General features: G+C 39.4%; 1 protein-coding gene across 3 annotated transcripts; it reads left to right on the top strand.

Moving 5' to 3' along the window:
• The first annotated feature begins 18113 nt into the window (after nucleotides 1-18113).
• On the top strand, nucleotides 18114-95725 carry WDR44 (WD repeat domain 44). Of its 3 annotated transcripts, none has more exons than XM_021685425.2 (20): nucleotides 18114-18453; nucleotides 47945-47978; nucleotides 54453-54527; nucleotides 59595-60231; nucleotides 60706-60836; nucleotides 61963-62058; nucleotides 64210-64346; nucleotides 65164-65247; nucleotides 65541-65647; nucleotides 66400-66551; nucleotides 70607-70745; nucleotides 71994-72058; nucleotides 85021-85134; nucleotides 87040-87162; nucleotides 91362-91553; nucleotides 91735-91836; nucleotides 92051-92166; nucleotides 93049-93176; nucleotides 93728-93862; nucleotides 95030-95725. In XM_021685425.2, exons 1-20 carry the CDS (start codon nucleotides 18377-18379, stop codon nucleotides 95122-95124), a joined length of 2739 nt encoding a protein of 912 aa, XP_021541100.1. In that variant the 5' UTR covers nucleotides 18114-18376; the 3' UTR covers nucleotides 95125-95725. The 3 variants fall into 3 exon arrangements, with proteins under 3 accessions (XP_021541100.1, XP_044767590.1, XP_044767591.1); XM_044911655.1 differs by having other exon boundaries at nucleotides 18377-18453; nucleotides 93073-93176; nucleotides 95030-95670; XM_044911656.1 differs by lacking the exons at nucleotides 54453-54527; nucleotides 91362-91553 and having other exon boundaries at nucleotides 18377-18453; nucleotides 95030-95670.
• The last annotated feature ends 7204 nt before the right edge of the window (nucleotides 95726-102929 follow it).

Below are 102929 nucleotides of genomic sequence, written 5' to 3'. Positions count from 1 at the left end.
AGAAAGAAAGAAAGAAAGAAAGAAAGAAAGAAAGAAAGAAAGAAAGAAAGAAAGAAAGAAAGAAAGAGATGGGCCTGGATACCCTCTAGGTGGGGTCCTCCTTGTTTCTCTATTGACCAGCTCCCTTGGTCTATTCCAGATGCAAGTAAATTTAAAGCACTAAGAGGAAAATCGAGGGGGAAAGCTATTTACATTTGTAGTAATGGCAAAGTATCACTCAACTTGGCACAGCTTGAGCTACTAACTAGGTCCTTCCGGTAGTCGTGCTAACTAATTCCTTAGAGTACAGAGGACTCCCCAGAGTGAGTAGACCCTGACCTGGAAGACCAGTTTTTCTAATTAATTTTCCCTACTTGCACCTTCTAATCCCAGATTACGATACAAGCCTTTTGGTTTTTTGAGGAACAAAGTCTTTTCTTATCTCGCCTTCAGCAGACATGGTTTTGGGCTTTGGATGGAAACAGCACTAACTTTCTGACCACCTCTCAACATCCACAGGGCTACTTTCCCTCTGGCTGCTCCCAGGATGTCCCGTTTCTATCTCCTCCTCCCTGAGGCCCTGAACCCACACTGTTCCTATCCCTGCCCCTAGGATTATAGCATCCTGAATGGTCTGCAGTCTCTCTCTCTCTGTTGCCTCTCTCTAGGCTCCTTGGCTGCTGCACCTTCCAACTTCCATCATATATTCTGTACCCAGCTTTCTAAAGCTTCTTGCTGTCCCAGACTCTGGTTGTCCCACACATTTTCTGTCTCTTCTCTCTTTTTCAATAAACACTTTAGAATTTTGGATCTGTTTTTTTACAAATCTACCCCTAGGTATCACACCCACCTCCCCCAACATATAGGGCTGCATTTCCTTACCTCACTCTAGTTCAGTTTTCCCCCTCATTCAGGCTTGAATGACATGTATCTTCAGAACCACCCCACATACATACATTAACTGCCATCAAGCATTTACAAAGACTTCAAATTTTTATATTTATATTTTAATAGTCCTGGGGTGCCCTGCTGGCTCATTTGGAGGAGCATGTGACTCCTGATCTCCAGGTCAGGAGTTTGAGCCCCACAGTGGGTGTAGAGATTACTAATATATATATGTTTATTTATTACTAATATGTATACATATATTTATATTAATATATATAAAATAAGTACATTTATAAGTATGTAAGTACACTTCTATATAAGAGTATATATGTTATATATAACATATATAAGTATAAATATACACTAAAAAATATATATTTTTTAATAGTCCCACTATATAATAGTATACATATATTTATATTAATATATATAAAATAAGTACATTTATAAGTATGTAAGTACACTTCTATATAAGAGTATATATGTTATATATAACATATATAAGTATAAATATACACTAAAATATATATATTTTTTAATAGTCCCACTTTTAGACCTCCCCTCCCCAATGTCACAGTCACTTTAAGAAAGGAAGGCATTTTTTCTATAAATGTCTCTGAGTATTTATGGCTGGACTCTTCAGTTCAATGGCCAAATGGCAATTCTTAGGTATGAAAACATAATGTGAAGCTTCTTCAAATCAACCTTGTTTAAATTGTTGCCAAAGCACGACCTGCATCACAGTCACTTGGGAGAAGCTTCTTAAAATGCTGATTTCAGGGACACCTGGCTGGCTCAGTTGGTAGAGCATGTAGCTCTTGATCTCGGGGTTGTGAGTTTGAGCCCCACATTGGGTGTAGAGATTACTGAAGTAATTTTTTTTTAACTTTTGAAAAATAAATAAATAAAATGCTGATCTCAGAGCCCTCTCAGAGATCAGAATTCAATAGGTCTAGGGTAAAGTCCCAGAATCTATATTTTAACAGGCTCCCCACATGAGTGTATAGTTTGAAAATCATTGCAGTAAGACATGCTGCTTACATAGCTTTGTTTACTTTAGGTGTCAGGATCTTGACTGTGGTCATCAGATGAAGAACCCATTAACAGGATGTGGAGAGGTTTGTTTCTTTCTTTGTTAGAGAGAGAGAGATAGAGCGTGAGCAGCGGAGGGGGGCAGAAGGAGAGGGAGAGACAGAACCTTAAGCAGGCTCCACGCCCAGCACAGAGCCTGATGTAGGCTCGATCTCACATCCCTGAGAGCATAACCTGAGCCAAAATCAAGAGTTGGACGCTTAACCAACCGAGCCACCCAGGTGCCCAGAGTTTTTGTTTTTTTAATTTTTATTTTATTTTTTTACTTATTTTTTTAGTTTTTTCTTTTTTTAAGATTTTCTTTTTAAAATCAGTTTCAAACAGATTGAACCTCCATACTTCCTAGGCAGACTAGATACCCTTATACTCTTCCGGAAAGAATGGAGTCTCCCTTTCTACCCAAACAGTGCTTGATCCCCCTTCTGCAATTCTCCAGTCCAGAAAGTGTCCTCTTCAGGATCTGCTGCTGGTAGAAGTAGTTAACACACTACCTGATCCAGGACCTCAAACATCCTTATTTTTTCAAAGACACTATAAAATCTGATGACAACATATCCACCACCACAACTATGTCATAGCCTGATCAATATAAACCCAAAGGCAGAGCTTCTGTAGAGTCAGTTTTACTCTTTGCCTGACCCACTGCCTCCATGACAATTCTCCCAGGACTTAGCCCACCTATCCAAAGCCCTGTCTTTCTGTGGAGCAGAACTGAGTTGAGGTAATACAGCAACAGAGTTGGCTGAAGAAATACCTCTAGTATAGCACATCTTAAAATGATAGATGAGACAGAGAGAGAGGACAGATAGACTATGTCCTTTTAAAGATTTTATTTATTTATTTTGAGAGACAGAGAGAGAGAGAGAGAGAGAGAGCACGCATGCAGGGAGAGGGGCAGAGGCAGAGAGAGCGAGAGAGAGAATCTTAAGCAGGCTCCACGCTCAGCACAGAGCCCCACGCAGGGCTTGAGCTCAAGACCCTGAGATCATGACCTGAGCCGAAATCAAGAGTTGGAGGCTGAGGGGCGCCTGGGTGGCTCAGTCGTTGGGCGTCTGCCTTCGGCTCGGGTCATGATCCCAGGGTCCTGGGATCGAGCCCCGCATCGGGCTCCCTGCTCAGCGGGAAGCCTGCTTCTCCTTCCTCCACTCCCCCTTCTTGTGTTCCCTCTCTCGCTGTCTCTCTCTCTCTCTCTGTCAAATAAATAAATAAAATCTTTAAAAAAAAAAAAAAGAGTTGTAGGCTCAACCACCTGTGCCACCTGGACACCCCAGACCATGTCCTTTTAAATGCAGGCTGATGGTTGAGATGGTGGGAAAATAAGAGCCAGTAAGAAGATGTCAGCACTAATCCAGAGGAAAAAAAGGAAGCTATAAAGCTGGCATTTACCTTGGGATAGCTATTGCTTCTCAGCAACCCCAGAGAGTAGTTTTAATGGGCCAATCAAGTGCAAGGGACAAAAGGAACAAATCCGGGGGCCCAGGCAAGGTTACAAGTTGGATCAGGCACACAGCCTCTCCCTTCTTCTCTGCTTAAAGTCACATCCCCAAAGATGATGCCCTTAATGGATGAACAGGGGAAAAACAAAAAACAAAAACCAACAACAACAAAAATACACTACCTAGAGGCAGATGGTAGAGATATGTGCTTGTCTTGGTTTTGTCTCTGGATAGAATAAAAAAAGAGGAGAGAGAGAGAGAAATTCCCTTTAGACACCATAACCCCAAACCTGTACTCAGGCATGTTTGGGTCCAGAATTCACATTACTCATATGGTCAAAACACCACACACCAGAAATTTAGCTTAAAATAGGTCTGTATTGGCAATGCAATTGATCCTTGAACAACACAGGTTTGAACTGCATGGGTCCACTTATATGAAGATTTTTTTCAATAAATACAATATAGTACTGTAAATGCATTTTCTCTTCCTTATGATTTTTTTTTTTAAGATTTTATTTATTTATTTGAGACAGAGAGAATGAGATACAGAGAGCATGAGAGGGAGGAGGGTCAGAGGGAGAAGCAGACTCCCTGCCGAGCAGGGAGCCCGATGCGGGACTCGATCCCGGGACTCCAGGATCATGACCTGAGCCGAAGGCAGTCGCTCAACCAACTGAGCCACCCAGGCGCCCTTCCTTATGATTTTTTTTAAGTAAGCTCTACACCCAGCGTGGGGCTTTGAACTCAAAATGCTGAGACCAAGAGTTACATGCTCTACTGACTGAGCCAGCCAGGCGCCCCTCTTATGATTTCCTTTTTTTTTAAAGATTTTATTTATTTATTTGACAAAAAGAGCACAAACAGGGGGAGTGGGAGAGGGCGAGCAGACTCCCCGCTGAGCAGGGAACCCAACACGGGGCTCGATCCCAGGACCCAAGCTGAAGGCAGACGCCCAACCGACTGAGGCACCCAGGTGCCCCTTATGATTTTCTTAATATTTTCTTTTCTCTAACTTACTTTACTGTAAAATACAGTATAAAATACACATAACATACAAAATATGGTTAATTGGCTGTTGATGGCATCACTAAGGCTTCTGGCCGACAGTAACCTATTAGTTAACTTTTGGGGGAGGCAAAAGTTATACAGATTTTGACTGCATGGGGGCTTGGTACCCCTAACTCCCAAGTTGTTCAAGGGCCAACTGGATTTCCAGGTGACTCGTAGGAATAAGTGCAACTCTTTTCCAGGAGAATTCACTTTAAACCCAGATCTCAAAGAATCTCCAAAGAGAAGGGTCCAATGAAGGTGTGCTCACAAATAAATATCACATACACACAAGGAAAAATATGAAGGACAGGTTAAAACATATAAAGGATATAATGAGAAGGACAACATGCATCTAATGGGAATTCTAGAAGGAAATATTAAAGAAAATAAGAGAGATGCGGCACCCAGCTGGCTCAGTCAGTAGAGCATGCGACTCTTGGTCTTGGGGTTGTGAGTTCGAGCCCCACATTGGGTGTGGAGATTATTTTTTTTGAGATTTTTTTTTTAATTAAAAAAAAGAGAAGAAGAGAGAGACAATATCTAAAGATAATGGCTGAGGATGTTCCAAAAGTAGTGAAATAAAAAAAAATCCTCAGATTTAGGCCACATTTAGGTAGCAGCCTTACTCTGTCTACTAAACTTATTAGGCTAATGACAACCTTTCACTTGCCCACATGAGGTACCCAGTCATGTCTCATCCCCAAAAGGAGGAAAGGACAATTAGTGCAGTTGCTTGACTAAGTCTCAGAAGGACTAGGCCATACCATTGTCAATCCACTACATGGCACAATGCCTGGCGCATAGTAAGCCCTTAATAAACATCTGTAGAATGAATGAATGGATGGATGATCAAGCAACCACAGTGAAGCCAGATAACAATACTGGAAGGTCGGTAGTAAGATTAACATTGAAACTGAACCCAAATTCTGAATGCAAGCAGGTTCCCTCAAGAGTAAAAGATCACAGAAGCAGGGGATCAGACAGTCCCTAATACCACATGGGTAGCAGGATTACTAGGCTTCATAGGAGATTTTGCAAATGGAGTTGAATTTGGGGTGCATTCTGTGTGTGAGTGTATGTGAAGCAAGATACTGCTTTCATATTGTAAATGTATGTTGGGTTATTTTTTTCTAAATTCACTGTTTTTCTTTTCTGTTACATTATACCTTAACGTTCACTCCAGTGTTACATTTATTCCCAAGTGCACTCAAGGACTTCAGGAAGCAAACAGCATCTGTTGACCTATTACACTTGTTTTACCATGACCTACTTAGATCTGTTGTCCTTTTTTTTTTTTTTTTTTAAGATTTTATTTTTAAGTAATCTCTACACCCAGTGTGGGGCTTGAATTTACAACCCGGAGATCAAGAGTTGCATGCCCTGCTGACTGAGCCAGCTAAGCGCCCTTAGATCTGTCGTTCTTAACTGACAGAAGGAGGATAGTGATATTTATCCCTGTAATAATTTTTTTGTTTTGTTTTGTTTTGTTTTTTTAAGTAATCTACGCCCAACATGGGGCTTAAGCTCATGACCCTGAGATCAAGAGTCACATGCTCTACCGACTGAGCCAGTCAGGTGGCCCTCCCTGTAATAGTTTTTATTGCTTTGTAACAAATCACCCAAAAGTTAGAGGCTTTAAAAAAATACAAATTTGTTATCTAGCAGTTCTGTAAATCAGAAGTCTGGGGACAGTTGTGGCCAGGGTCTGTTCAGGATCTTGCAAGGCTGAAAAAAGGTATTGGCCAGTCTGCATTCTCATATGGAGCTTGAGGTCCCTTTTCCTGCTTGTTCAGACTGTTGGCTGAATTCAGTTCCTTGCAACCACAAGACAGAGGGCTCCAATTCCTTCCTATCAGCAAGGGGCCATTCTCAGTTCCTAGAGGCCACATTCCACACCTCATCAGCAGTTCACAGCATGTTTGCTTTCTTCCAAGCCAACCAGAGTGCATTGCTCTGACTTCCTCTTCCCCACCAGCCAGAGAAAACTCGGCTTTTATAGGGCTCATGTGATTAGGTCAAATCCACCTGTATAATCTCTCTATCTTAAAGTCAACTGATTTGGGACTTTAATGACATCTGCAAAATCCCTTCCTGGCAGCACCTAGATTAGTGTTGAATTGAATAACAGGGGGGAAGGGTGAGTATACTAGGAGCTAGGAAATCTTGGGGTCTATCTTAAAATTCTGCCTACCACAACTCCCAACGTTGAGATGTACCCATTTAGATTAAGAATACCATTACAAAATGGAAAAAAAAAAAAAGAAATATCAACTACTTGCTTTAATTTTTTTTTTGGTAAGATTATAATTTCTGACACTTCACTCGTTAACATGGCTCAGTTGCTACAGGCTAGTAAAACTAAAGCAAACTCTGGGGAGATAATGAATAAAATAAAATAAAAGTGTGACCTTAGGCTCAAATCTTAACCACTAAATGCTAGCTGTGAAACTTTGGGCACGTTACTTAACTGTTCTAAATCTGTTTCCCTACTTATAAAATAGCATATTCCCCATATATTATATGGATTAAGTGAAATAATATATGCAAAGTGCTTAATAAAGTACTTAGAACTAACTTAATGAGAGCAATTATTATTTTATTATCATTGAATGACGTAAGAGATGTGAAACTATCTCAGAAAGTATAGAGTTATTCTAATGTAATATAGAGTTATTCTAATGTAAAAGTATAGTTATTCTAATGTAATATATTCTAATGTAATACAAAAAAGTAATATATTATTACTAGGTATACACAGAGAACATACCATTAGGCAGGTTCCCTATACATAGGTAGACATGTTTAGTATGTACACATATCCCATACTTATTTAATATACATTTGTGCATTTGAAATTCCCATTTGTCTTCATCTCTGAACACATTTAGTGTAAACACATCAGTGTATATTCTCAAAATAAAAAATAATAAAGAGGACTGATAACCACCTTTAAATAGATTAAAGGTTTTGTATAGACTTAGTAACCAGAATTATAACCAGTAGATGTAAATTAGAAACACAGATTTGGGCTAAATACAATGAAGAAATCTGTTAACATTTATCAAAAGTGGATTGGGTCAGGGTGCCCTGGCTGGCTTAGTCAGTAAAGCATGTGACTCTTGATCTTCAGGTCACGATCTCAAGCCCCACACTGGGTGGAGAGATTACTTAAAAAAATAAAATAAAAGGGCGCCTGGGTGGCTCGGTTGGTTAGGCGACTGCCTTCAGCTCAGGTCATGATCCTGGAGTCCCTGGATCGAGTCCCGCATCGGGCTCCCTGCTCAGCGGGGAGTCTGCTTTGCCCTCCGACCCTATCCCCTCTCATGTGTTCTCTCTCATTCTCTCTCTCTCAAATAAATAAAAAAATAAATAAAATAAAATAAAATAAAATAAAATAAAATAAAATAAGGGGCGCCTGGGTGGCTCAGTCAGTTAAGCATCTGCTTTTGGCTCAGGTCATGATCCCGGGGTCCTGGGATCGAGCCCCGCATCGGGCTCCCTGCATGGTGAGGAGCCTGCTTTTCCCTTTTTCTCTGCCCTTCCCCCTCACTCATTCTCTCTCTCTCTCAAAATGAATAAATAAAATCTTTTTAAAAAATTAAAAAATTAGGTCTATTCAGATTTTCTATTTCATCCTGGTTCAGTTTTGGTAGTTGATACATCTCTAGGATCAATGCAACAGAACAGAGAGCCCAGAAAAGGACCCTCAACTCCATGGTCAACTAATCTTTGACAAAGCAGGAAAGAATGTCCAATGGAAAAAAGACAGTCTCTTCAACAAATGGTGTTGGGAAAATTGGACAGCCACATGCAGAACAATGAAACTGGACCATTTCTTTACACCACACACAAAAATAGACTCCAAATGGTTGAAAGACCTCAATGTGAGACAGGAGTCCATCAAAATCCTAAAGGAGAACACAGGCAGCAACCTCTTTGACCTCAGCTGCAGCAACTTCTTCCTAGAAACATCGCCAAAGGCAAGGGAAGCAAGGGCAAAAATGAACTACTGGAACTTCATCAAGATAAGCTTTTGCACAGCAAAATAAACAGTCAACAAAACCAAAAGACAACTGACAGAATGGGAGAAGATATTTGCAAATGACATATCAGATAAAGGGCTAGTATCCAAAATCTATAAAGAACTTCTTAAACTCAACACCCAAAGAACAAATGATCCAGTCAAGAAATGGGCAGAAGACATGAACAGACATTTTTCCAAAGCAGACATCCAGATGGCCAACAGACACATGAAAAAGTGCTCAACAGCGCTCGGCATCAGGGAAATCCAAATCAAAACCTCAATGAGATACCACCTCACACCAGTCAGAATGGCTAAAATTAACAAGTCAGGAAACGACAGATGTTGGCGGGGATACGGAGAAAGGGGAACCCTCCTACACTGTTGGTGGGAATGCAAGCTGGTGCAGCCACTCTGGAAAACAGCATGGAGGCTCCACAAAAAGTTGAAAATAGAGCTACCATATGGTCCAGCAATTGCACTACTGGGTATTTACCCCAAAGATACAAAGGTAGGGATCCAAAGGGGTACATGTACCCTGATGTTTATAGCAGCAATGTCCACAACAGCCAAACTGTGGAAAGAGCCAAGCTATCCAAGGACAGATGAATGGATGAAGAAGATGTGGTATATTATACAATGGAATATTATGCAGCCATCAAAAGGAATGAAATCTTGCCATTTGCAACGACATGGATGGAACTGGAGGGTATTATGCTGAGCGAAATAAGTCGATCAGAGAAAGACATGTATCATATGACCTCACTGATATGAGGAATTCTTAATCTCAGGAAACAAACTGAGGGTTGCTGGAGTGGTGGGGGTGGAAGGGATGGGGTGGCTGGGTGATAGACGTTGGGGAGGGTATGTGCTATGGTGAGCGCTGTGAATTATGTAAGACTGATGAATCACAGACCTGTACCTCTGAAACAAATAATACATTATATGTTAAAAAAAAAAAAAGAAGAAGAAGAAGATAGCAAGAGGGGAAGAATGCAGGGGGGGAAATCGGAGGGGGAGATGAACCATGAGAGACTATGGATTCTAAGAAACAAACTGAGGGTTCTAGAGGGGAGGGAGGTGGGGGGATGGGTTAGCCTGGTGATGGGTATTAAAGAGGGCACGTTCTGCATGGAGCACTGGGTGTTATACGCAAACAATGAATCATGGAACACTACATCAAAAATTAATGATGTAATGTATGGTGATTAACATAACATAATAAAATTAAAAAATGCAAAAAAAAAGAAAAAGAATTTAAAAATTTAAAAAATAAAATAAAAACAATACTGGGGCTCCTGGGTGGCTCAGTCATTCAAGTGTCTGCCTTCAGTCATGGTCCTGGGGTCCTGAAATGGAGCCCCGCATCAGGTCCCTGCCCAGTGGGGAGTCTGCTTCTCTCTGCCTCTGCCCCTCTCACTCTGCCCATCTCCTCACTGGTGCTCTCTCTCTCTCTCTCTCAAATAAATAAATAAATAAAATCTTAAAAAAAAAACCAAAACAACCCAATAGTTTAAAAAAAAGTGGATTGGGTAAACAGTAAACTCCATGTCCCTGAATGACCATTTATCAGGGAGGCTTGTAAAAGGAATTCATACTTCAGATATGAGTTCTGGACTAGTGACTTTAAAAGTCCCTTCCAGTTGTGGGGCGCCTGGGTGGCTCAGTCGGTTAAGCAGCTGCCTTCGGCTCAGGTCATGATCCCAGGGTCCTGGGATCGAGCCCCACGTCGGGCTCCCTGCTCAGCGGGGAGTCTGCTTCTCCCTCTCCTTCTGCCTGCCTCTCTGCCTACTTGTACTATCTCTCTGTCAAATAAATAAATAAAATCTTAAAAAAAAAAAATAAAAGTCCCTTCCAGTTGTAAGAGTCCATGAAATTCTAGTTGTTGCTGTTGAGTGTATATGCACCTGTTTGTATTAGCCTGATGATGGATATTTCTATATAAATGTTTGCCATTTGATTCAGTTTTAGCAATTAAAAATATATGTAAATGTCACAGGGAAAAAAAATCTTCTCTAGTTTTTGACCTTAAGTAATATTTTGAAGCATAAAGTTCATATGTTTTAGTTTACCCCTGCTTAGATCAGGCCATATATATTGCTTATTGTTCTGAAAAACAAAATTATGATGAGTTCATATTATTAGACGTGAATCTCTAATATTATACTTTGCCTCTAGAAGCTTCACATCAATCCATCATTTCATAGCTGCTTTGGAAATTCCCATTACCATTCTCTGTGTGTAGTGCCTGTAGTGCAAAAAAATAGTACTTTATACTGGTAAACTAACTACATTCCAAGATTTGCTTTGTGGGTATTTTTTCCAAGTTCAGCTTCTTAGTGGCACTTATTGAACTGGTCTAGAAGCTAAGTGTGACACCTGCAGTAGGCCCAGGACTCATAGTCGTGTACTATATGGGCAACAAATCTCAGCTCTTTATTTTGTATTTAAGTCTACTGGCTATATATTTTCTTTTACTATTTTCCCTCATTTATTTTATTTCTTTAAACTTTTTAAAAGATTATTTATTTATTTATTTATTTGAGAGAGAGAGAGAGAGAGCATGAGCAGGGAGAGAGAAAGGGAGAAGCAGACTCCGCTGCTGAGCAGGGAGCCCAACATGGGGCTCGATCCCAGGACCCTGGGGTCATGACCCGAGCTGAAGGCAGATGCCCAACTGACTGAGCCACCCAGGAGCCCCTATTTTCCCTCATTTAAAAAGTAATATGGAGCACCTGGCTGCCTCAGTCAGGGGAGCATATGACTCTTGATCTCGAGGTTGTGAATTCAAGCCCTGCTTTGGGTGTAGAGATTACTTAAAAGTAAAATCTTAAAAAATAAAAACAAAAAGTAATATACACTCACTGTAGAAAATTCAATCATTATATGAAGGTATAAATAAGGTACACATTTCCTATTATTTTAATCAGCAGCCAAAGACCATCATCATCAATCATTTCTAAACATTCTTCCAGAATTCTCTATGCTTATATACACATATACATAGATAAATGATTTTACATAAATGGGATCATTCCACATGCAGTATTTCATAACATCTGTTTTCATTTAACACATCGTGAGCTTTTGTCATGTCAATGAATACAGAGACTGAACCATTATTAACTGTGGTTAGCACATTGTTCCTGTCTGCTAGTAGCCCTCTTTTGGAAAAAACAGCCATTGCATATTCCATGTGGTCCTAGTGAGAAAGATACTCACAGTAGTCTCTCCCTACTTGGTGTGTAGCAAGGAATCAGCTGGCCTAGGCCTGACAAGAGTTCTCTATGCCCTTAGCTAGAGGAATTTCCTAAGGCCAATCAACATCATCTCTGAGACTTAATATACCACTACTGGGACAAAAAAAGTCTCACTTCCTTTGGGATTGAGAATTATTAGGACATTATAAACTAATGCCTGCAGCCCTCTTCACTGACTTCAAGAAGGAAGCTGTCTGTGATAGGAAAATTGAAGCCACATCACAAAAAGAAGAAGAGATAAGCAAAGATGAGAGATGGCAAGGAGAGAGAGAGTACTGATATATTGGACCCTGGATCCAGCCATACCTAAAGCTACTTCATCTGGACTACAGTCAGAGCTGCCATGTGGTAACATTTGCTTTCCTAAAAATCACTCCACTACACAAAGTTGTTCAGTAAAAACCCCAGGGTTTATGTGGAAAATGTGGCTAGGAGTACACCATTCAAAAACTTTGTGTATAGACAGGGCACCTGGGTGGCTCAGTTGGTGAAGCGTCTGCCTTCAGTTCAGGTCATGATCTCGGGGTCCTGGGACCGAGCCCCACATCGGTCGGGCTCCCTGCTCAGCAGGGAGTCTGCTTCTCCCTCTCCCTCTGCTCCTCCCCCCTGCTCGTTCTCTCTCTCTCTAGCGCTCTCTCTCTCAAGTAAATAAATAAAAAACATTTTTAAAAAAACTTTGTATATAGAGATGTGAAGTCACTATATTGTACACCTGAAACCAACGTAACACTCAAATAAAACATTTTTAAAAAAACATACCAAGAAAACATGTGCTCTGAAAACTGAATAACACCTAACTGCTCTAAAAAACCCCCCAAAAACCCAAATCAAAACCTTTGTCGGTGACACATACACAAAAACATACAAACCTAATAAAAACGGTAGTGGCCGAGTTTTATACCTATTAAATGGTCATGAAATAAACACATAAATAATGAAACACATAGAGCACTTTATTTTGAAAAAGACCTGAAGTTTGCTTGTGGAAATGGGTATCAGGGGAGTTGTAGCTTGTGAGTTATTGTGAAGTGGTAGAAGGAGGGTTATCTGAAATCAGATTCTGAAGGAAAGTTCTAACGCTTAGATATGGATGGGTGTGACTCAAAATACACACAATGAACTGAGGTAGCTGGTGGTTGTCTGAGGCAGATATGTGTGTATTTTGTGCATTCCTATGTGTCTTGATTCAGCTGGGTGTACTTTTCTGCTTTTACCTAGTGCTTCTGGCTGACAAAAATCACACTTAAGCGAATGCAAAATTCGCTTTATGCTCAAATTCTTCCCCAATACATTAATCACAAAGGAACAGACAAGTGTTATAGCAGTCTATATTTGATTATGCAAATGAATAAATTCCTTTTTTTGTTTTGTTTTGTTTTGTTTAAGATAATCCCAGTTAGTTTTATTCCAGAGTCTTGAACTTAGTATTCTACTACATAATAGTAAGACAATTTAAATCCCAAACTGGCTTTTCTGCATCTTTTTTTTTTTTTTCTGCATCTTTTAACAAATTTCTAGACTCTCTTTCTCTACTTTCAGTTCTTGTGTGCTCAGAGATTGAAAATTCATTTTAATATTAATATCGAGAAAACATCATTAAGAAGGTGGTATGGACCTAAAAAAGATATAAAGATTCCAAAGCCAAATAGAAATGAGTTTTTAAATATTTACCGTCATAATCTGGAACACAGCTGACCTTTCAAACATAATTGAAGGTTGATGATTACAGAATTTTAGCTTGGTCCTGAGAAATTTTGGCCAGTTCAGATTGATTTTCTTTTATGGATTTTGATACTTCAAAATCTATAAAAACTCTCCCAGAGATTGCAATATTAAATCAGTTCATGTCAATATTGTATCTCAAATCCTCTGACTTCGTATGTAAAAAGTTTTTCCCTGAGTTATCACTTTAGCTGTTGTTTGTAACAAAAGCCTACACACGTGACAGTCTTTTTTTTTTTTTTAAGATTTTATTTATTCATTTGAGACACAGAGATAGAGAGAGAGAGAGCATGAGCAGGGAGAGAGGCAGAGGGAGAGGGAGAAGCAGGCTCCCCGCTGAGCCAGGAGCCCGATGTGGGACTCGATCCCAAGACCCTGGGATCATGACCTGAGCCGAAGGCAGACGCTTAACCATCTGAGCCACCCAAGCGCCCCTACACACATGACAGTCTTGTCACTGATGTTCCCAGTGATTACCCTTGAGGTTGGAGCACAATTGGCTCGAAGTATACGGCCAGTTTGTATTATTCTTGCCAAGTGAAGAGAACAAGCATCCCACAAATTGTTCCATACACTGACTGTGACTTGTCGCCTTTGTAACTCCTAAGTAGAGTTTATGCTGTGCAGATAAGGAGACAGAAAAAGTTTCCTGAAACCCACTTTAGCCTTAGACCTGGGTAGTTTTTAAAGCCACTAGGAATGAGCCCGGTGGGAACCGGTTTTATCCTCATTCTTATCTAGGTGTGTGATTTTGTGGCATTATACAATTCTGTTGTGAAACTAATTCAAATAACCATTTAATATGCATGTACTTTCAGTTCTGGGGTACCCTAGAAAGTAGTATCCTATGGACCAAACGTTGGCAAAATTTTCTGTAAAGAGCCTGGTAGTAAACATTTTAGGCTTTGTGGGCCATACAGTCTCTGTCCTAATTGCTCAACTCTGCCCTAAAAGCAGACATACAATACATAGACAGCTAGGCCTGGCTGTATTCCAATAAAACTTTACAGTAGCCCTCCTTTATCCACGGGGAATATGTCCCAGGACCCCCACTGAAACTGAACCCCGCAGTGCCTGAAACTACAGAGAGTACCAAACCCTATATATACTATGTTTTTTCCTCTACACACATACCTATGATAAAGTTTAATTTATAAATTAGGCTCAGTAGAAGATTAACAATAACAATACAGTAGTATAATTATAACAACATACTGGTAATAAAAGTTATGTGAATGTGGTCTATCTCAAAATATCTTATTGCGCTGTACTCACCCTTCTTCTTGTGGTGATATGAAATGATAAAATGCCTATGTGATGAGATAAAGGGAGGTAAATGATGTAGGTGTTCTGATGTACTGTTAGATGACACGTCAGAAGGAGAAGCATCTGCTTCTGAACCACAGTTGATCTTGGGCAACTGAAACTGCAGAAAGCGAAACCATAGATAAGGGGGAATTGTATTTACAAAAACAGACAGTGGGACAGATTTGTCCAGTGAACCATAATTTGCCTACCCCAGCTTTGGACCAATAGCCTCCAATTTTTTTTAACGGTGTCTTGGGGCAGTCTCTGGACCCTCAGGGACCTGAACTATTCCTGCTTCAGCTGCAGCAGTTATTCTTTTAATGATAAGTAGACTTTTGCCGGAAATTAGGTTTGATTAAAAAGTTTCATTTCTAATAAGGAGAAAAGCTTTAAAACTACTCCCTTGGACTAAACCTAAAACCTGCTGCTTTAAAAATTTAGATGATTCGGGCAAAGCATCTTTTAAAATGATGACACGGGGTGGGGAGAGGTGGCTGGCTTACCTAGTGGAGTATGTGACTCTTGATCTCAGGGTTGTGAGTTCAAGCCCCACATTGGGTGTAGAGATTACTTAAAAATAAAATCTTAAAAAAATTATGAGGGGCGCCTGGGTGGCTCAGTGGGTTGAGCATCCAACTCTTGGTTTGGGCTCAGGTCATGATCTCAGGCTTATGGGATCAAGTCACATGTCAAGCCCCTGCCCCTCCCCCAACTCGTGCTCTCTTTCTCTCTCTAAATACATAAATCTTTTTAAAAAATATTATGACATGTTGGGACGCCTGGGTGGCTCATTCGGTTAAGCGTCTGCCTTGGACTCGGGTCATGATCCCGTGGTCCTGAAATGGAGTCCCATATTGGGCTCCTTGCTCAGCGGGGAGCCTGCTTCTCCCTCTGCCTGCCACTCCCCCTGTTTGTACTCTCACTCTCTCTCCCATGCTCTCTCTCTGGCAAATAAATAAATAAAATCTTAAAAAAAAATTATGACACTCAGTAGACATGTGTTTTGATGTTACCAGAAACTCACTTCCTCACATAACTGATAAAAGCATTTAAACAGACAACTTTAATAGCTGTAAAATGTTTTCTGCTTATCATTTCTCCACTTTGATTTTTTCTAAGCATAACGTTTAAGGTACCTTAAAAGGTCCAAGAGAGAGAAAAAAAAAAGATTCAAGAAAGGTGATATGGTATAGAGAAAAAAAGGCACCAAATTAGGAATCCATATTTGGATCTGTTGCTAGATTGTGAGCTCCTGGAAGACAGGAACTAAATTATCTTATTCATCTTTCTTTCTTTTTTTTTTTTTTTTAAATAATCTCTATGCCCAACGTGAGGCTCAAACTCAGGACCCCAAGATCAAGAGCCACATGCTCTACCAACTGAACCAGTCAGGCACCCCAACACCAAACTTAATTTTTAAGGCAAACATAAATTCACTCTTAGATGACTAGGAAGAGAATAAATTCAGGTAGTTTGTCTACTTTTATCTTTTCATAATCCATAAGGAAAAAAAGCATATCTTTTCTAGTGATCAACAAAAATAAAGTTAGTATTAGAGATACAGTTTTATACCTGGGAAATTAACATGTTTAAAACACATAAAAGCTAATAATTACTAGATTGTGACAAAAGGACACAAAGACCCAGAAATAACTTGTCTGCAATTTTGAAATCCACAAGGCTCTGGAAACTAAAAATTTTGTTTTGTATTTTTAGTAACTTATTTGCCAGTCAAATTGACCTAACCTAAACTTATTTGGCAGTACTATCTGACCTGAACTGAATGAGGCTATTCACTGCTATTCATTTACTCCATATGAATAATTATATGGTTTGCTGCAAAAAAATATTACCATATTTGAACATGCAGTGTTTCCCCTTAATTCCCTGGGATGTTACAGAAGTTACAGTATATGGCATTTGGTTTTACTCAGGTATACCAGACAACGCCAGGTTTTTTCCTGGTTGCTTTACAAGGAGAAATTTAGAACTTCATTTTAGCCTCTGAGGCCAAGTGCCCAGACCCAATCCAGTCTTTCCTGCTGCCATCTTGAGCAGTAGTTGAGGCTGAACAAACAGTTCTGAGAGCCTTCCTGTCATGACTTCAATGGGAAACAAATGTGATTCAGCGATCATACAAAAAGCCAATGTTATCACCCTGGTGGTGAATGATCCGGTAAGAAAGAACATCTTGGTCTTTCAAAAAGTACTTTTGCGGGGCGCCTGGGTGGCTCAGTCCTTAAGCGTCTGCCTTCAGCTCAGGTCATGATCCCAGAGTCCTGGGATCGAGCCCCACATCGGGCTCCTTGCTCAGCGGGAAGCCTGGTTCTCCCTCTCCCACTCCCCCTGCTTGTGTTCCCTCTCTCGCTGTGTCTCTGTCAAATAAATAAAATCTTTAAAAAAAAAGTACTTTTGTATTTTCATCACTGGACATAGGGCAATCAAGGGTCAGAATTAAGTTACTAGCTCTTAGTTTTGCAACGGTATCTGTTCAATATATATTTACCATGGACTGATCTGCATCTTGGCCAGTCTGTAAGAATTTCTCTCACATTAAGTGTGGGCAGCAACAAATATTTGTAGAGAAAGAGTAACTGGAGACCTTATGCTGGCTCCGCTCCGGCAATAAATCCATCATTACTTCATGGAACTGGCACACTGCCCACGTATCTCTCATGGACCCCACCCTCTGGCCGGCAGGAGCGTATTTAGGGATCTCAATTAGAGATCCTGTAGTAAATAGGACGAGTTATTCCCGTAACACTCGAGGAGGTGGACCTGCCTTTGCCCTAGGGTGGGATATGCCGGGCTTGGATAAATTAAGACGACGTAAGTAAATGTAAACCACAATGCCAATGCTTCCCGACAGCATTTCCTCTCAAGGAAAAAAAGCAGACTCAAAACCATCCCTCTGAAGTTGCCTCTCTTTGGAGCAGCAGAACTAGAGGTAAGACAATCAGCCAGACCCCACCCACGTCGGGCTCGCTCGCTCAGATCTAAGGCACCACGCCGCTCCTGCGCAGGTTGTAGGCTCCACCCTCCTCGGCTACTTCCGGCCTTCACCGAACGCCCTCAACGCGCTTGCGCCGTTTTGATAGGCCTCTCGGGTAGGAGAAATCTGGGCGCTGCCGCTCTGGAACCGCCCCCGCCTCCTCGTCGCCCCGCCCACGCTTTAACCGGCCCCTCCCGAAATCTCGCGAGGTTAAGTGCGCGTCGGTATTTTGCGGGCAACTGACTCTCCCAGCTGCTGTAATTGCTGCTGCGGGAGAAATTGGAGCTGCTGTCGTCTGCGCGCCCGCCCTCCCCCACAGAGAGCCGCCGCCTCTTCTCTCGCTCTCCTTGTACACCTATCGCCCGGAGCGGCGGCTGCAACAGTCCCTGGACCCACCGCCGCCTCCTCAGGCTGCCGCTCGGCCGGTCATTCCCACAGCCCGGCAGCTGACGGCGGCCCCCTGCCCCTCACCGGCTCCTCACTCTAGATCGTCTCCCCCGTCCCTCTCCTCGCCTGGGACCCACCTCCCCACGGTCTCGCCGGGGTGGAAGACGACGAGGAGGAGACGAAAGTCACCCTCCCTGCAGGCGGCGCCGGCCCCCTCACCCGCGGGTGTGTCCTATAAATGGCGTCGGAAAGCGACACCGAGGAATTCTTTGATGCCCCTGAAGATGTGCACCTAGGGGGCGGCTACCCTGTAGGGTAAGTAACTGGAGCTCTGGCCCAGAAGCCGGGCGCTCCAGTCCCCCGGCTTCCCCTGTGCCTTCCCCCGGCACCCCTCCCAGGTCCCGCTGTGTCCGCCACCGCTGCTCCTCTGTGTTTCACTCGGGCACTTCAGAGGGAGTCGGGGGAAGGGGGAATCGCCCACCTGGGCCAAACCCCCTCCTTTCCCTGGTGAGCGGCCCCTGGGGCTAAGGAGCCCCTTTCTCGTCCTGTCCAGCTTTCTTCGAGGTGGGACAGCTTACGTGCCCGAGAGCTGGCGATTTGTATTTGTGGGGTTCAGCGCTTTATCTTCGAAACATCCGTTTTGGCCCTGTGGACCACAGATTAAAGGAGCAGTAACAGGAGAAATTGCGTTTCCCATTGGTTTTTTCTTTTGCCGCTAACTTACCTATTCGTTTCAGAGGTAGCTGTAACTATGTGCCGTCCTCTTCGTTGCACAGAAAGAAAAGGAGCGGGGGAATGGTTGGGTATTTTACTTAGGAAAGTGCTCTAGCTGATGTACTCTAGATCAACAGTGTTTTATTAAAATAGCACCTTACGGTGAGGCAAAGGAAATCGGAGACAAGGTCCTTACCATTAGGGAGAATGTCATCCTAAAAGGGTAGCCGGACTCAGTTGTACATAACCAGCTACAGAGATACAAACAAGTGCTGAGTAATCTGGTGGTTGGAAGGAGAGCCACAGCTTTGTGTTATTTATCTAATTCTGCAAGATGTTTTAGTGATGATTAGTATGAGATTCTGAGTAAGGAAGTGCAGTAGTTGGAATGCTTCGCTTGACTTGGACTTCTACTTACCCACTCCTCCAGTTTTCAAAGTTGAAACAGGGTTTGAAGCTATTTTGCCGAACTCTTCTATGGACTTGTGTGGAAGTAGAGGCAGTGAAATATATTTTCATGCTGTAAGAACTTGAGAGTTGGTAAAATTTGTATGCTAATGGAAGTAGACACTAATAGGGTTACAGGAGTTCAACTGCCTACAATTCCCAAACTTACCCCCTGGAAGAAAGACCGTGTTTGATGCAAGAAAATTATCTGTACTTTCTAGAAGTCATTCTAAAGCCTAATATATTTTATATATAATATACCAAAAAAGTTATAGCAGCAAAATCAGAAAGAAATGTACGTTGGTAGATCACAGATGTGTTTCCACCAACCTTCCTATCACTATTATGAGATTTTTGGGTGGCAGTGGCCAATCTTGAGGTGGCATTGAGTCTCCTTCAAGTTCAGCAAGTTCATAGCTAGATGTTAGAGGATTGAAAATACTTTTGGATTTCCAAATAGATTGGATTCCCTTGAAATTACATTTTGTTTTTGTGGTTTTCCTCTCAAAGTAGTGAACTGTCGATTTAGGTTAAATGACAGACCTAATCTTTTAGTGCTTCTGAGTGTATACGTGTATGTGGAGTGGGGGAAGGAAATAACAATTTATGTATATGATCGGAATCAGTTTAGAAATATGTGAATATTGTTTCTTTCAATGAATGAAACATTTACTTTTGAAGGACAGTTATATCAGGAGTGTATATTGTCTAGCCAGCCTAGTACCTGGCACAGAGAAAGAACCCAAATGTCTATTCCCTTCTTCCTTTCTTGGAATTAACAAATTTAACTTCACACCATGGTTACTTTGGGAGGAAGTATGCAGAACTTGGAGCTATTTAACTTATTTAAACCCAATGAGTCATTTTGATAGAATTGATAGAATCACTTCTTGGCTCGTGGAATAATAGAGCTTCTCAAGCACTTTGATCCTTTGATAGTAGGTGAAAAGTAAAAACGTCTCTTGGGACCCTACCTTCTAATTTTAACTCTGACCTCTCCAACCTCTCCAAATAGTGATCCTGTTGAACTCTGTGGGTAAAGCTATAGTGTCAGTCTGTGAATTTCATGGCTCCATTCTGTATTAGTGGGGGGGGGGGGGGGGGGGGATTTGGAAGAGAATTAGATTCGTCTGGAGAATTGCATCTGAAAAGAACTAGCAGTACTGGGAGGACTGATAAAGGTTGGTATCATTAACATTTCCTATGTTCTTTGTGACTGGTTTTGTCTTTTGCATAAGGTACCGTGAAGAGAAATGCAGTGAGAAATCTTGATTTGTGGAAACAGATGCTATCACTAGATATCTGGTCATCAGAAATATCTTCTGTCCCTTGATATGAATTGGAGTGGCACACCATACAAACTCTAAGAGGTTAACAGACTGCGTTTGCAAACTTTAAGAAATGTTCCTTGCGGGGCGCCTGGGTGGCTCAGTTGGTTAAGCGACTGCCTTCGGCTCAGGTCATGATCCTGGAGTCCCGGGATCGAGTCTCGGGCTCCCTGCTCAGCGGGGAGTCTGCTTCTCCCTCTGACCCTCCTCCCTCTCATGCTCTCTTTCATTCTCTCTCTCTCAAATAAATAAATAAAATCTTTAAAAAAAAAAAAATGTTCCTTTCTGTTGGGTGTGCCACAGTACACAGACCATTTTCATCAAATTGTAGTAAACTGATAGGCGGTGAAAGTTATCTCATATGTTTTGTTAATCAGAATCCAAGTACACAATCTGTCTCCTAAAATTGATTTATTTCTTCTGTTCCCCTCCAGTGGTGTCTTCAGCTTTGTTCTGCTCTTTGAAAGTTCAAACTCAGCCCAGTTTTTTTTTTTTTTTTTTAAAGATTTTATTTATTTATTTGAGACAGAGAATGAGATAGAGCATGAGAGGGTCAGAGGGAGAAGCAGACTCCCTGCCGAGCAGGGAGCCCGATGTGGGACTCGATCCCGGGACTCCAGGATCATGACCTGAGCCTAAGGCAGTCGCTTAACTAACTGAGCCACCCAGGCGCCCAAACTCAGCCCAGTTTTTAAATAGAAGGACTTGATTCCAGTACAGCCTACTTTTCCACAGTGGCAGATCTTCTCCAATCGCCCAGCTTTGCAATATTACCACGTTTATTTTTTTTAATTTTTTAAAAGATTTTTTATTATTTGAGAGAGAACAAGAGAGCACAAGCAGAGGGAGAGGGAAAAGCAGGCTTCCTGCAGAGCAGGGAGCAAATGTGGGACTCGATCCCAGGACCCTGCAATCATGACCTGAGCTTGAAGGCAGACGCTTCACTGACTGAGCCACCCAGGTGTCCCTTATACCACATTTATAATGCTTTCTTTTGATTGATATATTAGGTCAGATTTCCTTGTTTTCTCCATTTTAACATATGAGGAACCTTTGGCTTAGAGAGGTTAATGAATTGGCCTATGAGACACAGCTTGTAAATGACAGAACTGGGATTTGAAGCCAGTTCTTCAGACTCCAAGTCTAGTATTTTTTTTCCAGTACATCATAGCTGTCCCGCATTGTGTGTATGCATTTGTGTGTAGAGATTCTGGAGTAAAATGCTTTAGGACCAGCTTGCTGAATTGAACTGATGCATCTATTTAAAACTAGCAGCCCACTTTTCAGTTCTCTTGGCTAGAAATTCCCATTTTTCTCTTTCAGGAATGTTTATTTTGTTTTGTTAGATAGGAATTTTTTTTTTTTTTTTTTTTTTTTTGTGGGCAGCAAAGTTTATTGAGCGATATTGAGTGAGAGTACAAAGCTCCCAAGAGGGAGAGGACCCAAGAGGGTTGCCCTGACAGATAGGAATTTAATAAGATCATAGCATGTTACAGCTAGAAGGGGCATCTAGTTAAATTTCTGCATATAAATTATTGTGAAAACCGAAGCCTAAAGAGGGAAAGCGACTTGTCCAAGGTGCCACAGCAAATTAATGGCAATTAGGACTAGAATCCAGGTCAGTTTCACAGTCTACTGTTCTTTTTGCTACTATGCTGTCTTTTGATAAAGCAGGAAAGGGAGGAGGAAGTGTGGTATAGTAGAAAAAAGCCTTGGACTCTGAGTCATTTCATTTCCTCATCTTTAAATTGAGATTACACTTTGAGAACTCTTCCAACTCTAAAAGTCTCTCATCGTGTTGAGCTTTAATAGTGCTTTTATTGGTAAGTTTTTGTTCTTGGGAAATCTTGCCATGACATTTTTTTTTAGTTTTTATTTAAAAAGTTTTTTTAAATATTTATTTGAGAGAGAGCGCTCGCACAAGCAGGGGGAGCGGCAGAAGGAGAGCGAGAGAGGCAGGCTTCCCGCTGAGCAAGGAGACCCGTGGGATCATGACCTGAGCCGAAGGCAGACACTTAACCAACTGAGCCACCCAGGCGCCCTTTTTTTTAGTTTTTAGTTTAACAAATGATGGTATTTGGTACATGATTCAGGACCCATAGATTTTATTTTATTTTAAGGTCCATAGATTTTATTTTATTTTTAAAAATTTTTTAAAGATTTTATTTGAGAGAGTGAGTGCGTGCATGCATGCACAAGAGGGGGAAGGGGCAGAGGGGGAGAGAGAGAAGCAGACTCCCTTCTGAGCAGGGATTTCGATGCAGGGACCCAATCCCAGGACCCTGAGATAGAGACCTGAGCCAAAGTCAGATGCTTAACCACCCAGGTACCCATAGACCCATAGATTTTAAATTAAATGTTTACTGGGTAAATTATATATGAGATGAATGCTCTTGCTAGTTTGTGTGGATTATACATACACATACTAAAGGTTGGCAGTGAGAACATGTTATAAAAATAAATGTGACATTTTGAGCATTATTTTTTTAGTGGCAGCCAAAATATTTTTGAGGCCTTGAAAGGATGGATAGAATGGTGACATTTTTAGGAAAGGATCAGAGATCATTCAGCCCAGCCCTCCCATTTAACTGAAAGAGAAACCTAGGCTCAGAGGGGGGAAGTCAACACATTGCTGATTAGTGGCAGACTTGAAACTAGAACCCAAGTCTCCTGATTCCTCATTTATACCATGCTGCCTTTTCTCTGGAAGGAGGGAAAGTATTGCTAGCTATCCCTGCTCTAGGTTACTGACACTTACCCTTTTGGTGGGGATCTTCCCCCCCCCTTCTGTTAGTGGGGATCTTAAGATGGTCTTCTATCTACTGTGATTCTATTTGTTGCTGTCAGAGGACGTGGACAGTTCTGTCTAGGATTCTAACTTTTGCCCACTAATTTTCTCCAAATGAGGATGAAAACTGGTGGCAGAATAGTTGATCTAAGAATAGTGATTGTTATTTAGTTCAGTTTCAGTAGTCTAGTTAGTATGAACCCCAGTCTGTCATTTTTTTATTTTTTTATTTTTTATTTATTTATTTTTTTTATATGACAGAGAGAGACACAGCGAGAGAGGGAACACAAGCAGGGGGAGTGGAGGAGGGAGAAGCAGGCTTCCTGCGGAGCAGGGAGCCCGATGCGGGGCTCGATCCCAGGACCCTGGGATCATGACCTAAGCCGAAGGCAGACGCTTAACCATCTGAGCCACCCAGGCACCCCCATTTTTTTTTTTTTAAATAGGCTCCATGCCCAACATGGGGCTTGAACTCACGACCCTGAGATCAAGAGTTGCATGCTCCACTGACTGAGACAGCCAGCTGCCCCAATAGTCTATCATTTTAGATTGGAGTAATGGTGAAATCTTGATTTTTAAGTCATGAGAACTGAGATCAAACTGTCCTGAAGAATTGTTCAGTCTGAAAACAAAAAGTTGCATAGCCGCCTTTGTTGAAAATATAGCTTCTCACTTAGGCATTATTATTATTTTTTAAAGATTTTATTTATTTATTTGACAGAGCAAGAGAGCACAAGCAGGGGGAACAGTAGAGAGAGAGGGAGAAGCAGGCTCCCTGATGAACAAGGAGCCCGATGTGGGGCTCGATCCCAGGACCCTGGGATGACCTGAGTGGAAGGCAGTCGCTTAACCAGCTGAGCTACCCAGGTGCCCCTTTACGTAGGCATTAGAAACATTTCCCTCTGAAGTGAAAATTGATACAAGTTTCAATAAAAAAAGTTTTTGCCATATGGGTTACTTTAGAAAAAATTCCTTAAAATGGTTGTTCATGGGTTGGCATTTAATCAGATTATATTTATAAATCCTGGATTATTGTTGATTGCTTTGGCTTTGTGGATTGATAGAAATGTATTTGTAAAAGCTGTTTATCACACCCACGTAACATGTTGAAGTTGGGGGGAAACCTACATATAAGGTAAATTCAGGCTCTAAATTTAGTGTCCTCCAACTGTCAATTGGTGATTCATGGAGGTAGGGCGGTCCGTTTTAGTATGGCAGTTTGGGGGCAAACAAAACTTAGAGTAACAAAAATTATAGGTACTTTATGAAGTCCTCCTGATAACTAACTTGAATTGATAAATAACCTACATTTCTTTTTTTCTACCCAGAGCTAAACTAATTTCTACAAACTTTCACAAGGTCTGTTCTCTTTTAGCTGTGGGATATTATTCAGCTAAACAGCTAAACCTTTAATTGGGTGCTTTCCTTACTCTTCAAGCAGAACCCCATTCTCTTATTTCAAACCGAGTGCTCTTTGTGTTAGTTTGTCATCTCATGATTCAAAATTGAGGAAAAAGCACATGAAACATAATGTGGGCCTCATACCTGATGGCAACCCCAATGTTTTTCCCCAGTCAGTATACAAATTTATCTTGGTTACCATAGCAACCAGCCTATCAGTTATTCTTCTAGCTCCTTTGCCTTGTCTCAGATACTAGGATTACCATATAATCAGGTTTTGCTAAAGCTCTTCAGGTTTTAGCATTTTATTACCAGCTGCAGCTGTCGGGCGGTTTACAGTTTGGCATTCCATCAGGGTCAATTAGTTTTAAGTCCGCAAAACCTTTTTGTCTCCAAACATTTTAAGCATACAGAATTTAACAAGAATGCCTTTAGGCCACAGTTCCTCATACTAATGTTCCCAGTTCCATTGTTAGTCATTGTCTTGAGGACTGAATACATGGCATCACTGACATCCAATGGCTGTCCTTTTGTAATATCAGCCAGAATAAATTTCAAGATCAAGAGTGACCATTTAAGAAATAATATTTGCAAATGTGATTTTAGACTCAGTATCATCAGAAACTAGCTAAAGTGACTTAAAAGCACCTTGATTCATCAGCAGCTACCAAATAAGTAATCTGGCTTCTAACAAAAATGATTTCTGTAGGTTATAGAAAGAATAGCCCGTAGATTAATTCATTTTAATTTGAGAAAATTGTTTAGAAATTTAATAGGAAAGGTTATCTTTCTTTTGCAGCCTTCGAATAAATAGGAAAGGGAAGGTAAAGACTGAATAGTGTGGGTCATTATTATAAGCCTTTCTATTTACTTAAGTGCATTCTTTATCTCTTAAAAACCTCAGAATTCATATAAATAAAATAGTTTTGAATTATAAATGTTTACTTGTCTTGCTAAAAATAAGGATATTGAAGGGGCATCTGGTGACTCTTGATCTCGGGGTCATGAGTTTGAGCCCCATGTTGGATAGAGTTAAAAAAAGATAGAGGAAATATTTAGGATTGATAAACTGTTTGTTTATGTATTAGTGTTTGTGTTACTGTTTGTCTTTGGTGCTCATGCTTGTTAATACTGTATGGTGTAGTAGTGACTTCTAAATACACACGATTAATCTCTTGGGTTAACTCAATTGGACATGATTAATCTGGTAATGATTTAGCCAATACTGGTATCTGTTTCCATAGATAAGTACTGTCTTTTTAAAAATCAAAGTAGGGGGCGCCTGGGTGGCTCAGTTGGTTAAGCGACTGCCTTTGGCTCAGGTCATGATCCTGGAGTCCCTGGATCGAGTCCCGCGTCGGGCTCCCTGCTCGGCAGGGAGCCTGCTTCTCCCTCTGACCCTCCCCCCTCTCATGTGCTCGCTCTCTCTCTCTCAAATAAATAAATAAAATCTTTAAAAAAAAAAAAAATCAAAGTAGAATTTCAGTCTTAAGATTTTTTTTTTTACTTTTAAAAACATGTTTGTCTTGTTGAACTAGAAAATTATGTAGTAATATAAGTTTGTGAAATGATTAAATCTTCCTGGTTTGAATTTTTGTTGAAATCATGATTTGAATGGCTTCATTTTAAGACTAGTATATCCTAATCAAAAGTGTGATTAAAGTCTGATAATGCTCTAGAGAGAACTTTATTTTAGTTGCACAAATAGATTTAGGGGCAGTAAAAGTTTTACTTTGTCCACAGGGCCCTAATCCTGAACATTTTTATATAGAAAGCGGGGGGGGGGGGGCGGAGATAAATAGTTTTGTTTTTAAAAGCGTGAAGCGTAATATTTTTGGAAACTTCTGACAGAAACCCTTAACAATATTTTCCAGTAGGCAGCCTGTACAGAGCAAGCCATACTTGTGTAAAACCTACTTGAGCACTACTAATTGTCATAGACTGTTCCATTACAAACTCACTGAATGTGGGCATTCTTAGGAACCACAGGTCAGACTTTCTAGAGAACCAATAAATAGAATGTAGAGCTGTATTCAAACCCACTTTCTCAGAAGCAAGCATCCTGATTACTAAGTAGGCTCAAGAGAAGAGGTGGGAGTGTTTTTTTCTGGCATTGCTCTCGAACTGGAAAAACGAGCCATGGATGAACTTAATATCCATAGTTCTCTTTCAAATTTGTTCCTGAAAGTCTGTTTAAATTGGGAGACTGAGGGAGTCCTCTTTCTGGTTATTAGCAGTACTATTAATAATTTGTGTGTTTTAAACAAAAAAATCTTTGAAAATGTGCTCATCTACTCATGTCAAACTGAAATGGCAGGTTGTTTGAACATTTCTCCAGCCCCAGTTCCACCCCATTTACGCCCATCTTTGTCCTTTGCTTACCCGATGTCATTAGTACAGAGATTCACTAGCCTATAATAACTTATTGTCCCTTAGGACTGAGAAGGGACCCTGATGGCTGAAATACAATGGGTGGGTCTTTGGGAAGAGTTAGGGAAAGATTGGTTAAATAGGGTATAGTGAATGTGTTGGTAAGTGGGATTGGTTAGCATCACAGGTGGGGGTAGGTTTATTGGGTTAGTGGAAGATAGGTGAGCAGAAAGAATGAATAGGTAGCTCGATAAAACTAGTACATTTGTGAGTGAAAGTGAGCAGGTTTGTCAATATTTTGCAATTGGTATTTTATCTTTATTGGGTTGTCTTTAGAGATTAGGGCTGATGACTGAGATCAGTCTTTTCCTTTAGGTGAACTTTACTATCCCTATTTTGTTTCAGGTCATAGCTCTTGGCTGTTGACTTTTAACCTTTGCCTTATTTCCCAGCACAGAGAGATGTCTACAGCTGCTATGTAGTAGCAACGAAAGGTTTAGATGATGATAGGGATGGTGAGTAGGCATGCTCTGTGGTGTCCCACGTCTCTTCACATTTTCTTCTACTTTTGGACTTCCTAGTTCTCTCAAATCTGCACCCCCACCCCAGTTCCTATAAGAGCAAAGAGGGAGGAAATGGAGGGGGCTGAGGCAAGGACAGTGGTTTGGATCTATGGAACCTTTGTAACTTGAGGACATCTTGTACTCAGCAAATATTAGGTGTTAACAGTGAAGCCTTGGGAGGGGTTGCCAGTTATCCCGTAGTCATATCAATTTCTTGTTATCAACTTTTTCTTCCAGGGATGAATGGGTTCATAATAAGAAAGAAATACTATAGTCCTACATGTTGTTACATATAAAGGATGGTAATGACATACCATCAGCCAATGTTGGGCATTAGTTTTCAAGGTGCTTTTTTAGTCACATTATCTCTTCTAATTATCCTGCAGCTCTGTGAGACAAGACAATTTTTGTGAGATAGGTAGGACAATTATTATCCTAATTTTGCAAATAAAACTCAGGGTAGATAAAGGCCAGCCAGCAGAAGTGGAACTTCACTACTTTGTGGTAATTAGGTGATGGCTTTGAATGAAGATATAAAACATTAGGTCTCAGGGCACCTGGGTGGCTCAGTTGGTTAAGCGTCTGCCTTCTGCTCAGGTCGTGATCCCAGGGTCCTGGGATCGAGTGTTGCATCCGGCTCCCTGGGAGCCTGCTTCTGCTTCTGCCTCTGCCTGTCTCTGTCTCTCATGAATAAATAAATAAAATCTTTAAAAAAATAAAACATTAGGTCTCTCCCTACTTTCCTTTTCTAAACTATAAACATTTGTGATGTTATATTTTAAATGTGAATTATTAGAATGATGAGATTTACTCTCCTGCCATTTGTGTATGTATAATTTGTTTAAAACAATAAAAAGCAGTATATTTTTAAAAGATTTTATTTATTTATTTTGACAGAGAAAGAGAGAGACAGCGCGAGTGCACATGCACACACAAGCAGGGGGAGTGGCAGGCAGGGGCAGAGGGAGAGGGAGAAGCAGGCTCCCCGCTGAGGGAGTCCGATGTGGCAAGACCTGAGCCAAAGGCAGCCGCTTAACCAACTGAGCCACCCAGGTGCCCCTAAACAGTATTTTTAATGTCTTTTTAAGCTTTGATGGAATTGATTATGGTACAGTAGCTAGGTCAGAAAATGACCTTGCTACTGCAAGAGCTGGAATCCCAGATACTGCTAACTACATTTCTTAGGGTATGTTCTTTGTTCCTAAGCGAAAACCGCTCAAGATGTAAGCCACTGCTGATTGGGCTTCTGTACCACATTAAAAAGTCTTGATCCTAGATTTTTTTTCCTTTATTTGTTTTGTAGATTGTTGTCAGTTGTTCACTTAGGCCACAGTTTTGTGGGGGTTTTTTTCTGTTTTGTTTTTGTTTTTGTTTTAGTATAACTGATTCATATTTTTGGCTACAAGCCACTAATTGGAAACACAATGCTTCTGTTTTTTTTTCCCTTCAAAGGTGTTTTCTAGCAGTCACAATGAATGCATGTGGTAGTTACTAATATTTTCCACCTAATCAAACCTCTGTGGGCTGTCAAATTAATGGGAAAAATGCATTCCTCGTAGCTAAGTAATTAGAAAAATAACATCAGTAATTACTATTTTAAGATCTAAATAAGATTGAATAACCTTTTTTATAATAAATAATACACTTGCCACTCAGAATGTTTTATGTGGGTAAGCATTCTAGGTAATTTGAGATTTTTCTAGAGTATTATCAAGTCTTTAACATGTTTCATTAAAGAATGCAGAAGTAGAAATTCAAATACATAAAGCACAATAATCAAATTTATAAAATAAAATGCTTAATTTAAATGTACTGAAATATACTCATTTTTCTATTATTCATGATATGGAAGGAGAACATGAATAATTAAAAGCTATCAGTTACACCAAAACCTTAGTTCAGTCATTAGTTTACAACCTCCTTTCCCATCAAGCCTTTTGTCACAGATAGCAGTAAATTAAAAAAAAAAACCTAAAAACAAAATAAATGGTTTGGTTTGATTTTTGTTCTTCTGCCCATCTTTGGTAATGAGCAGTAAACTCAGAAAAGTAAAGAATCTCAAAGTCTGAATAATCAGTTCACTGATCATAGAATTGATTTATGTAAAAATTTTTAGAGGTGCCTGGGTGGCTCAGTCGTTGAGCATCTGCCTTCCGCTCAGGTCATGATCCCAGAGTCCTGGGATCAGCCCACATCGGGCTCCCTGCTCAGTAGGAGGCCTATTTCTCCCTCTCCTACTCCCCCTGCTTGTGTTCCCTCTCTTGCTGTCTCTCTCTCTGTGTCAAATGAATGAATAAAATCTTTAAAAATAAAAAAATTTTTTTAAGGGGGGGTTGTGACAGATTCTTTAAAGCTCTAATTTTTATATAGGATGACCTTAGAAGTTATTGGCATTTACTTTTTTTTTCTTTTTTAAAGATTTTATTTATTTGACCAGAGAGAGAGACAGCTAGAGAGGGAACACAAGCAGGGGGAGTGGGAGAGGGAGAAGCAGGCTCCTGGCTGAGCAGGGAGCCCGATGTGGGACTCGATCCCAGGACCCTGCGATCATGACCTGAGCAGAAGGCAGACGCTCAACGACTGAGCCACCCAGGCGCCGCCCCCCTCCTTTTTTTTAAAGTAAGCTCTCTGCCCAACATGGGACTTGAACTCAGAACCCAGGATCAAGAGTCGCATGCTCCACCGATGGAGCCAGAGAGGCGCCCCTGGCATTTACTTTTTAAGATTAGTACACCATTGGATGTTTTAGATAACTTGCAAAATCATATTAGCACATTAACTTGCTAAAGCTTCTAATATGGCCTGTAGACCAACCTCTTGTTTGTTTACTTTTTAAAAAGTAAGTTACAGGGCGCCTGGGTGGCTCAGTTGGTTAAGCGACTGCCTTCGGCTCAGGTCATGATCCTGGAGTCCCGGGATCGAGTCCCGCATCGGGCTCCCTGCTCGGCAGGGAGTCTGCTTCTCCCTCTGACCCTCCTCCCTCTCATGCTGTCTCTCATTCTCGCTCTCAAATAAATAAAATCTTTAAAAAAAAAAAAAAAAAAAAAAGTAAGTTACAAAGTGATTTAGCATGATTGCATTAGTATTGACTAGGGAAGTCATAAATTTAGTTACCTGTTTATGATTTTACTAAAAATTACTTTAAATCATTAAGAGATGTGACTTTTATCTAACCCACTTTGACAAATTGGGGCATTGTGAGATAGATGCCCTCTCCTGGAGTTATTGTTTTAATGTGGGTATTTATTGAAAGTCTGTAAATATGCAAAAGAGAATGTTTTTAGTTTAGAATTCTTGAGTAGGCCCAGGGAACGGATATATTTTTCTGTTATTTTTGTCAGTAAATAGATTATCAAGATGTTCTCTCAGGAATATGGCATAAAACTACATGAATTATGTAAATGAGTTTTGAAAAATCCGGTTATCATTTTAGACAAAATACACATCCTTGCTTAAGGATCTACTTTGTTTGTAATTACTTTATATGTGACTAGAATTATATTTCTTTATGAAGTTTTCTTTGATTTTATTTCAGATTATTTATAAATATTGCCACAAAACCTACTTTCAAAAAACAGAGCTATTGTGCCAAATTTTCTTCACCATCTATTCCCATTAATATCATGGATAAAATAGTTATTAGGTATTTTAGATATATTCTACTTCTTGGCTTTCATAGTATTTAAAACTTAAAATGGCCTTTCAAAGAGTAATCGAAGTAGTAATTCACATTTTGAGGATTCAGTTAATTCCCTATTTGATAATTATAACTATATTCTTGGCTTTTTGTTAATCTTGTTAATAAATCAGCGTTGCCATGTATCTAGGGAAATATGAATGAGTCCTATTTTCAACTGCTTAGTTAAAACATGGCATTATGGGTTATACTAGGAAAATAAAACTCATTTGTGATTGCCTAACACTTTTTCCTGCTATTCCTAGACTTTTCAGGTTTAGTTGGGATTGTCACTTTTGGTACCAGCCAACTTAAAATAGAGTTGTGAGAATGGGTGTGGTGCTGTCACAGATGATTTGATTGATTGATTTTTACAAATGATTTGATTTTGAAAGGCCAGCAAATGATTTTCTCTTAGATCTCATTTCTTTAATTTGAGTACTGTTATTAGTTGAAGGTGTTATTTGACTTAGCACTTTCTTTTTTTTTTTTTTTAAGATTTTATTTATTTATTTGACAGAGAGAGATAGCGAGAGGGAACACAAGCAGGGGGAGTGAGAGAGGGAGAAGCAGGCTTCCCACTGAGCAGAGAGCCTGATGCGGGACTCGATCCCAGGACCCTGGGATCATGATCTGAGCCAAAGGCAGATGCTTAACGACTGAGCCACCCAGGCGCCCCTGACTTACCACTTTCTATGGGTGATTTTATTGCTTCATATATGATTAGTAAAACTTACCATAAGAATGTACCTGGGGCACCTGGGTGGCTCAGTAGGTTGGATGCCTGACTCTTGATTTTGGCTTGGGTCATGATCTCAGGGTAGTAGGATTGGGCCCCGCATCAGGCTCCACACTCAACGTGGAATCTGCTTGTTCCTCTCTCTCTGCTCCTCCCTGAGCGTGCTTGCGTGCGTGCTCTCTCTTTCAAATAAATAAATAAAATCTTAAAAGAATGTAATAAAATCAGTATATACACTTCAATTCTAATGAGTAATACTGCATATCAAATTTTTAAAAACAATACACTTAGAGCAAGATTTATTTTTAATTTTTTAAAAATATTTTATTTATTTTTGAGAGAGAGCACAAGTGGTAGAGAGGGGCAGAGGGAGAAGCAGACACCCCGTTAAGCAGGGAGCCTGTTGTGGGACTCCATCCCAGGATCCTGGGATCATGACCTGAGCCGAAGACAGATGCTTAACCAACTGAGCCACCCAGGCGCCACCCCCCCCCCGCCCTTTTTTTTTTTTAAGATTTTATTTATAGAGCAAGATTTAAAAGATAAAACAGTATCTTATCTAAATTTGAACTACTTTCAATTTTTATTCAACCCTGGGGTTTTTTTGTTTTTGTTTTTGGCTTTGTGTTTGATGTTATTTTCCTGCCTGATCTAAGTGGGGAGAAAATCTTCATGTCAGGGTTTTCTGATCACCAGAACCCCTCTGATTCCTAATTTAGACCTAGCCATTTGCGTGTTGGTCTTAGTTTACCATCAGATCTTCCTGTTTCAGCTTACTGGGCTTTAGAAATAAAAACTCTTTAATTACCTGCTTACTTTAATGACTTGGCATTATCCCCATAGATAAGATATCCCTTATCTATGCTCATATCCTATTCACCTCAAGGACCTTAGAATCCCAGCACCTTCTTTTGTACAGGCAAGCTGTTCTTTGTTCTGCTTGATTCAGTTCCCTGACAAACTGCTTAAGCTCATTTTACTTTTATATTTTCCTGATGGCAAAGGCCAGAAGAAGAGGAGGATAAAAACAAAATCAAGCTATAGGTAATTCTCTGTTAAGCCCTTGGTAGTCACCTTCCTATAAGAAAAATGTTTTCCCAGCTTTATTCCAGCTGACTCACTCTATACTCCTCCTTCCATGTCATTGCTCCTTCTTACCTCTTTAGGAGTCTGTCAGGAATTTTGCAACCTGACAAGAGGCTTCTTCAGAGCCAACCACCTTTTTTTTTTTTTCTCAGAGCCTAGAAAAAGGTACATCCTCTTACTGACAGAAAAAGAAGACTTTGTTCGTCCATTTTTCATGTTGCCAAATTGTTTTGGTATATTCTTTTCATCCAGTATAGTATAATGTCTGGAAATGTGAATGTTAAGTGTGAGATTGCTCTTAATATTTTTGTGTGTGTATTTTAGGAGGGGGGTCTTTGAGTTCCTAGTTGTTTAGTTGACTATGAAGCAGGTGGCAAATATAAGTTTAGTTTGCACTCTCTTTCCTCCCTATTCTCAGAAGGCTTACAGATTGTGTTTGTTTGCTTTTCAGGTAACTCTCAGGTAAGAGGTAAAGAAACACCAAGCCCAAAAGGCAGAAGGATCTGTCTTTAGCTAAAGGGTGAGAAACTAGAGGTAGGGTGGTTTAAGGGATCTGGCTCTTTGAAACCACAGAAATGCAGTGTTCTTTTCAAAAGCAGACTTAAGCGCTTCCACCATGATTTTAAGGCCTGATTACCCTAAAGCCATAGCACATGAGTGATGAAGATTTAACTTTAAAATTGGAAAAGGTGGGGCGCCTGGGTGGCTCAGTGGTTAAGCGTCTGCCTTTGGCTGAGGTCGTGATCCTGGGATCCTGGGATCAAGCCCCGCATCGGGCTCCCTGCTTGGCGCGGGGCCTGCTTCTCCCTCTCCCACTCCCCCTGCTTGTGTTCTCTCTCTCATTCTTTCTCTGTCAAAAAATAAAATCTAAATAAGTAAATAAATAAAATCTTTAAAAAAACAATTGGAAAAGGTGATCCAGTGATTGCCTGGAGAGAAACCACTTGCTGAAGCTCTGAAAAACCAAGACTCCTACCTATAGTCAGACATGTCAATACCTGATTTCAAAACGTGGGTTTTGCAGTAAGCCAGGCAAAACAGTGCATGCAACTAGCTTCTATTTGGGGAATTTAATCTATAAAGGTTCTTAATACACACTTGTATTGATTGCCATTCAAATCTAGGAGCTATTAGTGCTTCTGGTTGTGGAAGGATTTTGAGATTATGTAATGACAGACTTGGGAAGCAAATCCTTCATATTGCAGAAGACTCATTAGTTTTTTGGTTGACAAATAATGTATCTGAAATATTTCTAGTATCCTTTTTATAAAATGAAGAGTGTCCTGAAAAGGTTTTATATATATAGTAATTGAATCCCTTTTTATTTATTTATTTATTTGGCACACGAGCAGGAATGGGGGAGGGGCAGAGGGAAAGGGAGAGAGAATCTTTTTTAAAGATTTTATTTATTTATTTGAGAGAGAGAGTGGAGAGAGTGAAAGAGAGAGGGAACACAAGCAGGGGGAAGGGCAGAGGGAGAAGCAAGCTCCGCACCGAGCCGGGAGCCCAACGTGGGGTTCTATCCCAGGACTCCAGGATCATGACCCAAGCTGAGGGCAGATGCCTAACCGACTGAGCCACCCAGGCACCCCGAGAGAAAGAATCTTAAGCAGGCTCCATGCCCAGCACAGAGCCCAAGCAGGGCTTGATCTCACAACCCTGAGATCATGACCTGAGCCAAAATCAAGAATCGGATGACTAACCAACTGAGCCACTCAGGCGCCCCTTATTTATTTTTAAAGGTGTTAGTTTTTTAAAGTAATCTCTGTACCCAGTGTGGGGCTCAAACTCACAACCCCAAGATCAAGAGTCACATGTTCCACCTACTTAGCCATCTAGGTGCCACTTGAATCCCTTTTTAATGATAACATAATTTTTTTAAAAGATTTTATTTATTTATTTGACAGAGAGAGACACAGCGAGAGAGGGAACACAAGCAGGGGGAGTGGGTAAGGGAGAAGCAGGCTTCCTGTGGGAGAAGCAGGCTTCCTGTGGAGCAGGGAGCCTGATGCGGGGCTTGATCCCAGGACCCTGGGATCATGACCTGAGCTGAAGGCAGATGCTTAATGACTGAGCCACCCAGGTGCCCCATAATGACAACATAATTTTAATTGATAGTGATCTAGAAAGTTGGCTATTGATGTTTATTTGACCTATATAGGTTAACCTCATTTTGAACATGTTGACTGAGGACAGCTTCAAAATGATACAAATAGCTTTAAATAATGGTTATAAGTCAATTTACGTATCTAGAGATTTTGTCAATTTGTTACAGTAGCCATCTTGTTTTTGGGGTTTTTTTGTGAGGGGACAATCTAAGCCAAAATAATTAAGCGATTAATATACCTTCCTACTCTTCACTGAGCGCTTTTGAAAAATGTACTTAACTGCATATGTACAGTAGTATTTGCATTTGGGCATATACACTAAATGCACTGTCTGGGAAAGCTTTGACTGAATTCACAGATGCGCAAATTTTTTTTTTCTGGTCAGTGAACATTATTGAATACTTAGATGAATATTTATGCAATGATATTGGCCATTCAATTCCTCCCACTTTTTCCCTTTATCACACACTAACAGATCATAGGATTAATTGTCCACTTAATTAACTTGGGTGTGGGGTAGAGTTGCCAGATAAAATACAGGACTGCCAGTGAAATTCCAATTTTAGATAAACATACTGAAAATGTATTTGTTGTTTATCTGAAATTGGAATTTAACTGGACAGCCTATATTTGTAGTTGCTAAGTCTGGCAGCCCTAGGTGGGGGAGAACTGGTGGTTATGGGCACAGTTGTGAGATTTAAATACAACTGGAGTGTGCAATGATAAAGGTAGCCTTTACTCTGACAGGAATATTAAAATTTTTATTTTAGTGCAGTGTTTATTTTAGAGTCCAGCACTTTTTTCTTTGTGCATCAGTGAAAAAGCTCAGAAACTTAATGTATTGTTTAGGGATACCTTGCATTTTTTTTTTAATGCATCACAAGTAGGCAGGGCAGCAGGCAGAGGGAGAGGGAGAAGCAGGCTTCCCACTGAGCAGGGAGCCCCATGCGGGGCTCGATCCCAGGATCCTGGGATCATGACCTGAGCCGAAGGCAGACACTTCACTGACTGAGCCACTCAGATGCCCCGACACCCTTACATTTTTAAATAATAAAGTAAGGGAACAATAAATCAAATCTGGGCTAGTGGTTTCCTCTAAGGGGAAGGCAGCAGATGGAATAGAGCAACACAGTAGCCGTACTGGTCTTGATGCTATTCTCATTCTCAGGTGACATGGTGAATCACTGTTCATTTTATTTGTTATGCTTCATAATTACATGCATATGCTACATATACTTTTTTGTACATATCAAATATAAAGTAACAGTTTGGAAATTAAAATATGTTCAATGAGAAAATTAGACTATATGCAAAGTTTCACTTCCTGTACTTTCCAAAATAAATCCCAAATCCAAAAAGTAAAGAGGCATTCATTTCTTCCTTATCTTCTCCGGGTTAGCATCCTTAGTTCTATATATCATTCTACTTGGTTTCTAGAACATTCACTAAATTGGTTTCTCTTTTTCAGATATGTTCTGTTTCATCAGTGCTTCTCTTAAAATGTGGTATCCCAGTGGTACACAATATTCTTATTTATATTTTTTACAGAGGGAGAGAGAGAGCGGGGTGGGGGTGGGGAGAGGGAGAGAGAATCTCAAGCAGACTCCCCACTTAGTGCAGAGCCTGACGCCGGGCTCCATCTCATGACCCTAAGATTGTGACCTGAGCTGAAATCAAGAGTCCGACACTTAACTGACTGAGCCACCCAGGCATCCCTGGTACACAATACTCTTATCAGTGTGAAGTAGATCAGAATTTACCACTCCCCTTGCCCTGGGCATAATAGTTCTGTTAACTCAGCCTAAGATTACACTAACTTTTTCGACAGCCGTATCACAGCCTTTACTGAGTCTAAGCAATCAACAAAAATAAATATTTTTACCTGGTTTGTTGTTAAGTCATGTCTCCCCAATCATGTATTTTACCGTTATCCCTACTACATTGCATTCTGTTAAGATTTGGCTTATTGTTCTAACGTGTTAAAATATTTTTGGGTCTTGTCAGCTAGTATATTCCCTATCCCTCCCACTTTCTGTTGTCTGCAAATTTGGTAGATATGCCATCAGTGTCCATATTCAAGATGTTAATACAAATAAGTAGAATAGGGGCACCTGGCTGGTTCAGTCGGTAGAGCATGAGACCCTTGATCTCGGGGTTGTAAATTCAAGCCACACGTTGGGTGTCAAGATTATTTAAAAAAAAAATCTTAAAAAAAAAAAAGGAAGGATAGAGCGCAGGAGAAATTATTTAATAGTTCCTTATGGCTTTTCATTGATCCATTAATCAGCATACTTTGAGTAATGTTCAACCAGTTACAAACCTACCTAAGTATATTCTAGCCTACATCTCTTTGTTGTCTACAAGGATATCATGGCTTGTTCAGTTGGTCAAGCATGTGACTTTTGATCTCGGGGTTGTGGGTTTGAGCCCCACATTGGGTATAGAGATTACTTAAAAATAAAATCTTTTTTTTAAAAAAGGATATTGTGTGAGTATTACAAAATTTAGTGCTTAAATCCAGATTTTTTGCATGTGTACAGTATTCCCTTTATATTCCAGGCCAGTAACCCTATCAGAAAAGGAAATTAGGTTAATCTCATATGATAGGCTTTCTGTGAATGCTTACTGACTATTAATGATTATCTTTTACCCACACCTAGGGCCCTTAAACTATTTAACAATGTGCTTAAGAATTTTGCTTAGGATTGAATCTGCTTATAGTTTTTAACATTTACCTGCTTTCCAGTGTTGACTATCAAGTGTTTTCTCATTTTATTCTTCCAGACTCTGATTCTTTAAAGGTTTTAGATAAGGGAGTAAGCTGTATAAATTCTCAGGGTATGCTGGGGTATAATTTGTCTTGGACAAGAGAACTGAACTCATTTAGATTATCTAGGTACTTTCTCCTCCTTGAATGCTTTGGGATTCAGTTTCCTCATTCTACAATTTGTTTTTCCTTTTCTAGTTTGACCATCAGTAATCTTAATTGGGGGAAAAAAAAGAATTGAGGCAGCCTTTTTTTTTTTTAAAGATTTATTTATTTATTTGACAGAGAGAGACACAGCAAGAGAGGGAACACAAGCAGGGGGACTGGGAGAGGGAGAAGCAGGCTTCCCGCAGAGCAGGGAGCCCGATGTGGGGCTCGATCCCAGAACCCTGGGATCATGATCTGAGCCGAAGGCAGACGCTTAACGACTGAGCCACCCAGGCGCCCCTCGAGGCAGCCTTTTACATTATACTATTTGTCTATACATATAAGCAGACCTGTACCTTTTGTTGTTCTTGTGAATATAAATTAAAGAAAATCTGTGTCTGATTTTTTTTTTAATCCTAGCACATTCTGAGCACTAGGCTTTGTGATATTGTTCTTATAGGTTTTTGCAGTTTTCTTTGGATATGTGCCAATTCCATCCCTCCAATTTCTAAAATTTTTTTTTAAGATTTTTTATTTATTTATTTGACAGAGAGAGACATAGCGAGAAGGGGAACACAAGCAAGGGGACTGGTAGAGGGAGAAGCAGGCTTTCGAGCAAGGAGCCCGATGCGGGGCTCGATCCCAGGACTCTGGGATCATGACCTGAGCCGAGGCAGACGCTTAATGACTGAGCCACCCAGGCGCCCCCATCCCTCCAATTTCTTCTGCATGTTTTCCTTTAAAATATTTTTTATGATATGGCGTTGTGGAGTTGCAATCACCAAAATTCAGGCCATGAGAATTTCTACAGGATGAACGACCTAGTTTCTTTTGTTGTTGTTTGGTTGGTTTTTTAAGACAATTTTGTTTTTTTTTGAGCAGTTATAGGTTTGCAGCAAAATTGAGAGGAAGGTACAGAGATTCCCCATTTACCTCCTCCCACTCACACATGCATATCCTCCCACATTATTAGCATCCCTCACCAGAGTGGTACACTTGTTACAATTGATGAGTCTACACTGACACATCATTATCACCCAAAGTCCATAGTTTACCTGAGGGTTCACTCTTGGTGTTGGACATTCTATGGGTTTGGACAAATGAATGACATGTACCCCTCATTATAGTATCATAAAGAGTAGTTTCACTGCCCTAAAAATCCTCTTCAGGATGAATAACCTATTTCTTCAATACACGAACTGCAAGAAATAAGAGATTGGAGGGGAACCTACTGATTGAGAGAGACATATCAACTGATTATAACACATGGACCTTATCTGGATATTAAGTGAAAGGAACCAGCTGTAAAAAGTAATTGAGACAATCTGGACAATATGAATTTGTGACTGTGTATAATAGGGTATTGTTAAATTTGATAATAGTATTGTGGTTATGTTTTATATATATATATATATTTTAGATTTTTTATTTATTCGTTTGAGACAGAGACAGAGCACAAGCAGGGGGAGAGGCAGAGGGAAAGGGAGAAGCAGACTCCCCGCTGAGCTGGGAACCTGATATGGGGCTCCACATGGGGCTCGATCCCAGCACCTGGAGATCATGACCTGAGCTGAAGGCAGATGCTCAACCATCTGAACCACCCAGGCACCCTGGTTATGTTTTAAATAGAAGTCTTTTTTAGATACGTAACATATTTATGGGTAAAAATAGTTGCTGGGATTTGCTTCAAAATAATCTGGCAGGGGTGTGGGGGAGGAGTATTGATATCATTATTGAACATGGTCAATATGTTGTACATGTGGGTTCATGATATTCTCCCAGTTTTGTATACATTTGAAATGGCCACAATTAAAAGTTGGAAAAACTCCCCCAAAATGTATTTTTATGGTCACATTCATTGTTACTAGCAGATTCAGGACTAAAACTCATATCTCCTGATTCCAGTTTATGTTATTTTACTATGTAGCTAAACTTCTAGTCCTTCTACTTCCAAATTGATGTCATGGTGCCCTTTCAGTCTCTGGGCCCCCCAGGTCTTCCCTGGGAATTTGTGGTGATCCTTTGGATTATCAAGGCTTTAATAAGTGGCCAGTTTTACTTGATTGGCTACATACCCATGTGAAACCATGAAGCGTTTTTAGAATTATTAGGGTAAGTTCACAGGCTGCATGGGTTGTTAGAATCGGCCAAGAGACTCGTGTCCTAGTCCTAACCGGGCCTTTGGTCTTAGCTTAAGCTCTGGGAGGGTCGGGATCATGTTGGCTTTGTTCACTGTTTTACACCCAGTGCTTAGCACTGTACTCGTATATGGTAAGCAGTATGTAAATGTTAAATAAATGGATTAATGTCACCTTCTTTAGCCTCATTTTCCTCACATGTGAAATGAAATCATTGGTCTAAATGGTTCTTAAGCTTCCATCAAACACTTAAAAAAAATTATTTTTCCCATGGTACCTGGGTGGCTCAGTTGGCTAAGCATCTGATTTTGGCTCAGGTCATGATACCAGGGTTGGGATATCTAGCCCCACGTTGGGCTCCCTGCTCAGTGGGGAGTCTGCTTCTCCCTCTTCCTATGCTCCAACCCCTGCTAGCTCACCAACATGCACTCTCTCTCTCTCAGATAAAATCTTTTTAAAAAATTATTCTTCCCTTTTGAGTGATTTTTAAAAAATCCTTTTAGGATTTGGGGGTTTGGTTTTGTTCTGTTTACCTTTTAGGATTTTGAAAAGAATTACTGTAAATTTCTTTAACACTAGGTAACATCAATAGATAGGTATACTCACTTCTGTCACCTGTGACAGAAAATCCACAGTTATGGTGCATCCACATCTCTTAAAAATAGCCTACTGGGGCGCCTGGGTGGCTCAGTTGGTTAAGCAACTGCCTTCGGCTCAGGTCATGATCCTGGAGTCCTGGTATCAAGTCCCGCATCGGGCTCCCTGCTCAGCAGGGAGTCTGCTTCTCCCTCTGACCCTACCCCCCTCATGCTCTCTCTATCTCATTCTCTCTCTCAAATAAATAAATAAAATCTTTTTAAAAAATAGCCTACTGCTGTGCATTTTCTGTAAGATTGATTTTGTTTTTCCAAAGTTAAATGAGTACTGTTCTTGAAATTACTAGAGAGTCAGGTTTAGCAAGTTCCAAAGTCAAGCTATCTAAGAGGGTTAATATTGCTTGCGTATTTGTTAAGCTTTCACTGAAATTGTGTTGAATGCAGTATTATTATGTCAGAGCTTATAAAGGATTGGACATTGTGCTTCCTATGGAAACTTGGTGAGCAATTTTTAGGTACGTTGCAGTTATTGTCATTGGATCCAAGTCTAGTGACTGGGCACCTACCAGGGAGTAGTGACCTTATTATTCTAATGAAATTGTGCTGTAGGTATGTAAAGGCTATCGCTGGATCAAGTCAAAGTTTATAAAAGAAAAATAATTCCTATACTGTCTTGCACAATAACAAAGCAATGTTTTGAAGCCATGTGAATTAAAAAAATAATATTGTGCAGATATTAAAATGAATTGTTCTAAACACAAATGCCCTAGCTGCAAAAGGAAAACTATAATTAAAATGCTAAATGGATAGGGACTTTGAGAAAGCATCTGTCACACATTATTTTATATTCAAACATGAACTTTGTTAGTATAAACTCAACATAGCGAGTACATGAAAATAACTTTCTAATACAAAACAGGATATGATGAGGGGCACCTGGGTGGCTCATTACATTAAGCATCTGCCTTCGGCTCAGGTCATGATCCCGAGGTCCTAGGATCGAGCCTGGCATTGGGCTCCCTGCTCAGCAGTGAGTCTGCTTCTTCTTCCTCCTCTCCCTCTGTGATCTCACTCTCTCTCAAATAAATAAAATAAAAAAAAAAAAAAGAATTAAGATATTCTATCTGTATTGATAGTTACTGAAGTACTAGTTTGAAAATTGCATTTATATTCAAAACCTAAGTGGCAGCACAGTAAAAATAATTTTAATGTTTGATCTGTAAGCCCTGTGGGGTTTTTTTTTTTTAGTAGAATACAATACTTTTTTTTACAGCAGACTTTATTATGAAGCTGTCTTAGAAATTGCTTGTTTTTCCTGTTTAAATTTAATAGTGCCATTGGTATATTGTCTTCAATTTCAGAAACTTGCAAAATCAAAGATTTTCTGTGTTTGTAACTAGTATTAGTATGTTGGAAGTTTTTCTTATGCTATTAGGTAATCAAGGAAGTTGAGCTTTTAATTATATTTTTGTTCAATTTCGTAAGAAGCACATTTATTACTTTTTGCACATTGATTATTTAAATTAAGCTTTGTCAATCAGATATTTAAATGTGTTGAAAATATTTCATTTAAAAATACCCTACTGGGGAGCCTGGGTGGCTCAGTTGGTTAAGCATCTGCCTTCGGCTCAGGTCATGATCCCAGGGTCCTGGGATTGAGCCCTGCATCAGGCCCTCTGCTCAGCGGGGAGCCTGCTTCTCTCTCTCCCTCTGCCTGCCACTCTGCCTACTTGTGCTCTCTCTGTCAAAAGAATAAATAATATATTTGAAAAAAATTTTTAAAAATACCCTATGATAAAATTTTTCAAATGAAAAAATGAACTTTTGAAGCTCTCATTTTGGTTAGGTTTTATTTAAGTGGGGTATACCACCAATACTTAAATATGTCTACCTGTTACTTCGGAGGGTTTTGTTGATTTTTTAAAGCAGGCTCCATACCCAATGTAGGGCTTGGACTCAGGACCCTGAGATTGAGTCCTTTGCTCTACTAGCCAAGTCAGCCAGGCACCCCACTTCAGAAGTTCTTAAAGATTTCACTTGTGTGGAGTACAGTGAAAGTTATTTTATGTAGGCATTTAGACTTTTTCTGGGAAAAAATTACTGACCTTAACCTGTAAAAAGAAAGAATCTAATTTACAATATTTAGTATCTGCAGAAATTTTGAAGAAATATTTTTCTAGTTAACTAGATGCATCAAAGTAATACTGGACATTTCTGGATGTGTGTGTGTTAGATTATGTCAGTGTTTCCTACAGTATATCTCAAGTTTAAGGGAAATCAGAGAGTATAAAATTTAGATCATTAATCATGGTATAAATTAACATCTTCAACTCCCGAACTAATGAAGGGTCTTAAAATTTCCTAAAATTACGGGAACTCTAAAAAACTCCTGCTTAAAAGGGGCTTAGTTTGTTGGGTCATGCAGCTTAGTTTGTTGGGAAAACTTAGAGTAGAATTTAATTTTCTTGATCTCTAGACACTCATTTCTCCTGTCCCCAAACTTGAACATGAATAGTTGTTTTCTTTAAGCACATAATCACCCTGAAATAGTATAATGTTATTCTCTCTACTTTGAAGTCAGAGACTGAGAAACAGAAGAGTTGAGCTGTTATCCAGGGATACCAAAGATTAGGGACCCCTCCCTTACCTGGCAGCCACTTCTTTGGTAATGGATTCTCCAGTACAGCTGAAAATAAAAAATAATCACTTAAACAGTCTCTGACCAATCAAAAACAGTGCCACAAAGTCCACAGTAAAGTCGTGTACAAAACTTCTCATGGGGAGACCCTCACTCAGAATCTCTGGATTCTTCCTTTAGCATACTATTCCATTTTTGAAAACCTGGTTTCCCAGCTCAATGCAGATTAGAAGCAAAAATTAGAAGGGGATGGGCCGCCTGGGTGGCTCAGTCAGTTAAGCATCTGCCTTGGCCTCAGCTCATGATCCCAGGGTCCTGGGATCAAGCTTTGTGTTGGGCTTCCTGCTCCGAGGGGAGCCTGCTTCTCCCTCTCCCTCCGCCTGCCACTCCCTGTTCTTGGGCTGGCGCGTGTGTGCGTGCGCTCTCTCTCAAATAAATAAATAAATAAATAAATAAATAAATAAATAAATAAAAGAAATCTTTAAAAAAAATTAGAAGGGGATGAGGAGAGAAGCTTTTAAAGACAGGCACATGGCCAACTGTAAGAAGTAACCAATTAAAATGACCACTTAAATTGAGGAAAGAGATTCAAACTTTAAAACAGACATTCCAGGCATGATGGCCTAGGGTCCTGTAGTGTGAAGACAAATAAATTCCCTGCAAATAAATGTCCCTCCAGGGCATTACTATATTAAAATGTAGTGTGATATTTGAGCATAATTACTCTGAGTCAGTAAGAAAGGGAAAATTTTGGGGCACCTGGGTGGCTCAGTCGTTAAGCGTCTGCCTTCGGCTCGGGTCATGATCCCAGGGTCCTGGGATCGAGCCCCACATCGGGCTCCTTGCTCGGCGGGAAGCCTGCTTCTCCCTCTCCCACTCCCCCTGCTTGTGTTCCCTCTCTCGCTGTCTCTCTCTCTGTCAAAAAATAAATAAAATCTTTAAAAAAAAAAAAAAAAGAAAGGGAAAATTTTATATCTTTTGTTTAAGAAGGTATTTTCAAGGGAAAGATTACTGAAATGGCAAGGCTTAGCCTATAATGTATTTACTTACAAGAAGCTTTTGAAATGGAAATTAAAAAATAATTAAAATACTTTCAGAAGTTTGACACTAAAAGAGAAGCTTCATCTCTCTTGAAATTTTATATATAAAACATTTCATTGTTTTATTTCCTAGCAGTGCCAAATCAATTAGGTGTTAATTGTAGTGGTAAAAGGCAGATCAGGATTCAGAGCTTTTGACTTAATCCATCTAGTCCAACCCAAGAAGCAGCACTAATTGCCTTTACTTTGGTGTTCATTCATAGCGCCGATTAGGTAGGATATTTTCATAATCATCATCTTTTAAGACCTTACCCAGAAAGGAGGCAATATTGCAAAGTATTTTAGAGAGTGGACTCTTAGCATCAGACTGCCTGGGGTCTAATTCTGGCCCTACTATTTATTAACAGTGCAATTTAAATGATCTAATCTGACCCAAGCCTCAATTGTTTTGTTGTGTAAAATAGGGAAGGTAATAAAACTACCTCATAGGAAAGTTGTGAGGACAAAAGAAGCTAAAACAAGTCAAGTCTTAGCAAGGTTTTGGTCACATGCTTAATAAATGATGGCCATTGTTTTATTATTATTACAATGCCCCATTAGGAACACTTCCTGTGGGAATACTAAATAATGATTTACTGTTTCTTAGGGTGAAACGAATTGTTCTTTTCTCATCTTGGCACATGATACAAATCATTTTAGCCAACTTCACAAATTACAAATGGGCTTTCACTTTTTATTAGATGCCAATGTTCTATAAATGGTTCAAAAAATGAATCACAAAAGAATTCTGATGTTACAGGCTACCCTGGTAAAGACAATTTTAGGCTTGATTAGCCTAGAAGAAGGTATAGTAGTCTGAAACGTTTTACTGCCTACCAAGACCATAACAACTTCGTAACATTTAAAATATATTTCAAACATGAGTGTCTTTTGTTATTAGTTTTTTGTTTAATGGCATCACAAAACGTAAGCCAGATCCCATTTTAATCACCAGTTCAATATAATCTGACTTTTTTCACATTCCCTTTTGGTAAGTGGGCTGGAGTTTGATAACCTGTAGGGTATCTTTTCTGTGTTCAGAAATTGGTCTCAGGCTCCCCACCGCTGACAAACTGCCAAAGTATCTTGGAGAAACTTGCTGAAGCTCATCATTTTTGAGTTTCGATGAAGCAATTTAATGCTGCTGAAGAAACTCCCACTTACTCTGCGTGCCCCATGGCTCTCACTTAATCCTTACAGAAGTTCTGTGAAGTAGAGTGCTTTTTTTTTTTTTTTTAAAGATTTATTTATTTATTTGAGAGAGTGAGAATGAGAGAGAGTACATGAGAGGGGGGAGGGTCAGAGGGAGAAGCAGGCTCCTCGCTGAGCAGGGAGCCCGATGCGGGACTCGATCCCGGGACTCCAGGATCATGACCTGAGCCGAAGGCAGTTGCTTAACCAACTGAGCCACCCAGGCACCCCGAAGTAGAGTGCTTTTACCCTTTTACAGAGGAGATTGAGGCTTGGAGAAATTAAATGATTTGGTCAAGGTCACATGTAGAGTAAATGGTATAAAGACTATTTAAGCAGGGCCCATATGCTTGAAAGCTCTTGCTCTTTTCACTATGTCCCCATGGCTCTCAAAAGGAAGTAGTAAATTACTCTTTATAGTTTGTACATGGCTATATGTAAAGTCCTGTTAGAATCAATCTGGAATATTTCCATGTGTGTCAACAATTGGCCTGTAATTTAGATCCTGTGAATCAACAGCCAGAAAGTGTTCTTTATGAAATCTGTTACATAATGGATAAATGTGGCTCCCCATTCTGTTTTTTTTTTTCTTTGACAGCTAAAAAAACCTGGTCAGATTTCTCAAAGTGAGGGTCATGGGAAAGGTAGATTTTCTTTTTCTTCCCTTCTTTACCTCATATGGGGCTTAAGTTTTTTTTAATTTTATTTCATCTTGCTGCTAACACCTCTGAGGCAGGTAATTTTTTTTTCCCCCTAATTGGCATTCAGAATATGTGCCACATAGAAATTCAAGTCTCTTCAAGGTGTTTGTTTTTATTTTTGTTTTGATTGCACTTATATTGTTCTAGACATCCTTTGTGTGGAATCTTTTTTTTTTTTTTTTTAAGATTTATTTATTTGCGAGAGAGGGTGCTTGAATGAGCAGGGGGAGGGACAGAGGGAGAAGGAGAGAGGCAGACTTCCCCTGAGGGTGGAACCCAATGCGAGACTTGATTTCACCACCCTGAGATAAAATCAAGAGTCTGAGGCTTAACCTACTGAGCCAACCAAGCACCCCTCTTTTTTCCTTTTTTTAAAAATCGGAATAGCGTTGGCCCTAATTACCTCTGGATAAAGAGGATTTTGTTACATAGCAGTATAGGTTTGCCAGGGAAGTCAAATAATTGGGAATATATTTTTCATTTCTGGAAATTGTCCTTTGTTAACATGAAGTAATATTGTCCAGGTGATACAATTAAATGGTGGGCACTATTTTATATAGCTACTGGGGTTTTTTTGTTTGTTTTGGTTTTTGTTTTAAGATTTACTTATTTTTAGAGAGAGAGAGAGTGCACATGACCTGGAAGGGGAGGGGTGAAGGGAGAGGGAGAGAGAGAATCTTAAGCAGACTCCACGCCCAATGTGAAGCCCTACTGGGGGCTCGATCTCGAACCTGAGATCACGACCTGAGCTGAAGTCAAGAGTTGGAAGCTTAACCGATTGAGCCCCCAGGCACCCCCCTAAAATTTATTTTAAAGAAATTTATCATGGGGGCACCTGGATGGCTCAGTTGTTAAGCGTCTGCCTTTTGCTCGAGTCATGATCCCAGGGTTCTGGGATCGAGCCCCCACATCGGGCTCTCTGCTCGGCGGGAAGCCTACTTCTCCCTCTCCTGCTTCTCCCCCTGCTTGTGTTCCCTCTCTCACTGTGTCTCTGTCTGTCAAATAAATTAAAAAAAAAATCTTAAAAAAAAAAATTTATCATGGAAGAGCACAAAATTTTATTTACAAGGATGCTTATTATAGTATACATCATAAGTATTTGGGAAGACAAAAGGTACATACTCAGATCTCTAGATTGTAGGATTATGGGTCACTTGTATTTTCTTCTCTACTTTTTTATGTTTTCTACACTTTCTATATGCACAGAAGACTTTTCAGTCACAAACTATATAAATGTTTTTTTAAATGTGGGCTTCTCTTTAATGAATGTATAGAAATATTTCCCTTCTTGCTTCCACTATTCAACACCTTCCTTTTATTTCTGTACAGGTCTCCAGGAAAGGTTGGGATTTCAACATTAAAGGTAAGTTGTGTTTTCTGAGAGTTACATTTCTACAAGTTGTGTACACTTCTCATCCATTTTACTATTTTATATAAATCTTCATTTTCTTGCTTTTGCTGTTACTTATTTTTTGCTAAATAATATTGTCCCTGTATCTTACTAGGTGTGATTGGGTACTCTAGAAATAACAAATATTGTGCTATAAGGAAGGGACTGTAAATTTTTTTAGATTTCCACTAATTTGTAATTTTTGGAATAGAAGAATACTATAAAATACATGTGTATGTTAATTGAGAAAATAATACTTGCATGACAAAAATGTGGACTAACCAAAACACTTGCATGGGCACATGCTTTGGTGTCATCCACTCTATATAAAAATCAATCCCAGCCTTAGCTCCAAGTAAAGGAGTTTGGTATTGAGACATTATGCCATGAGAGCTATTTTAAGTCCCAAGAATTTCACCAAACAGAACTATTTGCATCAAATAGAGTATACACGGTGTGTATGTTTGAGTATATCTGTATATAATGTATGTATAATCTCAAACGTGCTGTATTTTTTTTTTTTAGTACCAGTGTTCCTACCTTCTATTTATACACATTGGATACTGATCTCTTTGTTAAATTGTGGTATGTTCTTATGGCATAGTCTACAGCAGTAGGTATGAATGAATTGGTTATATGCAATGACATAGATGAATTTCAGCACCAAAGTGTTGAGTAGGAGAAAAGTCACAGTAAGATACATACAGTAAGATTCCACTTATATTAAGTTCAAAAACATGAAAAATGAAAGAATATGTTGTTTAGAGATAGAAACACAGTAAAACTATAAAGAATAGCAAGGGAATGATAAACACAATATTCAAGGTATCCGTCATCTCTGAGGGAGAAAGAATGTAATGAAAATGGAGAAGGCTATGCAAGAGATTGAAAGCTAATGGTAATGTTCTTTTTCTTAAACTGAGTGCTTAAGAAAGGTTATATCATAATTCTTCATTCCTTGTATTTTATAAAAGTTCTCGTATTTACTCTATTTGATAAAAACAATTTTTAAAAATAATGCATGGACATGGTTAAAATTTGCTCAGTACAAAAAGTAGATGGTTGAAAATGTAGCTTCCCTCTCGTTCCTCATCCTCCACCTCCCAGTCCCCATATCCAGAGACAATTGCTGTTTATGCCTGTAGGTTTTAAAAGCCACTTAGCTCTAAGATATTTATAGGTTATAAGAAAATAGATTTGTGAAATTTATTTTATCTCAGTAATTATAGATTGTGCTTAACTTGAATAAAATTAGATAGAAAATATACATATTTAGTAAATAAACACAAAATTGGATATTGTTCTTTTTTACTTTTTATTTTGAAATAATTACAGATTACAAGAAGCTGCAAACGTAGTACAGAGAACTCCCGTGTCTCCGTCATCCATTTCACTCAGTGGTTATATCTTAATTATAGTACAATATCAAAACCAGAAATTTGACATTGGTACAATATGAGTTTATGGTTTTGCTTCAGTTTATTATATGTATTTGTGTAACTACCACCACAAGATGCAGATCTTTTTCATCACCGCAAAGGTCTCCCTTGTGCTACCCTTTTATAAAGTCACACCCACCCCCTCCCTCACATCATCCCTAACCCCAGGCAGCCACTAAGCTGTTTTCCATTTCTGTAATGTTGTCATTTGAGAATATCCTATAAATGCAGTCATATAGTGTGTGACCTTTTGAGACTGGCCCAAAGGATTGAGATCCAAATTGTTGCATGTATCAATGGTTTATTCCTTTTTATTATTAAATAGTAGTCTATGGTATTCAGACTATGTACTCAGACCATTGAGTGCATATCATGTATAACAGCGTATCTATTGATATTAAGCAATCCGAAGAAAAGTTTGGTATTGTCCTGAGTTTTTATGATTTTACAGTCTCACAGAAGAGGGATGTGTATGAGATATTGGTGTTTGTAGAACAGAATAGACTTTAAGTGCTCCAAGGAGTTTGGAGGAGGAAGGGGGAGATAGAACAACAGGAGAGCGTAGGTACCTGGAATAGCAGAGAAAAGTTTCAGGGAAGAGGTAGAACTTGTGTTGGGCTTTGAAAATTGGGAGAGATCTGCATAGGCAGATAGAAAAAAATCCGGAAAGCATGTATGTTAGGCAATAGTATGAGCTCATTAATATGCAAAGGTATAGAATTTGCTGGGAGCATTGAAAGACTTGTGTGACCTATGTAAATGTTTTAGCAGTGAAATGATGGAAAAGTAAAGTGGGGCCAGATTTCGATGAACCTCGAATGTCAGCTTAAGAACTCTGGGCTTTGGGACACCTGGGTGGCTCAGTCGGTTAAGCTTCCGACACTCGGTTTCTGTTCAGGTCATGATCTTAGGGTCGTGGGATTGAGCCCCACAGGCTCTGCATGGAGTCATCTTGTCCCTCTCTCTCCCCCGCCCCCCACTTTCCTATAAATAAATAAATAAAAGCTTTAAAAAAAAGAACTCTGGGCTTTAAAATTTTGAAGCAAAACATTTTATTTATTTATTTTTAAAGATTTTATTTATTTATTTGTCAGAGCGAAAGAGCAAGAGAGAGCATGCACAAGCAGGGGGAGCGGCAGGCAGAGGAGAGAAGCAGGCTCCCCGCTGAGCAAGGAGCCCGATGTTGGACTCGATCCCAGGACCCCGGGATCATGACCTGAGTTGAAGGCAGATGCTTAACCAACTGAGCCACCCAGGCATCCCATGAAGCAAGACATTTTAAAAGTCAATTTTTATATGTCTTAACAGTTGTGCTCTTCAGAGTTTTTTTGCTGGGGAATTAAGCTAAGTGGTGGAAGGGTGGGAGATAGTTTGGAAGAAAGACTAAGTGCAGAGAGAGCTGTTAAGAGGCAGTTAGAATGTCAAGACTTGAGACTTGGACAAAGGGATTGTGTTGATAGGAATCAATGAACGGACATGACCACTATTTAAAAGTTGTTTCTTGGTGGTTTTTACTTTTCCTCTTCTCAGCAAAAGAGAGTAGGGGTCACATCTCTAAAATGTTTTTTAAAATTTCACTTTTGGGGCACCTGGCTGCTTCAGTCGGAAGAGCATGCGACTCTTATTTGATCTAAGAGTCATGAGTTTGAGCCCCATGTTGGGGGTAGAGATTACCAAAAAATAAAAACAATAAGTAAACTTGAAAAAGTAAATAAGTAAATACATAAAATTTCACTTTAGTCACTGTTAATAGCTTTCCCTTCCTCACTAGTAAAAACTAGAAGTGACCTGAATTTTTTAATAACTGAATTTTTAGCTTTAGTAGCTTTAGTAGATAATAATGAAAATTTCCTAGAGTGTAGATTACTTTTTTTTTTTTTGAAGATTTCATTTATTTATTTGACAGAGAGAGTACAAGCAGGGGGAGCAGCCGAGGGAGAGGGAGAAGCACGCTCTCTGCTGAGCAGGGAGCCGGATGCGGGACTCGATCCGTGGACCCTGGGATCATGACCTGAGCCGAAGGCAGATACTTAACCAACTGAGCCACCCAGGCACCCCAAGTGTAGATTACTTTTGTACAAATTATTTGTGAAAATGATTTTTTTTGTTGGATGTGCTTATTAAAATTAAAAAGCTCAAATTGTAGAACTGAATACTATGAGGAGGGTACAAGCAGCTCTCTAATATCCAACAGAGATGGAGGGAAACAGTGGAGTGAATTGCTAGAAATTGAATGATCCTACCATATCTCTCTTTTTTAAAAAGGTTTTATTTGTTTATTTGAGAGAGAGAGTGCATGAGCAGTGGGGAGAGGGGGAGGAAGAGAGGGGCAGAGGGTGAGGGAGAAGCAGACTCCCCATTGAGCAGGGAGCCCAATGCAGCTCGATCCCAGGACACTGAGATTATGACCTGAGCTGAAGGCAGACGCTGAACTGACTGAGCCACCCAGGCGCCCCCCGCTACCATACCTCTTAAGTGTATTTCTGAGGTTGTGATAGGCATGGGTTAAAGAAATGGCCTGATGGTGGGAAGCTGGGATTTGGTAGGCCCTGTGCTTTAGTAATGCGGCAGCCCATCTCCAAAAGGAGGTAATAAATGAGGAGTGTCTGAAGTCTGAGTTGGTGTTGGTTGTCTGCAGGCACATTCTTGGCTTCCATTGCTTTACCTCCACGGCCTGATCAAGGTGCTAGGGGAAGGACCTGGACCTTAGACATCACTGAGAGAGAATCATAGATGACTATATATGCACTAAATCAGGTTTTACTAAGTAAGAAACCTTCTGATTGGGGCGCCTGGGTGGCTCAGTTGGTTAAAGCAACTGCCTTCGGCTCAGGTCATGATCCTGGAGACCCGGGATCGAGTCCCGCATCGGGCTCCCTGCTCAGCGGGGAGCCTGCTTCTCCCTCTGACCCTCCCCCCTCTCATGTACTCTCTCTCATTCTCGCTCTCTCAAATAAATAAATAAATCTTTAAAAAAAAAGAAAGAAACCTTCTGATTAACTTCTCTAGAGATTAGATCCTCTGGTAGGTGCCATATCGCCCCATTAAGCTTGTGACTTAACCACAGTTTACCTTGTAGAGGTTGATACCTTTCAAAGGTTCAAAGTCCAAGAGAGTTTTGTTAAAGCTAAATAAAATAGAAGCCTAACCACTGCTTCCAGTTTTGATCAGTGTGAGAATGTTAATCTGTGATGGTTGTAAGTACTTAATTCAAACAAATTAAATTGAGGTACAGGAATTATTAGTGTGTATTTTTGCTTAGGTTAATTTCGGGAACATACCCATGGAATTAATATTGTATAGTGCTTCTGATTTTCCTACTAATGAACAGTTATTGGAGGATAATTGAATAAATATAGTTAATTCGTAAGATAGTTGAAGGTGTTTCTCTAATATGCATTAACTGTCCTTAATGACCATCAGCCTTTCAACTATTCTCTGTCCTTCATCTTGTCAAGATTATCTTACTACTGGTTTTGATTAGAGTCCTTTTTCTTTTAGTTTAAAACCAGGATTTGATTAAAGATATATAAACTTAAGATTTGTGTATTTACTGAAGAAAAACCAGAGCCATGCATTATTCAACATTCATTTAGAAATGATTACTTTTGCCTGGCACTCTTGTAGGTGTACTGGGTACATAGTGGTAGATAGAACAAAGCCCTTGCTCTCATGGAGCTTACATTCTAGTGGGGCAGGGAAGAGACAAAAATATAAGCAAGTAAACAGGGTCGTTTCAGATGGAGATAAGTACAATGAAGAAACAGATAATGTGATAGACAGTTAAGCAGGTAAGGCTATTTTAAGGTGGTCAGGGAAGGTTTTTCTAATGTGGTAACACTTGAGCTATCACCCTAAGGATGGTAAAGAACCATCCAGTTAGCCAAAGTGTGGTTGTGGGGTTGTGATGGACAAGGGAGGTGAGAAATATAGAAGATGTCAAAGATGTAGGCCCTCATGGGTTGTGGTAGAGTTTGGATTTTACCTGACACTTAAAATTCCATGAAACAACTTTTCAGCTTGAAGAGATCGGAAGTTCTACAGAAATTTCTCTAGCACATTAAGTCTTCAGTATTATATTGATCTGGAGTAATTTTATCACAGCACCTATCATGATCATATCCTAATATTTGTATAAGTGCTACCTTGATACTTACATACATCGTTATGTGCCTTAGGTTGCTTATCTGTCAAAAGTGGTTATTGTGACCTTCTTTAACTCTGTGACGTGTACCAAAAATTATGAAAAGTTTTTTTTCTCAGTATCATTACTAGCATTCAAATTGTTATACTTCTGTAAACATAATGACAATTTAGGATGGAGGTGAATACTATGTTTACATTTGCAAATGTATAATTGTCTTATTTTACCAGAATTTTTTTTCCAGCAGAAAAGCCGTATCCGTTTCTACCTTCTCTAACCTCCCAAATATATATATATATGTACGTATGTGTATATGAATGTATACGTAGATATATATGTATTTTTGGTGGGTTTAATTTCTTCTGTTACTGTTTGGGGGACTTTAACTTCTGGTGTCTTGATTCCTTTCATCTAAAGCATGTAGCATTTTTAAGACAACTATTCTCTGAATGTGGTTTTCTGCATTATGTACTTTTATATTTATGCATATTTATGGAGCAATACTCTGGGAAAAATAGCAATTCTGATTCAACCCTTTGCTTTAAATCCTTCATCTTTTTAAGCTACAGAGTACTTGGTAGTTTTTATCTTCCTGTACAGTTTTTAATGTTAAAAAGATGAGCACATTTAGAAAATAACCTATTGCTGTAGAAATATAGAAAATTGCTGACTGGTAACCTTATACAAATCACATTGTCCCACTTTGCATAAAATATCTGGGCATCTTTCCTTAGACAAACATCTAAGCCCTTTATGGGCCTTTGCTTTATTAATGCTGTGTTTTCTAATTTGTACCCATCTTAAACAATTTTAAAGAAAAGATTGGTCATCATTTGATCTCTTTTTCTTTTCTTTTTAATATAGGAAACTGAGAATACTGCACACAAAGTTGGAAATGAGTCTCCTGTACAAGAATTGAAACAAGATGTGTCTAAAAAGGTTGGTAAGATATAATGTCAGCATTAGTTTAACAGATGTCATATATATGTTAATCATGTATTTAAAGTGAAAAATTTTCTATATTCTTTTAGTATAGTGCTTTGTACTTGGTGGATGTTCAATAAATGTTCCTTGAATCTTGAGTTTGAGATTGAAGACACATCAAGCTTTTTAGAGGTCATTTCATAAGCAAACTAATCCATAATTGTTCCTTGAAACAGTATTTTGAAAAAAATGTTTTGTAATGTATTTTTATTTTTTATGCTTGTATTTTTATTAGAATAAGCTGTAGCTATTCTTGAAGTTACTACCAAGAGTTAAAGGTATTGAAAAGCTCAGTGCAGCAAATTCTGATGTCTTTAGGAGTTAGAGGTTACAAGAAGTCATTACTCTGATAGTGCCTTTGATACCTTTTAAAAAATTGATGCTTTAAAGCTTCAGAGTTTGGTTTACTAGAAGAGACTGAGCACAAGATAAAAATTTTGACAATGGGTAGTTGACAGTATCAGGATAAAACCCAAGGAGAAAGGATGCTGTGTGTTCATTCAGTTACACTACTTGTGAGTATTTTCTGTGCCCTTGGCCCTGTTCTAGCCAGTGGGTTTCTGGAGACCAGCAACATGACACTTTCTCTATCCCAGAGTTTCTCAATAGTGACACTTTGGGCTAAATAATTTTTTTTGTTGCAGAGGGAAGGAGAGACTTTTCTGTGCATTGTAGGATATTTAGCAGCGTCCCAGGCTTCTACCCACTAGATGTCAATAGATTCCTCCCTACCCGCACCCTATCATGACAACTAAGAATGTCTTACAGACATCACCAAATGTCTGGGGAGGAGTGCTGGGCAAAATCGCCCTCGATAAAGAGCCATTGTTCTACCCTTACAGAATTTATAAATTTAATGGACTCCATATTTTAAGTGTTATTTTATTTTATTTTATTTTATTTTATTAGAGAGGGAGGGAGAAAGAGGGGGGAGGAGCAGAGAGAAGAGAGAGAATCAAGCAGACTCCACGCCAAATGTGGAGCCCCATTCCACAACCCTAAGATCATGATCTGGGCCAAAATCAAGAGTCCGATGCCAAGGGACGCCTGGGTGGCTCAGCTGGTTAAGCGTCTGCCTTCGGCTCAGGTCATGATCCCAGATCGGGTCCCACATCGGGCTCCTTGCTCGGCAGGGAGCCTGCTTCTCCCTCTGCCTGCCACTCCCCCTTCTGTGCTCTCTCTCTCTCCCTCTTTGACAAATAAATAAAATCTTAAAAAAAAAAAGTCCAATGCTGAACCCAGGCGCCCCAATGGACTCTCTCTATATATATGTTTTTAAAAGATTTTATTTATTTATTTGAAAGAAAGAGTGAATGAGTGAGCACCAGCGGGAAGGAGGAGCAGGCAGAGCGAGAAGCAGGTTTCCTGCTGAGCAAGGAGCCCCATGCAGGACTTGATCCCAGGACTCTGGGATCATGACCTGAGCTGAAGGCAAACGCTTAACCGACTGAGCCACCAAGGCACCCCTGGACTCTATATTTTAATATTGATCAACTTTTTTCCCTCAGAAGGAATTTTTGGGGGAGAAACGGTATTGTGTATCAGCATAAATAAGATAACAAAAGTAATACCATTTTTTTTTCTTTTTAAATCAGAAGTTGCCCACAGTTCTACACTGTAACAAACAGCTATCTTAATTTTTCAGCATTCCTTTCTGGGTCTCACCCATATGCATGCATTTTTGTTTTGTTTTGGTTTTCTTTGCCTAATAATAGTGTAGATAGAATTCTATATTTTACTTTTTCCTCTTACCATTATTAGTTTTCATCATATTTCTATACAATTTCAATACTCAGTTTTCATTTGATGTGTCAGTTTCTATCAGGCAAGTATATTACAATGCATCTAGCCATTTTTATTGTTGAAAACTTGAAATGTTTCTATTTTTTCCACTAGAGTTTTTCTTTTCCTTTTTAAGAAATTTTTCTTAGGGTAAGTAATAGTGGCTAAAAATGATTTTTAAGGAGACTTTAGAAACTGAAAAAATAGTAAGCATTATGGAGCAATTGATTGAAGCTTAAGACTAGGTCTCACTTTTTAAATTCTAGTCTTTTCAGTTGATTTAAGTATCACATATGAATGAGATAAAGCCTGTGGGGATATACACTGCTCCAGGCAGGACACAGTCCCTGTCCCCAGGAGCTTATGTTTTAGTAGAGGAAATTAGTTAAACACAAAACTGAGTGTAAAGTGTTCATATACTTACAAACTATTATAAGAACAGAAAGGGAGACTTGACTTACTGCTTGAGGATAGGAAGGGGGAAGACCTCATGGAGGAAGTAACATCTGAGCTGGTTCTTGATGAATGGGTAAGATTTGGACAGGCAAAGATGAGAGTTGAAAGGCATAACCAAAGGCATGGAGAAGAGAGATGTGCAGAATGGTTGCAAATCAGACTAGAGTCCAAAGTTAGGGCCAAACTATGGAAATGCCTCTTATGTCATACTAAAACATCTGGCTTCTATTTTACAGTCACTGGAAAATCAGTGAGTTTTTTGAAGCAGGGAGGCGATGTGAAGCTAACAGTTGCTTTAGCATGTTCATCTCTATGTTGGTCTTGATTCGCACTGTTTTCTTGGTCTTTCCCTGTTTGCTACCTCCTGAAACCCAGAAAAAAAAAAATACAGGGTTAGGTACTATACGTAGGTGCTATGAGGGCATATCAAGAGGGAGAGAATATGGGCCTTGTGTTTCAAAAGCTAATTATCTGCTATGGAGAAAGTATTTATATAGAGCTAGCCCATATACTACTTTGTGTTTATATTATAGTTCATACTGTAGTGAATGGTAAGACTGATAGGAGTTCAGTGAAAGGATAAGGGATTGGGGAAGACTTGTGATTTTTAACCTCATTTTAATCCCTCTTCTGGCATTAGCCTTTCCATTATGCATAGTGATTATTTCAGACCTTTACAGTCACTTCATGCTCACTGTGCCCACATGTATCCTGCTTGCTTTCAGCAGATAACCTTGTTTCTGACTGCACGTAGACATTAGAGACTAAGAAGCCTGTATTTACTCCTTTTCATCTGCTCTCACTTCCCTTACCTGCAAATTTGTTTTCATCTTTTGCCTCTTTTTCAAGTCTGAGAACTTAGTATTATTTTTTTTCCCTGTCCAAAGTAGCATGGTGTAATATACAAAATGCTGGATTTCTGAGAAAAACCTGGATTTCAGTTTTGACTTTGTAGTTTACTAGCTGTGGGACCTTGGACAAAAAAAAATTTTTTTTTTCTTGGACAAAATTCTTAATGCCTTTACCTCAGATTCTTGATTCTGTAGAAGGGAGATAATATAGCTGCCTCAAGGCCTGTGTGATGATTAAATAGAAAATACGTGTACTGGCCTAATTCTTTTCCTCTCCAGAACTTTGTTATCTTACTTTCTATTGGCTCCTTCCCCTCAGCTTGTAAAAATGCTGGATCACTTTCTTGCGGCCTCTTCCATTTATGGCCAAGCTTTTTGAAAACATTGATTGTGCTGGCTGTCTCTATGTTGTCACCTCTTACTCATTCTTAAAACCCACTGGCTTCTGTTATCACTAAGGTTCTCAGTGCCCAGTAACCACTGAGTTGACAAAGTAGGTGGATTCTAGTTAATATTCCTGTGCTAAAAGTGTGATTAAAACTAAGATAAGGGGTGCCTGGGTGGCTCAGTTGGTTAAGCATCTGTTTTCCACTCAGGTGGTCCTGGGATCCAGCCCCATGTTGGGCTCCCTGCTCAGTGGGGAGCCTGCTTCTCCCTCTCCCTCTGCCACTCCCCCCACCCCCCTCCCTCCCGCTTATGCTCTCTCTCTCAGATAAATAAATTAAATCTTTTTTTTTTTTAAGATTTTATTTATTTATTTGACAGAGAGACACACAGCGAGAGAGGGAACACAAGCAGGGGGAGTGGGAGAGGGAGAAGCAGGCTTCCCATGGAGCAGGGAGCCCAATGCGGGGCTCGATCCCAGGACCCAGAGATCACGACCTGAGCCGAAGGCAGACGCTTAACGACTGAGCCACCCAGGCGCCTCAAATAAATTAAATCTTAAAAAAAAAGAGACTAGGCTAAAAATTTGAAGGTTGAGAAAAATCATTATGTGGACTATGCTGGGAAATCAGGGAGGAGTATCCCTGAGCAGCAGTCATGTCCAGTTCAAGTCAGCATGAATTTGTGGTAAGCCTGATCAGGATGGCTGTGTACACGTTCTGTTAACTTTCTGGAGCCAAGGAATTGAGAAAGCAGAAGTCATCCATGGTTGGGCATGGTGGAAAGATAAGTGGACTGGGAGATTTTATGTGGTAATAATGACAGTACTAGGTAGAAAATATCTTTTCTTCTAAATGTTAGTAGAAGATATAGAAACCCCATCTGTATTTTTCAGCTACAGAAAAGAAAGAAAACAGGGAAAAGGCAAGGTGAGCTGAGTGTTTGAACTCCTTTCGCGGTCCTAGCATTTCTCTGAATAGTGGAGTATTAGGTGTAGTTTGTTTAAGAATGTTAATCTCCCTGCATCTGCTGGCTTTTTCTGTTTTAGGCTTGAGTTCAGAACTAAACAATTCGAATTCTTGTGCTAGTTGGTTTTGATTCTCATGGTTACAAAGCAGTAGGTTGTTACTGTAACTAACTTGACATAAGTATGTAAATGAACAATGACATGAAGAGTCTGAATGTGAATTTAGGTCTGAACTTTATTTTACAGGGTTGGTTGAACTTTTATAATTATACATACTAACAGATTCCCTATTATAATGGTTAAGAGTTCAGATTCTGGAACCAAACTCCCAGGATTTTTGCCAACTTACCACTTACTAGCTCTTTGTCCTTGGACAAATCACTTGATCCCTCTGTACCTTTGTTCCTTCATTTGTGTAATGATGATATTAAGAGTGCTGTCTCATATGGTTATTGTAAAGATTAAAAATGTAAAGTGTTAAGACCATTCCCTGGCACATAGTAAGTACTATGTAAATGATTAGCTGTTATGTTCGTGTAAATAGCTTCATTTTTTAAAAACTGCTTTTTAACCTTTCATCAGATTATTGAAAGCATTATTGAGGAGAGTCAGAAAGTACTACAGCTGGAAGATGACTCGTCGGATTCCAAAGGAAAGGGACACTCTGACCAGGCTACTGGCAGTTCTCTTGTAGCTGGAACAGATCTTAGCAATATACCTGGACTGTTAGCCATAGATCAGGTACTACAGGAAGATTCCAAAAAGGCAGAGAGTCAGAATGCAATTGAAGAAACTGAATTAGAATCAAAAAGATGTTTTCCTTCTGATGACACCTATGAGAAGTCAGTAGATGAAATCACTAAGTTAACTGAAATAAGTTCAACTGAGCAGCATAATGTGCCTGAAACTGAAACAGAAGTATTGAACAAAGAAGCCATGGAAGTCAAAGGAAGTGATGTTCTAGAACCTGTGTCCTCAAACTCTTCATCTACTAAAGATTTTGCTGCCATGGAAGAAGTGGCTCCCGCCAAACCCCCAAGACAGCTTACTCCAGAACCTGACATTGTGGCTAGTACAAAGAAGCCTGTTCCAGCACGCCCTCCCCCTCCAACTAATTTCCCACCTCCTAGGCCCCCGCCTCCATCTCGACCTGCTCCACCACCAAGAAAAAAGAAAAGTGAATTGGAGTTTGAGGCCCTTAAAACGCCTGATCTAGACGGCAAGTATTTAATTGAGAAATAACTTTTTGTGGAGAGATTTTGGAGTTGAAACTGACTTTCTGGTTTTGTTTCAGTTTATGCTGTATACAACCACATCGATGACCATGACCAAGTTATAAAAGTTATTTTAGTAATAAAAAGTGAAAATGTTTATATTGGTAGTAAGTTACTGTGTTCGAACATTTTAGTAGACTTCAAACTTTCAAATCTGTTACCATTGGAGACTTAAGATCTGAATTCATGATGTAGATCTCCTCGTGTATAAGTTGTATAGCTTTGAGGAATTGAAATAACTTGTTTGAGCCCTGGTTTCTCCATATGTAAAATGAGAGTAATAAAACCACTTTCTCATGGGATTGTTGTAAGAATCAGACAAAGGTTAAAGCACTTTTCAAGCTCTATATAAGGTCCTATATAAATACTAGTTATTGCCATTATCATCATCATTATTATTATCATCATCGTCATTGCAGTTCCCAAAGAGAATATTACATCTGATACTCTCCTAAGTACGAACATGGCTTCAGAGAATACAGTCAAGGATTCTCAGCCTTCTCTTGACTTGGCAAGTGCTACCAGTGGAGATAAAGTAGTTACTGCCCAGGTGGGTGAATTCATGTTATATTTGATAGAGGCTTTAACAACTTTCTGTAGCTGTCTGGTTTGTTGCTTGTTGAACCTTCTTCTCCAGGCAGAATATTTCCTTGTCCGTAAAACCTGGCCTTCTTATATCCCTTTTTTAGCTCTGCTACTATATAGCTAGGTGATTCTAACAAACTATTTAATATCTAAGTTTCAGATGTCCCATTGATAAAATGAGGGGAAAACCTTCCTTGAAGGTATCTTGGAAGGATGAAATGAGCTAAAGTATGCCAAGTACCTGGCATGCAGTAGGCAATCAAAAAAAAATGAAAGTTGCTACTATTTGTAATATTATTATAATGTTAATAAACATCAACTACAGTCTTCATTTACCTTACCTATGGTGGTCAAAACTGAGGACTTTTATTTACAATTTCCTTTACCTAATCATGAAAAAAACCCTTCATATACTAGGCTATATATCCATATATGAGGCAATAGAAAGCACGTGATAGCATGAATTTTTACCATAGCCCAGTTTCTGGGACTCAAGGCTTACTTACACGGTAGCAGTGGTACGGACAGGTTAGCAGACTGGGAGATAAGGCCCTTCAGGCCTGTCATAGCCTTAGAGCAGAGACTGGCAGTAGTCTGTGTTCTAGAGTCCCTGAGCTAAGAATGGTCTTTACATTTGTAAAGGAGTGTAAGGAGAAGAAGAAAAAAAAAAAGAATATGTGACAGATAATATATGTGAAGCAGAAAGCCTAAAACATTTACTCTCTGGCTCTTTATAGTAAAAGTTTGCCACCCCCTGCCTTCGAGATAAGCACAAGTATATCCCTGATTAATGGCACTCTTCGTGCCGGCACTCTGCTAATAGAGAACTGCTTTTGGGTCACGTTCAAGTAGAACATCTATTTGCTTTCAAGACTAAGACATTATTTCATGGGCAGCAATGGTTTTGATACCTAATGTTTTTCAGCATGCTGGGAATAATAAAGGACTGAAATGGAGTGTTTCATTTAAATTTTCAGTAGGCTCCATTATGTGAATTATGGGATTCTTTAGAACTGTGTGTGGTAATGAATAATTGAGTGTTTATAGCAATTGACTCTGTCTACTTTCTGTTTATAAAATTGTAATTTTAGGAAAATGGAAAAGCACCTGATGGGCAGACCATAGCAGGTGAAGTGATGGGCCCTCAGAGACCTAGATCCAACTCTGGGAGAGAGCTTACTGATGAGGTATAGTTAGATTCTTTTTGTTCTTAACATAAAATATAAAAATCATAATGAGAAGATGAAGAACCTCCCAAGATGAATGGTGGTAATGGTTGCACAGCATTGTGAATGTGCTTAATACCACTGAACTATACAACTAAAAATATTTTACCATGATTAAAAAAATTTAAGTTTATTGCTGTTAAGCAAAAAAAAAATAATGTAGAAGAAAAAATGAAAATTGATGATTTTCTTAGTTTTTAAAAATTTATTTTATTTTTTTTAAGTAAACACTACACCCAATGTGGGGCTCGAACTCACACCCCAAAATCAAGAGTTACATGCTGTACTGACTGAGCCAGCCAGGCATCCCAGATTTGGGGGTTTTTTTGTTTGTTTTTTGGTTTTGTTTGTTTTTTTTTGTTTTTAAAGATTTTTAATTATTTGTTTGTTTATTTATTTGAGAGACAGAGATAGTGACAGAGAACACAAGTGGGGAAGAGAGAGAGAAGCAGGCTCCCCACTGAGCAGGTAGCCCGACTCAGGGCTGGATCCCAGGACCCTGGGATCATGACCTGAGTCAAAGGCAGATGCTTAACTGACTGAGCCACCCGGGCACCCCAGTTTTTGTTTTTTTAATATGTTGGAGTTTGCCACTCTAACTTAAAAGTACCTTTTTATACCATTATGTGGTAGAACAAATGTATTGAAAACAAAGCCCAAACTTAATAGAAGGTGGGCTTAAAAAGAACTTGATGTTATATGTTTTTATACTTGTTAGGTGATGTACAGTATATGCAGACTCAGTGCTTACTTACCATTAAAATTTAGTATACATTGACCAATTTATTCTGAATAAAGTTTTGAAGCAAAATCTTAGTTTTCATGTCTTTTTTTTATTTTTTTTTTTATTTATTTATTTTTTTTATTTATTTATTTGAGAGAGAGAGTGAGAGAGAGAGAGAGAGCACAAGAGGGGGGAGCGGGAGAGGGAGAAGCAGGCTCCCCGCCGAGCAGGGAGCCCGATGCGGGACTCGATCCAGGGACTCCAGGATCATGACCTGAGCCGAAGGCAGTCGCTTAACCAACTGAGCCACCCAGGCGCCCTTTCATGTCTTTTTTTTAAAGATTTTTTTTTTTTTTAAGTAATCTCTACATCCAACATGGTGCTCAAACTGCACCCCAATATCATGAGCCGCATGCTCCACCAACTGAGCCAGCCAGGCAACCCAGTTTTCGTTTCTTTTAAATGATACATTTTAAAAAATTATTGTACTTTGGAAAACAGTATGGCAGTTCCTCAAAACATTAGACATTGAGTTACCATGATCCAGCAATTCTACTCCTGTGTATACACCAAATAGAAATGAAGATATATGTCCACACAAAAAACGTACACAAGTGGGGCGCCAGCCTGGCTCAGTCAGTTAAGCGTCTGCCTTTGGCTCAAGTCATGGTCTCAGGATCCTGCGTGGGGCTCCCTGCTCAGCGGGGAGTCTGCTTCTCCCTCTGCCCTTCCCCCTCCCCCTGCCGGTGCTTGCGTGCTCTCTCTCCTCTCTGTCTCTCTCTCAAATAAATAAAATCTTTTAAAAAAAAAAAAAGTACACGAGTATTCATAATAGCCAGGTGTGGAAACAACATAAATGTTCATCTCCCATGAATGGATGAATAAAATGTGGTATATCCAATCCACATGGACTGTTTTTTGGCAATTAAAAGGAATGAAGTTCTGACACATGCTGCAGTGTGGATGACCCTGGAAAACATGGTGCTAAGCAAAAGAAGCCAATCACAAAAGACCACATACAGGATGATTTGATTTATATGAAATGTCTGTAATAGGCAAACCATAGAGACAAAACGTAGAATGGTCGTTGCCAGGGGCTGGGAGGGGAGGGGAATGAGGTATGACATTTAATGGGCATGGGGTTTCTTTTTGAGGTAGTGGAAATATTCGAAACTTAAATAAAGGTGATTGTTGCACAACTCTGAATTTACTCAAAATCATTGAATTAAATGAGTGCATTTTGCAATGTATGAATTGTATGTCATGAAAAAAGATAAAAATTACAGAGCACTGAAGGTGTCTAGAAAGTCCTTAGCTTAAATGAGGATTTTGCAAACTCAAAAAGTTAATTAAATTATAGGTCCTCTTGGTGTTATTTTTTACCTCAGGAAATTTTAGCCAGTGTCATGATTAAGAACCTGGATACTGGAGAAGAAATACCTTTGAGTCTTGCGGAAGAGAAACTGCCAACAGGTATTAATCCTCTCACTCTACACATCATGAGAAGGACTAAGGAATATGTAAGGTATGGCCTATTGTTATTATTTATCATTTGTAGTATTTCAGAGTGGTGAAGATTTCTCTGTTTATGAACTATAATAGTCCCTAATTTGGTTTCATTCAGTCTTCTTTTTTTAAATATGGAATTAAAATAGAGTTAGTTAATGTATGTATTCTTCAACATTATTCTCTCTCAAGACCGTACAGCTATTTGGGGAAAATAGTATATATCTGAAATCTCATAGTATTTTGTTTTTCTTTTAAAATGATTTATATAATACTAGAGACATTAGTGAAACATATTGAGGGCAAAAAGCCATGTGGAATGAACGTCTGGCTTCTGAAACCTTGCTTTAAGGACCACAGATTTTATAAGTATTATAATACTTATTATCTACTTATAATACGTATTACCTTTGTAGGTCAGAAAATGGCTTTAGAGAGGTGATTGACTTTACTGTGAGATGTATGTAGATCGAAGAAATGATTATTGTGAAAGCAAATCTCAATAAAGTGTAATACGTGATGTACCTGAAGAACGAAGAGGTAGTTAATTTGTCATTTCTGTGCGGCACGTTTTGTCCAACAAAAAGCCTTGTTGGTAGTAGGTTTTCCATAAGTTCCTAAATTGCTTTCACTTGCATTTTGTACATTAAACCATGCTTAAAGATTCTACTCTTTGATCTCTCAAGTCTTACATTCTGAGGATCATTAAAATTAAACTTATATAAAGTATGTTAACATAGTTTTATTCTGAGTACCTGAGTATATAGTATACATGGATTGTTGAGAGGTGTAGGGGAAATGGCTTCTTTTAAAATGACTTCTTCCCCTTCTTGTAGTAATGACGCGGCACAGTCAGATGATGAAGAGAAGTTACAGTCTCAGACAACAGATACTGATGGTGGAAGGTTAAAACAGAAAACGTGAGTTACAGTACATCTCCTTTCTTTATTTCAAGCTTTTATTTAAAAAATACGAGAATTCGGGGCGCCTGGGTGGCTCAGTCGTTAAGCATCTGCCTTCAGCTCAGGTCATGATCCCAGCTCCTGGGATTGAGCCCCACATCGGGCTCCCTGCTCCACAGGAAGCCTGCTTCTCCATCTCCCACTCCTCCTGCTTGTGTTCCTCTCTCACTGTCTCTCTTTCTGTCAAATAAATAAATAAATAAAATCTTTAAAAAATAATAATAATTTTGGTTTTTTGTATTTTTGGTAAGGACTCAACTAAAGAAGTTCTTAGGAAAATCAGTAAAGAGAGCAAAGCACCTTGCAGAAGAATATGGTGAACGTGCTGTGAATAAAGTTAAAAGTGTTAGAGACGAAGGTAAGTGAAATAGAACATTGCAAATGAATATTTAATTGATTTGTAATCCAAATTTAGCCTATGATTTATAAGAAGCATTCTGTTTTATTGAAAGTAAGAAACCTTTGTAGCAAACATTTTAGCAGTTCAATAAATCATGTTATTCTAGGTATCACTTAATTTTATGAGCAGAAAGAAAAATAAATTCATCTTAAACATGAATTTGTGCATACTTTGTAACTGTGGCAACCTGGAAGAGATGAGTGTTCATTAATCAATTGCAAATTAATTTTTAAGTTTATTTAGTTTTTATAAATAGTTTCAAAATTTGGAAGATTTTCTAAATTTTACAGATCTTAACTTCCTGTGCCTTTGTTGTAATTGTACTCATTTATTTTATTTAATAAGCACTAATACAGTAGTTATTTTGTGCCAGACACTCTTCTAAGCACTTGGACCTGTATTCATTCATTTAACCTTCATAAAAACCCTATGAGGTAAGTACTGTTATTACCTCCATTTTGTAGATGAGAAAATCAAGGCACAAAAAGGTCCAGTGCTTTGGCTATGGACACAGAGACAATAAATGACAGAGCTGGATTTGGACCCAGACAATCTGACACCAGATCCCATGCTCTTAACCAATATGCTATTTAGTAATAGTTATTGCTTTTCCATTTAATAAATTTTCTTGGTAAACAGTAGAAAGAAAATCTGATAGTAGCTTTATCTACATTAGCTAGTGATGATTTCTATATTGCTTTTCTATTCAGTGTTTCATACTGATCAAGATGATCCTTCATCAAGTGATGATGAAGGAATGCCATATACAAGACCAGTCAAATTCAAAGCAGCGCATGGTTTCAAAGGACCTTATGATTTTGATCAGATCAAAGTGGTGCAAGATCTTAGTGGTGAGCATATGGTAAGCAACCTTTATATTTTTCAGGATTGATTGTTTTCATTGAGAGAAGTACTTTGGCTTGTACAAAGCCAATCTCTTATGTATATAATTTTGCTAACCTGACTCAAGAAGAGTAAATTAATATTAATAATGATTTAATGCCTAGGTAATGCAGAGTCTATCTCTGGATTATTTTTCAAGAACTGAAAGGTTTTTAAAATTTTTATTTAAATTTAAGATGCTGTGCAATATTGGTTTCAGGAGTAAAATTCATTGATTCATCACTTATATACAATACCCAGTGCTCATCACAGCCAGTGCCCTCCTTAATACCTATCACTCATCTAACCCATCCCCCCTCCACCTCCCTTCATCGACCTTCAATTTGTTCTCTATCGTTAAGAGTCTCTTATGGTTTGGGGCACCTGGGTCGCACAGTCAGTTGAGCATCTGACTCTTGATTTCAGCTCAGGTCATGATCTCGGGGTTTTGGGATTGAGTCCCTCTCAGGGCTTTGTGCTCAGCGGGGAGTCTGCCTGAGATTCTCTGTTTCCCTCTCCCTCAGCCCCTCCCTACGCTCATGTGCTCGCTCTCTCTAAAATGAATGGATAAATCCTTAAAAAAAAAAAAAAAGTCTCTTATGGTTTGTTTTCCTCTCCTTCCCCCCCATTACTTCCCTTATGTTCATTTGTTTTGTTTTTTAAATTCTATATATGGGGACACCTGGGTGGCTCAGTCGGTTAAGTGGCTGCCTTCAGCTCAGGTCATGATCCTACAGTCCTGGGATTGGGCCCCACATCAGGCTCCTTGCTCGGTGGGGAGTCTGCTTCTCCCTGCCCTGTTCTTGTGCTCTCACCTGTTCTCTCTCCCTCTCAAATAAATAAAAATAAAATCTTAAAAAAAATAAATTCTACATATGAGTGAAATCATATGGTATTTGTCTTTCTCAGATTGACTTAATTTTGCTTAGCATAATACATTCTAGCTCTATCCACATCATTGCAAATGGCAAGATAGCATTCTTTCTGAACGCTGAGTAGTATCCCATTGTGTGTGTGTGTGTGTGTGTGTGTGTACCACATCTTCTTTAGCCATTCATCAGTCAATGGACATTTGGGCTCTCTCCATAGTTTGGCTATTGTTGATAATGCTGCTGTAAACATCGGGGTGCATGTACCCCTTTGAATCTCTATTTTTATATCCTTTGGGTAAATACTTAGTAGTACAATTGCTGGATCATAGGGTAGTTTTATTTTTAGTTCTTTGAGGAACCTCCATACTGTTCTTCAGAGTGGCTCCAGTTTGCATTCCCACCAACAGTGCAAGAGGGTTCCTCTTTCTCCACATCCTTGCCAACACCTGTTGTTTCTTGTTTTGTTAATTTTAGCCTTTCTGACAGGTGTGAGGTGGTATGTCATCGTGGGTTTGATTTATATTTCCCTGATGATGAGTGACATTGAGCATCTTTTCATGGGTCGTTAGCCATCTGGATATCTTCTATGGAAAAATGTCTATTCATGTCTTTTGCTCATTAACTGTGTTGTTTTTTTGGGTGTTGAGTTTGATAAGTTCTTTATTTATTTTGGATGCTAACCCTTTATCGGATATGTTGCTTGCAAATATCAAGAAGTGAAAGGTTTTCTTTTCTTTAAAGATTTTATTTACTTATTTGACAGAGACACAGCGAGAGAAGGAACACAAGCAGGGGGAGTGGGAGGGGGAGAAGCAGGCTTCCCGCTGAGCAGGGAGCCCGATGCAGGGCTTGATCCCAGGACCCTGGGATCATGACCTGAGCCAAAGGCAGACGCTTAACGACTGAGCCACCCAGGCGCCCCAAGAAGTGAAAGTTTTTGGTTTTGTTTTTAAAGATTTTATTTATTTGAGAGAGAGACGGCATGAGCAGGGGAAGGGGGCAGAGAGAGAGGGAGAAGCAGACTCTGTGCTGAGTGTGGAGTCCGATGCGGGGCTTGATCCCAGGACCCTGAGATCATGACCTGAGCCAAAGTCAGATGCATAACCAACTGAGCCACCCAGGTGCCCCTCAAGAAGTGAAAGTTATTGAATAAGTAAAGTCTAGGCCCGTATCATTAAGAAAGCAGTGTAAAGGTACCAGACTTTAAAGCAGTTAAATTTACAGGGTGGTGTGTGTCTTTGGAAGACATTTAAAATGTTCCCCGTGTATATTTTTAAAAGGTTTTATTTATTTATTTGAGAGAGAGAGAAAGTGAGCGAGAAGGGGAAGGAGCAGAGTGAGAGGAACAAGCAGATTTCATGCTGAGCGCAGAGCCCCGTGTGGGGCTTGATCTCATGACCCTAAGATCATGACCTGAGCTGAAATCAACAGTTGGATGCTTAACCGACTGAGCCACGCAGGCGCCCTTCCCTGGGTATATTTTAAATAATTAACACAAATATTACTGTAGGTCAGTGTATTTTGTAAAATGGCAGCTAAAACTAGGAGAGAGAGGTACAAGTTTTCTACCAGAGTTAAAATGTACCAAAGTGGGTATAAAGTGCCCAAGTGATAATCCAGTTACCCTTGAAAATGCTGGGAACACAGGGAAGCTGGTAATAAACTCCTGGACTGGACAGATGATGCTGTGGGTCTTTGATCAGGGAATCTATGTATCTATTTAGATTTTAAATCCAAAATGTGGCTTACCTGAAAGGAAGCAACCATAAACATATCAGACGGCAGCCCGATTGGAATTTCAACTTTGGTGCTTATAATCTCCGCATAAAATATTTGACTTGATTATAGTAACTTCCTTAAGGAACTGATGAACTTCCTTGTACTGTTTTGATTCACTTTCGTTATTTCCAATTTTAAGTAAAGTCTCATTGTAGTAGGTTCCCAATAACAAATTTCTTAATATACTTGAATTTTATGGAAATGAATGTTATTTCAGTAAATGAGCTATTGCCTCTAACTTGGATACTCTTTTTTTTTTTTTTAAGTTTATTTTTAAGTAATCTCTCCACCCAACATAGGGCTCAAACTCACGACCTAGAGACCAAGAGTTGCATGGTCTCCCAAATAAGCAGGTACCCTATAAGTTAGATAACCTTTTTGATCTGCATAGATATGTGTTGTAATAGTAGTTATGACAGTATTTGTTGTAGTAGCATTTGGCTTTTCCAATTTAAGGGTTCGTGTTGTTAAATCATGCCACCCCCACCTCCCAACACATACTCACACATTTCCCTATTATTAGAAGTATCTGGGAATTCCAGCCATACACTGTGAAATCTTGTATCGGATGAGACCACACCATTCCAACACTTGTAGATGCCCAGTGCCATGAGGGTCACTGCTAACATGGGCCTATGTTTCCCTCAGCCTTGATCAAGGGTGTTAGTAGTATCCTGAGGGCTCTGCCTCCTCCAGTGTCACTCCCTCTTGTGTTTAGCTAGGAGACTGAAATCCCCAACTAGGATTTTTGTTTACAATGATTTCTGGCCACCTTGGAACTCCATTTCCATTAATTTGTAGACAAGGCTTGGGGCTTTGAACTTGTTAGTTTAGATTAAGGTAAACTGCTGCTATCTTATCCTACCTTTCTCCTAAAAATTCCTCTTTGTGCTGTTGTGACATCATTGAACTGTTGGCCTTCAGTGGTGTTAGTAATATGAGCATTATCTTAGTATGTATAATTTGGAATAATTCTTTACTTTGGCTTTAAAATAATGTTTCAACTCTTAGGGGTGCCTGGCTGGCTCAGTTGGTAGAGCGTGCGACTCTTGATCTTGGGCTTGTAAGTTCGAGGCCTACGTTGGGCGTGGAGATTACTTAAAAATAAAATCTTTTTTTTTTTTTTTTAAGATTTTTTTTATTTGCGAGAGAGAGAATGAGAGACAGAGAGCATGAGAGGGAGGAGGGTCAGAGGGAGAAGCAGACTCCCTGCCGAGCAGGGAGCCCGATGCGGGACTCGATCCCGGGACTCCAGGATCATGACCTGAGCCGAAGGCAGTCGCTTAACCAACTGAGCCACCCAGGCGCCCCTAAAAATAAAATCTTAAAAAAGAATGTTTCAACTTTTAAAGTAGTAACTCTGAACCTTCCTTTGTTTTCATAGGGAGCTGTTTGGACCATGAAATTTTCTCACTGTGGCCGATTACTTGCCTCAGCTGGACAAGACAATGTAGTGAGAATATGGGCTTTAAAAAATGCTTTTGACTATTTCAACAATATGCGAATGAAATACAATACTGAAGGTATTTTGATTTACTTGTGGGCTTTAAAACTCTAGAGACATCTGGCATTTTTACATTTTAGGTATAATGATGCCCTCTTCTCTGGCAACCATTTGCAGCAACCACTATTTTTAATAATGGCCACAAACCTAAAAGTAGGACAGAAGTCAACACCAAAAAGCATCTATATCCCATGGAAAACGCTACCATAGAGCTTTTGACTTTATCCCTTTTGAAGTATAGTGTAGAGTTTAATTCATCAACTGTTGAGAACAAAGTCACTTGGTTTCCCCTGACAACCTTTAGGTCTCTCTTGGGTTTAAATGAAATAACCTGATTAATTTAGAAAAAGAATGAGGAGAATAATATCCATCCAGTAAGTAAAGAAAAAAGGAGACCCAGCCATGAAAAGGAAATGTGATTTGTCAGTGCATCAGAGGTATATGAAAAAAGGTTAAATGGCAAAGAGAAACCTCAGAATGTGATGTATGTACACCATGATTACAACTATGTAAAATATTTCTGTATATTGGTAACTTACCAGGAAAGCATGTGGAATTGATAAAAATAAGAGCTTTATATTTATGGGATTCTTCTCTTATAATTATTTAACTGTAATAAATTTTCTCCACAAACCCCTCCCTTCCACTCCCATCCTCACCGTAGCCAACTAAGGCTGAAACCAAGAAGTTAAGGGATGGGAGAAAGAATAGGTGGCCATGGGCTGGAGTATAGAGTATATTTGAATTACCAATTTGAGGAACATAGAAATCTGGGGAGATCCACTAAACTGGCAAATGAGGCCCTGTATACTTTAGTGGTCCTGTGGGTATTGCTTGCATTATGTTATAATACATAACTGAAGATGATAGTGGGTTGGCAAAAACTTACAGTACATTTTTTTTTATTGCCCTGCCTAGAGCAGAAAGACTATTTTTAGTGGCCCTTGAGACTTCTACCACCCCAGACCCTTTATTGTTCATCTTGTTTGTATTCACTATGAATAATGAAGATTTCAACAATATTTTATTAAATTGACGATATGGTTATTTTTTATCATTTTTATCATAAAGGTTTTATGATAAAAATGATAAAAACCGTTATTTTGGTGCCCAAAGAGTTAATGCCTCACTTATTTAGAAAATGTGTTTTTTTCAGAATGTTACATTGTATGACTATTAATTAGGTGTTCCTGTGTCATTATTTCTGATTGATGTTTTGTGTGTGTGTACATACATGCTTTTTTTATAATTATTATTTTGTTTTTAGGACGTGTGTCCCCGTCACCTTCTCAGGAAAGTCTGAATTCATCAAAGTCTGATACAGATACAGGGGTATGTTCAGTATTTTATGGTTACTCTTGTTAAGTACTATAATTTGATTTATTTACCATGAAATACCTCATTGTCTATCAGAAATTACAGTTACATGAAAGCAGTTAATTAAGATACATTACAAACAAGAGGTTCTTCTATTAGAATTGGTAGATGAAAAACTGTGATATTTAAAAGCTGTCGTACAGTGCATGATACTACTTCAGCTACCAAACTACTAATGTAAACTTAAATAAAACAAAATCCCTTCCCCTCAAATCCATGTTACAACTTAAAAAAATACTGGATACTGAATAAGGAGTGAAGAAGGAAAGAAAAGATACAGAAATATTTTAATTTTTCCATCTTCTTGGTGTAATAAATGCTTTATCACAGTTTCAGGTAGTTTAAAATATCTGAATGGTTTTCCTTTGGTCTGATAGCTGGAAGGTTAAATAATTTTACACCTAAAAAGCAAACTGGAGAATATAATTCTAAGCTGTCCCATGTGCTTCTTGTGTATTGATCTAGACAATGGTGATGTAAACAAAGAACCTAAAATGTCCACCTGCTCAACAGTATTTTCCTGAAATCTCATTGTCTCTATAGTATTTGACACTAATGTTTCCCTACTCTAAACATATTCCTCTCAGCTTTCTATGGTTCTCTTTTTCCTGTTCTCTTCCTACACCTTTGCTGTCTCTTCCTCTTTCTCCCACTTAAATGGTGCTGTTTTTCAGAGTTGTGTCCTTGACCATCCTTATTTGACATATTCATTCGTTGCCTCCAGTCCTGAATTGGCTTTACCTTCATAATTCTTGTTTCCTTTGAGAATAGCTTAATGGTTTTTAAACAAGAATAAGATCTTATTGGGCATGCTACCCTTTTCACATAACAGTATATATAGAATCTCTCCATCAGTGTATTCAAGCACATCGGCTAATAGTCTAAAACTGAACTCCCTCAACAAGTGTTTTTTGAGTGCCTGTCACATGTGCCAGATACTGCTGGCTTCTGCAAAGTCAGATGAGACATAGTCTTTGCCCTCAGGGACTATGCTGACTGGTGGAATAGATATATCCACAATTCTAGTACTGGATGGTAATATTCTACAGTAGGTACTGCACAAGTATAGGAGTTATCCCAACAAATCAGAGCGTGAAGAAAATGTTCCTGGAGGCTTTGTGTGTGAGCCAGGAGTTAACTGTGTGAGACAAGGAAGGAAGGAGCTCATCAGAATGAACAGCCAGTGCAAAGGCCTGGAAGCTGAAACGGCATGGCATGTGAATGGTGCTGCCAGAAGTTCCATGTGGCTGGAGCAAAGCAGACAAGTGTGAGAGTTGGAGGAGAGGTAGGCAGGATTTGGATTTTAAATGGCCTTTTGTGTTAAACCAAGACATTTGGACTTTGTCCTGTAAGCTGCAGGGGAGGGGGGAGGGGGCTTTGAGGGGTTTCAATCAGAAGCTTAATTAAAATTTCAGATTTTTGTTTCAGGAAGAGCATTCTGGTAAACACTGTAAACGATCGATTAGATGGGGGCTCCAGACTAGAGACGGGGAGACCACTTAAGAGGTTATTAACCTCTTAAGGAGAGAAATGGTACTTCGATTATGAAGCAGTGGGTCTAGAAACCATAATGATGAGCTGAATTTGAGAGATGTGGAAGAGGTAGGGTCTCTGGCACTTGGTGACTGACTAGCTGGGGTGGCAGGTGAATAGCCTACTACAATCCCCAGCTGTCTGGCTTGAGTAACTGGTTAGATGTTAATGTTCACTCATGGAAATATTTTTATTACCTACCCACAACCCTGCTTCTCTCTTTGAGCCTTTAATGGCATCACCATCCATAAGTTACTTTTTTAACTTCGTCAGAAAATACTCCATTATTTTTTTTCCTTACATACATGTCAAATGAGTTATAAATTTCTGTCCACTTGCCTCCACCTACAAATGCCCTTGGAATCTGTCCCCTCATTCTCCATTGTCACCCACATTATCTAGGCCTTCAGCATTCATTGAGATGTTTGCTGTAGCTTCCTAATTGCTTTTTCTGTCTCCAGTCTCTACCCAATTTATTTTCTATGCTGCCACCAGCTTTTTTCCAAAATCCAGATTTGATGCCATTTTGTGGTTTAAAATCTTTTGCTGGCTCCTTGTCACCTATAGAATAAGGCCCTTTCTGATATTGCCTCATCTTACCCTTTTTAAAAAAAAATATTTTATGATAGTAAATGCAATTTTTTTTTAAAAGATATTACCTATTTGAGAGTGAGAAAGAGAGACAGAGAGAGCACGATTGGGGGGGAGGGGCAGAGGGAGAAGCAGACTCCCCCCTGAGCAGGGAGCCTGAGGTGGGGCTAGATACCAGGACCCAGAGATCATGACTTGAGCCGAAGTCAGATGCTTAACCGACTGAGCCACCCAGGAGTCCCCACATCTTACCTTTTTAACTCAGTTCTAATTCCCTGGTGCCTATGCATCCCATTCACCATGCTGGACATAGGTCTGTACCCTAACCATTCTTTCACTTTTGTGCCTTTGTGCTATTTGCTTTGCCCACATTGCCCTCCCTGTCCCCTTTTCTCACTGGGCAGAGCCCTATTCATCTTTCAAGATTCAGTTCAAAAAGAAAAAAAGATTCAGTTCAAATATCTTATTTTCTCTTAATATTTTCCCTGAATCAGGCAGGCAGAATTGTTCCTCATTTGTGTTCCGACAGAACGTTACAGGTATTTTGATACTGATATTACTTACCATGTCTTCTTTGGCAATTTGTCTCATTGGCTAGACTCTGGGCTGATTTAAAGCAAAAAACAGTACTTCACAGATTTTAATGTCCTTGGAACCTAACCCCATGCCTGACTATGGTGGGCCTGAATCAGTGTTGAATTCCTGCTTCTGGGCCTTTGTTCCTATCCTCCTTATCTGGATGCCTGTAATCTCCCTTCTTCCTGTTCAGAGCTTGCCCATTCTTCAAGGCCCACTTCCTCCATAAAGCCTTCATTGACTAATGTAGCGGTAAAAATTTTAATCACTTTGCTTTGGGGAAAAGGGTTTGCTTTTATTAGTTTAATTCACCATAAAGCTTCCAGGCATTAATTATTATTAAAAACAGGAACTATTTGTACCATCTTGTATTATGCTTATTTCAACAGTCCTACTAACAGATTGTTCTATGTATTTTTTAAAGATTTTATTTATTTTAGAGAGCGCAAGTGGTGGGGAGGAGCGGAGGTACAGGGAGAGAGAATACTAAGCCAACTCCGAGCTGAGCTCAGAGCCTGATGCGGGCCTCCATCCCAGGACCCTGAGATCATGACCTGAGGTGAAATCAAGAGTTGGAAGTTCAACTCACTAAGCCACGCAGGCGCCCCTCTACTGACAGATTCTTTTTTTTAAAGATTTTTTATTTATTTATTTGACAGAGAGAGAGACAGCGAGAGCAGGAACACAAGCAGGGGGAGTGGGAGAGCGAGAAGCAGGCTTCCCGCTGAGCAGGGAGCCCGACGTGGGACTCGATCCCAGGACCCTGGGATCATGACCTGAGCTGAAGGCAGACGCTTAACGACTGAGCCACCCAGGCTCCCCTACTGACAGATTCTTAACTATGTCTATCCACCCCACCTCATCCCCCAAAAAACCTAAGTAACTCCCAATCTTGTTTGAATACAGGCCTTTTATTTATGTATTTATTAAGATTTATTTATTTATTTGGGGGGGCGCCTGGGTGGCTCAGTCATTTAGCGTCTGCCTTTGGCTCAGGTCATGATCCCAGGGTCCTGGGATGAAGCACTCATTAGGCTTCCTGCTCAGCAGGGAGTCTGCTTCTCCCACTCCCCCTGCTTGTGTTCCCTCTCTTACTGTATCTCTCTCTGTCAAATAAATAAATAAAATCTTAAAAGGATTTATTTATTTGAGAGAGCGAGCGTGCGAGTATGTGGGGTGGAGAGGGGCAGAGGGAGAGGGAGAAAGAAACTCAAGCAGACTGAATGCTGAGCCTGGAGCCCGACGCGGGTCTCGATCTCACAACCCTGAGGCCACGACGTGAGCCAAAACCAAGAGTTGGATGCTCAACCAACTGCATCACCCAGGTGCCCCAAATACAGGCCTTTTAAATGAGGAGCATAGCAGTTCTTTGATAGAAAAAGTAGTGACCCCTGGAGTACTGAGCTTTTGTCCTGTAGTAGTTGAGTATCATATCTGTTGTTTTTGAGAATAGATTGGTATTTCTTTTGCTTTTGTCATTTTGATTGGGGATGGTTAGAAGCGGCCTCTGTTTCATATGCCTTTGGATTATGGTATCTGGTATTACCTTTGAACCTAGTGCTAGCTATAGTGAGGGGCAGTGTACACAGTGTAGTTTATTTATTTATTTATTTTCCTGATGTGTGTGTTCTTTTTTTCTTTTCTTATGATAGTGATATATTTATCTCTTTTGAACTACATCCTCAGTCTTGTTAGCATTCATGTAAAATAGAGTACCTAAAAGTACCTATAGTATAGTTGGGCATATAGAGTGACACACCCAAGATCCCTAACTTATTCATTGGTCATACCAAGTATTTTCCATATGTGTGTGTGTGTGTGTGTGTGTGTGTGTGTGTGTATAATGAGGCCTTCATAGAAAAATACTGAATACCTAAAGAAGCCATTAGACTCAGGGACTTATATATGATTTTTTTTTTTTTAAAGATTTTATTTATTTATTTGACAGACACAGCGAGAGAGGGAACACAAGCAGGGGGAGTGGGAGAGGGAGAAGCAGGCTTCCCGCAGAGCAGGGAGCCCGATGCGGGGCTTGATCCTAGGACCCTGGGATCATGACCTGAGCCGAAGGCAGACGCTTAACGACTGAGCCACCCAGGCACCCCCTTATATATGATTTTAACAAAGAGTGGTAAGTTTCTGGAGAAGTGACAAGAAAAAAAGGAGTGAGGTTGGGCTTTAGGGGCAGTAAATTGTGACCAGGTAAAAACATTGGGGGAAACTAATGGAGAATAAGGATTACTTAGTACTATCTCCAGAGGTAAGACTTATTTTCCCCTCCTGGCAAGGAAGAGCTGAAAGGGAGATACTATCACAAAGAGAATTTCATGCTCTGCTTTTAGGAAGAAGCAGGGAGGTCAGAGACTTTTTCTTGGTTCAGTTTCTTCTCAGTTGCCTTCAGCTCAAAATAATCTTTATGTAAAGGGAATATTTTGGGGTGACACAGTCTGATCTCCTTCAAGATTATTAGAATCTAAAACTTGGATGAAAGGAGTTAACTATAAGGGGTGAGAGGTAATTTTTGTGAAATTGTACATGTACAGCATTTTATTAAAAACGCGTTGAGGGGCACCTGGGTGGCTCAGTTGGTTAAGCGTCCAACTGTTGGCTTCAGCTCATCATGATCTCAGGGTCGTGAGAGTGAGCCCTGCATCAGGTTCTGTGCTCAGCGGGGAGTCTGCTTGAGATTCTCTCCCTGTCCCTGTGCCCTTCCCTCCACCCCGCACGCATGCACACACGTGTTCTCTCTCTGTCTCTCTCTCAAATAAATAAATCTTTAAAAAATAAAAAATATGCATCCAGGGGCACCTGGGTGGCTCAGTCGGTTAAATGTCCGATTCTTGGTTTTAGTTCAGGTCATGATCTCATGGGTGGTGAGATCAGGCTCTGTGCTTAGAGGGGAGTCTGCTTGAAGATTCTCTACCTCTGCTACTCCCCTCATGCATGTGTGCACTCTCTCTCTGTCTCTGTCTCTAAAATAGATCTTTAAAAAATACGCATTGAGGGGCGCCTGGGTGGCTCAGTTGTTAAGCGTCTGCCTTCGGCTCAGGTCATGATTCCAGGGTCCTGGGATCGAGCCCCGCATTGGGCTCCCTGCTCCGTGGGAAGCCTGCTTCTCCCTCTCCCACTCCCCCTGCTTGTGTTCCCTCTCTCGCTGTGCCTCTCTCTGTCAAATAAATAAATAAAATCTTTAAAAAAAAATAAAAAATATGCATTGATTTAGATTTGGGTCAGTCAACAATTATGAACATTTCTACCATGTGTTAGGCACTGAAAATATAAAGATGCAACGGACAGTTCATGGCAAGGAGCTCTGCATGGGGAAAAACAGGCATCCATGATGATAATATATGTCCAAAGCAGAATTAAGTATCATTTTCCCTAGATAACCCCTCCTTTGATAGTGTACTTGATGTCAGTTAACACCCATACCATATACGAAGTTAGAAACTGATCACTTTTTACTCCTCTCCCTTCAGCGTTTGCTTACGAAATCCCACCCACTTGATCTTAGAAATGTCTTTGGAATCTGGCCATTCCTTTCATTTCCACTGCTGTAATCTGGGCCTTTGTATCTTACTTGGACCATGATAGCTATTCTCCCAGATTCCAATCTTTCATCTTCATTGCTAACAGAAGAACTTTCCTGTAAAACACATCTAATCATGTTCCTTTCCTGTTTAAGCACTGTTTTTGGTTCTCTCTTTTTCCTATAGATTTATTTTTTTTTAAAGATTTTATTTATTAGAGAGAGAGAGCACAAGCAGGGGGAGCAGCAGAGGTAGAGGGAAAAGCAGGGTCCCATCAGAGCGGGGAGCCCGATGTGGGACTTCATCCCAGGACCCTGGGATCATGACCTGAACTGAAGGCAGATGCTTAACTAACTGCCACCCAGGCGCACTTCCTATAGATTTAGTCCAAATTCCTTAGCATGGCTCAGTCTTGCAGAGATCTCATTGTTATTTTTCACCCTTCCCTCTCACAAACCTTATATTCTGAGCCACTCAGTTGTTTATTGTTACCCCAATAAAAATGTCAGACCCTTTGTTGATTGCATGTATTTACATATACTATTCCCCTTTGCCTGGCCAATTGGTTTGACTCAAGTCTCCTCACTGAAGCATTTCTTGCTTCATCCAGTGCATAATTATTCATATGCTCCCTCACTGCCCCCATGGTATTTTGCTCATATTTCTGCTAAAGGCACTTAGTATACTACATCAATTTATGTAACAACAGCTAACATTTTATGAGCCCTTACTCTGTGCCATGTACTTTGCTTGAGTACAGTTTATATCTTATCTCATTTTACCTCACAATAGCCCTGATACTGTTGTGAGGTGGTACTGTTAAGAGCCCTATTTTACAGATGAAGAAGGCTTAGGAATGTTAAGCAACTCACCAGTTTCACACAGTTGGTAAATACAGCGTCAGAATTAGAACCCAACTCTGATCTGTCTTTGGAAAAACTTACGCTGTTAATCATTATGCTCCACTAGTTGGCATTGTAAGGTCTAGCACGGTGTCTTCGTTTAGTCCACAAATATTTACTGAGTGCCTACTATGTATTAATCGCTGTTCTAGGAAATTGAGGATATATAGTAGTGAACAAAAGCGACAAAAATATCTGTTGTTATGAAGCTTAAGTTTTTGTAGTGGGAGAGAAGCAAAGTAAGTAGTTTTGTAATATATTAGAAGGTGATAAGTTACATGGATAAAAATAAAGCAGATAAAGTGGGGTAACAGGGAGTAAAGGTGGATAAGCAAAGCTTTACCGAGAGGTGGTCATTTGAGCAAAATCTGAAAGAAGTGAAGGAGTGATCATATGGCTGTCTGAAGGAGACATGCATTCCAGGTAGAGGGAATGGCAAGTGAGTTCTGGTGTGTTCAAGAAATGGCATTATGGGGGGGGGGGGAATGGGTGAAGTAGGTGATGGGGATTAAGGAGTGCACTTGTGATGATTACTGGGTGATATATGGATTGTTGAATCCTTATATTGTGCACCTGAAACTAATATAACACTGTATGTTAACTAACTAGAATTAAAATAAAAACTTAAAAAGCGAAAAAAAAGAGAGAGAGAGAGCATTGAGGCCTGAGTAGCCAGTGCTGGTGAGCAAGGGAGAAAGTAGAAAGTGAAGTCACAGGGGCACGTGGGTGGCTCAGTTGGTTAAGCCTCCCACTCTTTTTTTTTTTTTTTAAGATTTTATTTATTTATTTGAGAGAGAGAATGAGATAGAGCATGAGAGGGGGGAGGGTCAGAGGGAGAAGCAGACTCCCTGCTGAGCAGGGAGCCCGATGCGGGACTCGATCCCGCGACTCCAGGATCATGACCTGAGCCGAAGGCAGTCGCTTAACCAACTGAGCCACCCAGGCGCTCAAGCCTCCCACTCTTGATTTTGGTTCAGGTCATGATATCAGGGTCGTGAGATCAAGCCCCATGTCAGGCTCCGCGCTTAGTGCAGAGTTTACTTAAGATTATCTCTCTCACTCTCCCTCTGCCCCCCATCTTTCTCTAAAAAAAGAAAAGAATGAAGTCACAGAGGTGTGGATGGGGCAAACAATGTGTAAGCCATTACAAGGACTTCAGCTTTTACTCTGAGAGAGATGGAAGCCAGTGGAGGGTCTTTGAACAGAGAATGACATAATCTGACATATTTTAAAAGGTTCATTCTGGCTTTTAAATACTGAGACTAGATAATTAGAAACTAAGAAATGTCTTATTTATTTTGTTATCTCAAATAACTAACACAGTATCTGGTATATAGTCAGTGCTAATAAATATCAAAAGGCTTACAAGTTTTCATAGCAGTCCAACTTTAAAATGACTTTTTTTAGGGGTACCTGGGTGGCTCAGTCGTTACGCGTCTGCCTTCGGCTCAGGTCATGATCCCAGAGTCCTGGGATGGAGCCCCGCATCGGGCTCTCTGCTCCGCGGGGAGCCTGCGTCTCCCTCTCCCACTCCCCCTGCTTCTGTTCCCTCTCTCGCTGTGCCTCTCTCTGTCAAATGAATAAATAAAATCTTAAAAAAATAAATAAGTAAAATGACTTTTTTAGGTGTGCTAATAGCATAGTAGTTATATTTAAAAGAGGGCTTATTAGTTAGAAATACATAAAGAGTATTTACTGGTAAAATCAATGGTGTTTAGATCTTGCTTTAAGTGCTCCAGCAAAAATAAGCACATACGTAAAAGTGGGAGGATTGCTAAAACAAGATGAGTAAAATACTGATAACCATTAAAGCAGGTGATGGATGTATTGGGTTTGTTCTACCATTTATTACATTATTCTACTTCTGTGTATATTTGAAATGGTCATAATAAAGTTGTATATATGTTTATATAGAGACATAAATATATATTTTTATATAGAACTATATCTCTCTAGATGTAGATATCTGTTTATAGAGATGTATACATATAGATAAAATGCATAACATTTTGGTGATTCTACCTTTAATAATTCTACCTTTAAAAATCTATCATAGGGCGCCTGGGTGGCTCAGTTGGTTAAGTGACTGCCTTCGGCTCAGGTCATGATGCTGGAGTCCCTGGATCGAGTCCCGCATCGGGCTCCCTGCTCAGCAAGGAACCTGCTTCTCCCTCTGACCCTCCTCCCTCTCGTGCTCTCTGTCTCTCATTCTCTCTCTCTCAGATAAATAAATAAAATTTTTAAAAAAATAAAAAAAAATAAAAATCTATCATAAAGAAGTAATCAGATAGGGGTACCTGGCTGGCTCAGTCAGTAGAGCAAGGGACACTTGATCTCAGGATCCTGAGTTGAAGCCCCACCTTGGGTGTAGAGCTTACTTTAAAAAGAAAAAGGACTGGTGCCTGGGTGCCTCAGTTGGTTAAGTGGCTGCCTTTAGCTCAGGTGGTGATCCCAGGGTCCTTGGGATCCAGCACCAGGTAAGGCTCCTTGCTCAGCCGGGAGTCTGCTGCTCCCTCTGCCTCTGCCCTTCCCCACACTTGTGCTCATGAGCACTTGCGTGTTCGCGCCTGCACGCACGCTCTCTCTCTCAAATAAATAAAATCTTTTAGAAGAAAAAAGGAAATAATCAGATAGGCTTGAGGAAGTAAATAAGAAGATTTTCATCTTAGTATTCTAACGATAGCTAAAATTTAAACAACTAAAATTTTTAATAGTTGGAAAATAAAAACTATGGTATAATTCTTGAAGTAGAATACTATGCAGTCCTTAAATTGTTTTCAAAGACTATTTAATGACATTAAAAATATTCAAAATAAAATGTGAAGTGAAAAAATCAGAATGGAAAAATTGAATACAATATTATCCCAGTTTTGACTAAAAATATCTAAATATTTACAGATTAAAATTTCAAAGAAATACACTAAATTTGGGGCGCCTGGCTGGCTCAGTCAGTAGAACATGTGGCTCTTGATCTTGGGGTTCTGAGTTCAAGCCCCACGATGTGTGTCGAGATTACTAAAAAAATAAAATCTTTGGGAAAGAAAAGAAATATACTAAATTATTACTAGTAGTCATCTCTAGGTGGTGGGATTTTAGGTCTTTTTTTTTTTTTTACTCTTATACTTCTCTGTACTTCTAAAATTTTCTTTATTTTTCTTTTAAGATTTTTACTTATTTATTTGACAGAGAGAGAGATTGAGAGAGGGTGAGCACAAGCAGGGGGAGCGGCAGGCAGAGAGAGAGGGAGAAGCAGGCTCCCCGCTGAGCAGGGAGCCTGATGTGGGTCTCGATTCAGGACCCCAGGATCATGACCTGAGCCAAAGGCAGATGCTTAACCAATTGAGCCACCCAAGGCACCCCTAAAATTTTCTTTAGTAAACATACCTGCTTTTATTAAAACAAATAACAGAAGATATTGTCAAAGTCTCCAAGTTTAAAACCTTTTGACCATAATACCCTTTATATTAGGATAAATAAATAATAAAATAGACATAAAGATTCATGTTCCAGGATGTTCATTCAATTGCTGTTTATGCTAGCAAAAAATGGGAAGTGTCTAAATGACCAATCAATTGGAGAATGATTAAATTATGGCATATTGATATGCAGCTAGTAAATGTTTTCAGAGAGTGAATTACTGAAAATGCTCATAGTATAATAGAAAGGAAGATACTGAATCGTGTGTGATTTAAATTAATATTTTTTAAAAAAGGAAAGATAAGTGGCGCCTGGATGGCTTAGTCGTTAAGCGTCTACCTTCGGCTCAGGTCATGATCCCGGAGTCCTGGGATCAAGCCCCGCATCGGGCTCCCTGCTCAGCAGAGAGTCTGCTTCTCCCTCTCCCACTCCCCCTGCTTGTGTTCCCTCTCTCGCTGGGTCTCTCTCTGTCAAGTAAATAAAATCTTTAAAAAAAAAAAAATGAAAGATGAAGGCAGTCATAATGTTAGCAGATTATTGTTTTAATTTTAGTTTTTCTACTTCCTGGGCTTTGTGAATTATCTACACCGGCCATGTATTTATAATCAAAAAAGATGTATTTAAGTATTTTGAAACAAAATATAGAGTACAAGGAGAAGAACATGGATGTTTGAGGAGAAAAATAAGATCTGGAATCACTGCTAGAGGAATGATGCTGGGGACTCAGTGAAATGTAAATGATTATTAAAAGGTTGAATTTTATGCAATAGGTCAAGCCTGTTGAGTTTTGTGTGTTGCAGCTGTGCTCACTAGGCTGGGAGTCCAAGTAGAGGCCCGAGCCGTGGTCCTCTAGGATTAGGAGTGCTTGGCAAAAGGTCAGGGCATCTTGTAGCTGCTCTGCCTCCACAGTGGATATGAAGATGTTTTTCTACACTGTAAAGTTTTAGGCAAATAGTAGTGGCATTTCTTACCTGTGCCATGCTCCTGGCCTAGTTCAAGCCCTCCTTATTCTTATTGACACTTACTGACTGCTCTTCTGCCTCCGCTCTTTCTCCCTGCCATCTTTTACCTTACTGCCTAGCTTTCGCTTTCTAAAGCACCAGTCGCGTAGTGTTGTTCTTTCTTTTCAGAGGCCTGTGCTGGCTCTCCGTTGCCTTAGAATATCTGAACTTTTAAGCCACAAATGCGAGGCCCCTTATGATCTGGTCTCAAAGTACCTTTCTGCCCTAATCCCCCGCTGTATGTCCATACACCTTGTTCCTGGTCCCCATCATCCTACCTATCCTTCCTTAAATATGCAGGGCTTATTAGCTAACAGCTCCGTATTTTTGCTCATGCTACATTCTCTAAAACGTTTGAGGGACAGTCTTTGGACTTAGAGTTGTGTTTCTGCTTTGGTTCTGCTGTTTACAGGTGGCTGTGTGAGCTTTAATATGTTATTTTGATCTCTTTGAGTCTCAGGTGTTTTTCTTAATTTCTTCATCTCCATAATGTTACTACCTACCTGACAGAGTTGTTAGGATTCATTCAGATAATGAATACAAAAGCATGTTGTAAACTAAATGCATGGCACACACGTATGGCATTATTTTCTACCTACCTCTGTCAGGATGCTTTTGACTTCAAATAACAGAAATCCAACTGAAAATGGCTTAAACAATGAGGAAGCAAGTCTGGAGGTAAGGCGGTTCCAGGGTTGGTTAATTCAGCAGCTCAGTAGTGTCATCAGGGACACAGGGTTCTGCCAGCCTCCTGCTTTGCTCTTCTTTGTCTGTTGTTCTTAGGTCTGTTCCCCTCATGGTAGTAAGATGGCAACTAATCTTAGGTGTCACACAGACAGCAATGTTCAGAGGAAGGAAAGAAAAACATCCCTGTAGTATGCCCCTTTTTAAGAGTGAGGAAATCTTTCTGGAAGCCTCTCCCCTGTCTCCACGCCCCACACCCCACGCCCCAATAAACTTTCCGTCATGTCTAATTGAAAAAAATTATAGCACATGCCCCTGCCTAAACCAATCATCACTGGGAAAGGGAATGAGCTCCTTTTGATTAGCTCAGACCAATCATGATTCACCCCCTGGTGCTGGCTCCCACCCCTCCGGAAGGAGCAAATGCTCAGAAAAGGACAAAGTAGGAGCTTTGTTAGGGAGGGAAAGATTGTGATCGCACAGTCTTCAGGGATGATCCTGGTTTATTGGAACAAGGAGGTGAATGAGTGATAAGTTGTAGATTCATCGTAAAGGGGAGTTTGTTTTTGGTAGATCAAGATTTCAGTCAGGCAGCATACAAAATGATGAGAGAATTGATGGGGTGGGAAGAGTATGAAGCTTTTGTTTTTCTAGTTTTAACATTTGTCTTTATATCTAAATAGGTATGCAGTGGAGCTGATGAAGACCCTGATGATAAAAATGCACCATTTCGGCAGCGGCCGTTTTGCAAATATAAAGGACACACCGCTGATCTCCTTGATCTTTCATGGTCTAAAGTAAGAAATTCTTACTTGAAGAGTGTATTAATTCTACGTAACTGTGACTTTAGGATAAAAACAAATGTTTTGTTTTTCAAGTGTTTGAATGGTTATATATACTTCATGGGAGTTAGCTACAAAGTAATCGGTTAAAAGAGGAGCAACATCAAGTTAGACTAATAAAATGTTTATATTAACAGCTTCTGTCTGGATCTGTCTAGATACTTGTACTTTTTGCTTCTTTATAAAGTAATTTTGCAGAGTAACCTATTCTTGCATAATGGATATGACTTCAGCTACAGTGCTGAAGTCTGATCTATATAATCAAGACTGCTTTGGCTAATCTCCTATATTTATTAAATCATTAAGTTTAACAATATATGACTCTTTGATAAGTCATCGCTTTGTTTTTTTTCCCCTTAGAGCAAAATTATTTCAGAAGTAGAGGGCCTGTTTTGCCACCGAACAAATATCTTAGCAGTTTTGCAGAAATTTAAAGAGATACTTTAGGGCGCCTGGGTGGCTCAGTCGGTTAAGCAACTGCCTTCGGTTCAGGTCATGATCCTGGAGTCCCAGGATCGAGTCCCGCATCGGGCTCCCTGCTCAGCGAGGAGCCTGCTTCTCCCTCTGACCCTCCCCCCTCTCATGTACTCTCTCATTCTCGCTCTCTCAAATGAATAAATAAATCTTTAAAAAAAAAAAAAAAAAAAGATACTTTAAATTTTATTTAAGGCATTTGAAGCATGAAGCAGTGTTTGAAATTCCTGCATAATACCGTACACTGCCTTTGTGTCAACATTTTTCAGTAATCAGGGTCCTGGGATTGAGCCCTGTGTCAGCTGAGAGTCTGCTCCTCCCCCCGTGTACACAGGCAGCACACATGAGCGCGCTCTCTCGCTCTAATTAATTAATTAAAAGCAGGTATACCACATAAAACATGCTTTTACAACTAGCCCCAAATATCATATATTTATCAGTGCAGCAACATATCCAAATCAGTATTTGCACTTAGTATTTAACATCTTTGTGCCTCAGTGTTCTCATTTGTAAAAGGGGATAATAATGTACCTACCTCATAGGATAGTGTTAAGAACAATTTTTAGCACATTGCAAGTACTCAATAACTGTCATCATTGCTTTGATTTGTTTATCACCTTTAGGCATAACAAAGAATACTGGGGTCTCATTTGTGTTTCCCCATTCAATATAACTCACAGTTCTCCTTAAATAGATCATGCTGAAAAGTTAAAGAACTTCTGCCAGCTGGAAACTTTTGACAGATAGATGTTTGGTTCCTGGGTGATGGGCCATCACAGTGCCTAAAGCAGTTACACTACCCTCTTCTAGCTTTTGAAAATTCTATGATGTATTCTGAGATGTTTGATGATTTCTCTTCTCTCATTTTCTTGCCTTGGATGTGACAGGTGCACAATAACTTTTCATTTCCATGCTGCATTATAGGATAATCTTTTTGAAGGCATTTTAAGTGACAATTGGGGAATTTGTGTGAGTTAAAATTCACCAGTGTTGCCAATGTCAGAATAACTGAACTGAAGTGACAATCAAATGAATGGATGCCTTATATTCATAACCTAGTTTCAGTATATGGGGACTATAAAAACTAAGGCACACCTTAGTCGTCCTCTCTTGGTGCTTAGCAGATTTCTTTTGACCTAGATCATAAGATTATCCTAAATTTAGAACAGGTAATATAAAAGAACTCTTAGAATCGAAGAAATATGGTATGTAACTGGGAAAAAATGCAGTCTTCCAAGTGAATTGGATAATCTTTTTGTTCTTATGCTAGGTATAACAACAGTAACAAAACTGTTGAGATACTGAAAGAACTGAAAGTTTGCTTTTATTGTGCAAGTAGTGTGTTTTCATAGGGTGATAAAATGATCAATGTCAATTTCTCTATAGAACTACTTCCTGCTTTCTTCTTCGATGGATAAAACGGTCAGGTTATGGCACATTTCCAGAAGAGAATGCCTTTGCTGTTTTCAACATATAGATTTTGTCACTGCCATAGCTTTCCATCCAAGAGTAAGTAATTGTTTATGTATTTTTTATTAGACTGTAAGGAAGGTGAAGGAACCTGGTTTCTCTGGAGGGCCATAGGACTACAGGAAAAAAAATTAACAGCACATAGTCAAGCACAACTTAGGGCGCCTGGGTGGCTCAGTTGGTTAAGCGACTGCCTTCGGCTCAGGTCATGATCCTGGAGTCCCAGGATCGAGTCCCGCATCGGGCTCCCTGCTCGGCAGGGAGTCTGCTTCTCCCTCTGACCCTCCCCCCTCTCATGTGCTCTCTCTCTCATTCTCTCTCTCAAATAAATAAATAAATAAAATCTTTTAAAAAAAAAAGAACAACTTAATTTAGTCTTTCGCTTTACTTATGTATGTATTTATTTTAAAGTAGGCTCCACACCCAGCATGGAGCCCAGTGCGGGGCTTGAACTCATGACCCTGAGATCAAGACCTGAGCTGAGATCAAGAGTTGGACTCTTGGGGCGCCTGGGTGGCTCAGTCATTAAGCGTCTGCCTTCGGCTCAGATCATGATCCTAGGGTCCTAGGATCGAGCCCCGCATCGGGCTCCCTGCTCAGCAGGGAGCCTGCTTCTCCCTCTCCCACCCCCCCTGCTTGTGTTCCCTCTCTCGCTGTGTCTCTCTCTCTGTCAAATAAATAAAATCTTTTAAAAAAAGGAAAAAAAAAAGAGTTGAAATCTTAACTGACCGAGCCACCCAGGCGCCCCTCATTTTTTTAAGAGTGATTTATTTATTTTGAGAGAGAGAGATACATGAGCGCGAGTGGGGGGAGGGGAGAGGGAGAGAGAGACTCTCCAGCAGACTCCCCGCTGAGCACAGAGCCGGACAATGTGCAACTCAGTCTCACAACCCTGAGATTGTGACCTGAGCTGAAACCACGAGTCAGATGCTCAACCAACTGAGCCACCCAGGAGCCCCTTAAGCATCTGACTCTTGATCTCAGCTTGGGTCTTGATCTCCAGTTTGTGAGTTTAAGGCCCTGCATTGGGCTACAGGCGTGTAGCCTACTTAAAGAGAAAAGGAAATATTCTGCTAATCTGTATTAGAACTGGAAATGTTATAGTCTAACTCTAAGAATGAAAAGCCATCCCAAATCTTTAATAAGATGTGCAGGGTATAAATAAAATAATGTATCATAGTAAAGATGAGAGGTTGGAGATGGAAGAAGAGGAGACAGCAGGTGGATAAATAAGATAGGGAAGCACATAGGCAAGAATAGTGGGAGGGTCGGGGTGGGAAGAGACAAAGATGGAAAGGTTGAAAGAGGCAAAGACCAAAATTCATTACAAGGTATACTGAATTCCTATTTAATGTCTGGAAATGGAAATACTGTTTTGGGGAGTTTTTTTGGTTTTGGGGGGGTGTTGTGGGTTTTTTGTTTTGTTTTGTTTTGTTTGTTTTGTTTTAGTGAGCTCTGCACCGAATGTGGGGCTTGAACTCACAACCCCAAGATCAAGAGTCACACGCTCTACTGACTAAACCAGCCAGGCACCCCTGGAAATATTGTTAATCGTGAGATCCATCTTAATTAGTTTTCAGTGTAGAAAATTCCTCAATATCTTTCCTCTGAAAAGGAAGTGTTTCATATAATTTCAACCAAAGGATGAAAATTCATCTTGGAATTGCTGACCTATCTTATGTTCTTGTAGGATAGAGCCACCAAATGAGTAAGGCTAAATTAATTTTTGCTCTTTGTAACTATAAGCGCAAGAGAAGTCCCATGCTGGTGCTGCTCCACTAGCTAGGTTGAAATAAGTGGAGGACTTGAGCTGACCTGCCTTACCCTCCCCCATGTTGTTGTATAAATCCTATTTCTATTCATGTCCTTATCTCTGTATGTTAAACACCCACTGCCATGTTAATGCAACATTTTAGTTAATAGTCACATTTCTTCCTCTTTTTCCCCAGATTAAGAGAGAAGAATGACATTTTTTCCCCCCTCAATATAATTTTCCTCCCTGGGCAGGCTTATAATATAGACAGTAATTGTGAACCCTTAGGAGACTTTGGTTACGAACTTTGGCAAATTAAAAATGCTTAATCTATGCTGATACCTTATCAGTTTTGACCATCAAGCTTTTTGAGGCTTCTTTCTGAATAACACTCCCATCCTGTCAGCCAAGGATGCAGCAAAAGAATGGCTTTACTCCTGTCAGCAACTGTGAGCAAAATCCTTCCCTCACCTCTATTTTAACTATAATGTGTCAGGGTGGAGAGAGGTATTAGGTTGTGATAGTTATCTATGTAGTACTTTATTATTAAGGTTCCTGTTTTGTCAGTAGTTTTTCTATACTTATATTTGGTTTTATTTTGGAAACTGAAAAGCCCTAATTCTAAAATTCTGTAGATCCGAAGGATTTTTAAGAGGGGCTAGGAAAGGATGGTGTGGTGTTAACGTTTTCTTAGGAAACATGACTCTATTAAATAATGTTATCTGGAAGGAAGGAAGCAGAATTACAAAAGAAATAGCAAAATGAAGATAATACATACACACACACGTATGCATGTATGTAAATAAAAATAATTGTAAGACCAACATGAAGTTATTTTTACTTGTTCTGCTCTTCTTCTGGTAATCATTAAGTAGAACCTACTACACCATAGCCATAAGAATGTCCTTTCTGTGTAGGCTGTCCTTGACAGGCTTCAGAGGTGAGGAAGAATGATAGTCTTGAGCAGAGAAGGGAATGCTTCTTGTTTTGGCACCCCAATTATTTTACTCTTAATTCTTTTTTTTTTTTTTTAAGACTTTGTTTATTTATTTGAGAAAGAGAGAGCATGAGAAGGGGGAGGGTCAGAGGGAGAAGCAAGCTCCCTGCTGCGGGAGATTCAGGATGCTGAAGATTTGGGATGTGGGACATGTAGGACTTGGATGCATGCAGGACTCAGATGTGGGGCTCGATCCCGGGGCTCGATCCCGGGGCTCGATCCCGGGACTCGATCCCGGTACTCCAGGATCATGACCTGAGCCGAAGATAGTTGCTTAACCAACTGAGCCACCCAGGCGTCCTTACTCTTAATTCTTATGTTATCAAAAATTAGACCAGCTTAGGTGATCATTTTTGCAACATGTACAAATATTGAATCATTATGTTATATACCTGAAACTAATATAACATTGTCTGTCAATGATATCTCAATTAAAAAAAATTAGACCAGCTTAGTGGTATGCCTGGTTTAGTGTATAGCAGGGTTTCTCACCCTTTGTACTGTTGACATTTTGAGCTGGATAATTCTTTGTTGTAAAGAGAATAAAGTCTGTCCTGTGCATTGCAGAATGTTTAACAGGGTTCTTGTTCTCTACCCACTAGATGCCAGTAACATCCCACCCCCAGTTGTGACAGTCAAAAATGTCTCCAGACTTTGCTAGATGTCCCCTGTGGGGCCAACTTGCCCCCTGTTGATAAACCCCTGCTTTGGGATTGAGAATTTGAATATTGAAGCAATTTCCTACTGACATGATGTCAAAATTCCCACAAAATAACTGGTTCTGTGGGCTAATCGGCATTAGTCTTTTATCCAAGTATTACATGGATCCCAGAGGAAGATATGGATAAACGTATCATTACAGGATGGTTTTTCCCAAAGCATGTTCCTTGAAGGTGCTAGCCCTGCTAAGTGTTCTTACCGATTCCCTCCCAACCACAGCACCCACCCACCCCCCCCCAAAAAGGTCCCTGGTTATATAAGTTGGAAAATGCTACCTACTTTATTCCTCTTTTGGAGATTGAGAATGCATGTTAAGTGAGAATCCTCTTTAACTTTCTGTAACCCAGAATCTCTCAAACTTACTTGAACCATTCTCCTACACAACCATTCTCCAACACATTATCCATTAACATCCATACCTTGGGAAAAGCAGTTTAAGGATATGATAAAGTAATTAGAAAGTCATTTTTCCAAAGTGAATACTGAAGTTTCTAATTGTTATTTTTCATGAATAAAATAATGCTTGCTTGGGGGTGCCTGGCTGGCTCCATCGGTAGAGCATGTGACTCTTGATCTCCTTGGGGTTGTGAGTTCAGGCCCCACGTTGGATATAGAGATTACTTAAAAATAAAATCTTGAAGAAGAATATTTCATAAATGGGATCTACATATTTTAAACATTATTTCTAATGGGCTTTATGTTTTGATTTGCTAATGAATTTTTCTTGATTTGGTAAAATGAGAGCTTTCTCTTTTGCAACATTTTTAGGATGACAGGTATTTTCTAAGTGGGTCATTGGATGGAAAGCTCCGTCTTTGGAACATACCTGACAAAAAAGTCGCTTTGTGGAATGAAGTAGATGGTCAAACAAAATTGATCACAGCTGCAAATTTCTGTCAGAATGGCAAATACGCCGTGATTGGGACATACGATGGCAGATGTATTTTCTATGATACAGAGGTAAATGATTATCTTGTGTAAATTACATAATGGAATACTTAGCAGTTTCATATAAGTTGGTGTATCCTCTCTGGGCATTACAAATTGGGGCAAATAATACTATGCCTGTCTGCAAGTTGGATCAGATGATCTTTGAGGTTCCTTCTAATTCTCATATTTTAAATTTGTGATTTCTTTTTAGCATTTGAAATACCACACACAAATACATGTCCGATCTACCAGAGGACGCAACAAAGTTGGAAGAAAAATTACTGGCATTGAACCTTTACCCGGAGAAAATAAGGTACTAAGTATTCAAAACCATCTCTCTTTACGCTATATATAGACTCCCGAAAATTCTTACTGTCTTGGCTTAAGAATATATTTTCTCTCATGTGGAATACAGCCTTTTCTAGTTTTGAGGTATATTCTCTCTGTGTGTGTAATACCCTTTCTGATTATACCTTAACTTAGATAAAAAGATGGTATTTTTAACTTTTCTTTTGATTTCTTTTTAGATACTGGTAACCTCAAATGACTCCAGAATCAGACTATATGATCTTAGAGATTTGTCACTGTCCATGAAGTATAAGGGTTATGTCAACAGTAGCAGCCAGATCAAAGCAAGTTTCAGGTAAATTGGCAATGAGAAATTCCCAAAAGAGATCAGAATATTTCTCCTCTACTCCCATATTTTCTTTGATCTATGCCTTATGTTTATAGGGTGTTTTTCGTTTCTTTGCACTTTTACAACTGATTGCTCATGTTATCATCATGCAGTACTTACCTTATCCACCTGTTTAGTAGACAGAGTTGGAATTGCCCCTATTCTGCAGACAAAGAAACCAAGACTCAGAAAATGAAGTAATTTGTCTGAAATCACTGGTAGTTGCAGAGTTGGGATTAGAAGACTCACTCCCGGCTCTCGGGCATTCATGCTTTTGTACTTCTGTGTCAGCTTCCTAAGAGGAAACTTACCTGCCACCCACCCATGGTCTTTATCCTTTTAGGTACTGAAGCTAATAAAGCATTTTAACACCCTAAAGTACAGTATCCTGTATTTACACCTTTACATAACATTATTATTTGAACTCTTAATTTGGGGTCTGGAGGCTCTCCTGAAATAACTGCCTCTTCTTCCTTATAACCCTCTTTCTTCAGCCCTTTTCTTAACGGTTCTCCTTTCTTCTTGAATTACCCAGTAATTACTGAGAAATTTAATTGGTAACGTGTTCTGCTTCTCTCTTTAATCTCTTAAGTAGGCGTTTCTCCCTGTGTGGGTTAACGAGCAGCACAGTTATCTGCAGCTTTAATGAAAATCCTTGTGCCTCTGCGCTCCATGTCAGGCCTGCATGTTCAGAACCTCGGGAGTGAGACTAGGAGTCTATATGTCAACAAGCTCTCTTGGGTGTTTCCTTATGTATTTTAAAGTAGGAAGCGCTGATAGAGGGAAACCTAAAAAAAAAAAAAAAATCCCAAAACTGATTTTTTTTTTTTCTTTCTTTCCCAAATTTAGCCATGATTTTAGTTACCTCGTTAGTGGCTCAGAAGATAAGTATGTTTATATCTGGAGTACTTACCATGACCTCAGCAAGTTTACTTCAGTCAGGAGAGATCGTAATGATTTTTGGGAAGGTATTAAAGGTAAGTAAATGCCCACTTCTGTGTGTCTTCTAAGTGAATAAAGTTAATGTGGAGATGTATTACAAGTAAATTTGTATAGGCATTATTTCAGACAGACAGTTTGGCAGTTATAACCACTCTTGCTTTGTATTTGGCTTTGATTTTTCTGTACCAAGGAAGAACTTGTACAGGCATGCCTCATTTTAATTAAGGAGTGTACATTGTTTTTGTAGACCGAATTCTATTGCACACTAATTGACTACAGCATCGCATAGACATAATTTTTATACATGCACTGGGAAACAAAAATTCATTTGACTTTATTGCAATATCCGCTTTTTTACAATGATCTGGAACAAAACCTGCAATATCTCTGAGGTATGCCTGTATGTAGTATATTTTTTTTAGCATAAATTTTTGGATTTTAAATAGTTCTTAATTACTTACGTGTTAATTTTAAAGGATATTAGCTTATAACATACACTCTTGTATTTTTTGCATATGATACTTTCTGTCTTGATGTTTAGAATCAAATTTATTAGTTATCCTGAAGTAAAATTTTTTTTCCCCAGCACATAATGCCGTTGTTACATCGGCCATCTTTGCTCCAAACCCAAGTTTGATGTTGTCTTTGGATGTACAATCTGAAAAATCAGAAGGGAGTGAAAAAGGTGAAGATGCTGAAGTTTTGGATACCATGCCCTCTGGTAGGTACTCATATTTTATTTGACCTACATTTTTTCTAGTCAGCACTTAGTAGCCTCATTGACCTTCATTGGGTATTGTGAGGTTTTCATGTGTATGAAGAATATTTCTTGTTTACAACATAATTGTTGTGAGTATCCCTTTCTAAACATTTCAGTAACCTATTTCTTGCAAGTTTTACTTCATTTAAATCTACCTTCGAATTAAAAATGAAAATTTTGAAAGTTCATTTTTTTTTTTAAGATTTTATTTATTTATTTGAGAGAGAGCACAAGCGGGGGTGGGGGGAGGCAGAGGGAGAAGCAGGCTCCCCGCCGAGCAGGGAGCCCGATGTGGGTGGGACTCGATCCCAGGACCCTGGGATCATGACCTGAGCCGAAGGCAGACACTTAACCAACTGAGCCACCCAGGTACCCCCATTATTATTATTTTTTTTTAAGATTTTATTTGAGAGAGAGAGAGATCATGAGCAGGGGAGGAAGGGTAGAGGGAGAAGCAGACTCCCGCTGAGCAGGGAGCCCAATGCGGGACTTGATCCCATCGTGACCTGAGCTGAAGGCAGATGCTTAAATCGACTGAGCCACGCAGGCGCCCCAAAAGTTCATTTTTTTTTTTTATGGGCAGTTGTTCCCCTTGGAGAAATGCAAACAAGACATACAAATACAAAATTTCTTTATTATCTGTCTTCTCATAGACTGTCATTCTGAGGACGGAGACTTATTATGTCCTATATATTGTTGTAATGCCAGTGCTTGCCCGCATACAGTTGGTCCTAATAAGCATGTGTTGAACAAACGAATTAAACCAAATGAAAGTAGTGTCCTTTTCTTCTTGCCACAAACTCCCCAAGCCAGGGAAAGACCGGCTAAGACACGGTAAGTGGAAGTAAGCCTCAGAGAGGAGGAGAGTACAGGAGAATGAAAGGATTACAGGAGCAAGCTGGAAAAAAGAAACTGAGGGGCACCTGGCTGGCTCGGTCAGGGAGGCGTGCGACTCTTGATCTTGGGGTTGTGAGTTTGAGCCCCACTTTGGGTGTAGAGATTACTTAGAAAAACAAAAAATCTTGGGGGCGGGGACTGAAAACTGGGGAAAAGGTGTAGGATCATTGGCATGTGACACAACAGCAGGCTTTATATTCAACTTAAAAACTTTTTTTTTATGCTTTTAAGGTATTATGAAGACAGATAATACAGAAGTTCTTCTTTCTGCTGACTTCACTGGAGCAATCAAAGTGTTTATTAACAAAAGGAAAAATGTATCTTAATTTGAAATGACATTTAAAATAAAAATATCAGTAAGTTTCTATATGTATTAGAACTGAAAAAAGTATATTATAGTGTTTCCGGCTAACATCCTTTTTTTTTTTTTTTAATTTTTACTGGAAATTGTTCAAATATAATATATTTTTTGAGCGGCAGTGTTAATGATCTATAAACCGTGGACTGATAGACAGAAATGTGGCTAGAATAACATTGCCAAACGTTAGGCTTTATGTTTTGTTATATTTGTGTTTTTGTTATGTAATTGTGAACATGCACAGGTTTCTGCATGAAAATATATTAATATATTAATCACATGTGTGTGCCTTTTGGTTACATGCACTAAATCTAACAGAGTTAAATTATTTCAGTGGCCCTTTTGGCCTCTTACAGGGAGGGGGGGAGTCTTGTTTCTAGCTTAAACGATTTCTTTTGCACAAAACTTCATTTTTCAGAAAAGTGGTATTGACTGAGTTACTGTTTTGAAAATGTTATACAGGTTTTCAATAGGTCAACAACCATGTGTAAATGGTTTTTTATAAATTTCTCAATTTGGGGACAAGATTTTTTTTTTTTGTAGTCTAAATTGTGGGCTTAAGATTCTTTTCTTTGTATGTATATATATATAACCTTTCTTTCTTTTCTTTCTCCCTTTTCTTTTTTTTCTTTCTTTCTTTCTTTCTTTTTTTTTTTTTTTTTTTTTTTTTTTTTTTTTTTTTTTTTTTTTTTTGCCACACTGGAGCACAATGTTTCTATGTAAAGAATTCTTTTCATTCTTTATCCATGAGCACCAGGCTTTGCTCACTTAAAAAAATTAAGCCACATTAAGGAGTGAGTCTTCTTTTTTACAACAATGTAAAAATGAACTGTTTACATTTTTTTAAAGCATTGTAGTTTTAAAAATTAAGCTGTTTTGTTTTGTGTTGTTGAATTTGAAAGCCTTTGTAAATATTGATATAATGTACCAATGAAATAACATCAGGGGCAATGGAACCCTGATCATGTTGTTGATGGTTAGCATATGTTTCTGAAAATTGAATATGTATTATTAAAAGTTGGTCGCCAAACACTTGTTAAATATGTGACTTTATTTTCACATGACTTTGGTAAACTGAAGAATGTAAGAAAAACAAAGTCTTGTTTCATACTTTGATTTTTAGCAAGCAGAAGACCAGATTTTGGACCTCTAAGTTATAATGCATTAGCCACGTGCCTTTAAGAAAAAATTTTTTTCTAATTCTAAAATGAACACTGCTAAGAGTTCATCTGTGTGCTTATGTGTTCTTTACTGCATTTGTTTTCAGTATCTGAGTGAGAAGGTGGGAAGCCATGATCATATCCTTATTAATCAGCATGGTCTTGGAGTGTTCTGGATATTCTAGTTCATTACGTATTGTTTGCCTTGGTTTCACCCCTGTGCTGCTTTCCTCCTCTTGCCAGTGCTGTGCTCTCCCCCCTCTCTGCTCGCTCTTCTGTACTCTACCTGACACATGGAGTTGTTAAGCCATTGGCTCTGTAACCAGTCCGTTTTTTAGTCTCAAGATCTGGCTGGCAAATGGATTGATCTAGTGTTTCAGAGAATTTGAGGTCTTCAACTTTTTGAGGCAGCTTGGCTATCAATGACTTCTGCCTGAAGACTTACAGTCTGCTGTGGTGCTAATCATTTCAATTGCGGATAATTGGGGCATTGCCATATGAATATTTCCTGATAGGTTTTATGCGGTTTCTGGAACCAAAAGGCAAAAAATAGTTGGGATGCAAGTTTGAGAGGATAATACTAACATTTCTAAGTTTAGTTTTTAAAATGTTTGCTATCACGCAGATTTATGAGTCCGAAGGTGAATTTGAAAACTAGAATCAAGGTGTATACTAAGAAAAACTGATTAATATTTCTCCCTAAAATGAGTATTAGAAACTCACTATAATAAGTGGTATGGAAGAAAGCACAGATTGTAGAATCAGATAAACTTAGATTTCGCTCCCTCTATTAGTACATTCCTTGGATAAGTTATTTATCCTATATTAATTTCCATTTCCTTATGTATAATATGAGAACACCTAACTGAAATTATAAGGATTTACTGAGAAATCATGTATGTATAAAGCTTGGTGCCTAGCAGGTAGGTGTTCTCAACAAATGTACATTTCTCACTGCCTTTCCCAAATCCCTGCGTGCCCTCTAGACCCTCTTCCCCGATAAAAAAGTATATAGAAGTGCTTTCTAGACATCTGAGATTTCATGGATGAATAGCCTTTTAGGGATTGACATAAGGCCCCAACCTTTTTTTTTTTTTTTTGCCAACTTGACACTTTAAACCATCTACCATCACCTCTTCAGAAAAGAGAACATTTTAATAGTTAAAAAAAAAGTTAAGTACAATCTTACCATCTTAGAGCAGTGAACAAAGTGAATAAACCTAGCTTTTGAAAAAAAAGAAAGTAACCATATTCTCTTATTTTCCAATTTTTCCTTCTGTGTGTTAAAAGCTCTTTGAAAAGTCATTTTGAGCTTTTTTTTTCTCTCATTTACCTTAATTGAAATTAAAATATTAATGACTCAACGTAATTTATCATGCCACTTTCTCTGATCTTCAAATGGTACAGCTGGGTAGTGACTTTTTATTCTTTGAAATATATGTTTAACAATATATTATCCCTCAGATCCTGATTTCAGTTGTGTAATTTTGAGAATCAGAGGGCAGATATCCCCACTCGTGGAAAAAAATCATCAGAATATTTTTTTAAGCATTTCAGTTATTTTTAATTAAAGAAAAACAGTCTTTTCCAAGGGTTAGAATATTTTTAAATAACTTCAATTACTATGAGGATTCAAGGTAAAGACCTATTTGGGGTTTAATGTTTCCCCATAACTTCTCAAAAGAAAAGCCTTTCCAGTTTTACTGGTTTCTAGCTCTCTGACTTATTCATTAAGCAGATGTTTATTGAACACCTACTATATACAGAGCGCTCTAAACACCAAGTTTAGAATATTTTCATCACCCCAAGAGAAGAATAAGGCAACATTCCTGTGCCAGAAGAGCTCACAGTCTGGCGGAGAAAGATGCTCACAGAAACAAGTAAGAGACTTGGAACTGTCTTGTGGCTGTGGCCCTAGAAATGCCCCTTCTCACCCTAACCCCTGTCTGCTCCACCCTTCCTAGTAACTCATGGCAGCCACTTGATCTCAGGCCAACCTTTGTTCATCTGATATTACCAGCAGCAAGCATAATATGGGCAACAGAGTTTATAAGTAAGCCAGAGGTAAGGCAGAGAAAATGGAGTACCCTCTGTGGCAACATTTTCCCTGGTCTCTGGTCCTCTCCTCCCAGCCTGAAATCTTTGTCTTATTTCCCCCCAAAATCTTAACTGTCTTTTGCTTTGAGCTAACTCCAGCTTAATAGACCCCTCCCCTCAACTGCTCTCCTCTTCCCTTCGGTTCTGAAGCTTTGCCTGTTTTGTTTTGTTCTCTAGATTTGAGTCATCTGTGCTCCTGGGGAACCCAGGCTCCCCTTGTTAACCACAGGCACTTTTCTGGCATAGATTTATGCACATGAAATACATTCAGGTTGATGCAGCAGGGTCGAGGGAGGTGGAAGTGTAAACATGAAGGGCAAGATCTATCGCAGGGTCCCAAATGCCATCATGTAAGTTACCTAGGGTGGTCCAAGCAGATAGTTTGCTCATAAATCCGGCTACCCTGCATTACTTTCTTTTAAATAAAATTTTTATTTTGGAATAACTTTAGATTTACAAAAAAGTTGCAAGATAATACAGAATTCCCATATACTCCTTTCTCAGTTTCCCCTAATGTTAACATCTTAGATTACCTTGGTGCATTAGTCAAAACTAAGAAACCAACCCTGGTACATTACTATTAAGTAAAGTCCAGACTATTCAAACTGCACCAGTTTTTCCACTAGTGTCCTTTTTCAGTTCTAAGATCCAATACAGAATACCATATTGCATTTAGTCATATTATGCTTTCTTAATTTAAATAAACATTTTATTTTAGAACATTAAGGGGCGCCTGGGTGGCTCAGTCGGTTAAGCACCTGACTTGATTTTGGCTCAGGTCATGATCTTGGGGTCATGGGATCGAGCCTTACATCGGGCTCCGCTGCGCTCGGAGTGGAGTCTGTTAGAGATTCTCTCTCTGCCCCTTCTCCCCACCCTCAAATAAATAAATCTTTTTTAAAGAAAAAGAATAGTTTAAGATTTTCAGGAAACTTTGCAAAGAGGTCATCTATCTCCTGTACCACTTTCTCTGTTGTTAACGTCTTACATTACTGTGGTACATTTTTCACATTAAAAAACCAACATTGGTACATTACTACTAACTAAACTGTATGCTTTATTCAGCTTTCACTAGTTTTTAACCTAATGTCCTTTTTCTGTTCTGGGATCTCATCCACGATATGATATTACATGTGGTTGTCAGGTCTCCTTAGGCTCCTCTTAGTCATTACGGTTTTTCAGATTTTTCATGCTTTTGATAACCACAATAGTTTTGAGAAGTACTGGTCAAGTATTTTGTTGAATGTCCCTGGGTTTGTCTGATGTTTTTCCTCATGATTTGACTGGGTTTATGGACTTTGGGAGAAAGACCACAGAGGTGAATTGCTCTTTTCATTACATCACATTAAGGATACATACTATCTAGTGTTTGTCAGGTTTCTCCACTATAGAGTTATTTTTTTTTCTTTCTTTCTATAAATCTGCTCTTTGGAAATGAATCACTAAGCACAGCCCAAACTCAAAGGGTGGAGAGGAGTTAAGGCCCACCTCCTCAAGGGGCAAGTAGCTATGCAACTTATTTGGCATTGTTATTTGCGGGAGATAGGTGTCTTCTCCCTCATTTATTTATTAACTCAACCCTTTATTTATGTTACCATGGGCTTGGATTTATTTTATGCTTTGAGTTTTAAACCAATACTCTATTATTTTGTTGTTCAATTTGTTCCAGCCCCTAACGATTAAGAATCTTTCAAGGTGGCTTCTGTGTCCAGTTGACATCCCTTTTTTTTTTTTTTTTTTGAGCATTTCTTTACTTCTATAACTCCAAGATGCTCCAGGCTCATCTTATATATTTTCTGCCCCAACCATTTAATCAAGGAACCCTGGTTCCTTCTATTGGAGAAGGGTATTAGAAACCACGATCTGGGTGGTAGATGTGCTCATTGCTACCAGGTGTCATTTCTCTTAGGCTTTCTCAGCTGGCAGAGCAAAGAAATAAATGTGTATATGCTAATATCTGTACATACAAATTATAAATATTTATCTGTAACTATCGATATTTAATTAAATATGAGTTATCAACGTCTCTGACTAATCCAATGGACTAATCCATTAATACATAGATCATTCTAGTTTCCTCTTCTTGCGTATCAGTAACCTCCTTCTCCAACAGCGAGAAACCTGGCTCCCACCATTTACTGTCCATTTACTTATTCAATCCCAGCATAACACATTCAGCAGTTTCAGAATTGGTAACCAGGACCCCCATGAGAAACAGCTTTACCAACAGGAGTACAGTTTTTACATACAGTCCTTTATCTTTGGTGTTTTCTAAAGTTACTTAGGTGAGCACGATCATTAGATTAAGTTATCTGTCCCTTTATAAAATCATTTGGAATTTGATGACGTACATAGCCATCCTTATTTAATATGTCAGCTGACATTTTTCTGTAGAGCACTTCCTGCCTTGCCTTCAGATGCTTAGCATTTTCCTAAAGCAGTTTTACAGTTCTGTCCTGTTACTGCACTGAGGTTTCCACACATTCAGCAAACATCAAGTGCTTAGTCTGTGTCAAGATCTTGAGGGAGTCTAATAGGAGAAACAAACAAGAGTGTAACTCTGTTAAGACTGTGTTTACATGATTAAAGGGGTCATCTCTGGTTTTCTTACCTCAATGCCAAACCATTTATGGGGGGAGAGGGGAATATATATGTGTATATTTGTGTATATAAATAATTTATATGTAAAGAAAAGAATTTATAAAGAATATATAAGTCTCTATATATGTATAAAGAATGTCAGGTTACTAGAAACCCGCTTCTCTAATTCAACATGCAAGCAGGTATTGATTACACTTTGCTTATATGTAAGCAGTATTCTGAGTTGTCAAAAAGCAAACATTTGAGAATACACGATTTAGTGACACGAAGAATTAGTAATGCATTAGAAGATAGGAAAGCCATTCTTTCAAAGAAAGTCCTTTCTAATTTAGTTATGCATAACTTAATCCTCTCTCTTGATGAAAAGGCATTGAAGTGCAGCCATTCTAAAGTTGAGTACATCGGTTGTTGGGATTCATGCTGTGGATCTTCCTGGAGGCTAGCCTGACAGCCCGGAACTCAGTTGCAGATGAGTCTGCCTGCATTCATTTGCTAGTTCTGTCATAACAAAATACCACAGCCTGAGTGGCTTAAACAACGCAAATTTGGGAGCGCCTGGGTGGCTCAGTCGTTAAGCATCTGCCTTCTGCTCAGGTCATGATCCCAGGGTCCTGGGATCGAGCCCCGCACCGAGCCCTGGGATCGAGCTTCCTGCTCAGCGGGAAGCCTGCTTCTCCCTCTCTGACACCCCTGCTTGTGTTCCTGCTCTCACTATCTCTCTCTCTGTCAAATAAATAAATAAAATCTTTATAAAAAACAACGACGCAAATTTGTTTTCTCACGGTTCTGGAGGTTAGAAGTCTAAGATCAAGATGCTGGCAGCTTTGGTTTCTTCGGAGGCCTCTCTCCTTGGCTTGCAGCTGGCCACCCTCATGCTGCCTCTTCACATGTTCATCCCTCTGTGCCCCTGCTGCCTCTCTTTATGTCCTTATCTCCACTTCTTAAAAGGACACCAGTAAAATTGGATTAAGTCTCACCTGAAGGCCTCACTTTAACTTAGTCACCTCTTTAAAGGCCCTATCTCCATATAATAGAGTCACATTCTAAGGTTTTAGGGATTAGGGCTTCAACATATGAATTTGGGGGGCAACATAAATCAGTCCGTAACACTGCCCCAACAGCCATTTTATTTAAAATGAATCTAAAAAAATGATAAAACCGTACTAAGAAGAGGAAACACGGGGAAATTAGAAATAATAATTACTCAGCCTCTGGCTGTTTTTTCAGGCCCTGAACTCAGAGTTATACTTGAAATCCATCTAAAACAGAAAAATCTCAAATATGAAAGTGACAGTGTAAAATAGAATGTCAGGACTTATAAGTTTATATATACACATATATATACATTATTATATATATACATACATAATATACATTTTATATATACACACACATACAGTCGGCCCTTGAACAACATAGGAACACAAGTTTGAACTGTGTAGATCCACTTATAAGCAGATATTTTTTTCTTAAAAGGTGTTTTGTTTTTTTTTTACATAATCTCTACACCCAATGTAGGGCTTAAACTCACAACCCTGAGATCAAGAGTCACATACTTTACCGACCAAACCAGCCAGGTGCCCCTGTAAGCAGATTTTTTTCCAGTAAATGCAGTACTATATATGTATTTTCCTTATGATTTTCTTAATGTTTTCTTTTTCCTAGCTTACTTCACTGTAACAATACAGTATATAATACATGTAACATTGAAAATATATGTTAATCAACTGTTTATGTTATTAGCAAGGTTTCCAGCCAACAGTAGTCTATTAGTAGTTAAGTTTTTAGGGAGTCCAAAGTTATAAGTGGATTTTTGACTGCATGGGGGTCAGCACCGCTAACCCCTGCATCGTTGAAGGGTCAACTGTGTGTGTGTGTGTGTGTGTGTGTGTGTGTGTGTGTGTGTGTGTGTGTG

This window comes from Neomonachus schauinslandi, chromosome X (genome assembly GCF_002201575.2).
Source record: "Neomonachus schauinslandi chromosome X, ASM220157v2, whole genome shotgun sequence".
NCBI classification, from domain to species: domain Eukaryota; kingdom Metazoa; phylum Chordata; class Mammalia; order Carnivora; family Phocidae; genus Neomonachus; species Neomonachus schauinslandi.
Note: the sequence above shows the minus strand (reverse complement) of the source record. Positions and strands in the feature narration are given on the sequence as shown.

What these genes read in the sequence shown, in the direction of transcription:
- WDR44 (XM_021685425.2), top strand. Translation starts at nt 18,377, where the DNA reads ATGGCGTCGGAAAGCGACACCGAGGAATTCTTTGATGCCCCTGAAGAT. An exon ending in AACAAGATGTGTCTAAAAAG is followed by an intron (nt 54,528 to 59,594) that starts GTTGGTAAGATA and finishes ACCTTTCATCAG; the next exon opens with ATTATTGAAAGCATTATTGA. An exon ending in TTTTTGGGAAGGTATTAAAG is followed by an intron (nt 93,177 to 93,727) that starts GTAAGTAAATGC and finishes TTTTTTCCCCAG; the next exon opens with CACATAATGCCGTTGTTACA.